This window comes from Staurois parvus, unplaced genomic scaffold (assembly GCF_062004578.1).
Source record: "Staurois parvus isolate SC_StPar_1 unplaced genomic scaffold, SC_StPar_1.0 ptg000312l, whole genome shotgun sequence".
NCBI classification, from domain to species: domain Eukaryota; kingdom Metazoa; phylum Chordata; class Amphibia; order Anura; family Ranidae; genus Staurois; species Staurois parvus.
In genome coordinates, this window is record NW_028318108.1 from 1591987 (window position 1) to 1736165 (window position 144179).

At 42.3% G+C, this 144179-nt stretch overlaps 2 protein-coding genes across 2 annotated transcripts; both read left to right on the top strand.

Annotated features, from left to right (window-relative positions):
• The first annotated feature begins 1268 nt into the window (after window positions 1-1268).
• On the top strand, window positions 1269-14289 carry RNF7 (ring finger protein 7). The gene is made up of 3 exons (XM_089683516.1): window positions 1269-1444; window positions 7088-7135; window positions 13838-14289. Exons 1-3 carry the CDS (start codon window positions 1309-1311, stop codon window positions 13954-13956), a joined length of 303 nt encoding a protein of 100 aa, XP_089539642.1. The 5' UTR covers window positions 1269-1308; the 3' UTR covers window positions 13957-14289.
• Window positions 14290-30726: 16437 nt separating this feature from the next.
• On the top strand, window positions 30727-107660 carry GRK7 (G protein-coupled receptor kinase 7). Its single transcript, XM_089683517.1, has 4 exons — window positions 30727-31641; window positions 72895-73332; window positions 88534-88805; window positions 106711-107660. Exons 1-4 carry the CDS (start codon window positions 31036-31038, stop codon window positions 107054-107056), a joined length of 1662 nt encoding a protein of 553 aa, XP_089539643.1. The 5' UTR covers window positions 30727-31035; the 3' UTR covers window positions 107057-107660.
• Window positions 107661-144179: the final 36519 nt, after the last annotated feature.

The following is a 144179-nucleotide window of genomic DNA, read 5'->3' on the forward strand; positions in this document are numbered from 1 at the left end:
CACCTCCTGTATTCCTGTCCTCTATATCCTGACCCCCCACACACAGACACCTCCTGTATTCCTGTCCTCTATATCCTGACACCCCCCCCCCCCCACACCTCCTGTATTCCTGTCCTCTATATCCTGACCCCCCCCACACACACACCTCCTGTATTCCTGTCCTCTATATCCTGACCCCCCCCCCACACACTAACACACACCTCCTGTATTCCTGTCCTCTATATCCTGACCCCCCCACACACAGACACCTCCTGTATTCCTGTCCTCTATATCCTGACCCCCCCACACACCTCCTGTATTCCTGTCCTCTATATCCTGACCCCCCACACACACACCTCCTGTATTCCTGTCCTCTATATCCTGACCCCCCACACACAGACACCTCCTGTATTCCTGTCCTCTATATCCTGACCCCCCACACACAGACACCTCCTGTATTCCTGTCCTCTATATCCTGACACCCCCCCCCCCACACCTCCTGTATTCCTGTCCTCTATATCCTGACCCCCCCCCCACACACACACCTCCTGTATTCCTGTCCTCTATATCCTGACCCCCCACACACCTCCTGTATTCCTGTCCTCTATATCCTGACCCCCCACACACAGACACCTCCTGTATTCCTGTCCTCTATATCCTGACCCCCCCACACACCTCCTGTATTCCTGTCCTCTATATCCTGACCCCCCACACACACCTCCTGTATTCCTGTCCTCTATATCCTGACCCCCCCACACACAGACACCTCCTGTATTCCTGTCCTCTACATCCTGCCCCCCCCCCCCCCCCACACACACACACACCTCCTGTATTCCTGTCCTCTATATCCTGACCCCCCCCCCCCCCCACACAGACACCTCCTGTATTCCTGTCCTCTATATCCTGACCCCCCCACACCTCCTGTATTCCTGTCCTCTATATCCTGACCCCCCCACACACAGACACCTCCTGTATTCCTGTCCTCTATATCCTGACCCCCCCACACACAGACACCTCCTGTATTCCTGTCCTCTATATCCTGGACTAGACTCTCACTCTCCTTCCTGGCCAGGCAATGCCAGGGGCTGAGTGACAGACAGGGATATACGGGAGGCGAGCTCCACCTGCTGGACGTTCGTGTGTACTGCCCTCCCGGTTGTGGAGCCTTGCTCTCGTCACCCAATGACCGGACGGCTTCCGCTGTCATCATCATGATTGGCAAATCCATCTGCCATTTGGACGGTTGTCTTTCCTTTTCCTGTCTCTGATTGGTCTTCACCTTGGAATCGCTTATCCTATTGGTGACGTCGAGCACTGCCCCCAGTCGGTATGGCCGATAAGCGGGCGGAGTTGGCCTCCAGGACGGGTGTCAGGATGTTTTCCCTAAAGAAATGGAACGCGGTGGCGATGTGGAGCTGGGATGTGGAGTGTGACACGTGCGCCATCTGCAGGGTGCAGGTCATGGGTGAGACACCGACCACCGGGGAGAGGGGGAGGGGAGAGCGGACAGCAGTCAGTACATGGGAGGAGAGTCCTCTGCTAAGGATATCCACTGATATATATGAGGTGTGCGGGGCGCCCAGGGCCTGCCTGCTGGGACATCATTACATGGGGCTCCCGATGAGCTAAGAATAGGCACTGAATAATGGACTAGCAGCAGAGACCGTGTGGGGGCGCTGTGAGCACCGGCCTTGTGTGTCGGGGCAGGAGGAGCAAACGCCTTGTCTTCATGGGTGGGAGCAGGACGGGAAGCCAGTTTAAATGGAGTGCCCCCCAAGTGGGGGGAGGACAGGAGGTGTAGGGCCCTCAATTGGGGGGAAGGCAGGTGGCACAAATTCAGTGTCTTCAAGTGGGGGGAGGGCAGGAGGGGCAGGCAGCCCAAATCCAGTGCCCGCCAGGGGGGAGGGGGGAAGGTAGCCCAAATCCAGTACCCTCCAGGGGGGAGGAGGGGCGGGCAGTCCAAATACAATGCCCTCTGGGGGGACAGGCAGCCCAAATGCAGTGTGTGTGTGGGGGAAATGTCATCAGGTGGGTGGGAGGTGGTGCCTGTGCCCAGGGCATGCTGCAGGTTAATGATAATGAACTAGAACATCCTTTCTCAACCGGGGTGCCTTGGGGTTTCTTCAGGGGTGCCTTGGCAAAATGTCTAAAAACTGCTGAAAGCGTCTGTACACGCCAGTGGGTGTAACAATCCTGCCTTTTAGTTACACAGTCACAGGTTTCCATCATGCACCATTACGACCTTCTAGCTGCCGGTGTCCTGACAACCAATGACATCAGTTGATAAGGAGGATGTCAGCTGCCTGCACAGCATCCTAGTTTGATCCTCTCCTGTCCCTCTCCATTAGTGCTGGGGTCACATTAGCTCAGTGATGGAGAAAAACTGAGGGAGAGGAGAAACATTGGAATACCAGTCAGTACCAGTGTGCAAAAGTGTATTTGATTTGGAAGCATAAATCACCTCTAGTGTTGGGTGTCCTATGTGTGTGGATGTTGCTGTTAAAATAGTTTTTTACATTTTAGAATGGGGTGCCCTTTTAAAATTATGGACCGTTTGAGTTACCCCAATTTATAATGGGGTGCCTCAAGACTGTCCTCAGTTTGAAAGGGTGACTCGGGACTGTCCATAATTTTAAAGGGTGGCTTGACTGAAAGAAGGTTGAGAAACACAGGAGTAGAAGACCGCAATCTTCCTTCTTCCGGAAGGCCTCTGCTGTCACACTCTCAACATGAAAACCTTTACATATGCCCATATGCTAATTGTGGATGCCTGGGGGGGATAGGTGTGCCAGAGCTTGCAGGGTTTTCTGGCCATCTACATCATGCGCAGCAACAGGGGAGGGGAGCATAGTCCTGCATCTTTACCCTGAGCATTGGATGACCCTGTCTCAGCACTGCCTGAACACCCCCCCAGACCACAGTGGATATGTAATTAGAGACTAAGGGTAGGTGCACACACTGTGTATGTCGGGAACGAGCGTAAAATCACATCCTTTCCAGACACGCAGAATTGAACCGCCTTGTAGCAGACGCATGGTGGTCGCACTAATTTTTAATGGCACCCCCCTGCATCTGCTAACATACGCATCAAGAAGCATGGAGCTGCAGTAGCATGTGGTTTGGTGCCGTACAATTTTACAGAAGGGTCAGGGACTTATTTTGCTCATTTCTCACACATAGGGCATCCCATTGAAATGAATGAGTTGCCCAACATGCAGGAACGGGCAGAAAATTCACGTCGTGTTAGGCTAGCCTTAAGTACATACAGGCCAAATATCAGCCAAAATTAGCCGGTACAGTAGATGCCAGCAGACCTTCTGCCTGTGTATACAAGTCCTTGTTTGACAGAAGCTGATATCACAACTGGCGTCTGCAAACGAGCACACTGGAAAACCAGCAGCCAATCAGCCAAAAGCTGAGCACTGACTGGTGTGTGTTGTCAGCCCACTGGGTTTACCGAAAAAAAAAAAAAAAACCTTCCCGTGTGCACCAGGCTTTACTGACGGTCTCCGAATAAACTCTTACTCTGTGTGGGCATGCTTCTAGCTACCTATTAGGGGCATCGGGCACAGAATTCCTCTCTAGTCCAAATTGCACTCATTTTATGATTCCAATGGGCTGCGGACTGGCTTATTCCCACCCCACAGCTAATGTAAACAAAGAGATGGGGGTGACACTACCCACAGCTTAATTAAGGAAAAAAATGAGTGTGTTTGGCTAAAGATGAGTTCAGAGGATACCTGAATCACTATGACACCGGATGTTGCATTGTGTGATGGGCAGGGGATGTGCATATTCTCCACTGTCAGGAAGGAGAGATTGAGGGGGGTTTATGTTGCACTGCATGGAGTATGTTCTTCCTGGGCTTGCATGCAGGGGCGGACTGACCATTCGAGCACTCAGGCACTGCCCGAGGGCCCGGGGTCAGTAGGGGGCCCCATGAGATGCCCCTGGTACCTTTTTTATTGGCTTTTTCATAGGCTTTTTTGGGTGTGGGCGAGGACACAGGGACCCCATAATCCCCTATTGCCCGGGGGTCCCATGGGTTGTCAGTCCACCCCTGCTTGCATGTTCATTTAATTGGCTCCTATCTAAATTGTCCTTAGTATGTTCAATTGCATCCTGCATGCTAAAGGCTCCCAAGCGTATCAGACATGGTGCCCAGAGAGCTGGCCCATAGAATCATGGTTTGGATACCAATATATGGATTTATAAATGCATATAGGGGTTTGACAAAAAAATGGAAACGCTACATGATTTGCAGATGTGAAACTGACAAAATGTTTTGTGTTGAAAGCGGAAGTGGTGTAACATTCCTCCCCTGTGTGATGAGACACCTAGCTAACCAGTGGGAAGCCTCACTTTTGTCATTCACTGCATGTCCGAGTTTACTGAGCTTCAAAGAGGGCAAATTGTTGATGCCCGCTTAGCTGGTGCCTCTGTGACTGGATTTGCCATGTCACAAGGTACGGTATCAAAGGTTATATACAGTTTCCAGGAAAACATCGTCTGATGAGAATAAGTGCAGTCGCCATGGTCAACTGACCAAAAGAGATAAAAGGACCTTGCGCATAATTGTGACCCCCTAATAAGGGAACAACTGCTGCAAAAGTGACTGCAGAGCTCGATCTCAGTCTTCCAAAGCCCGCGCCCACAAAAGTCGCGCTTCGTGCTGTTACCAACCACCGGATGTATTTATTTAAACGTGGCAAATGCTGTCCCAAGCTTATGACCAGGACTGTCTTGTGCCAATGGTAAAGCACAGTGGTGGTGCTATCAGGGTTTGGGCAGCCATATCTTGGTATTCTGCAGACTCCATCATAACTGCCAGTGACTCTGTACAGATTTTAGCCAGCTATGTGCACACCATGGTGCAGAAATTTGTTTTCCGAAGACAACCCCATTTACCAAGACGATAATGCTCAGATTCACACAGCTGGTGGTTTGATGAGCATGCAGAGGAAGTCTCACACCTTCCCTGGGTGTTGCAGACACCGGACTCCCATATCATAGAGCCACTATGGTCAATTTTGGAGAACAAGGTTCGGGCTCATTTACCGCCTCTGGCATCTCTGTGAGAACTGGAATGATGTTTGCATGAAGATTATCATATTCCATTACCCAATATCCAAGACTTATATTTGTCAATCCCTGCTTCAGTCTATCCTGAATTCTGCAGCCAGACTCATCCACCTCACCAACTGCTCTGTATCCGCCTCCCCCCTCTGCCAATCCCTCCACTGGCTTCCGATTGCCCAACGCATAAAATTCAAAATATTAACATTGATGTACAAAGCTATCCATAGCACTGCCCCAAACTATATCACCAACCGGATATCCATCTACCACCCAAAACGCACTGTCCACTCCTCACAAGACCTCCTACTCTCCAGTTCCCTGATCTCCTCCCATGCCCGTCTCCAGGACTTCTCCAGGGCCTCCCCATCCTCTGGAACTCTCTGCCCCAATCCATCAGACTGTCACCTTCCCTCCTCACCTTTAGGCGCACCCTGAAAACCCATCTCTTCAGAGAAGCCTACCCAGCTGTCACCTATTTGCTGATCTCCTCCACTCTTCCTACCACTCCGTCCCCCACAGCTATTTCCTCCTGTACCACTATCCCCTCCCTCCTAGATTGTAAGCTCCAAGGAGCAGGGCCCTCGAACCCCTCGTGTATTGCATTGTATTGTTACTGTACTGTCTCGTGTACTGTCTCCCATTATAATGTACAGGGCTGAGCAAACTTTTGGCGCTATATAAATCCTCTATAATAATAATTCCCAGGCCGTCTTGGATGCCAAAGGCAGTCCAAAACCATACTAGTTAACCATTTTGTTCTTTTACCTGGTGTTTCCATAATTTTGTACAACCCCTGTATATATGCACATAGCAGACCACATAATAAACTAAGTTGGTTAAGGACGCCTGCACCATGATTGGAAACAAAAGCAAAGACTAATATAAAGGAAAATTTTGGGGGGGGGGTTAGGAATAAAGCAGCTGCCACAATATCTCCACATAATAGGCTTGTCTTAGGTGTGTTCACCTTTCTTGAGGAACCCAAAATCTCTACACAAGTTTCCACCTTCTGAAGTCTTAGGCTGGCCATACATATGTAGATTTTCGGCCCAGAGTATTCGTAAGAGAAAAGTGGTATGAAAATTCTTTTCACATTCGACGAATGGACTAATGTCGTTCGAAAAATTCTCTTGCTTTTAACATTCGATTTTAAAATGAATGTAATTTCTGAACGATAACCACATACACTGGCCGATAATTAATTTGATCGAGAAAAGTTTTCCTTCCTGCCCCTTGGAATTTTCTAGTCACTGTTGAAAACAAACATCGAATTGACTCCAGTAACGATTAGAAAATCAAACTAATATTCTTAAAACGAAAATTCTCAAAAATCTATATGTGTATGGCCAGCTTTAATCCCACACGAGGCTCACACTTTCTCCCCCAGCAGCCCTGGGACTTGGTATTTGTGAGACCACAAGCATCAGGGTAGGGAAGATGACTGAAGGCAGCCTACGGTGTCTCCTGCAACACATACCTGTTACATTGACTAGCATTGACTGTAAAAGGACTCTTTTAGTATAAAAAAGAAATCCTGATGGACACTCACTGGAATGGAAGATGTATGCTATACTCACCACTCTTCAGTGGCCTTCTTTCTGCTGAACTCTGGCCTCCAGCACTAATCGGAGTGTCTGAGATCTCCTACTGTGGTTCCATCCCCTGACCCCTTCATCATTAAAAGACAGCAGTGACTTAAGCTGGCCATACATGGATTGAAGTTCGGCCTGTTCAGCAGGAACCATCCAAATTTCAATCCATCTATGGCCGCTCCTATTCATGAGAAGTCGGTCAATTAATCGACTTTTTAAAGTGTAAGTCCACTTTCGTGAGAAAAAAAGGCAAATAAAAAAAAAAATATATATTGCAGCATATACAATTGCAACACAAGTGGTCCTTACCACTTTTTTTTTTTTTTCTTCTTCTTGTGTGTAATATGTTGCATACAGACATAAAGTTACTGAAGTGTGTACATGACTGCCTGTTGCTGGGAGGAAATCTGAAATGTAACTTGTGTGTCTATTTCCAGATGCTTGCCTGCGCTGCCAAGCTGAGAACAAGCAGGAGGACTGTGTAGGTATGTCATTGTGTACTGGAAAAGCATAGCAGACAGTGCTATAAAAGTGACTTTTCTCTGAAACATTAACTCTTTACAGCCATTCAGAAGTAGCCCTATAAAAGTTCATAATGCCGGAAGCAGTACATGGTCTTTCTGATCATGTGATTGGCTGTCACATTAATCACATGATTGGGAACCTGCCTCACCAGCTTTCAGTCATTGTTTTAACTGCAGATGAAGTAGACAGAGTAGATCCAAAATAACCATGTTACTATGGTTTTCACCTTCTCATCTGAGCAGTGTTTATAAACACATTACAGTAAAGCATACTCCCCCTAGTAAAACACTCCCTACACGCAGTTAACCCTTTGATCGTCCCTCACATTAACCCCTTCCTGCCCAGTGTCAGTGCTGGTTTTTAGCACTGATCACTGTATTGGTGTCACTGAGGATGTTAGTGGCACCAAGTTAGGTCCCCCCCATTGTCAGAATTCCTGCTGTAGTCCTACTAAAAGTCACTGATCGCCCCCATTACTAGTAGGGGGGGGGGGGGGAAATCCCAGTATATATACCGACATTTGTAAACGCTATAATTTTCATGTAAAGCAATTAATTTACACGTATTGGGATTTTTTTTTTTTTTTTTTAGCAAAGACGTAGCAGAATACATTTTGGCCAAATTTATGAAGAAATTAGATTTTTTTTTTTTTACTTTTTTACTAAACATGTTTAATAGCAAAAACTCCAAAATATTGTTTGTTTGTTTTTTTTTTTTTTTCAAAATTGTCGGTCTTTTTTTGCTTATAGAGCAAAAACTAAAAAAAGGGGCAGGAGATCAAATATTACCGAAAGAAAGCTCAATTCGTTGGAAAAATTGACCGCACAATTGTCAGTTAAGGTAATGCAGCGTTGTATAGCAAAAAATGGCCTGGTTAGGAAGGGAGGTAAATCCTCTGGAGGGCAAGTGGTTAACAGCTACCTCTATTTACACAGCAACTCCCAACTTAAGACTGCATTCACACTTGAACAATTTGTTACTTGAAGCTCAAAGCTCCAAAAACGCTGAAACTTAAAACAATCAATTGCTGTCTATGGTGCCTATTCACCTGATCAGGTGTGAACAGGCACCATAGAGAACAATTGTTTTTGTTTTTTTAATTTTGGGTGTTTTTGGAGCTCTGAGCTCTTTAAACTACAAATTACTCAAGTGTGAATGAAGCCTAAGAGCTCATTCACACCAGATTGTGGAACAGAAAACCTGTGTTCCATGTGCATTTCTCACACCGCATTCAGAACACACTGGATGTGTAATTTGATGCAGGTGTCAAAATAATCCTAATGACACCCCAAATGCAGATGGCAAACTCCGTGCATTTGCTTGTACCCGATGGCATGGTAACATAGGATTCTGCAATCTGGTGCAGTTCGTTTTTGAAAAGTAGTACATGGGCTACTTGGTCCAATCCAGTACCCATTCAAATGAAGTCGCATAGGAATCGCACAGGAATGTGGATCGTGTTCCTGTGCTATTCAGGTGTGAACAGCCCTTAAAGTGTTACTAAACCCAGGACCCTGCATTCACTATATCTTGTCTCCCACAGAATATGGAATTGTAATTATCTTAGTAAATATAAACTGCTAAATATCTTTCTTATCAGCAGTTAGAGCAGTCTTGTGACTTCTATCACTGTCCGGCAGAGCACTGGTTAAAGCTTGTAGGAGTGAGAGTTTTTATTCTCCTCTCACTGTCCTATGAGGCTGCAGGTCCCTTGACTCTGTCTGGACAGTGCAGATTGGCCCTGTGCTGATCACTTGCACGCTCCCAAGAAAAATAGAAAACTCTAGCAATACACACTAAACTGAGCATATGCAGCTTGCTCCCAAGATTCTGTTCTATCAGGAGATGAAATGGGGACAGTGGGAGGAGGGGAGAATCAGAGAAGTCAGGATCAAACATCCTTTTTTTACACAATGCAGAGGATTAACCCATTAGTTTCCACAGTGAGTATAACAAGCATGCTTTACTGCATATACAGATTGATTTTACTATTGTGGGTTTAATAACACTTTAAAGTCACACTAAAGGTAAATTGTTTTAAATAAAATAATGAACATGTTTATTATTCACTTGCTCTGTGCAATGGTGTTGCACCTCTTATGTGGCCCCCATAGCAAGCTGCTTGCCTAGGGGGGTTCACAGTGCATGCTCTCTCCTGAGCTGTGTATGTCTATGGAGCACCATAAACACACACAAACGGGGATTAGTTCCATCCCCTGCTTCCTCTTTGCTGCATTTTATTGACAGCAGCAGGAGCCAATGACTCCTGCTTCTGTTTGAGCCCCCTCGTGTACAGCACTGGATCTCTTCTGCCTTCTCTGCCCCTTCACACAGGGAGGGAGAGACCAGAAAGCAATAAAACCTTTTTACCTTAATGCAGTGAGTGGATTAAGGTAACAAAATGTTTTGGCTTTAAACCCACTTTAAGAGCCGAGAATTCCCAGGAGGGGTGGGGGCAGTTACTGGGCAGAAGGACTGGAAGTGCTACACAAGCGCTGTGTACTTTGAGGATGCTTTTTGGGCATGTGTAGCACATCCAGTATCTTCAGATAGTTAAAGTGGACCTGTCATTAACATTACAAGCATGTATGTAGACATTTTTGGCAGGTCACACTGTACAGCAGCAGTATGGTGCTGATCTGCATGATTAGTATAAAACAACCAAGAACATACAAGCTGTAGGACACAATTATGCCACCTATGGGACAGCATATTGATATAGGAAGTAGATGTTGAACCTGTATAACGCCTAAACAAAGTTTAGAATAGCTAACTCATTTAAAAGAATTCAGGTTCAGAGGACTAGCATGAGGTCTTCCTAAAGCAATAAACGCCAGTAAGTGTTACACTTGAACATTACATAGCATGCATTCACTTTATATTAAAAATGTTTTCACTGTATGTCTGCTGTAAAATAAGCCACTTATTAAGGAAAGTACTGTGCTACCCTGCTGGTGTACCCATTACTGCCGAATAATAATACAACATAAACGTGTCTGAGATTATAACATTTTAGATTAGGAAAAATCCTTATTTCATACTAGCAGGTTATATTGCTGCAGAAGACTTGTGTTCATTTTCTATGCAATGCATCCTTTCCCTGGCAGTTGGCACACTGTTACCATGTACTGTGCATGAGATATACTACAGGAGGGGAATGGGGTCAGGGACTGCGAGGATTACTGTTTGTCTTTTCTTGTAATCTCTTTGGTCTCTTAAGAGGGAATTATCACTGGTAGGTAAGTCTCTTAAAAGAGCATGCTTTGTACATTCAAGAGCTGTGCTGCCAGAGATCTCCAAACTTGAAAAACTTTATAAACTGTTGTTTTTTTTCTTTTCATTTGGTTAGAGGAGAGTAGAGGGTTATAACCCTTTCATACTCCTATCTAAAAAAAAAAAAAATGTCTGCACTTGGTGCGGTGTTCTGGGGTCTGCTGTAGGACATTCAAAAAACAGGTCAGTAAACAAATTGGCTTGCTGTGGCCATTGTTGGGGGATCAAATTCTACCTGCTGGATTTTTTTCCTATGGAGGATTTAGCAGAAAGAATGGGAACACCGAAAACCTGGAGAGCTCAACTGGTGTACCTCAAAAGTATAAAAATCCAGTAGGCAGTTGAGCCCAGCAGATTTCACATTCAACTGACCCTTAAACCGATGAGAAAAAACTGATACAAAGAAGCTGAAGGTTCTCTTTACTGGTCTTCAAGGTAAGTTGCTTGGGATAACTGGTCCAAGGTGCCGCTTAATATTAAAGGCACTATCCAGGAAATTGTGATAGAAAGGATATTCAGAGTCAAGTGTAAGTACACTTAACTTTGGTCTGTCCATTCTCAGATATAGCTCTCCAAAACATGGGCCTGTCTTCATGGAAGTGTTTGGGCTGGAATCTACATTTACATGACTCCTTTTTTTCTTAAAATGGCATGGACAGGATGTAGAGATGCACAAAACAGAAGTATTGATCTATAGGTACCTCTGTGCTCCAACGCATAGGTAAGGGTAACTAAGGGGGAACTGAACTCCGGAAGCTGAGCTAAAAAAAAAAGGCAAGGTGGGGGGAGGAGAGGACTAGTCACCAGCATTTTTGGCCTTCTTGCGCCTGATTTTTTTTTTTTTTCCCTATTACTGACTTGCCTTGGTTTGTTCTGCCTCATGTCTGTGTGGGGGCAGCTACCTTGGTAGAGACAGGGTTTTAATTAGGCTGGCCATACATTATACAATTTCCTTGTTCAATTTCCTTTTAGGTTTACCTTCAACTCTGTAGTGCAACGGCCTGCCTGATTGCATACAAATTGAAAAGTGTTTAGGTTAAGGTTAGGCTTCATATTATTATATGGTTTTGGTACATCTAAAGGGAAATTGTAAAAGAAAATTGTATATTGTATGTCCATTGCTCATCGCAGCACCTCCAGCACGAAGAATAATGATACCACCAAATCTCATTACAAAGCTGCTAAGACTAGCAGTCATAGACAGCAGTACCTGCAGGTGCACGAGTATATAAGAAAAAAAAAAAGAAACTGGAAGCTGATTGCAAAATCTGGTGCAACTTTATAGAAACCAATCAGCTTAACACCCCGGTCACATCGTGTGCGATTTGCATGCCATGCGACTTGCAAATCGTATGCCAAGTCACACACTATTGTCTGCAATTAGAGCTGTCAAATCGGTGCGGTTCCGACTTGGTTGGAGCCACACCGATTTCTAAAGTAGTACATGTATTACTTTTGGTGTGATCTGCATAGACATCTGTGTCAGATGTCTTGCAAATTGCACCTGAAACACCTGAAATCGGCATTTCACCCGACACTGAAATCGTGCGACTTCACTGTAAGTCACACGATTTCAAAGTCGGGCTTGATGTGACCGGGGGGTTATTGCATAAGTTGAGGTTAGAAGCTGATTGGCTACCATGGATGAAGCCCCACTGCAAGGGAGAAGTTTTAAGTTTCCTGGAGTTTCGCTTTAACCACTTGCTCTCCAGATGATTTACCCCCCTTCATGACCAGTCCATTTTTTGCGATATGGTGCTGCGTTATTTAACTAATAATTGCGCGGTCATGCAATTATTTTTTTTTTGCGCTATAAAAAAAAACCAACCATTTTGAGAAAAAAACTATTTTTGATTTTTTGCTATTAAACATGTCCAATAAAAAAATGTTTAAAAAAAAAATCGAATTTTGTCATAAATTTAGGCCACAATGTATTCTGCTACATGTCCCAATACGTGTAAATTTAATTTGTTTACATGAAAGTTATAGCATTTACAAATGGCGGTATATTAATGGCAGCGATCATTGACTTGTAGTGGGACTGCAGCAGGCATTCTGACACTGGGGGGGAGCTGACGAACTGTCATTGACATCCCCAGTGACACTAATACAGTGATCAGTGCTAATAAAAAGCACTGACACTGGGCAGGAAAGGATTAACATCTGGGGCTATCAAAGGGTTAACTGTGTGCTGTGTGTGAGTTTTACTGTGTACACATGTTGCTTTGTATTGCTCTGCCATGCAGAGCAATACAACGCAGCGTGCAGAAGCTGACAGGTGAGATCTGTATTGTTTACAAACAGTCCTCACCCCCGTCAGTGATACTCTGCGATCACCGGGTGCTGGCAGGGAATCGCCGGCAGAGACTGGTGATCAACAGCTGAGGCTGCAGGTAGGGCACACGCACCCAATACTCAGGAATGCAAAGTCACTTGTGTGTGTATATATACGTGATTTTGCACAGCCCTGCCGCCCTGTAGCAGTATTTCTGCTACAGGGCAGCAGGCAAGCGGTTAAGAAACATCCTGAAAAATGTACCCTTTGGGGTAGATTTACTAAAAAAGGAGCACCCAGAATGTGGTGCTGCTGGGCATGATAGCCAAACGACTGCTAATGTCAGCTTGTTCAATTAACGCTAGCAATAAAACCTGGAAGCGGACTGGTTTCTCTGCAGAGTTGCACCAGATTTTGCACTCTTCCGTTTTAGTAAATAACCTCCATTGTGCTTAATTCCTCTTGAAAGTTTCCAGTGCACTTCCTGTTTTATATAAGTGTGCCTCTACACTCCTGAACCCGCGCTCTCATAGCTGTATATCTGCAGTATGAGATCCAAGGTACTGCTGCCTTTAACTGCTGGTCTTGGCAGCTTTCTAGTGAGATTTGGTGGTGTCATTAGCTACTTCAGCTTGCTCAATTAAGCTTTGACCAAAAAATAACCTGGAAGCCTCATCTGTATCCCAGTTGCCTTCAGATTTTCATATTCTTCTTCTTTAAATTGTTCATGTGGTAGAACTGTCTTGTGTGTTCCAGTTGCAGCATCCGGTATGTATTTTTTTGTTTTTGCATTCCCTTTTTGAAGTGTATCAGTGGAAATATGGTGACTGTGTACATGAGATTATAAAGCGTCAACTCTTCCTTTCTTAATGGGGATTAATGGTTTAATCTCAGAATCTTACTTTAAAGATCAGCTCCTGTCATTGTCCTATTAAGCACCATTTGGTTTTCATTTTAAAAGCTTTATTTTATACATACACTATATTGTGTTGTACACTTTGTGGCAGTGACTGTAAGATGAGGATGGTAAAAGCTGAATGTTTACAGGTTACTCAGTAAAATGATCATGTGTAGACTGCTGTGCTAACATAAATCTTGCTCTGGTCTCTTGCAGTGGTATGGGGAGAATGTAACCATTCGTTTCATAACTGCTGCATGTCCCTGTGGGTGAAGCAGAACAACCGATGCCCACTGTGCCAACAAGATTGGGTGGTTCAAAGAATAGGCAAATAGACCTTTCTATGTCTGAAGAAGAAGACGACAACTGTCCTGGCTCAGGAGAGCCTTTTGAATGTGGTCGGCTTGTTTGTGCTTTGAAAAGAAGACTTTTATATTCTATATAGTTTTCTGCATGTGACTGGAGGTTTTCTGTCACCAGAGGTCCATATGGGTGAATAGTTATGTGAATGGCGGGGTTACATGGCTGTTAATATGCTTTGTCTCTGTTTGCTTCTGAAAGAAGAGACCTCTGGGTAGATAAAGCATTGTCCTGATCTATGTGCATGCAGGTGTGGACTCCAATCCATTGTGTTTGGAAGCAGAATAAAGTTATTGTTTTGTATTGTTTCTGCCTTGGAATTCTGGTAGTATTCTGATTTTACATTTTCTTCCTATACAGTAGTTCTAGACAGACATAAAAATGTAAAGGCTTATTTATCACTCAGTGTCTGGCTAGGTTCTGATTGCAGATAGATAAATTCAAAAAATTTACTAGACTTCTTTAAATAGGAACCACAAAATCAGCACATCTTTATTTCTTCTATTATACCACTTGCATCTTTTTTTTTTTTTTGTGCTCACTGTATTCTTGAACACACGTATGTAGTTCACCCTTCTCATAAAAATTTTCAACAAAAGCAGCTTTAGAAATATTTAGTAATTGCAACCTAATTATTAATAGATACTGGTAGGCGGTTTATTTTTTGCATAGCTTGTTTTCGTTTTTCCATTCATTTCCCGGTGGCCATTTTCACTAAGGACAGATGAATCCATCTTCCTTCCTAGAACATTTACCAAGAACTTTTCAGGTTGCAGCTGTGAGACCAGAGTTTCATCACCAGTGCCTCAAGAAACTAGGAAGTGAAAAACCAGTAGAAGCGGCTGCTGTAGAACGCAAACATTTTGCACACATGCATGCTTGCAACTAGTTTGGAGAAGGCACTTTTCTGTACCAGCATGACTGTACTCCTGTACATACAGCCAGGTCTATAAAGGCATGTTTGATGCAGAGGAAATTAAGTGGTCTGCATAGAGCCCTGATCTCAATCTACTGAACACTTTTGGGGTGAAGTGAAATGCTGATTGTGAGCCAGGTCTTCTCATCCAACATCCATCGCTGACCTCACAAATGCTTTGTTGGCTGAATGGGCACAAATTGTTACAAAACCACTCCCAAAATCTTGTGAAAAGCCTTCCCTAGTGAGGCATAATAGCCGCAAAGGGAAGGTGGGGGAAAGTCAATATTAAAGAGATTCCTATATGGGCAGCACAGTGGCTAAATGGTTAGCACTTCTGCCTGGCAGTACTAGGGTCATTGGTTCGAATCCCCACCACTGCACCACCTGCCTGGAGTTTCCTCCCACACTCCAAAGACATGCTGGTAGATTAATTGGCTCCTGTCTAAATTGGCCCTAGAATGTGTATGTATGAATGTGAGTTAGGGACCTTAGATTGTACACCCCTTGAGGGTTAGGGACTGATGTGAATGTACAATATATGTGTAAAGCGCTGTGTAAAATTGACGGTGCTATATAAGTACCTGAAATAAATAAATACTTACCTTGCCTGTTCCCCTCCACCAATTTCTTTCATTGCAGCCACACACACTCAATTATGGGGTAGCATTTGACCTTCATTGCAACTGTGCTTGAGTTTATCAGCCAATTGCTGGCCAAAGTACTGCCACTTTGTCAAGGGAGTGATAACATTGCTCTCCCTGTTTGTCATCAAGTCTAAATTCACTAACACACTGATGTGGGTAAGGAGAAGTGAAGACATTGTCACTCTGCCCAGCATGGGTGTCAGTGTCTCTTCAATGTCCATTTTCGAATGGGATGTTCAAGAAACCTTTTATACTTGTGATAGGTATCCACAATCCTTCATACAGTGTGTGTGTGTGTGTGTGTGTATATATATGTGTGTGTGTGTATATGTATGTGTGTATATATATATATATATATATATATATATATATATATATATATATACACACATACACACACACACACACAGTTGTGTTCAAAATAATAGCAGTGTGTTGAAAAAAAGTGAATAAAGCTCTAAATCGTTCTAATAGCTTTTATTTCCATACACACAAATGCATTGGGAACCCTACACATTCTATTCCAAATCAAACCATGAAGAAAAATATATCAAATTTGTGTTTTTCCTCTAAAGAACTTGAAGAAAAGTGAATATTAGACTGTTCAAAAAATAGCAGTGTTTGTATTCTTTACAAACTCAAACATTCACTATATAAACTCAAAAATGTTTCAAGATTTTGCTTTCCTTTGAATCACTTAATATTTAGTTGTATAAGCACTGTTTCTGAGAACTGCTGTACATCTGTGTTGCATGGAGTCAACCAACTTCTGGCACCTGTGAACAGGTATTCCAGCCCAGGATGATTGGACTACATTCCACAGTTCTTCTCTATTTCTTGGTTTTGCCTCAGAAACTGCATTTTTGATGTCGCCCCACAAGTTTTCTATTGGATTAAGATCTGGGTCTGGAACCAAGATGTTGCCCGTTTACTGGTGTGTTTGGGGTTGTTGTCTTGTTGGAACACCCATTTCAAGGGCATTTCCTCTTCAGCATAAGGCCGCATGATCTCTTGAAGTATTCTGATGTATTCAAACTGATCCATGATCCCTGGTATGCGATAAATATTCCCAACACCGTAGTATGAGAAACATCCCCATATCATGATGCCTGCGCAACCATGCTTCACTGTCTTCACAGTGTACTGTGGCTTGAATTCAGTGTTTGGGGGTCGTCTGACAAACTGTCTCCGGCCACTAGACCCAAAAAGAACAATCTTACTTTCATCAGTCCACAAAATGTTGCGCCATTTCTCTTTAAGCCAGTCAGTGTGCTCTTTGGCAAATTGTAACCTCTTCAGCACATGTCTTTTTTTTCAACAGTGGGACTTTGCGGGGGCTTTTTGCAGATAGCTTGGCTTCACATAGGCGTCTTCTAATTGTAACAGTACTCACAGGTAACATTAGACCTTCTTTGATCTTCCTGGAGCTGATTGTTGGCTGAGTCCTTGCCTTTTTGGCTATTCTTCTATCCATTCGAATGGTAGTTTTTCGTTTTCTTCCATGTCTTTCAGGTTTTGGTTGTCATTTTAAAGCATTTTCAATCATTTTAGCTGAGCAGCCTATCATTTTCTGCACTTCTTTATATGTTTTCCCCTCTCTAATCAACTTTTTAATCAAGGTACGCTGTTCTTCTGAACAATGCCTGGAACGACCCATTTTCCTCAGAATTTCAGAGAGAAATGCACTGTAACCAGCATGTACAACATTTGCTGCCTTCCTTCCTTAAATAAGGGCAAGAATTGCCAGCTGTTTTTCAAAGAATGAATGACCTCACTAATAGAACTCCACACTGCTATTATTTTGAACATGCCCCTTTAAATTAGTGATTCAATTACACAGAATCAGCAGCATGCATGTCATGACTGTTGGGTCTGTTGGATTTCTATTACTCTATTACACCTGCTAGTAAATTATTTGCCACGTAGAAATATTTCTACCAAAAACAGTGATTGATCAGGTTAGTGATGTCTGACTGCTATTATTTTGAACACAACTGTGTATGTATGTGTGTGTGTGTGTGTGTGTGTGTGTGTGTGTGTGTGTGTGTGTGTGTGTGTGTGTATATATATATATATATAATGCAGTTCCCAATAAGGTCTCATGTACACTGGGCATTTAGCCCCAGTGCGTAAGACTCCAGAGTTGAGGTGTGGACCAAAGGCAGAGGAACGCCGTTCAGCCTGGAAAATGCTATGGGAGGCTTAAAGCTGCTGTGGCTGCACGAGCGTAGTATGTAATCTGGAATGAATGCTCATACTGCTTGTGCCTGTCCAGCCACAGTCGCTTTCAGTCTCTCACAGAGTTTAAAGGATAAGTTCACCTTTCAACAAAAAGTAGTAAATGCCCATTTTTTGCAGGTAAAAAAAATATTCATTTTTTTTGTTTTGGGAGCTTGTGAAGCATTGCACCAGTGATCAGCAGATCACTGATGCCATGTACAGTGTCTTGAAAAAGTATTTCATACCCCTTGAAATTTTCCACATCTTGTCATGTTACAACCAAAAACGTAAATGTATTTTATTGGGATTTTATGTGATAGACCAGGGGTCTCCAAATGTTCTAGACAAAGGGCCAGTTTCCTGTCCTTCAGACTTGGGGGGGCCGGACTGTGGCCATTGAGAGTAGAAAAGGTTCCGATGTCAGTTGGGAAAAAAAACAATGCCCCATCTTTGGTGTCAGTGGGAGGAATTGTGCCCCATTGTTGGTGTCGGTGAGAGGAATTGTGCCCCATCAATGGGGTCATTGGGCCCCATTGCTGGTGTCATTGGGAGAAATTGTGCCCCATCATTGGTGTCATTGGGAAGAATTGTACCCCATCATTGGTGTTAGTAGGGTGAACTATGCCCTGTTGTTGGTATCAGAGGATGAAATAGTGCTCCAAGGGCCAGATAAAAGCAAGCAAGGGCCACAGATTGGAGACCACTGTGATAGACCAACACAAAATGGCACATAATTGTGACGTGGAAGGAAAATGATAAATGGTTTTCAAAATTTTTTACAAAAATGTGAAAAGTGTGGTGTGCATTTGTATTCAGCCCGAGTCAATACTTTGTAGCACCACCTTTTGCTGCAATTACAGCTGCAAGTCTTTTGGGGTATGTCTCTGCCAGCTTTACACATCTAGAGAGTGAAATTTTTGCTCATTCTTCTTTGCAGAATAGCTCAAGCTCTGTCAGGTTTCACGGAGAGCGTCTGTGAACAGCAATTTTCAAGTCTTGCTGCAGATTCTCAATTGGAATTAGGTCTGGACGTTGACAGGGCCATTATAACACATGAATATGCTTTACTCTAAACCAGGGATGTCCAAATGTTCTAGACAAAGGGCCAGTTTCCTGTCCTTTAGACTTAGGGGGGGCCGGACTGTGGCCATTGAGAGTAGAAAAGGTCCCGATGTCAGTGGGGAAAAAACCAATGCCCCATCTTTGGTGTCAATGGGAGGAATTGTGCCCCATTGTTGGTGTCAGTGAGAGGAATTGTGCCCCATCAATGGGGTCATTGGGCCTCATTGTTGGTATCATTGGGAGAAATTGTGCCCCATCATTGGGAAGAATTCTGCCCCATCATTGGTGGCAGTAGAGTGAACTATGTCACATTGTTAATATCAGAGGATGAAATGGTGCCCCAAGGGCCAGATAAAAGCAAGCAAGGGCCATATTTTAGAGACCACTGATCTAAACCATTCCATTGTAGCTCTGGATGTATGTTTAGGGTTGTTGTTCTGCTGGAAGGTGAACCTCCACCACAGTCTCAAGTCTTTTGCAGACGCTAACATGTTTTCTTCTAAATATGTTGTATACAGGCGAGCACTAGTGATGATTATAAAGCAGGTAGCATGCAAGGTATAGGTAACAATCCCCACAACAATACAGGTGAAACTTGAAAAATTAGAATATCGTGCAAAAGTTCATTTATTTCAGTAATGCAACTTAAAAGGTGAAACTAATATATAGGATAGACTCATTACATGCAAAGCAAGATAGTTCAAGCTGTGATTTGTCATAATTGTGATGATTATGGCTTACAGCTCATGAAAACCCCAAATCCACAATTTCAGAAAATTAGAATATTGTGAAAAGGTGCAATATTCTTGGCTCAAAGTGTCCCACTCTAATCAGCTAATTAAGCCATAACACCTGCAAAGGGTTCCTGAGCCTTTAAATTGTCTCTCAGTCTGGTTCAGTAGGAAAGACTGCCAAATCACGGCTTGAACTATCTTGCTTTGAATGTAATGAGTCTATCTCATATATTAGTTTCACCTTTTAAGTTGCATTACTGAAATAAATGAACTTTTGCACAATATTCTAATTTTTCAAGTTTCACCTGTATGTATAAAAAAGTGCAGCAGTAAAAACACAAAATGTATCAAGTGGAACAATAAAATGCAACATATAAATATATATAGAACTTGCAAATATTTAAAAAACAGGAAATCAGCCAATGGTAGGAAAATAATGTCCGTGAGTAAATGTGATAAGTGCACTAAAGTGCAATAAAATTAATAGTATTATAAATGATATTTACGGTTGCACTTAATTGATTTGTGCAATAATATCATAGTTTCTTCAAACAACTGCGTTCAAATAATGTCCTTATATTCATAAAGTGCAGGATGTGAACGTGAGATCAATCACATATGGGAATCCACCCCCTCGGTCAGATGTACACTCACCAGAAGGTATATGATTTTTTTTTTTTTTTTTTAATTTAAATATTTATTAGTTTTTCATATTATTACAAAAAATTCCATAAGAAGAGATAACAATACATATAAATATTCCATACATTTCTACCTTACCCCTTCTAATAAATCTTTTCTTTCCCTCCCCTCCCAACCCTTTCCCACCCCCCATCCCCCTCCCTCCCCTTAGCACGTTCTATACTCTCTCGAGGCCCAATAGTTTCTTAATTTATAGTTTTCTATACTTCTCTTTCATTCCTGATTTTTCCCATCTTGTATAGTATATTCCCATCCTATCTTCCTGCATATAGTAAGATCTTTCCATTCTACTTATCTGATTTACTCTGTTGATCCAATCCTCCTCCTTCGGCACCTCTGTTTTTTGCCAGAACTTGGGTATCAACCCCTTTGCAGCGTTTAAATAGTACCATATGCCTGATTCTTTATATTTATTTACTGAGATCCCAGCATTGTGTAGAAGACACATCGTTGGGTCTAACCCTATGTCATTTCCAGTTATTATTTCTATTGAGTTAACTATTGTCTTCCAGAAAGCCTGAATTTTCGGACATTGCCACCATATGTGAAACACCGTGCCCTCCTCCCCACAACCTCTCCAACACATTTTAGAGTTCTCCCTCCTCATCTTGTGCTCAATACTCGGTGTAATATGCCATCGTGTCAAACATTTATAATTAATCTCTACGTCTCTCATACTAACATTCTCGTGTATCAATCTATATATCTTGTTCTGTTGGTCCTCATCTAACACCACCTCCATATCTCTTTCCCATTTCGTTATAAAAATTAACTTTGTGTCTGTGTCTAATTCTGTGAGTATTCTATAAACCTTGGCAATACCGTGTTTCCCATCTCTACGTGTTTCTAACAACCTTTCAAACCTATTCCAATCCTTTTTTAATCTCAGGGGTTTTGGTAGTTTTCCAATAAAACATTTTAACTGATGATATTTCCACTCGTCTATTCCAATAAAACTTTCTCCCTTCTTCTCTTTTAATTCTTTAAATGGTCTCAATTCCCCCTCATCCAGTACATCTCTCAGTTGGATATCTTCCCTTTTAAACCATCTACCTGATATCTCATCCTTTCCTGGGGGGAAATAATCAGAATTTACAAGAGGCATTAATATAGAATTGAATTCCCATTTCCTACTTTTGTGTAAATTATCCCATGCCCTTAAAACATTTAAAGTGTAAATACTTGTGCTTTCTTTAATTCTTCTAAGATGTGCTGGGACCCATATCATCTTACTCAAACTAATCCCACTCAATTCGTTTTCAATTTGTACCCAACTCTTCCCCTTGTGGTTGAATGTCCAATCATAAATTCTTGCTAAAATTACTGCTTTATAGTATCTCTTGACATCAGGTAGTCCCATTCCCCCTTTCTCTTTAGTTCTACTCAATATTTCGTATGCTATTCTTGGTTTTTTATTCCTCCAAATATATCTTAACATTTTTTTCATTATCTTAAAAAAGGCCTCTGGGAGTTTAATTGGGACCATTTGGAATCTATACAGTATTTTAGGTATGATTACCATTTTAACTAAGTTTATACGTCCTATCCATGATGGGTTTCCTCCTTCTAATATTTTTAATTCTTCCTTGGTCTCATTTATTAAAGAAATATAGTTTAATCTATACAGTTGTTTATATGAGATAGCAAGTTTTATTCCTAGGTATTTTAAATCTTTTTCTCTCCATGTAAAGGGGAACTCTTTTTGTAGCTTTTCCTTTTCACTCTTTGGTACGTTAATGTTCAAGATCTCTGTTTTTGTTGGGTTAATTTTTAAATTTGATAAATCGCCATATTCCTTCAAGATCTTCATTATATTAGGTAATGTTATTCGAGGGTTGTCTACATAAAACAATAGGTCATCCGCGAAGGCCGCAACTTTATGTTCTATATTTTCTATCTGGATTCCCTTTACCGCTCCACTATTCCTTATCGTAGACAGCAGGGGTTCCAATGACAGAACAAGCAGCAAGGGGGACAGTGGGCAGCCCTGTCTTGTTCCATTGGACATTCCAATGGATTCCGACCTCTCCCCATTTACCGTGATAATTGCGGTGGGCTCTCTATATAGTTTACCTATCCACTCACGCATTCTCTCTCCAATCCCCAACACTTCTAAGTTGTCCATCATGAAGGCCCAGTCCACTCTATCGAACGCCTTCTCGGCATCAATCGACAGTAGTACCGCCGGGGCCTTCCCTTTTCTACTTTTCTGAATGAGCATCAGAGTTCTCAACCCGTTGTCTCTACCCTCTCTCCCTGGGACAAAGCCCACCTGATCTCCGTGAATCCATTCAGGCATTAGATCTTTCAGCCTATTTGCTAGGACCTTTGCGTACAACTTAGTATCGGTATTCAATAGTGAAATTGGTCTATAACTAGAACACTGGGAAGGGTCTTTTCCCTCCTTTTGAATGAGTACAACATGGGCCTGAAGAGATTCTCTTCTACCCTCCATCCCTCCTCCCAGTTCATTCATATACTTCTTCAGCTTAGGTAACAATATTTCACTATATTTTTTATAGTACTTAACTGTATACCCATCCGGACCTGGACTTTTTCCACCCCCTGTACTTTTTAATGCTACTTTTATTTCATCCTGGGAAATTTCCGCATCCAAGGCATTCAATTGTATTTCACTTAACTTTGGTAATCCTGCATTTTTTAAATATATCATCCTTTTTTCATTAATATCCTTTACATTTTCCTTTGAAGAGCCATGTGGGTTAATATTATACAGTTTTCTATAGTATTCCGTGAATACTTTAATAATCCCTTTGGTTGAATAAACCAACTCTCCTTTAGAATTTTTTATCCTTTCTATATAATTTCTATTTTTCTTTTTATTCAGAGCTCTCATTAAATATTTTCCTGGTCTGTCGCCCCATCTATATCTTTAATTTAGTACTTTGTTATATACTCTTCTCCTCTCTTCGTCCATCAATCTCTCTAATTCATCTTTTTTATCCATTAACTTCTGTCTTATTTCTCTTGTTGTTTTCTTCTTTTGCATCTGCTGTAGATCCAGGATTTCTTTTAGGAGCCCACTAACCCTCTCTCTTCTTTCTCTTTTCTTCCTTGCTCCCATCGCAATCAGGATACCTCTTATATATGCCTTGTGACTTTCCCATACTGTGGCTGTCGATACTTCCTCTGTCTCATTCTCCTTAAAATATAGCTTGATCTCTTCCCCAATCTTCTGAGCTATGTCTTCATCCAAAAGAAGGGCCTCATTTAACCTCCATCCTAAACCTCCCGTCCACCTCTTCCCCATCCCATTTTCATTGTGACAGGGGCATGATCCGAGAATGTACTCATCTCTATTTCTATTTTAACCAATAGCTCTATGAGTTGATGATCTATCAAAATATAATCCAACCTTGAATATATCTCATGTGCCTTAGAGAAGAAGGTGTAGTCTCTGTCTCTCATATGCATTATTCTCCAAGTGTCCACCAGTTGGTACTCGTGGATCGCTTTCTTCAAAGCTCTCAGAGACCCACCCCCCTCTCTCCGCACAGGGGAGGTTGCATCCTTTTGGGGATCCATGCAGAGATTTAAGTCTCCTGCTACTACCAAACGCCCTTTTTTAAAGTCCATCAGTTTTTTCAACAGACCCTTCAAATAGATCTCCGGCTTTTTGTTGGGGCAATATATATTGGCTAATGTACACTCGATTCCCTGTAATTTACCTTTCAAAAATAGGAATCTCCCCTCCGGATCAGTTCTTCTATCCTCCAGCTCGAATCTCATGTTCTTTGCCAACCCTATTGCCACCCCTTTTGCTCTTTTAATTGGGGAGTCAGCATAATACCATGTTGGATAATATTTAGATTTTAATTTCACATTTGACTCTATCTCAAAATGTGTTTCCTGTAAAAATACCACTGACGTTGCCCTGTGGTGTAACTCTTTAAACAACTTAAATCTTTTCCCAGGACAGTTCAACCCGTTCACATTATATGTTATTTACCTGTATTTCTTCCATCCTTCTTAAATCTGTCTATCTCTCTTCTAATAAACCTTTCTATTAGGCCCTTCTATCGTGTAACATTTTAACCCCACCTCCCCTCCCCCCTCATCCTCCCCCCCAACCCCCATCTCCCACCCCCCCTCCCTCCCCCCCTCTCTTCTTTTTCCCCCACCCGTTTTTAGGCTTATAAACTGCCTGCAAATCATTTGTGGATCTATTTCCACCTTTGATTTAAAACTTAGGGCGTAAGCTCCGCCCATGGACGGCTCTCCTCTCCTCCAACCCCCCCAGATCTTTTCTCTCTAACGTCCAGGCCCAAGAAGAATCTTAACTTCCCTCCCTTCACCAGAGTGTTCTGAAGGACCTCAACATCCGGAGGGGAGAGACCAGGGGCGAGAGATGGAAGCAGGAGAGAGAAAAAAAAACAAAAAAAAAAAAAAACATAATTTCTACTTAATTCTCCCTCCCCCTCCCCCCGACCCGCTGCCAGTCCTCTTTCCTAGTAACATCTGTATCTCCTTTATCTTCTTCTTCTTCTTCCCACCCCGCCATCTCCATTCTTTGCAAATCCAGTCTCTCGCAAAAGTCCCTTAGTTCCTCCGGAAATCTCAAATAGGCTGTGACCCCGTTTTTCCAGCCAATCAGAGATGCTGAGATACCCCATCTATACTGCACATTCTGTTTCCTCATTTGCTCCAACAGGGGTCTCAGGGATCTCCTTCTCCATAGGGTCTCTGCTGTTAAGTCTGCATAAATTTGGATAGTCAAATCTCCATACTTAATTAATGATCTTCCCTTGGTCTTCTTCCAAATCTCATCTTTGACCCCAAATTTTTGGAACTGTACAATTATGTCTCTCGGTCTTTCCTTCTCAGTAGCCTGTTTGAGCTTTCCTATTCTAAACACTCCGTCTAACTTGATCCCGTCTGTTTCAGGTCTATCTCTTATGGAGTTCAAAATTTTTTTCACTAGTTCATATAGTGTTTCGCCTTTTGCAGTCTCTGGAATTCCTCGTACCCTAAGGTTACACCTTCTTTCTTTATTTTCTTGGGCTTTCATCCTATAGGTCAATTTTTTCTGAGTGTTTTCCAATTGGTTTATTTTTTTCCTTAAGTTATCAAAGTTTTGGGCCTGAATTTTAACTTTCTCCTCTGTTTCTTCTATTCTTGATAGCAGGTGCCCTAGGTCATTACGAATAGCTGTCATTTCATGTTTTATCATTTTTTCCAGGTTCTGAAACATTTCTATCATCTCCTTCTTGTTTGGTGCTTGTAGTTCCCCATCTGGTTCTCTTTTTCCCGAACCATCCTCTATTTGTTGGCTGCAGCTGCTATTCATGCCCAATGATAATCTCGGACTATTACCTGAACTAATGTCCATTTCCCCTTTTGTGCTTGTGCCCTGGACCCTTTCTGGCGTAATATTTCCATATGATGTAAATTTCTTTATTGTTCCTGTTTGAGACCCTTTGGGCCCTGCTGCCTTGGGACCCTTATTCTTCATATCCTCTGTGAAATTTCTGTTATTAAAATTTTTTTTTTTTTTCTTTCTATATCCTCAAGATGGGATTGTACCTCTCCTTTATAATTTCTGGACCAGACAAACTTGCAATTTTTTATGTTTTATTTTCCTAGGACACCTAGGACACCTGGGCCTCCTCTCTTCTTCTCTTCTAACCCCTGGAAATCCTCCCCTCCCCTTTCACCACCTGGTCTTCTATGTCACTCTGGGGTCCACAACACAGCAACACAGTAAGTCCCCAGTAGTTCTCACTCACCCTTCCCTTCTCAAGACGGTAGCTCCATGCTTGTACGGAGGGCCATCACTGCTGCTCAGTCCTGGGGGGGGGGCAATTTCTCAGGGTTTCCGATGTTGTGTTGTTTTTCTTCCCCTCTCCTTTTTCCTCTCTTCTTCTTTTCCTCCTTAGGGTTCGTCCCAAGGAGGCAGGATGGGTTTCCTGGTATTCCTGGCTCCACCAGGCCCAGGTGCGGACAGCCAGCTAGGTAGGGGGGTATAGGCAGCAGTGAGCGTCTCCCTGTCACATCGGGGAGGCAGCCGGCTTCCAATTTCACACGACTCTCCTTCCCCCTGTCCGCCTTCGGCCGGCCGGCGTCCCTGCTTCCCAGGGATGCACCGCGGCTGGTCACGTGCCCCGGCTGCGCCTCCTCGTCTCCCGGCAACCAGGCTCAGCGTCCCAGTCTATCTCCACTGCTCTCCGGCTCCAACCGCGCACCGCTGCCCATCAAAGAAAGCCCACCAGGCCGAGGTATAGCTCTGCCATCTAGGGCTCCATACCGCTGGGGGGAATTAAGACCGAAAATAGGGGGGGTTGGTCAGAGAGGGCTCGTGCGAGAGCTCCTAGCTCGAGCTCTCCGCCACCGCCATCGTCAGGCTCCGCCCCGGAACGCCCATGTGACAGTGTGTCTGACCAGAAGGTATATGATAACAGTTATATAGGTATATCACATGTGGAGGTGAAGAGGCAGCCAGGGGGTTAAACAAATTGCTCCATCAGAGGCATAGGTGGAAGAGGAACCCTTGTCCTAGGGAAGATAGCTCAACCACAAGAGCCAGAAATTCGTATATAGTGTAGTAATTTATTGAATTCATAAAGCAGAGTTAAATCATCCACGTGGAGTTATAAAGGTAAAAATGACAGGTACCAAAATGGCCACCGCTCCGTCCTTCAGCACCGGCAGCGTGACGTCAGCAGTGTGGCTCCATCCGATGTGTTTCATGCATGTGTGCACTTTGATTGAAATAACACGATTGCGCATTTTCAAATCGCAAAAAACCTAGTGTGAATGGAGCCTTATCCCAAAAGGGAAAAAACAGTTTGCTGTAACTGCTTATAAAGTGTTAGCTGGAGTTTGTTTCAGTTTGTATTTAAATCTACTAGTCCATCTAACACTCCCCTCCCACCATACTGACAACGCTGCTGTCCAAAGGTGTCCCTGTGCACCTTCATCCAGAGTTGAGGCACTCCAATACAGGAGGTGTGTCACTGGCCAGATCGCCAGGTGAAAACAGAAAAAAAGCCTAAGAGAAAACTAATGCAGCAACCACATCTAATGACTGGTAAGCTGTAACATATTACAATTTTGGTTTTATTGCTTTAAATATATTTAAAGAGTAACTTCACATTTTGAGAAAAATAACATTTTTGTTGCAAGGTATGCCAATCTTACTGCAGACTTCTGGGAAAATCAGTGAGCCAATCGCTCAAGCAGGAAATTACATTTTCTTGGGGCGTTCTGTACACAGAATGCCTCCAGGTAGCCATATTGCATTGCATTTTACAGTGCTGCAGATTGAAAATGAAAGATCATTTTTAATAACATTCAATTGCAATATGACTTGAGTCGCAATTGTATGACTGATATATATACATCTATATAGATAAAGATATATATATACAGTATATAATTATTTTTCTTTTCATTTGCAAATTTTTTTTTCTCATGAAAATGGAGTCATCCTTTAAATATCTTGAAACCTGGTGAGTGTGTGCATTATACCGCAAGTTTACAAAAGGTCAGAGAATACCTCTGTGCAGCCCTTTTTTTTCCTGCCACTTCTCAGTATTAGCTTGGTGGCTACAGGAATTCCATTCTTGCATAATTGCCAAAGGATTATGCAGTGTGGTTGAGCAAAGAGCAGTGAGGATTTATAAAGTGCATCCGATGACTGTAATCAGACCATTTCAGAAGTGATTTCTGATCCTGTGGGTTTCTGTTCTCTACACTGATCCCTGTAGAGCTTTCCTGAATAAACCTATGAGTGTCCTTGTTTGCACACTCTGCAGTCTTGCAAGAGTAAAGAGGGGGGAGTCATAGGATAAGGCACTTGTATGCTCAAGATTTGCCAGAAACTCAATTTACGCATAATTCGCCAATCTCTGCCAATTGTTATTTGCTGTGGCTATTGTTATTTTAACGATGAGAGCTAAAAATAATTTTTAAAAAATCTGGCTTTATATATTAATCTTTGTGCTGTTCAGCCTATAGTCTTCTGAGTTGCAGTCGCTGTGAATTATACAGTACGCTGTGATTTGGATGTCCTTGCTGATTGTGTTCTGCTGAACAGCTGCAAGATTCCTGCTGAACAAGCTCTGTACCAGCTGCAGAATCTTTATAATCTGGTGCAGTAACAAAGGTTTCAAGAAAAATAGCAGGGGCATGATGTCCTTATCAAACCTTCTAAGATCCACTTTAAATCTGCTGTTAAACCTCGCAGCTTTCAGAAACGGCTACACCATTAAAATACCTACCTCTTGGCTCTTGTATTCAGCCTGCTGGTAGCTGCTTCTCTGACATTTCTTTCTGCTGCATAGCTGAGCTTAGGTTCTGTGTTAAGGTACTAATTTGCTAAGCAGGCAGAGAGGCAGCAGCTGGTTGGACCCCGGGGAATAAATGGCTTCTTAAATGAATGATAAGTACTTAAAGCTGTGATATACATCTTATGGAAGTATAAGGAGAAGCATTGACTTTAAAGTAGAGTTCCATGATACCACTAAGTAATCTAAAAACTGCTCCCTCCCCCTCCTAACACCTAGCCTGACTATCCCGTAGAGCAGGGGTCTCCAAACTTTCTAAACAAAGGGCCAGTTTACTGTCATTCAGACTTTAGGGGGGCCGGACTGTGGCCATCTGGAATAGAAATTTTCCTGCCGTCAGTAGGCCTAAACAATGCATCTTTGGCATTAGGGGTAGCAATAGTGCCTCATCGTTGATGTCAGTGGGAGAAATAGTGCCCCATTGTTGGTGTAAGTAACAGTAGTTATGCCCCTTTGTTATTATCAGTGGGAAGAATAGTGTCATGCATCAGTGGGAGAAAAAGTGCCAGATAAAAGCAAGCAAAGGGCTATATCCGGCCCCTGGGCCACAGTTTGGAGACCACTGCTGTAGAGGAAAGAGGCCTATTCTCAGGCTGCACCAGTCCATTCACATGAGCTCCCATGTCAGCAAGGTCCAGCTACAGGAGAGAGGAAAGTGCTCAACAACAGCTGAAATGCCTGAGCATGGCATCACCTATAGCAGGGGTGTCAAATTGGTGGCCCTCCAGCTGTTGCAAAACTACAAGTCCCATCATGCCTCTGCCTTTGGGAGTCATACTTGTAACTGTCAATCTTGCAATGCCTCATGGGATTTGTAGTTTTGCAACAGCTGGAGAGCCACCAGTTTGACACCTGTAGGACCTATAGGCTTACTATGGGCCATCCATATCGGTGCACCCTCCTCTCCTCTGGAGCTGCTGCTAGCTGAAAGCAGTAGTTGATCATGTGACTGGACTGGCGTGCCCTGAAAATAGGTATGTATAAGCATCTTATAATAGGTACGTATATTCATCTTCCTTCTACAGCTTAGTTGGTATAGGTGGTAGAAGGGGGATGGAGCAGTTTTAGCTAGTGATATCCTTGAATGGTACTATAAGTAAACTTTTGACTCAGGGTCCGCTTCTGTGTCAAGTTTATAACTGAAACTGCTTTTAAATGAATGTGCTGTTTTATACAGAATGTCTCATCACTTCATATATTTTTATATCGTTTTCAAAAGCATTGAATAGTCTTTTCAGTTATTTGTATATGTAAATGCAAAAGAGATCAGTATTGGATAAACAATCTTGACAACGATCTCTATCAACATTCTCCGTCTTATCAGTGCTTTAAAAAAAATGTGTTTCTGATTATGGTTTGCAAATAGAGTATATTCATGGGTGCAGCCTTATTTTCTCATTACATACACATGTTCTTCCTGCTTTTGGCTGCTACACAGTGGCTGCGCTTTATCGGTCCTTCTCACAATGCAAGACTAAAGCTGACCATACATTACCTGGATCCACAGTTATCATGTCCTTGCAACAACTTAGGACATGCGGGTTGCTAACTCTGAGATTTCAGGCGAGTCTTCTGAGGACACCCAAATGGCCTACAGGTATGACAATAATATCATTGAACATTCTACAAAGCTGCACATTTTTAAAAAATATCTATTGGAGCCCATTGACTGCATAGGCTATTTTCTAAGAAAAGGTGGACTTTAGAATACTAAAATGCTGCTGCTGTTCTCTCCCAGTACAGGTATGCCAGTCCAATCAGACTAATTGACAACAGGACATTGACTGGCTTAACCATTATCTTATCCAGTATTCAGATAGGTTGTTGATTGTATGGCCTGTACACAAATGGCTATTAAAATAAGAATATGAAAAAATTATGAAGTACAGTCCAATCTGAACATTACATTTCATGCTTCCCCTACCATATCCAAAAATACAAAAAAAAATCTGCTTTGGCTAGATCTGCACCTTTGTTTTCTTCTCAGTATAACATTTTACTTGTTTTGGAAAAATATGATGTGGTGAAGTAATGGTGCTGGCAGTGCAGTTTAACCACAAGACTGTCAAAGGTAACCTATTATTTTGATTAATTTGTTTTACCATTTTATTAGTGTGCATAATTCAACATGAAGGTTCATGCCTGGTTCTTGCTGTTCTACCTTGTACATGTGTTGGACTCCCACTGACTCTTGTAACGCTCCTTGCTGTATATAATCGGCAGCTATAGATAGCAAAGGAAAAGCTCCTTACAGCAGAGAAACCTCTTACTAGTCACTTTCCACAAATGGTACAAGCAAAGGTCTTAATGAAAATCCCTTAGTGGTATTTAATGCTAACTGTTGCTGGCACCTGTGTCAGAGTGGCTGAGGAGGGAGAAGATAGTCCCAGGGAGAGAGGGTAGAAGTCCTGTGACCTCTGTCCCAGCAAGGTGTATTTCTCATATTTGCTAAGACTCAGCGGCAGCCATGTGTGATATGGGAGGACTAGATAATCTTATAGCCAACACAGCTTACTTGCAGGCCAGAAAAAGCAGTGAGGGGGATCTGAGAGAGTTGCAGAAACGACGTAAGAGTCTGTCTTTGCCTCCGCCGGATACTTGTCGCAATGAAATTAAAGACTCCATTCCTCTTGACTTCCAGAGCATCTGCGTGGATCAGCCCATTGGCCAACGACTGTTCAGAGACTTCTTGAACTCAGTACCAGAGTACATTATGATTCAGGAGTTCCTGGATGAAGTACATGACTGGGAGCTGGAGGAGGGTTCTGCTAAGGAGCAGCTACTAAAAACTTTGGTGAGCAAAAGGTTTAAACAGGATTCTCCGGATCGCCTCACTTGGCTGGGTGAAGACCTTTCAAAACGCTTCCAGAATGCCCAGGGTGCTGAGATTCCACCATTGGTTGAGCTTGCCAAGGAGGAGGCACATGTCTACCTTGCAAAAGAGCCATTTGAAGCCTATCAAAACGGCAGTTACTATGACCGATTCCTTCAGTGGAAAGCATTTGAGAGGCAGCCAATCAGCCATAAATATTTCTATGAATTTAGAGTGCTGGGGAAAGGTGGCTTTGGAGAGGTAAGAATGACTGATACTACAATTAAAATATAATGCACTTTACATCTCAGTGTTGTGTAACCTGCAGTGGCGTGTATATTATGATGCTTACTACTTTACCACTGGAAGCTAGTTTTAAGTGCTTTATTGTTCATATTTTATAGCAGAATGTTACAGGTCTAGGGACTAAATAGCTATGCTTTGGTGACATGAGAATCATGCAATGAGAAATGTGTATTTTAGTTCTTGGGCCTTTACACCTGACGTGACCACTGGGGTTCCGCTCTCTGTGTTTGATTCTTATTTCATATTATTAAAGATGTAACATGGAGTAATGGGACATGCAAAGATGGTAGGAACACCCAAAACTCCCACGTGCACAAGAGCACTGTTGCGAAACATGGCATTGGGGATCCAGGGCCAAGCAGGATCTGCCTATAACTACAGTTAAGCCTGGTACGCACTATGAGAAACTCATACAAGTGATCATCCAATTTTCCACGAGGGCATGTATCCTGACGTAACAATAGTATTAACTTGTATGAAAATTCTCGACCAAAAAAGGCAAACATAACTACATACTAGCGTAGTAGAAAATAAAGTGTTGGGTCATTCTTTGCGTCCAAGCATGCATGTTTTTTCTATTCAATTATTTCCATAGGATTACATTGAACGAAAATCGGACGTTGTGTTCACATACGATAAAATGTTTAACCTTTTGTTTTTTTTTATCTGAACAGTCGGAATCAGCTGTCAAAAGCACTATACTAACGAACAGATAATCATTCCTCCTATGGCAATTGTCGCTTGATTTTTCTTATCGTGTGTACAGGCCATTACACTTTTGAGTGAACTGACCCTTACCTGCCTACACACAGACATTATGCCTCCCAACAACTTTCTCTCAGATTTAGGTATCCCAATCTGCTTTTGGCCATCCTTAGCAACCTGAAACATTTTTGTGATAGGAAAAGTAGTCTTTTAAAGAACTAAAAATATTTCGTTATCTGCATTATGTAAAGGAGGTACTGCTGACACTTACAGCTTTGTATTTAAAAAAAAAACAAAAAAACCTCTCTAGTGAACGTCCAGCAAATCCGCTGATCTGGCGAATCCTCTTTATTTTGAATGATTAGATTCCCACTGGAAATAATAGGATTTCCCAGGTTAAAGTAGGCAAACACAAATCGCTGAAACCCGTCAAATGGGGATAGTGGGAACAGTTTATACACTAATCACTATATGTACATGTAAAATCTCAGAATACAGCATTGTGCAAAATAGTGGTCCTGTACACTGATAATCACTTGAAACGTCTACCTATATTTGATTTTTTAAAAATTGTTTTTGCATACATTACTTTATGTAAATAATATAAATTACGCACAGTGACTCTTTAATGCCTTGGTGATGTCTTATGATGCCTTATACATAGAAATACCTTTAATATTAAGCATGCACTGTCCCGATGAGCAACCATATTCTAGCTATGATGAAACACGTGTAGAGTGAGACTTTCTAAGAGAGAGAAGTTTATTTAGTTGCTCTTATTGAAGTCAATGGTCTAAAAACATTCAAATCTGCCTAAAAAGAAGCTCCTGTGATTTTTTGAGTGTTTTAAAGCTTTGAACTTAAGTTACAAAATGCTCAGGTGTGATAGAGGCCGAGACATTTTCCTTAGTAGGATTGCGGTATGCTGGTGATGCTCGGACAGCCCTGAACCTTATGATTGACAGCTCCATCCATTGAGTATTTACTACTGCACCCTCTAACCTTTTGGTCCACATACTGTTTGGAATATGCTGAAAGATAACCATTTATGTGTTATGATAAGTAACTCATGAGTTATATCTTAATGAATTAAGCCTATTGCAGTTTCCTACAGGGGATCTATTAGTATGTCTTTTATCAACAGTTTTCTACTATATCTGTAAGCATAGATTTTGTTGCAAACATTTTGGTATTTGGAGGAATGTATACAGTATGTTTTAACTATTGCAGCAGTCTATAGAAACAGATGCTTAGCTGTCTATCAAAGGGACATTAGGCCCATCTACTAAGCCACACAACATGCTATTTGACATAATAATTGTAATTTTCAGCCATATGTTTGCTGTTTTGTTAATAGCTCTCATTGCTGAAAATAGAGGTCACTGTAGCAAATAATGACTGTTATTGCTTGGTTTATCGAGCCTATTGTGAAGAGAATATGATCACTACTATACAATTTTCAGGTATGCTTTGGTGATTGTTAGCCGTGACATACAAATATGTATGAGAGAAAAACAAAATGTAATATCCCATAGTCACTAAGATTGCAGTATACTGGGTAAGCCTTAACATTTCCTCCAAACATTTAAGCTATGGAGGTAACTTATAGGATTGCATTCTGTTGTATGTATGCAAAGGCATCCCTACGGCATCAGTTAATCACATGGGAAGGTCAAGTATATGAAATTCAGGCTGTGCTTATGTATTTATCTGCCCTGGGTAGTTCAGCTATGTTGGTAAAGTCATTCAAGACATTCAGTTGTAAGCTGCCTGTAAACCTGAGAAGTAATGCACACAGTCAAGTTTCTGGTGTCACACGTATTTGGGTGATGTATCAGGTGACTTCTCCCACTGTACTTCTGTACTAAGAGAGACAGGTGTGCAAATTCACAGATTTTCAAAGAAGTATGTGTTGGCCTTCATTGCAGAGAATCCTGCTGCAGGAGAGGTTAGTATGCAAACAAGGGGTCACATTTATAAGAGGGGGATTAATGGGAGGGTTAGAATGAGGTGGCCTTAGGGCCATTTTAGCAAACTAGGCTTTGGTGGCAACTCACCAGTGACAGGAGAAGAAAGCACTTATCTGTTTTTAAACTGTTGCTCCACCTAAAGTGCTGAACCAGAAAATTGTTGCTCCATCTCTTGCTGCTGAGTGAGATTCTGCAGCATTTCAGCCAGCAACTAGTATGGCATGGCCTTCATGGCAAGCCAATAACTTCTGCACCACGAAACTATGTAAAACTGATGTAAAAACCCCCCAGCACTATAGTTTTTTTTGTCTGACATCATCTTAAACTATCAGTTATTCCTAGTTAGGATTCTAGCTCTCTGGCATGACTTCTTAATATTCAAAACCAGGATTGTATATCAAGTCATAATTATTTTCTTATGCCTACATTGGCATTGATTTTTTATTGTGCTAAACAAGAACTGAAATGTGTGTTTTGTCGTGTCCAAGATGGCGACCGGAGCGGACGTCTGTTCCTGAGCTCCGGCGCCCTGAGGTCGAATCCGCTGCCATCTGGGTGACAGCGGGCCCTGCACGGTCACCGGAGGCTCTGCGGACCCTGCCTGACATCTGAGGGGGGGTATCAGACGTTTTTGTCCCCCCTCTAGCCATTCGGAATGCTGGACGAGTTGTGGCCTACCGCGGAGCGTGAAGCCATGGTCTTTCCTACTGCCGCGGCCGGAACGCGGTCAGGACGGGACGCTGCCGCAGCCGGTTCGGGAAGCTGCCACGCTGCCACTCTACCTTCCGACCCCCTGCTATAGGGCCAGCTGCTGGGACAGCCTGTGTGGGTCCCCCTGGCTTCTGTGTTGGTCCCAGGGGTCACACTAGGCCTACCTGGATTCCGATAGGGCTCGGAGGCCCATTGAAGTGGATGAGCGGCCCTTGATAGGGGTGGAGGCTTTTCCCATCAGCCCCCCTTCCATAGAGGGTGAATCAGAGGCTTCTGTGGCCCCCCTAGGCAGGCCTTCATTGTTCTTGACCACCTGGCTTGAATGACGCAGATCCTCGCGCCCCACCGGCTGCTGAGATCTTGGGGCCTATGATCGTTCTACCTGGAATTCCATCATCACTCTATGGAGGGTACCGCTACAGCTACATCAGCAGTCTGTTTCTACTCCTCCCTCCCCAATGTAATAATCTTTTCTACAATTTATTGGCAGCGGCGGGATGCATGATGTGCTCCGTAGTAATGGATCTTATGTGAAAGTAACCCCGTCGGGGGACACGTACACGTAATCGGGGAAGATGACCAAGTGATCTCCCTGTGTCGTGCCACCGGAACATATCGCTCGGCAATTGGGCTTCTACACCCTGGCATATAATTCCAACCGGTTGAAGGTGTTTGTGAACTACCTGGACTTCTCTAACAATGCATCGTACCCCACACACCAAACCCAAACACCGGGCCCAGCAGCAATCCCCTCCGCATAGCCACACTAGCAAGCTAACACCCAGCCCCCCAGAGCCTGATGACACCACGCAGCTTACAGGGGATCCTGAGTCAGATGGCAATAGTCAGCAACAGTTCCCATCTGGCCTGACCGGCCCTCTTGAACAAAACCCTGAAGCCTTGCTACACAAATTCCGCGCCATAGAGCGCAAGGAGATTACAGTTGCCTCTCGTAAATTATCTTCTGATCTAGTAAGAGGCCTAAAAGAATTGGGCCATCGTGCCCATCAACTAGAACCATGTATGGATCTGGCGACCACGGTCTTGGAGGGCCATGAACGGGAGGTGGATGATTTGCATGCTGAGCTGGACACTTTAAAAGACAAATTGGAAGATGCTGAGAATAGAGCCCGCAGAGATAATCTCCGCATCCGCGGGATCCCTGAGGCAATCACCGATCTACAGGATACTGCTACCGCTCTATTCCAGGAACTGGCTCCTGAGATCCCCTTGGAACGACTGGAGTTTGATGGTATCCATAGAGCTTTAGCTCCTAAGCCCACGGAGGGCCCTCCCAGGGACATTATCATTAAATTCCACTTTTACCGCACTAAAGAGCGTCTATTACAGGCAGCTCGGAATCGTCCGGCTTTGGAATTCCAGGGTCACTTTGTTCAGCTGTTTGCGGATTTGTCCTCAGTCACGATTGCCAATTGCCGTACCCTGAGACCCTACCTCCAGATTTTACAATCAGCTGATATTAAGTACAGATGGGGCTTTCCTTTCAAGCTCTCTTTCTCCTTCCGAGGTTGTCAATTCCAAGCTTCTTCACCAGCGGATCTTCGCCGCCACTTTCAGGAACTGAAATTGGAATTACCACACTTCCAGAACGAGGATACTATAGTTTCTACACACCCTCCGAGTTCCCAGTCTTCACGTAAACCTTCTCCAAGTCAGAGTAGCTCTCAGGCTCTTCGATCTCTACAGGCTCAGCGTTTCCAGGAGGTTTCTTCGACTTGAAATTCTGTGCCTGGTTGGATTTTTCACATTTGTTTTTTTCTTACTCTTTGAGATGCGGGCGACGTCGCCCATATGTGTTCCTATGCAGTTATGCCTTGTAGCACTTTCTCCCACAGTGGCTAGTGCCTAAATGACCATGTTAGTTCTTTGTAGAGGCTTCTACTTATGTCATAGTTGATGGGCGAATCTGGCGGCGGATCTCAGGCCGCAGGTGTGACTCAGCTCACTAGGCGGTCCCGTGGGCGGTTTCACCCCTCCGGCTATTTTGTAGCTTCTTCATTTTTGAAGTTCGAGCCTACTGAGATTCATATTGCCTTACTAGCCATTTATAGGTTAATTGTTCCTGGGTTTATTAGCCTAAATTGTTTGTTTGGTATTTTCTTGCCTTAACTGAGTCGAGTAGTTCCGGTGGACCAAGGTGTCCCCCTTCAAGCTGGTTAGTGGACTGGATTGGTTTCCTGCCCGCTATCCAGCCTTTTTGTGGGTATTTCACCCACAGTGGATTATTAAGATGTTTGTGCTAATCTTACTGTTTCATATGAATATTGCTTGTATACCAGATGGTTTCTTGTTTTCTTCCTTTTTTCCTGTCTTTTTTTCTCTGTTTCTTGCCATGTGTGTTTTGTGTTTTTATAAAAAAAATTTCAGGGCTCTCAGGGATCGTGGCGAAGATGATCTCTTTCCCTTCCGATTGCCATGTTGCTAAACTGGTTATCCTTGAATGTTCAGGGCATGAACTCTCCACAAAAACGGGTAAAGATATTTAAGTTTCTCCGGGCTCGCCATGTCGACATTGCTTGTCTGCAGGAAACTCATTTTTCAAACACCTCTGCCCCTAAATATTTTGATGCACGCTACCCTCAGGTTTTTCAGGCTACTGGCCCTACTAAACAAAGGGGAGTCCTTGTCGCTTTTCACGGCAAAACCCCATTTGTTTGTGTGAAGCGTATTGCTGATCCAAGCAGCAGATATCTTTTATTACAGGGCACGATTCAGGGTATCGATGTTACAATACTGACCTATTATGCTCCCAATGTCAACTCTGGACCCTTTCTATCACATATCTGCTCCCTCCTGGCTGTCCATCAACGGGGTACTCTTCTGTTGGCAGGAGATTCCAATTTAGTATTAAATCCATCCCTAGATAAATACCCTGCAGAAACCTCTAATTATTCCACGTCAGCCAAATCCTTCAACCGTACGTTAAGTACCCATGACCTGGTAGATCTATGGCGTGAATTCCACCCCCGGGGAAAAGATTATACTTACTACTCTCACCCTCATCATTCTCATTTAAGAATTGGCCATGCTTTTGTGTTGCGTAAACATCTTCCCTTAGTACGCTCCGTCTCTATCCTCACGGTCCCATGGTCCGATCATGACCGCATTTTGGTGGTTTATCGATCTCTCTTCTGTAAGCCATCCTACTCCTCTTGGATTATGAATGACTCTCTACTTTCACTGAAGGAGATTCAGGCGGAACTAGTGCGTAAATCCCAAGAATATTTTCAGCTAAACTCGGGTTTTGTCTCTTCTTCGGTGACGTTGTGGGAAGCTTATTAGGCTGTTCTACGGGGTCATATTATTCAGATAGCTTTGAGGCGGAAGAGGGATAGACAACGTAAACAGAGTCAGCTGGAATCAAAGTTAGCTTCTGCGTCGGCTCACTTTTAAGCAGGTACCAACCCCATCGAACCGTACAGTTGTGACCAAAATTATTCAACCCCCACTGAAATTGAGTGTTTTGGCCAGTTTGACATTGCTTTTGATCATTCAGTCATCTTGCTTACATTTACATTAAAGAGGCACTTGTAGGTCAGACAAATATAACATAACAGTTATAATGAAATAACCACAAATGTCTTTTCTGTGCTCACAGCATTATCAGTTTTATTCAACCCCCAAGTGACATTCAATCTTAGTACTTAGTACAGCATCCTTTTACAGTTATAACAGCTTTTAAACGTGAAGCATAGCTTGACACAAGTGTCTTGCAGCGATCTACGGGTATCTTCGCCCATTCTTCATGGGCAAAGGCCTCCAGTTCAGTCACATTCTTAGGCTTGCGCACTGCAACTGCTTTCTTTAAGTCCCACCAGAGGTTCTCAATCGGATTTAAGTCTGGTGACTGCGATGGCCACTCCAAAATGTTCCAGCCTTTCCTCTGCAACCATGCTCTAGTGGACTTGGAGGTATGCTTGGGATCATTGTCCTGTTGAAAGGTCCAACGTCTCCCAAGCCTCAGGTGTGTGACGGACTGCATCACGTTTCCATCCAATATCTCCTGGTACTGAAGAGAATTCATGGTACCTTGCACACGCTGAAGCTTCCCTGTACCTGCAGAAGCAAAACAGCCCCAAAGCATGATTGACCCTCCACCATGCTTCACAGTAGGCAAGGTGTTCTTTTCATCATAGGCCTTGTTCTTCCTCCTCCAAACATAGCGTTGATCCATGGGCCCAAACAGTTCTAATTTTGTTTCATCAGTCCACAGAACACTATCCCACAACTTTTGTGGTTTGTCCACATGGCTTTTGGCATACTGCAGTCGACTCTTCTTATTCTTTGGAGACAGCAAGGGGGTACGCCTGGGAGTTCTGGCACGGAGGCCTTCATTACGCAGTGTGCGTCTTATTGTCTGGGCTGAAACTTCTGTACCCACATCTGACAAATCTTTTCTCAGTTCCTCAGCAGTCACACGGGGACTTCTCTCCACTCTACGCTTCAGGTAGCGCACAGCAGTCGAAGTCAGCATCTTCTTTCTGCCACGACCAGGTAGCGTTTCAACAGTGCCCTTTGCCTTGAATTTGCGAATGATGCTTCCTAAGGTGTCTCTTGGTATGTTTAACATCTTTGCAATCTTCTTATAGCCATTGCCCTTCCTGTGAAGAGAAATCACCTCTTCTCTTGTCTTCCTGGACCATTCTCTTGCCTTCACCATGTTTGTAACCACACCAGTAAATGTCTAGAAGGAGCTGAGTATCACAGTCATTTTAAAGCTGCCTAATTGGTGCTTATTATGCTTGATTGCTGCTCGGTGACATCCACAGGTGTTTTCAATACCTGATGGAAAGCACCTGTATGAACCTCTGTTCTTCAGAGTGGTAGTCTTTAAGGGGTTGAATAATTGTGGCAATGAAGAAACCACATAAGAACCATTTACTACTGTATTACATAAACAATTGATGTCATTTTAGTTGCATTTGGGTAGTTACAACGTCCTTGTAGGATTTGATTCTGAATACAATTCCAAATGTACACTATAGTCCCTAAACCCCTTTACAGCATTGGGGGTTGAATAATTTTGGTCACAACTGTAGGTTGTTAGAGCAGGCTCGCCTGGAACTAGATCTCTGTTTGACTGATGAGGCTGAGCATTCTTTGCGATGGACAAGCCAGAAATGGTATAGTAAAGCAAATAAACCAGATTCCATGTTAACACATAGATTGCGCTCTTTCGCGCACCATCCTAAACCGTTTTCTCTACGCACTCGTCAGAATGTTCTCACCAGTAATTCTGTAACGGTATTGGAGGAGTTCTGGCATCGACTAGCCAGACTTTATGCGGATCCCACATGGGCTGATCCCCAATCTATCTCTGACTTTCTATCTCATTTGTCCTTACCTACTCTGACCCAGGCCCATGAAGACCTGATGGACCGTGACATTCAGGTATCGGAAGTTCTGCAATGCAGTGCAGACCTGAAGACGGGCAAATGCCCAGGTCCAGATGGATACACGGCTTCATATTACAAAAAATTGGCTGATGTGCTTGCCCCTCACCTTGCTGCTATGTTCAATGCGGTGAAGAGAGGTGCACACTTTTCCCCTGACTCTTTGACTGCTAACGTGGTTATGATCCCCAAACCAGATCGGGACAATTCCTCCTGGGCAAATTACAGACCAATTTCTCTTATTAACATTGACATGAAAATTCTCACTAAGATTTTAGCCACTCGTTTGAATTCTTTCCTTTCTCGCTTGATTAAGAAGGACCAGGTGGGTTTTGTCCCCCACAGACAAGCCGGAGATGCCATCAGACGTATTATACAGTTACAACATTTGGCCCATACTCGCAAAATCGATATGATGCTCCTATCTTTAGACATCAATAAGGCCTTTTGACACTTTGTCCTGGCCTTATCTCATGTCGGTCCTCCATCATTTTAGCTTTGGTCCCTCCTTCTTGCGTTGGGTTTCCTCGCTATATACTTCCCCACAAGCAAAACTCAAATATTATGGTTTTGAGTCTCCAACGTTTTCGATTGGCAGGGGAACTAGACAAGGTTTCCCACTTTCTCCCATACTATTTATCTTGGCTTTGGAACCGTTGGTGGAAGCCATTCGTATACATCCTGATATTAAGGGAATAGACGTAGCTGGTTCCAAACACAAGTTATCTATGTTCGCAGATGATATATTGTTATCGGTTACGAACCCGGGGGTTACTTTGCCAAACTTACTGACGGTTTTGGATTCCTATGCAGTTCTCTCAGGCCTCCAGGTTAACCCTGCCAAGTCCAAAGCTATGTCGATTACCCTCTCACCATCACTTTTGGAGACTCTGAAACATTAGTTTCCTTTTCAATGGCTTTCTGCCTTGCCGTATTTGGGAATCAAGCTTACTCCGACTTACGAAGGTCTTTACCGGGCTAATTTCCCCACTGTTTTTAATGACTTGACAGAGTTGTTGTCCTCCTGGTCTCATTATCCGCTTTCGTGGTTCGGTAGAATCAATGCGGTCCGCATGACTTACCTTCTCAAATTATTGTGCGTGTTTCGAGTTTTACCAGTCTCTGTTCCTTCACATATATTGCGTATTCATCAGCGAAAACCCCTGTCTTTCACCTGGAGATCCTCCCGACCCAGAATCGGTAAACAAATCTTATATGCTCATAAGACCGAGGGTGGGTTATCTGTCCCAAACCTTCAGTCTTACTATCTGGCGGCCAATATTGCCCCCTTAGCCCACCTCCATGCATCTCACCATTTTCCCTTGTGGGCTACTGTAGACTTGATGGACTCCCACCCGATTCCGCTCTCTTCTTTACCATGGCTTCCTTCTAATCATCGACCCTCATCCCTTAGCCCGACGTTGACGCTAACGCTCCGTCTTTGGGACTCCATTAAATATTCTGCTGGCCTTATTTCTGCCCATCTACCATTACTACGGTTGCTACACAATCCATTATTTCCCCCAGGTCGTGACAATCCTGGACAGTTTGCTTGGTGGCAAGCAAATGGCTTCCATGATATTCATTCTATGCTCTCTCCCACTCGGATACTCACCTTTGAAACTCTGCTCTCTTCTTACAATATCCCATTGCGGGAACATTTTGGATACCTTCAACTCCGCCACTTTATCAGTACTTTAATACAGACACTTTCGGGACCCTGCAGGTTAACCCCCTTTGAAAGTCAATGTAGACATAGATCCATAGACCCAGTCAGAACTTGGGGGCACTCTAGATCAGCAGGATTGGTGGATCATGACCCAACAATTATCCAAATGTTCTAGGAATGTTATCATTCTAGAAAACGCCTACAAGGTTCTTTATAGATGGTATTACACGCCTGCTCGTCTGGCTCATTTTATTCCCACATATTCCCCGACTTGCTTTCAAGGTTGTCAACAGACGGGTACCATGGTCCATATTTGGTGGTCTTGCCCCAAGGTGTGCAGATTGTGGATCAGAGTTTATGCCCTTCTCTGCACTATGTTTCACTCAGACATTAAACGCAACCCGTACGAAGCGCTGTTATTTAAACCATTAGTGGGCCTACTTCATCCTGAACGGCAGTTAGCATCGCAAACTTTCCCGAGAGTCTATTATGTTATTAGTCTGTAAATGTCTATCATTTTTGCAATTTATTGCCTTTTCTTTCTGTACGGTACTTATGTACGTAGTTAATTTTTCATGTTTTCTCATTAGTACATATTCTGTATTATCCATCAAATCTTTTGCATGTTATATTTCTATTGGTCATTGCATATGTTCTTGACTGACTTTTTGCTGTTTCCTATTCTATAATAAAATTCTTTGTAAAAGAAATGTGTGTTTTTTAGGTAATACATACTGTATGTACAGTTGTGTTCAAAATAATAGCAGTCAGACATCACTAACCTGATCAATCACTGTTTTTGGTAGAAATGATATTTCTACATGGCAAATAATTTACTAGCAGGTGTAGTAGAGTAATAGAAATCCAACAGACCCAACAGTCATGAAATGCATGCTACTGATTCTGTGTAATTGAGTCATTAATTGAAAGGGGCATGTTCAAAATAATAGCAGTGTGGAGTTCTATTGGTGAGGTCATTCATTCTTTGAAAAACAGGTGGCAATTATTGCCCTTATTTAAGGAAGGAAGGCAGCAAATATTGTACATGCTGGTTACAGTGCATTGCTCTCTGAAATTCTGAGGAAAATGGGTCGTTCCAGACATTGTTCAGAAGAACAGCGTACCTTGATTAAAAAGTTGATTGGAGAGGGGAAAACATATAAAGAAGTGCAGAAAATGATAGGCTGCTCAGCTAAAATGATCGCAAATGCTTTAAAATGGCAACCAAAACCTGAAAGACGTGGAAGAAAGCGAAAAACTACCATTCGAATGGATAGAAGAATAGCCAAAATGGCAAGGACGCAGCCAGCAATCAGCTCCAGGAAGACCAAAGAAGGTGTAAAGTTACCTGTGAGTACTGTTACAATTAGAAGACGCCTATGTGAAGCCAAGCTATCTGCAAGAAGCCCCCGCAAAGTCCCACTGTTGAAAAAAACAAACAAGAGATCCCTGTACTCAATCCATACAGCTAGTGCATGCATTTATCCATCAGGTGCTAAAGGGGTGTAACCACATATTAACACTAGAAATTCTGAAGGACCCTCTGCACACTGGTATATACCCTTTCAAGCAAACTATGCAATAAATAGGGATATTTAGTTCACACATATTGCAATACATGCTTAAGCTGGAGCTATGTGTGAACTAAATATCCCTATTTATTGCATAGTTTGCTTGAAAGGGTATATACCAGTGTGCAGAGGGTCCTTCAGAATTTCTACTGTTGAAAAAAAGACGTGCTGAAGAGGTTACAATTTGCCAAAGAGCTCATTGACTGGCCTAAAGAGAAATGGCGCAACATTTTGTGGACTGATGAAAGTAAGATTGTTCTTTTTGGGTCTAGTGGCCGGAAACAGTTTGTCAGACGACCACCAAACACTGAATTCAAGCCAGAGTACACTGTGAAGACAGTGAAGCATGGTAGCGCAAGCATCATGATATGGGGATGCTTCTCATACTACTGTGTTGGGCCTATTTATCGCATACTAGGGATCATGGATCAGTTTGAATACATCAGAATACTTGAAGAGGTCATGCTGCCTTATGCTGAAGAAGAAATGCCCTTGAAATAGGTGTTCCAACAAGACAACGACCCCAAACACACCAGTAAATGTGCAACATCTTGGTTCCAGACCAACAAGATTGACGTTATGGAGTGGCCAGCCCAATCCCCGGATCTTAATCCAATAGAAAACTTGTGGGGTGACATCAAAAATGCAGTTTCTGAGGCAAAACCAAGAAATAGAGAAGAACTGTGGAATGTAGTCCAATCATCCTGGGCTGGAATACCTGTTCACAGGTGCCAGAAGTTGGTTGACGCCATGCAACACAGATGTACAGCAGTTCTCAGAAACAGTGCTTATACAACTAAATATTAATTAAGTGATTCAAAGAAAAGCAAAATCTTCAAACATTTTTTAGTTTATATAGTGAATGTTTGAGTTTGTAAAGAAGAATACAAACACTGCTATTTTTTTGAACAGTCTAATATTCACTTTTCTTCAATTTTTTTAGAGGAACAACACAAATTTGATATATTTTTCTTCATGTTTTGATTTGGAATAGAATGTGTCGTGTTCCCAATGCATTTGTGTGTATGGAAATAAAAGCTATTAGAAGGATTTTGAGCTTTATTCACTTTTTTCAACACACTGCTATTATTTTGAACACAACTGTACATGGTGCCATAATGTCTCAACTTTCCTCTTTCGTCTACATGCCTAAGTTACTGTATGTGTCAGTGACTGAAAGGAATTTGTTGTCCACAAAAACCAATATGATATCACATACAGATTTTGCAGAGCAGGTTTGTTTTCAGGCACTTTTTAAAAAGAGGCCCTGTGCTCAAGGAGCAGTAAAATAACTGCACAGTGTTGTCTGTGCTTCTACAGGTTTATCAAAGACAATATAGTGTTGTAATATACATAGGGGCCATTGTAATGGTACACCCTAGTTAATTTGTTTTTTGTGTACGCACACACTGGTTTATGTAGGGCTGAAGTGGAAGGAGGAGATCTGAAATGTGAAATTCAACTCCGAATCGACTCAGTATAAAACCACAAGGAAATATGTGCAATGGAATCAGCACACCTGAGATGATAATACTGTGAAGACAATTGAAAAATAAAAAATAAATTATAAAAAACAAGTCCAATAAGTCCAATGTATGATAAAAGGCAATAAAACAATGTAGTCCTATAGTCTGTCCACCTGGGAAAACTCCTTGGAGAAAGAACCTGACTCTAATAGTGATGGAAAGGAGAAAACGGAAAAAGTGCCTCTAAGGGTACTTTCATACTGAGGGGCTTTTGAAGCGTTTTTGCATAAAAAAGTGCCTGAAAAGCTCAAGAAAAGTTTTTCCCTGTGTATGTGAATGTATATCTATGCATGTTTTCAAGGTGTTGCGCTTGCGTTGCGGTGTAAAAACCCCTGCTTGCAGCATCTTTGGTGCATGTTTGGTGAGTTAAATAAAACGCCTCTTATTTTATTTATTTTTTATTTATTTCAGGTACTTATATAGCGCTGTTAATTTACGCAGCACTCTACATATATATTGTACATTCACATCAGTCCCTGACCCTCAAGGGGCGTACAGTCTAAGATCACTATCTTACATTCATACTTCCCATTGAAATCAATGAAAAGTGCCTGAAAAATGCCTCTGAGAAGCTTTTTTGGTGCAGTTTTTAAGTCATGTGTCCTTTAAATAAAGTTAAAGAAAGTGCGGTAAAAACGCGTATGCATTTTTGCGGCAGATCAGTGTGAAAGTAGCCTAAGTGTAAACTTAAGCAGCAATTTTATTAAAAATAAAAATTGGCTAGTCCCATTGAGGAAGGAAATCAGAAGGCTCATCATAGTGTAAACCGAGACTTGATCACTCGTCTCAAGGGAGAGAAACACCGCAGGGTATCTGTGTATCCATTTGTCAGTGGGGAGTACACGGGCCAGGAATCATCCACCATCCAGGGAGAGGACTGCAATGCACCTGGACCGCAGCACTTGCGTGAATAACTTGTTGCAGTGATGTCATCATGCCAGTGCTGGGCACTTGTTCCGGTGATGTCAGCACACCAACACTGCATTCCAGCCCTCTCCCTGGATGGTGGCTAAAATACAGTACATTCACCAGCAGTAAAATGCACCTAAATGCCTTTGCTGTTTTTCTTGTAATCCATGTGGAATGGAATTTGAAAGTTAGTTCTGGGCTCTATGGCTGGAGCCAACACAGATAGACATCTGATATAGAGATCTGTTATTCCCAAAACTTTTATTGCTAAGAACTTAGAATAAACATGTTTTAAAGAAAAAGTGGGGAAATCTGTATCTTTATGCTCTGGCTCTGTAAAGGTTTTAATAAAAAAAATGAGGTTTGGTGACAGGGCCTCTTTTATATGCATTTTCTAGCAGTGACAGTTTGGTTTTTGGTAAAGGGGTTGCAAATTTGTAAGAAGCCTTCTGTTTGAACTAGCTAATGAAACAACTGCCACGAGGAATCAGAGTTTCTTCCGAAACTAATCTATAAAGGTTGTAAAAGCTAAAGGCTTTCACTGTGTTTTTTTGCTTTTTGTTTTTTTTTAAGGCATAAGCCATCTGAGCACTGCCTATATTGTGCTTTGCTTATTAGCTGCCAAATTTAATGAACCCCATAGGTGGTAAGTCGAAGGGCCTGATGTAACAGGAGCTCAGACTCTCAAACAGCCATCTACAGTTGGCTTTGGAACTGATCATTTACCCTAAACATAGGGACCAGCCATACACTTCCACATAGCAGCACTAAGGTAGTCAGTTTGAATCCCAACCGTGATGCTACCTGCCAGGAGTTTGCATTTTATTTCTGTGCCTGCGTGGGTTTCCTCTGGGTACTCCGGTTTCCTCCCATACTCCAAAGACATGCTGGCAGGTTTATTGACTCCTGTCTAAATTGGCCCTAGTATGTGTATGTACACTGCTCAAAACAATTAAAGGAACACTTTAAAAACACATCAGATCTCAATGGGGAAAAATATGCTGGATATCTATACTGATATGGACTGGGTAATGTGTTAGGAACGTAAGGATGCCCCATCGTTTGATGGAAATAAAAATTATCAACCTGCAGAGGACTAAATTCAAAGACATCCCAAAAATCAAAGTGAAAAAATGATGCAGCAGTCTAGTCCATTTTGCTGAAATTTCATTGCAGCAACTCAAAGTGGTACTCAGTAGTTTGTATGGCCCCCATGTGCTTGTATGCATGCCTGACAATGTTGGGGTATGCTCCTAATGAGACGAAGGATGGAGTCCTGGAGTATTTCCTCCCAGATCTGGACCAGGGCATGACTGAGCTCCTGTAAAGTCTGAGGTGCAACCTGGCGTCATCGGATGGATCAAAACATGCTATCCCAGAGGTGTTATAATAGATTTAGGTCAGGCGAGTGTGGAGGTCATTCAATGGTATCAATTCCTTCATCCTCCAGGAACTGCCTGCATACTCTCGCCACATGAGGCCGGGCATTGTCATGCACCAGGAGGAACCCAGGACCCACTGCATCAGTGGAGGATCTGACAATGGATCCAATGAATTCATCCCAATACCTAATGGCAGTCAGGGTGCCATTGTCTAGCCTGTAGAGGTCTGTGCGTCCCTCCGTGGATATGCCTCCCCAGACCATCACTGACCCACCATCAAAACAATCATGCTGAACGATGTTACAGGCAGCATAACGTTCGCACAACATCTCCAGACCCTTTCATATCTGTCACAAGTGCTCAGGGTGAACCTGCTCTCATCTGTGAAAAGCACAGGGCACCAGTGGTGGACTTGCCACTTCTGATGTTCAATGGCAAATGCTAATCGAGCTCTATGGTGCTGGGTAGTGAGCACAGGGCCAACTAGAGGACGTCGGGCCCTCAGGCCACCCTCATGAAGTCTGTTTCTGATTGGTCAGAGACATTCACACCAGTGGCCTGCTGGAGGTCATTTTGTAGGGCTGTGACAGTGCTCATCCTGTTCCTCCTTGCACAAAGGAGCAGATACTGGTCCTGCTGATGGGTTGATCCTTGAGTAACTGCATGTCTCCTGGAATCTCCTCCATGCCCTTGGGACTGTGCTGGGAGAGACAGCAAACCTTCTAGCAATGGCGCTTATTGATGTGCCATCCCGGAGGTGTTGGACTGCCTGTGCAACATCTGTAGGGTCCAGGTATCGCCTCATGCTACCAGTAGTGACACTGACCCTAGCCAAATGCAAAACTAGTGAAAAACAGAAAAGATGAGTAGGGAAAAAAATCTCAGTGGCCTCCACCTACAAAAACATTCCTGTTTTGGGGGTCGTTTCAATGTTGCCCACCTAGTTCACCTGTTGTTAATTTCATTAACACCAAAGCAGCTAAAACTGATTAACAACCCCCTCTGCTACTTAACTGACCAGATCAATATCCCAGGAGTTTAATTGACTTGATGCTATACTCTGAATAAAAAGTGTTTGAGCAGTGTGTGAATGTGAGTTAGGGACCTTAGATTGTAAGTTCTTTGAGGGCAGGGACTAATGTGAATGTACAATATATATGTCTACAGCGCTGCATAAATTGATTGCGCCATACTGTATATAAGTACCTGTAATAAATAAATAAAAATTCTGTTACTCACTTTGACACATGGAGCAGGTAATGTTTTCTATATGGTGGGTCCTTGTCCTCATTTTGGTAATGCATTAGGATGAAAAGTTCTCTCTTATGTTGTTGAGAACCAAACAAATTGTAATGGCCCAAAATCACTACAAATGTCATATTCCTGGGCAAGCTTCAGCTGCGATCCTATACTTAACTTCTAAGCTCAGGTTGGAAAATAATTGCTCACAAGGGAAACATTAGTCTGTCACGGAAAAAAAGCAGTATGGCTTATGTATTTTCGTGCTGTGCCTTTCAGTTATGTGGGAAATGCCATTCAAAAAGTTCATTTATGCTTTAGTGTCTCCTATTAACCAAAGAAGTAAGGTACACAGCAAATATCTGATGTCACATGTATTTGTGTGACACCTCAGGTGGCTTTATACCATATACAAAAGAATGGAAGAATGGTAAAGACAATATTTTTTTCAGAGTAGTAAGGGTTTGTATTCCTTGCAGAAAAGCTGCTATGCCTGTAGCAACTGGATTGAATAATCCATTTATTGTGACACTATCAAGAATATTAAAATACCTGCAAGAGAAAACAGTAAATACTTACCGCTCAAGTCTTCTCCAAAAGTTGACATTTCTGGGAGTCTCCTTGTCCTTTGCAGTACTCCCTGGTCCCTCTCACCAATCTGAATGTCACCACTATACCTAAAAACCTAAACCTAAAAACTTGTTGAACAAATTGATACATGAATGGCCTATAGCAGGTATTTGCTTGGGATCTGTCTGTTGTTCCTTTGAGATATTCCTGGTGGCTGCCTGTAATTATATGGGGTTATCATTGTGTTGCAGATGTACACCGTGTGAGGCTGAAAATATGACTAGCACTGAGTTACAAGGTGAAATGCTTCTCCTTGAAATGACTGTACATCAATACAATTAAGTCGGACTGAAAAAGTTGCCGTCCCCCGCTCCCTTCTCTAATTCCCGCTAATCCTCAGCATACGGTACAGATTCCCCACTGTGAAAAGGAACATTTCTGCTGGTAATTACATGGGTTAGAAGGTGACTGCATCCACATTCAGGAACAATTATATAGACCTGTCAGGATTCAGATGAGCTGGCTGACAAGTAGCTTAATGGAGCCAGAAATCCACTAAAGGCTGTAGAGCCAATCTCAGGCTGGCTGCTGACATTCCCTGACAGTATAGCACAGGGTCGGTTCTAGACTGCCTGATCTGGGGTGCAGTAAAAAATAAAAAAGGTAAGGGGGGGGCATAGTGCAACACCTTCATTTTATCTTCTCCAGCAAGCTCTTCAGGTTTTGCTGTCTCTTCAGGTGCCCCACTGAGTCAATCACAGTCTATCACACAGTGTGACAGAGATGCAGGGAACCCGTATTCCCTGTTCACTTGGCGTGCTTTTGAATTAACACAGTCATAACTCAGAAATAACTTTGACATTGCTGCCAGGTTATGCAGAGGTGGTGTGGGAGTGAACGGTGAATGGTGGATGGCTGTGACAAAAGCACCAGCATTTCTTGGTTACGGGACCCTTTAGAAATATGCACATTTATGAGGCACCCTAGCCCCCTTCACCTAGGAGACCACTTCTTTACATTAGAGTTCCCCCTATCACACCAGAGGTGTTGGTATGGGGTATGGCAGTGATCAGGACGCTGGTATGGCATATGGGGTGATCAGAATGCTGGTATGGGGCATGGCGATGATCTGGATACTGGTATGGCGTACGGGATGATCAGAACGTTTCTGTAGGATATGGTGGTGACTAGGATGCTGGTATGGGGTATGGCAGTGATTTGGGCACTGGTATGATGTATGGCAGTGATCAGGATGCTGGTATGGCATATGGCGATGATCGGGGTGCTGGTGTGGCATATGACGGTGATCAGGGTGCTGATATGGCATATGGCGGTGATCAGGGTGTTGGTATGGCGTATGACAGTGATCAGGGTGCTGGTATGGTGTATGGCAGTGATCAGGGTGCTGGTATGGTGTATGGCAGAGATCAGGGTGCTGGTATGATGTATGGCGGTGATCAGGGTGCTGGTATGGCATATGGCGGTGATCAGGGTGTTGGTAAGGTGTATGGCAGTGATCAGGGTGCTGGTATGATGTATGGCAGTGATCAGGGTGCTGGTATGGTGTATGGCAGAGATCAGGGTGCTGGTATGGTGTATGGCAGCGATCAGGACGCTGGTATGGTGGTGATCAGTACATTGGTATGGTGTATGGTGGTGTTATTATGAGCACTGGGACAGGTGACAGCGGCTGGCTGCACACTTTATTGTTCCTATACTGGGGCAGCGATTAGGGACACTGGGCAGGCTGGCACTTCATTCTGTGAGTGTAAATTCAGCCTGACAGGCTGTTGTACACTCACAGGCTGCAGCATCGGTTATCTCTGCTCTCACCATAAGAGCAGAAAGAACCAATCTCTACTTTCACTTTCATTGTTTACTATGTGATTGCTGTGATTGGACACAGCAACCACATGGTAAAACACCACGTGATCACCCGGACACAATGGTAATGTAATCCTCCGTGTTCAGGAGACATACAGATCACCAGGCTCCCAGGTGTGCACTCTGTGAACTGCACATGAGCCAGCTGACGTACAGGTACATTAGTCCGCATTGGCTCAGCTTCCCATCTGCTGTTTATAGGATATGAGCGGAGGGGAAGCAGTTAAATGAACTGCACGTGTGCTGATCAGCACTCTTGTAGTTCATTCACACTTCCTACAGTTCTGCAATGACAGCAGTAGAGACAGGGCCGGCGCTACCGCTAGGTGAACTAGGCAGTCTTCTAGGGTGCAGCCACGGCCACGGTGGAAGGACAGAGCTCGCATAGCACATTTACACTGACATGCTCTCACCTCGCATGATACCACCACCTCCACCATAGAGGGTCATCTGACACCACTACCTCCACCATAGGGGGGGTCACACGACACCACCATCTCCACCATAGGGGGTCACCTCACACCACCACCTCCATCATAAGGGTTCATCTGACATCACCACCTCCAGCATAGGGGATCACCTGACACCACCACCTCCAGCATAGGGGGTCACCCAACACCAGCACTATGGGTGGGTCACCTGACACCACCACCTCCACCATAGGGGGTCACCTGACACCACCACCTCCATCTTAGGGGGTCACCTGACTCACACCCAAGCCCCACTCTGTGTGTCCATTGAAACAAAGAGCAGTGCTCAGCCCTGCTCCCTCCTCCCTGGCTGTGACTGACCACTGCTGTCTCTGAGCCAATGAGGAGAGAGAGAGCGCTGAGAGAGATGTTGCTTTCATGTACATCGCTAGATCGAGATTGGGCTCAGGTAAATATTAGTGGGGTCTGGGGGGATCATAGAATGCATGAAGGTAAAACACCTTCAACCTTTACAACCACTGTATGGGGGCCCCACTGCAAGGGTGGATTTTTTTTTATATTTTCCTGGAGTTGGGATTTAAACCTTTATGATGACATCAGAGAAAGCCAGAGAAGACACTTGGGTCAGGCAGGTAAATAAATGAGTGGTTTTATGTATGTGCGTGTATGTGTATATAGGTATGGAATGTCTCATAGGGGGTACTGCTGTGCAGTTGGGTGTGGTGTATACTCCCACTCTCTGCAGTCTGTAGTTTACCCACTCTTGATGCCTGTACATTGTATATTATGTACACCTTACCCATGTACATTATCTGCTCCTGACTGCTGCACTCTCTATGTTATTTTTTGCTCCTGACTCTTGCACTTTGTAATTTATCAAATCCTGACCTCTGTAGGTATATTGATCAGGTGTGGGTAAGATGACTGGTCATGCGCAACATGCGCGGGGGGGGGGGGGTGCAGTGCTTGGCATGTTTGCCCTGGGCACTGGATGACCTAGTCCTAGAACTGGGTGGCCCTGTTGGCACCACACCCAAGTCAACAGATTGCAACTGAAAAACTGAAGAAGCTATGTGAAACATTTTCAGCCGAACAGTAACGGGTCAATCACATACATCAACTGTTCGGGTATTCTGACTGTCATGGCAAGGGCAGCTGTCAGATACAAATGGGGGGAATCTATTGATGTCTTAACATGTATAGCCATTGTAAGCCCCTTTCTGTATTTCAGCAGGTAAATACTAAAATATCTCCTGCCCTCCTGAGTCTCTGGGATTTGACTGTTGGGTGGCAAGGTGGTAAATATTAGCATTAGGAGCGGGCAGGAATAAGGCCCCTTTCTTATCCCTGTGGTCATCCCTTCAGGTTGATATAGCATCTTTCATACACCAATCCAAGGCTGAGATCCTTGAACTTGAAGATAGGGTGTCTCAAGTGGAGGATAGAATGGGTGAATTGACAACCTCATGTAATACTCTGGTGGATTCTCATTCCTCAAAGATCCATTATCTCCTGTGCGCAAAGACTCAGATCAAACAGGCGTTAGTGACAAGCAGCGTGTTTTGTGTTCATCCACTGGTGATCAGAGGTTGTGCAGCTCTATCTGTAATACTGACACTCAGTGGCTGAATATCTCCTTGCCATGGGAACTCTGCCATACTGAAGTCTGTATCTGCTCAACCCAGCTCTGATGAAGAAAGGAGCACCCTTCGAAACGTGTTAGCCTTCATCCCCCCTTTTCGATTTACCTGTAACCCTGTTTGGATTATGGTTACTTATGCCTGTTATACCATCACTTTCTGAGTATATTTCCTTAATAATAAAATTAGTCACTATTTATTGAGGTAATGCGCAAGGTTTGTGCGCTCTTTCTTTCATCTTCCTCTACAGGATTCTCATTCCTCCCAGCAGGATGAGAAAACCAGGCTCAAAATCAAACAAGCGGACCTCAAGGACCATTTGTGGCGTAACAACCATAAAATGTGCAGTATACCAAAGCCTATTCAGGCTCAGCAAGTGGCTTGCTATGGTTCAGGAGGGAGAAAGGCCCTTGCTCGTTAACAGCCTCCTCCCCTCATTTCCTGGTCTGCCAGGCTGCATGCTCGGATAAGGGTCTGGTATGAATTTTGGGTAGGAGCTCACATTTTTTTTTTTTAATTTAGCGTGGGGTTCCCCTCAAAATCCATACCAGACCCGAAGCATTTCGGGAAGCATTTCTAAATGCTGGCACTTATTTTATTTACATTCTGCTGTGCTTTTTTTTTTAATTTCTTAATGCTGGCCCTTATTTTATTTACATTCTGCTGTCCGCGGGGAGTCATGGGTGTTAAGGATGCAGCGGCAGGCTGGCTGCCACCTGCTCTTTAACAACCAGCTATTCCTGCCTTGTGATTCTATCCACCTAGATGTTTTTGTGTGCCAGGCCGGATTGTAGGTAGGCGGGTGTAAATGGACACAAATCCGTTTACATCTGCTGGTCCAGAGGAATACACGGACCACCAGATCAGGTCCACCTGAAAAACTGACAGTCGCACTTGATTGGAAAGGGGTCTTATTTTCAACATGGAGCAAAGTTGAAACCCTTTGTACAACCTGGGCTTAGGATCCAAGAAGCTCCAAAAGGACACAGGGATTGATGTTAAGACTAACATAAGTAATTGTGACATCTCATCAGGTACAGGGATTGGACAAAAAATGGAAACATTACATGAATTCTAGATGTGAAAATGATGACATGTTTCATGTTGAAAGCAGAAGTGATGTAACACTCTTTTGCTTCCGCTGTGTGATGAGACACCTAGCTAACGGAAGCCTCACATTCATTGTTCACTGTGTGTGCTGCTAGTAATACGAGGTCATGTCAGAGCTTACTGAGCTTAAAGAGAGCAAATTGTTGGTGCCCCCTTAGCTAGAGCCTCTGTGACTGAAGTTGCCATTTATTTGCTGTGTCACGAGGTACAGTATCAAAGGTTATGTATATATATTCAGTTTACAGAAAAACATCGTCTGATAAGCATAAGCGTGGTTGCCATGGTCAACTGATGAAAAGAGAAAAAAGAACATTGTGCAGGATTGTGACCCAGAATGAGACTACAACTGCTGCAAAATTGACTGCAGTGCTCAATCTCAGTCTTCACATTTTAGTCTTTAACATTTGAATCTTAACAATCACTTTACTAAAACTTTATTAGTTGATGAGCCAAGTACTTTTTACCTCCCCCATACTCTGTCCATGTTGGATTGCTCTCCAGAGGTCCTTTGACAGGCAGCAAGGAGGCATTATTCTGCCGTCTCACCACCTGATTTAACCCTGTAAATGCCACACTACTTTATCACTATCACGTGTAATGCACATGGTTGTCATGCAGCCCTATAGAGTTGCATTGGTCACATTCGATGCTGGTAACACCTGCCAAATCCGACTTGCTGTTTAATTTTTGCCGTGGCCACAGCATGTGTTCAGCTTTGAGTAGCTGCATGCACAGGTTCAGGATTTACCAACCCCTCGCATGTGTGACCAAAGCCTTAGAGATTTTTGCTACTGTTAATAGTAGAGTGCTGCTGCAGGTACAGGATAGGTATGATTGCATTATAATACTTCTCCCTTCTTTGAGCTCCTTTTTTCTTGTAGAATGGGTGTCTCCAAACGTGTCCATAGAAAAGATCCCAATGACCACACAGCAGAATCTTTATTGGATATGAATGCTAAACCAGGGTTTCCCAAAGTTTGAACAGGTACTCAGTGATGGTGGGTAGACTGGATGGAGTTCATAAATGAAGCCAGTAGAAACTATTTGCTTTGCAGGTTTTTGTTATTACTGTTTAAATTGTAACTATGGGAATTACATACAGAGTGACATTGAATAGACTGGGCCTTTTTCTTTTTCTCACCCTGAGTAAAATAAAGAAACAGTAGCTTGCTTGCTGAATGAATCTTTGTGTCTGGGTATTTATTTCATCTCACTATGAGCCTGTTCACTCTTGCGTTACTCTCTGAAGACAGATCCTTGTTCAGATCGCTCTTCAGAGAGTATTTGACAGTTGGTGAGGAGACATTGTATTGCCTCCTCACTGCCTGTTTTAACCTGCTACATGCCAGACAATCATGTCGCAACCACGTGAATTGCCCGTGATTGCGGGGCAGGTGCATCATAGCTCTGTTTACTTGAATGCGACAGGAAGGAATAAATTCTGCCACAGTATGTGTACACCCCTGGCTGTTGCCTTTCCAGCTAAATGGGGAGTGGCTGAGGGGTGGTAAAAATGTGACTCAACCACGTGGTTTACAATTGCTAGTGTAAATGAGCCCTATCAGCTTGTGTTACCAGGGTTTTGTTCAATTCATGTGAATTTTGCATTTCCATACAAGACTTTGGGAATGCAAAGTCCACTTGAAGCAGGTCAGGAGGTCACCTGGAAGTGAAATGCACCGGTCAGTAAATTCCAAATGATCTCAGAAGTGCCTTAAACAGTGCTCAATGTTTCTGTCTCTATCCCTGCCCCTGCATGCACTCTTGCTGTTTGTCCAGATGACCATTGGCACAGGACTGAGAGTGAGAAGAAAATTTAACATTCTGAGTTGTCACCAGAACAGAAGTAGAAGGTAATATTTCAAGTGTGGTAACTTGTTTCAGTAACAGTTGTTTTAGAGGACATTTACCACAGTTTGGAGAGATTTACTTTAACTTTCTCTTCTTTCCTGTTGTATCTATAGGACAAGAAGTCAAGGGAAATCTATTTATTGGGACACAGATAGCAAGAAATTGACAGTTGTTTTACATATTCCCTACTCTATCAATAGTGGGTTTTACAATCAACGTGGGTTTTAAATATACAGCAAGTCCCCTGCATACGAACGAGTTCTGTTTATAGAGTGCATTCATAAGTCCAACAAAGTTAACCAAGATACCCAACTAACACAATCAGCTTTATAATACAGTGTAGTGTACTGTACTAGGTTTATAATAAGGTTGAAATATAGATACTGTACTCTATACAGTACTGTACAATAAAGTACAAAAAAACACAACCACTTGTGGAGGACGCATGCACGAGACAAAGTACTCCAGACACATGAACTATTATGTGGGTAGACTTGCAAACGCATGTTTGCATCCTTTGCAGGTTCGCAGCTTGAAGGTTCGTATGTAGGGGACTTAATGGCAGAGTGAATGCCCATTAATAGACTCCGATCAGCCATAATTTTATGGTCTCTCACCATAACTCTTCAACACATGGACTTCACTAGACATCTGAAGGTATGCTGTTGTATCTGGCACCAAGCAGTAAGTCCTGTAAGTTGTGATGTAGAACCTTCATGGATCGAACTTGTTTTTCCAGCACATCACACAGATGCTCAATTGGATTGAGATATGGAAAATTTGGAGGCCAAGTCAATACCTGGAACTCGTTGTGCTCCTCAAACCATGTTTGAATTTCTCAGACCAGGCCACCTTCTTCCATTGCTCCACGGTCCAGTTCTGATCCTCATATGCCCATTGTAGGCTTTTGGCTGTAAACACAGGTGAGCATAGACACCCTTACCAATCTGTGGCTATGCAGTCCTACAAAAAACAAACTGCGATCCACTGTGTGTTTTGGCACCTTTCTATCGGAACCAGCATTCACTTTTTTAGCAATTTTAGCTACAGAAGCTGTATGGGTATGAATCAGACTGTATGAGCCAGCCTTTGCTCCCACTTACACCAGTTGACTGGTTTTCCTTCCTTGGACAATTTTTGATAGGTGCTGACCTGAAGACTGTGGACATCACAAAAGCTGCAGTATTGGAGTTGTTCTGGTCCAGTTGTCTAGCCTTTACAATTTAGCCAATTTGTCAAATACACTCAAATCCTAACACTTACCCATTTTCTTCTGCTTTCAGTACATCAACCTTAGGGACAACATGTTCACTTGCTGCCCAATATATCCCACTGACTTTCAGATGCCATTGTAATGAGATAATGTTATTCTCTTTACCTGCCAGTGGTCACAATGGTATGGCTGATTGGTGTAGATATACTATACATATGTCAAACATGAAGCAGGCAGTAGGTGCACTCGACGGGACTTACAACAGCAGGAATCTTCTAACATGGTTCAATCCAATTCAATGTTTTCATGGGGCACAGCCCACCTTTCGCAAGAAAATTCCTCCTGTTATAAGTTCCATTGAGTGCACCTACTGCCTGCTTCATATGCTATGTACTTTTTTCATGAATTGCAGCCAGGCCAATATCCCTACAAGTGTGTGCAGTGGCCCACCTCTACACATTCACTCTCTCTCTCCCTCTCTCTCCCGCTTTTTTTCCTTTATATATATATATATATATATATATATATATATATATAGTGCTCAGCATAAATGAGTACACAGCTTTTGAATTTTAAGATTTTAATCAATATCTCAATGAACACAAGAACAATTTCCAAAATTTTGACAAAATGTATAGAACTTTTGTTTAGCTCATTACATGAAAGTAAGGTTAATAATATAACTTAGATTAAAAAATCTTCAGTTTTAATCAAATGAGTTGATGGAAAAATGAATACACCCCACAACAAAAACTACTACATCTAGTATTTTGTATGACCTCCATGATTTGTAAGCACAGTATCGAATCTTCTAGGCATGGAATGAACAAGTTGGTGACATATTGCAACATCTATCTTTTTTCATTTTTCAAGAACAACCTCTGTTAGAGTCTGAATGCTGGATGGAGAGTGATGCTCAACTTCAGAATTCCCCATAGGTGTTTGACTGGGTTCTGATCAGGAGACATACTTGGCCACTGAATCACTTTCACCCTACTCTTCTTCAGAAATGCAACAGTGGCCTTAAATGTGTGTTTTGCATCATGCTGGAAAAGTGCACGATGACCAAGGGCATGGAGTGATGGTAGCATCTTCCATTTCAATATAGAGCAGTACATTTGTGAATCCATGTTATGCAATGAAATGTAGCTCCCCAACACCAGCAGCACTCATGCAGCCCTACAGAAGGACACTGCCACCACCATGTTTCACTGAAGGCACCATGCATATTTCTTTGTATTCCTCACCTTTGCGACACCAAACAGTTTTGAAGCCATCAGTTCCAAAAACATTTATCTTGGTTTCATCACTCAAGAGTACAGAGTCCCAGTAGTCTTCTTTTTCAGCATGGGCTCTGACAAATTCTAGGTGGGCTTTTTTGTGCATGGGCTTTAGGAGAGACTTCCTTTGTAGACGACACCCATGCATGCCATTCTTCTGCAGTGTATGCCGTTCTGTGTTACGGGAAACAATCACCCCAGTCTAACTCTTTAGCCAATTGTATTGAACTTGCATGGCGATTTTCTTCGACCCTTCTCATCAGAAGATGCTCCCGTGGAGGTGTTAACTTCTGTGGATGGCCTGGACAACTATGTGAGATGGTTGCAGTTCCATCCATCTGTTAAATTTTTATATCACTTTTGCTATAATATTCTGACTGATAAGTAAAGCTTTGCTGATCTTCTAGCCTTCACCTTTCTTGTGTAAAGAAATTATTTTCTTTCTCAGGCCTTGTGACATTTCTCTTCGACGTGGTGCCATTGCTGACAGCGTGAAATGGAAGGGGTTTTCTATGTTAAGACATGCCCTTTTATAAACAACTGTTTGCTGGACACCTGTTTAATGAATAATTAGACTCACCTGTAGTTGCATTCTTGTTAATTTTGATGTCTAAAATTTATCTTTTCTCCTAAGACTTTCATTGCGGTGTACTCATTTTTGCAACATGGTCTTGAATGAATTTGTTAGGAAAAATACTTTTTTGTGTGTGCAAATTCACAAGTCTTGTTTGCAATCAATGGCCCACATTTGTGGGAGTATTTTGTAGTATAGAGTCCCATAGAAAATGTTGATTCTGAAAGTAAGGTAAAGGTTTTCTGACAAATCTGTTGGGGTGTACACATTTATGTTGAGCACTGTATATGGGCAGCACAGTTGCTAAATGGTTAGCACTTCAGCTTGACAGTACTAGGGTTGCTGGTTCGAATCCCAACCACGGTGCCACCTGCCTTGAGTATGCATGTTCTCCCCGTGTCTGCATGGGTTTCCTCCCACACTTCAAGGACATGCTGGTAGGTTAATTGGGTCCTGTCTAAACTGGCCCTAGCAAGAATGTGAGTTAGGGACCTTAGACTGTACGCTCCTTGAGGACAGGGACTGATGTGACTGTACAATATATATATGTAAAGTGCTGCATAAATTGACGGTGCTATACAAGTATGTATATATATATATATATATATATATATATATATATATATATAATTTTTATTTTATTTTTTTAATTATTTATTTATTTATTTTTTAATATTTTTTTTCTTTGTTCAGACAGACACACAGCAGGGCTTGAAAGCTGCCACAGCATTACGTGCTGTACAACAATTATGGAGTACAATAAGCAGCTAATCAGGGACTATGTGTGCCTAACCTAATGGCACACATAGTCCCTGATCAGCTGCTTACTTCACAGCTGCTGCTGCAAGGATTCTGACAGCTTTGAACCCAAAAGAACTCAGAGCTCATGTAGCCTACAGAAGATCTGCACATGGCATTCTCCATTCTGAATTCCTTTGCAGTGGTCCTGGGCCCACAGAGGAGACAGATAAATGGGAGATTACTGGTTAAGTGGATCGGGAGGGTTGAAGCAAAATGCCAAAGGCCAAGTTATGATGCTGTATGGCTCAGTATATTTCTGGTTGTAAGTCTTTCACAGTGGGGTTATCAATGTATTCAGCCTGCACAAGTAGCTGCTTTTCTGACAGGGCTTACCATGGAATATAATATTTTTCCATTTACAGATTACACATTAAAAATGTTATATTATAATCCTTTAAACATTTTTTGTTTGATTCAGCAATAAATATGATAATATCGTATAAATTGGGGCTTCATAACAACCTAAAGAGACAAGTAAATGAACATGTACCCATAGAGGGGTACTAGTAAGAATAATGCACAAAATAAGGGTTTTAACATTGTATTTTGAATGTAATGACCTTCAAGAATTTGTGTTTACACCAGCAAGTCAGATGAAAGCCACAGTCATCCCAAAGATGTGTGCTGAAGCAGCAGCAGGCTGGTCTTCGGTTTCAATATATTTTCTCATAATGAACAAAACCTGTCTCAGCAAAACAGTATTCCTAGCCATTGTCTACCAATAAGTATTTCAAGGTGCCACATTCTGTTTTTTGTGGATAAGTGTATTCATGAAATGTTTCTAAGTTGCAAGGAACGTTTTAGGGCTGTGCTTTTTATGCATCTCCAAACTATTTCATGCAAGGGTTGACTGAAATTGGGTTTTGAAGAATCATTTTCCTGGAAGCTGCAAATATTATCAGAGCCAAGTTTCTGCTGCCCTTGGTCACTTTGACCCCTTCTATTTTTGTAACACAAGAAACTGTCCATTCTGCAATTTATCTAATTAGAATTGGCAAAGTAATACAATTTGATTTTTCAATCAATTAATATATTTGAAGTTGCACGACAGATCAGCTGGTATTTATCACATATTTAGCAATTCTTGGAAAAGCAGAGAGGTGTGAGTGAAATAATTTCATAGGGACATATAGAATAGCTTTCTCAACATTTCCAACATGGAGGAACCCTTGAAATAACTTTCCAGTCTCAGGGAACCCCTGCTAAAAATGCCTATATCTACAACTTATTATACATTAGTATGATGGTCAGTGGGCAGAATGTTCCTTACATTTGTGGTCATTTGGAAGAATTACCCCCTTACAGACAGCTAAAAAGATCAATGGTGTCAGTGGGAATTTATCTGAGAGGCAGAAATTGCTCATTGCTCAAGGAACCCCTAGCAACCTCTGGAGGAACCGCAGGGTTCCACTGAGAAAGCCTGGTTAGAAACATCTAACAGTAGGTGGATGATTGGACCAAGATCGAAAAGTTACTGCAGACCTCCAAAATCTTTTCTGCAATGAGATCAGAAAAATCAAACAGTTGTTCATATAATCTATGATAGATACTGAGTAGTCCAGTGTATTTTTCAGTATGAACATATAAAGAAAAAGCTTTACTAATAAAGATTAGAGATAAAACCATGGCATCTAGAGGACTGGGTCAGCCTCTATCCAACAGCTTGTCAGTTGTCTTACAAATAGAACTGCATATATAAAAATTGTAAAATGTTAGAACCTTTGAAAAGATATTTAGCTCTGGTTTAGATGGTTTTAGCTTCTTTAGGTAGTAGCTATCTGTATACATGGAGTATATATGTAAATTTTATACTGAAATGAGAGTGTGATCTATTGGTTTGTTAGTTTTAATACTAGGCTTCTGCAGCCGTTCTTTCAGGATTCTAAATAAATATACCATACGATATTACAGATCTGTATAGTATAGAAGTTAAGTTTAAGTAATATTTATTTCCCATATAGGAAAAAACAGAGTATTTTTTTTTCATGGAAAATTGTTTCCCCGAAAAGGTTTATTCATTTATATTTCTTTAGAAGGGCTGAAGAATTTTTAAAATTGATTTTGCAGCTTGGTATCAATAGTAAAATAAGTAATAGGACATATTTTGATTTTATAATATGAAGGAGTAGATTGTTAGCACCAGTTGTGATCCTAAAGTTCAAGTTAACTTTACAGTGTTACCAAACCAGCAGCAGTAAAATCAGCCTGTATATGCAGTAAGGCATGCTTGTTCTACTCACTGTGGAACCTGAGGGGTTAATCCTCTGCATTGTGTAAAAAGGCTGTTTGATCCTTTCTTCTCTGCCCCTCCTCTTATTGAAATGACCACCTGATACAGACTGAATCCGTAGTCACATGCACATGTTCAGTTTGGTGTGTATTGCTAGAGAGGTTTTTTTTTATCTTGGGAGAGTGCATGTGATCAGCACTGTCCAGACAGAGGGTTAGAGGTTTCACATCCTTCTAGAGCAGAAATAAAACTCCTCCTACAAGCTTTAACCAGTGCTCAGCTGAAGTCACAAGACTGCTCTAACTGCTGATAAGAAAAGGTATTTAGCAGTTTACATTTACTAAAATAGTTACATTTCCATGTTCTGTGTACTGTGGGAGACCAGATATAGTGAAGGCAGGGTCCTGGGTTTAGTATCACTTCAAGTTTAAATCAACTAACCACATCCAATGTGCATAAGAAAAAAGAGGTTCAAAGTGTTACAGTTTGTGATCCTTAGAAAGCAGACACAGTTTAAGTAGAAAAGCCTGTCCACTGCCAGCATGCTGTAGAGAAGGACCCTTTTCCTTTTTGTGAAAGTGGTGGCCTTCTTGCAGACATTTTACACACCCTGGCTCATTTAGTGCTAGAGCTCTTCAATTATCAGGGCGTATGAGAGTTGCTGATTACAGTTTGACCTCTACTAGCTCCATACAGAGAGCAAGGGGCCTTCTTTACAGCAGGCTGACAGACTTTGCTATTCAGGCTGTGTGCTGAAAGGTCACTTCTGCTTTGATTGTTTTTTTCCAATTGCATCCAGTGATATGTTAAAGTAACCCCACATTTTGGGTTGTCCTCAGAAAAGTAATAGAGGGGACATTTCCCAATGGGGACACTGGTTCTGGTAAGAAATTCCCTTAATTTGCAAGGAGTTTCTCTCACTTCCTGTTTTGGCTATGGGACAGGAAGTGAAGGTTGTGCTTCCCAATGGGACACAGATGGCAAAAACAAACTGACAGGGGTTATAATTCTCCCTTACTCTATCCAAAATGAGAAAAAAAAGTTTTTTCTATAGTTCTACTTTAATTTGAAAGAAAACCTGTACTGACAGAAAAATGAAGGCTACCATTGCTGACCTTCTGGAAATACAAGTCTCCTGGCTTTCTCTGCAGCCAGTTAATTTCTTAAGACTTTGTTAAGTAAAACATAGTTTGAGAAAGGTTCATGTATATGTGAACCCTCACCTTGTAAAACTACTTATTCAGTTTAAAATGGAAATGAAAGGCAAAACATTTATGTATGTATAAAAAACTTATAAATACCCTTTTTCTCCTTTTTTTTAGAAGTGATCACATACCAGTGGTGTATCGTCAGGGGTCGCAGAGATCGCAATTGCGACCTGGCCCCTGCTCCAGGGGTAGGGGGGGGCTGTGCAGCCTCCCTGTCACATTACATTTGTGGCAGGGGACAAGTAGCGGAAATGATCCCCCGTATGCAGCGAGCATAAACCAGTATCTCCCCCTCTTCCTCCCACTGCCTTTAGCTGCAGAATACAAGGGATCAGTTCCTCTACTTGCACCCCAACTGCCCCTTCCCCGCCACCCTGATCACCTTCTCTGTGCCTCCTGTAAATTTGCATGTCTGTGCCTATGCACAGGTGCCTTGCAGGACAGGGCTGCTGAATGGAGGAAGCGGGTCAGGTGCTGAGGGGAAGGATGAGTAAAAGAACGGTGACAAGGGAACTTTCCTCCTTCCTCATACATGGACTGTCTAATCCTTGACTTCTCCCCCACTGGCTGCAAGCTCTGTGTCCTCCCTGTCCTTGCTGCTCTGTGAACTGGTCCCGCCACCTCCTCTCTTGTCTCCTCAGCTCTGCCTCTCAGTCTCTGCTGGTGACTCACTTCCCTCTTCTCTTATTGCCCCCCTGACCTGTTATCAGTCATGGTGGGGCTCGGATAGGCATACATGGTTTCTACCTGGTTCCGGTTCGTTGTCTCCTCACCTTTGCCTCTCAGTCTCTGCTGGTGACTCACTTCCCTCTTCTCTTGTTGCCCCCCTGACCTGTTATCAGTCATGGTGGGGCTCGGCTAGGCGTACATGGTTTCTACCTGGGGCCGGTTTGTTGTATCTTCACCTTTGCCTCTCAGTCTCTGCTGGTGACTCACTTCCCTCTTCTCTTGTTGCCCCCCTGACCTGTTATCAATCATGGTGGGGCTCGGATAGGCGTACATGGTTTCTACCTGGGGCCGGTTCGTTGTCTCCTCACCTTTGCCTCTCAGTCTCTGCTGGTGACTCACTTCCCTCTTCCCTTATTGCCCCCCTGACCTGTTATCAGTCATGGTGGGGCTCGGCTAGGTGTACATGGTTTCTACCTGGGGCCAGTTCGTTGTCTCTTCACCTTTGCCTCTCAGTCTCTGCTGGTGACTCACTTCCCTCTTCCCTTATTGCCCCCCTGACCTGTTATCAATCATGGTGGGGCTCGGCTAGGTGTACATGGTTTCTACCTGGGGCCGGTTCGTTGTCTCCTCACCTTTGCCTCTCAGTCTCTGCTGGTGACTCACTTCCCTCTTCCCTTATTGCCCCCCTGACCTGTTATCAGTCATGGTGGGGCTCGGCTAGGCGTACATGGTTTCTACCTGGGGCCGGTTCATTGTCTCCTCACCTTTGCCTCTCAGTCTCTGCTGGTGACTCACTTCCCTCTTCCCTTATTGCCCCCCTGACCTGTTATCAGTCATGGTGGGGCTCGGCTAGGCGTACATGGTTTCTACCTGGGGCCGGTTCGTTGTCTCCTCACCTTTGCCTCTCAGTCTCTGCTGGTGACTCACTTCCCTCTTCTCTTATTGCCCCCCAGACCTGTTATCAGTCATGGTGGGGCTCGGCTAGGTGTACATGGTTTCTACCTGGGGCTGGTTCGGGTGCCAGAGATCCTGCATGCAAGTTCATCAAGTTCAAGTGGTGAGAGAGGAGCTTGGGGGAGGAGGGGAATGTGGAAGGACTTGAAAACATTATACAGTCCAAGACACTGAAAGGGCTAGGGAACTTCTACACATTGGGTGGGACTGAGACTTCCCTGGACTCCTTCTGTACTGGGAACATCCCATGTATAGGGGAGTGAAAGGAGCCAGCATGGGGGAGGGTTGAGTCTTGGACATGCTGGGGCTTGTAGTGTGCAGGCAGCAGAGGGATCCCTGTGTGATATGAAGGGACCCCAACACTGCCGTAAGCATCAGAGATCCCAACGGCGACCCCACCAATGCGGCCTCGCTGTCATACAGTAACCGATCAGCTGTATTTTCCTCCTGCAGCTGCTGAAATCCTGCTTTTTCTCTTCTCCTTCCCACTGGCATTCAGTGGCTGCAGGAGGAAAATACAGCCGATCAGTTCCTGTATATGCCACCGCGCTGCCCCTCCTGCTCCCCTGTCCCCCACCCCTACCCTCTCGCCAGCTGCTGTGGGGGATGCTGTCAGGCCCTTCCTTTTCTGAATGGAAAGAGTCAGTGATTGGTACCAATCACTGACTCTGTTAATTCATAACTGTAAGCATAGTAAATTGTATGCTTCAGTTTGTGAATGAGCGGGAAGCTCTCTACAGAGCTATTCCTGTCCATTCATTCTGTGCTGCTGAGGCTTCAGATATGGAGATTGAGGGCTGTATCCTCAATCTCGTTTCTCTGTCTCAATGGTGAGATGTCAGGGGTCAGTTTCGACCCCTCATATTTCAACAAAACCCCCCAACAGGGCTGATAAAAAAAAAATATATAAAATAAAACTGTAAAAAAATAAATAAAATTGTAAAAATAATTAAAATATAAAATAACAAAAATAGAAAACTACTGACACCATCCAATGCTCTACTGACACCATCTACTACTGCCCTACTGAGACCATCACTGCTCTACTGACACTGTCCTCTGCCCTACTGACACCAAACTCTGCTTTACTGACACTGTCCACTGCCCTACTGATGACAACCACTGCCCTACTGACACATCCACTGCTTTTCTGACACTGTCCACTGCTCTACTGACTGACACTGTCCATTTTTAAGGTATGCAAAGTTTATATTTTTTGCTGTGACATTTGTTTCATTATGTTTTACTAAGTTTTCCTTACTATTTAGATAGGCCTTGCTAATTATTTCTTTTAAAAACAAAAAGCACCAAAAGCCCAGTGATCTTTGGTCTCTTTCATGTTGTTCAGGTAGATCTCCACCTCTCAAAGATCGCCCATCCCTGATCCAGGGTATTAAAAAGAATTGGAAAAATATGTCAAAATGTGGACAGTTTCTCCAACATCTTTTGAATTATCCTCTCATTATTTAGATAAAGATCTGAAATAACTTTTTAGCCACTTGAAGAATCTTGGGGCATGGTGGAAGTGGCAGGTGGTAGTGGGGGGACCCAAGGTCAACTTTTTCATTAGAACCCACAAACGTCAAATTACACTGTCACATACCCTCTGTTCTCAGCTGCATAATGAGCTAGGGGAGGGGAAACAGCAGCACACTGAGGTTCCCAATGAATGGCTGTGCAGGGAGGGGGGGTGTCAACAGAAGTCTGTTCCTTGGAGGAGAGCAGGCTAAAAAAAACTGACCACACTGTGCTCAACTGCCTGTTCTGGTCATTTTTATTAGGAAAGCAGAGGGACTAGAAGGAGCACCAGGGATATCACACAATGAAAGCATTACAAAGAGAAGAGAATACATTTTAATACAAGTATATGTAGGGCAGGTGGGTGATACACCCTCCATGTTCCACTCCTCATTGGGCAACAAGTGTGGGTCACATGGAAGGCCTATGCTGGGGTGGGTTCTTCTGGGCTACACTAGACACCTTGAACAGGGTCACTAGCCTCACACATGGGGTACCTTTACTTAATCAGATGATTGAACTCTAGTAGACTCTCTTGATGTTAATATACACCATTACTTCACTTGTTACATTTAGGAGGGATACACAGAGACGATGCCCTCTCCACCTGTCCAGCGTATCTCTGCTATCTCACTGCCAGTAATGGAATGAAGCCCCGTAATGCACCTAGCACAGACTCCATGCATGCAGTGGCTTAACTCTTGACATTCAGTACCTCTACCTGGGATGGGAACCTCAGCGGTGCTGGTCTTTTCCTGTTGTTATGGGAGAAGGACCGCTCACGGAGAGAGTGGCGACAACATCTCCCTTGCTGCAAGAGGCTGTCCTGTTCAACATAGGCACACGCTTAACAACAGGCTGCTTGACTGTCTGTTGGCTTCCGTTACCCCTGGTAATAGATTGCTGTCTTCGTACTCCAATGTGCTGTTGACCCAGAGCTGGAGACTAGGTATGGTGTCAGTTACTTGCATTACACTCCTTTAATAACTTCAGACAAGAAGGCAGAAGGCAAACCTTGAAAGCTTTACTGGAAACATTCTCAATATTATAGAGAACAGAGAAACACTTCCTTCCCTATGTCCCTAAACTCTATCTCAGGCTTGTGTGCTGCCCCAGCACTATTGAGGCATAATAGGTTTGACATGCATCCCTCTATATATATCCACACCTTTCAGAGTATATTATTATTATTTTATAGGATTTATATAGCTCTAACAGTTTGCTCAGTGCTTTACAATATAAAGGGAGACAATACAACAACAATACAGTTCAATACAAGAGGGTTAGGAGAGCCCTGCTCCTTGGAGCATACAATTTAAGAGGGAAGGGCTGGTGGTACAAAAGGTAATAACTGTGGGGAATGAACTGATAGGAGGAATAGAAGATTCTGTTATTAGCTGAAGGTGGGATAGACTTCCCTGAAGAGATAGGATTTCAAAGATTGTCTAAAAGTGGGCAGAGTAGGCAATAGTCAGATAGATTGTGGTAGACAGTTCCAGAGGATGGGCGAGGCTCTGGAGAAGTCCTGGAGATAAGCATGGGAGGAGGAGACAAGGGAGCTACAGAGTAGGAGGTCGTTGGAGGACCGGAGAGGACAGTTTGGGTGATATTTGGAGACAAGATTGGTGATGTAATTTGGGGCAGAGTTATAAATGGCTTTATATGTTATTGTTAATGTTTTGAATTTTATTCGTTGGGCAGTGGGAAGCCAGTGGAGGGATTGGCAGAGAGGGATGGCAGATATGGAATGGTTAGTAAGGTGCATGAGTCTGGCAGGAGCATTCATGATAGACAGAAGAGGGTTTAGCCTGCGATGAGGTAGGCCAATTAGGAGGGAGTTACAATAGTCAAGGCGAGAGATAACAAGGGAGTGAATAAGTTGCTCGGTGGTTTCCGAGGTTAGGAATGGGTGTATCTTGGAGATGTTGCGGAGGTGAAGTCTACAAGATTTGGACAGTGATTGAATTTGGGGCTGAAAGGACAGATGGGAGTCTAGGATTACACCTAGTACCCTGGCATGAGGGAAGGAACTGATGGTTGTGTTATTGATCTTGATGGAGAAGTTAGGGGAGGGGGCACGGGCTGGAGGGAATAGTATGAGCTCTGTTTTGAAAAGATTTAGTTTGAGGAAGTGGAGTGACATCCATGCCGATATGTCACTTAGTAGTTTAGTAATGCGAGAGGAGACTGAAGGGATGAGGTGAGGAGCAGAAAGATAGATTTGTTTGTCATCAGCATAGAGGTGGTACTTAAAGCCATGGGAGTTGATTAAGTGACCAAGGGAGGAGGTGTAGATGAAAAAGGAAAAGGGGTACAAAGAGAGAACCTTGAGGGACCCCTACAGAAAGAGGAAGTGGAGAGGAGGAGACAGAGTTATAGGTAAAGCTGAAGGAGTGCTGCAATAGGTAGGAGGAGAACCAGGAGAGAGCAGAGTTTTGGAGGCCAAGAGAGTAAATGAACCATTCACTTTATTTTAGAGAGTAGAGGTACAGTTGTGACCAAAATTATTCAACCCCCAATGCTGTAAAGGGGTTTAGGGACTATAGTGTACATTTGGAATTGTATTCAGAATCAAATCCTACAAGGACGTTGTAACTACCCAAATGCAACTAAAATGACATCAATTGTTTATGTAATACAGTAGTAAATGGTTCTTATGTGGTTTCTTCATTGCCACAATTATTCAACCCCTTAAAGACTACCACTCTGAAGAACAGAGGTTCATACAGGTGCTTTCCATCAGGTATTGAAAACACCTGTGGATGTCACCGAGCAGCAATCAAGCATAATAAGCACCAATTAGGCAGCTTTAAAATGACTGTGATACTCAGCTCCTTCTAGACATTTACTGGTGTGGTTACAAACATGGTGAAGGCAAGAGAATGGTCCAGGAAGACAAGAGAAGAGGTGATTTCTCTTCACAGGAAGGGCAATGGCTATAAGAAGATTGCAAAGATGTTAAACATACCAAGAGACACCTTAGGAAGCATCATTCGCAAATTCAAGGCAAAGGGCACTGTTGAAACGCTACCTGGTCGTGGCAGAAAGAAGATGCTGACTTCGACTGCTGTGCGCTACCTGAAGCGTAGAGTGGAGAGAAGTCCCCGTGTGACTGCTGAGGAACTGAGAAAAGATTTGTCAGATGTGGGTACAGAAGTTTCAGCCCAGACAATAAGACGCACACTGCGTAATGAAGGCCTCCGTGCCAGAACTCCCAGGCGTACCCCCTTGCTGTCTCCAAAGAATAAGAAGAGTCGACTGCAGTATGCCAAAAGCCATGTGGACAAACCACAAAAGTTGTGGGATAGTGTTCTGTGGACTGATGAAACAAAATTAGAACTGTTTGGGCCCATGGATCAACGCTATGTTTGGAGGAGGAAGAACAAGGCCTATGATGAAAAGAACACCTTGCCTACTGTGAAGCATGGTGGAGGGTCAATCATGCTTTGGGGCTGTTTTGCTTCTGCAGGTACAGGGAAGCTTCAGCGTGTGCAAGGTACCATGAATTCTCTTCAGTACCAGGAGATATTGGATGGAAACGTGATGCAGTCCGTCACACACCTGAGGCTTGGGAGACGTTGGACCTTTCAACAGGACAATGATCCCAAGCATACCTCCAAGTCCACTAGAGCATGGTTGCAGAGGAAAGGCTGGAACATTTTGGAGTGGCCATCGCAGTCACCAGACTTAAATCCGATTGAGAACCTCTGGTGGGACTTAAAGAAAGCAGTTGCAGTGCGCAAGCCTAAGAATGTGACTGAACTGGAGGCCTTTGCCCATGAAGAATGGGCGAAGATACCCGTAGATCGCTGCAAGACACTTGTGTCAAGCTATGCTTCACGTTTAAAAGCTGTTATAACTGTAAAAGGATGCTGTACTAAGTACTAAGATTGAATGTCACTTGGGGGTTGAATAAAACTGATAATGCTGTGAGCACAGAAAAGACATTTGTGGTTATTTCATTATAACTGTTATGTTATATTTGTCTGACCTACAAGTGCCTCTTTAATGTAAATGTAAGCAAGATGACTGAATGATCAAAAGCAATGTCAAACTGGCCAAAACACTCAATTTCAGTGGGGGTTGAATAATTTTGGTCACAACTGTATATGTGCATGTGCTTTGTACTCCTAGAGATGCACCTTGACCTCCAAAAATACATAATATGCTGGGCACAGATGTCACTCCTGTCCATAAAGTGCTTATATACACTATTTTGCCAAAAGTATTGGGATGCCTGCCTTTACACGCACATGAACATTAATAGCATCCCAGTCTTAGTTCATAGGGTTCAAAATTGAATTGGCCCACGCTATAACAGCTTTAACTCTTCTGTAAAAGCTGTCCACAAGGTTTAGGAGTGTGTCTATGGGAATGTTTGACCATTCTCCAAGAAGCCAAGTTGTGATATCAGGCACTGATAGCGGACAAGAAGTCCTGGCTTTCAGTCTCTGCTCTTATTCATTCCAAAGGTGTTCTTTCGGGTTGAGGTCAGGACACTGTGCAGGCCAATCAAGCTCCTCCACCCCAAACTTGCTCATCTTTGTGTCCTGGTGCACAGTCATGTTGGAACAGAAAGAGGCCATCCCCAAACAGTTTCACCAAAGTTGGGAGCGTGGAATTGTCCAAAATGACTTGATATGCTGACGCCTTAAGAGTTCCCTTCACTGGAACTAAGGGGCCAAGCCCAACCCCTGAAAAACAACCCGACACCATAATCCCCTCTCCACCAAACTTACACTTGGCACAGTGCAGTCAGGCAAGTACTGTTCTCCTGGCAACTGCCAAACCCAGACACGTCCATTAGATTGCTAGACAGAGAAGTGTGATTCGTCACTCGGTGGCCTCCCAGATTCTTCTGAGCTGTAAGGGCTAGGTGGATGGATACGGATATCCCCCTCGTCCTAGGGGGGTCAATCTCCTATCTCTTCTTCTCCCCTTTTGCTCCTCCAGTTTAGACCATGTAAAAGAAGAATTCCCACATAGTGCTTTATCTTCTTTTATCTTCCTTGTCTCTGTTTAGTACAATATAAAAAAAATTATATGATTGCCTACATAACAATACTGGCTTCAAAACGTATGTATATAAATGCAAAAGTTCACATTTAGAGCACAAAACACTTTTGCTGTGAAATCTGGCCATTGCAGTATCTCCATATGGTATGAAAACATATCATTCTGTGTGGTGAACACCCTGTAGGTACCAATGTAGGTATGACTGTGAATCCTTTGATGTGGCAAGTGGACCCAACGGATAAGAGGGTCAGATTAGACTTTTCATAATAGAAAGAAAAATTAAGAAAGGGCTCTCACTACCAGAGTGTGCATGCGAGACAGTGCTGGCAAATTAGGAACTTAGTAGGTGCTGGATGTGGGTGGATTAGTTTTGTTGGCAAGGCAGATGACTGATGCATGTGGGACAGACAGAGGAAAAATATGGCAAGGATCAAAACTTAACAATGCTGTAAAAGGTGGTGTCCTAATGGGTTTCCAGTCCAAACTCTTTTTATCCAAAGGAACTCCAAAGAATCTGTTTCAATTCCTATCACGGTTTGTATTATTGATAGCCTGTGCATGCCATTCCTGAGCATAAGTAGCCTTCTGTTGGCCTCACACTTAATAATGATTACCAAAATGTAGGTCATGTTCAGTTTGGTGAAACTTAGTGCTCAGTGGTAGTTTTGCCACTTATTATAAACACCCCTATTGGTGTTGGGCCTCATATGTTGCCAGGTAAGTACCATAGAAGTCACACTGGATGAGAGTCAAATTTACAACTGCATATAACATAGAAACAGGTAGGTGGCCACTAACACTGCAAATATTATTTATGTGTTCTGGGTTGTGAGTTATGCTTTGGCAATACTGGAGATCTGATTGCAAGTAGCCTGGCTAAGAACAAGAGCTGTACCTAGTATTTATCCTAAAATTATGTAGGTGATATGGAAAATGACTGTGATGGTCATAGATGGTTGATGGAGAAATCCCCTTTTTCATTTATGGTTACTGGAAAATCACCCCTTTACATTGGTGGTAAGTTAGAAGTATCCTAACCCTGCTGGAGGAAGGCTGGTATGATAGATAGATAGATAGATAGATAGATAGATAGATAGATAGATAGATATGGCAGAATTCTGTATATTTGAAGTCCTTCAAACATTGTTCTTGTGTGTTTGCAGGTGTGTGCTATACAAGTGAAGAACACAGGTCAGATGTATGCTTGTAAAAAACTGGACAAGAAACGTCTCAAGAAGAAAAATGGGGAGAAAATGGCCTTGCTGGAGAAGGAGATCCTTGAGAAGGTTCACAGCCCCTTCATTGTCTCTTTGGCCTATGCATATGAGTCTAAAACTCACTTGTGCCTAGTGATGACCATTATGAATGGTGGAGACCTCAAATTTCATATCTACAATGTAGGAGAAAAAGGACTAGAGACTAAGAGGGTGATGTTTTATTCAGCACAGATTTGCTGTGGCATCCTGCATCTTCACTCTCTTAAAATCCTTTACCGGGATATGAAGCCAGAAAATGTTCTTCTAGATGACAATGGCAACTGCCGTCTTTCTGACTTGGGACTTGCTGTTAAGGTGAAGGAAGGACAAGCCATCACCACCAGGGTAGGTAACAATCTTCTCTGGCTACTGACATGCCTTTCCTGAAGAAGTGATCTATTTTCCTTCGTATTATAAGAGCAAGTCTTAATTCCTTTGGATTTGGCCTTCGCTAAAGACCTTATGTGGCTATTTAATTTTAAGGGCAGATGGTAAGAAGATTTTGCCAATTAACCATTTGAGAACTACTCAGCTGCCAGTTTACATAATATATGAGACATTTATGCTAGAACACCTCTGTTGGTACTGGCTTGTAACTGTTAATTTTCTGTTACATAATACTGATATATGCAAGGGAGTACCTTTAGAGTGGCAGGCCTAAAAGGGAGTTGACTACATTAGGTGAATAGCATGATAATACAATAATGCTGCACCTGTAATGCTGTCTTTTTTGTGAGCACAGAAACTCTCACACTTTTTCTATGTGTTAGGAGGCTGCTGATGCCAATCCTCAGAGTGTGGGTCATCAGAAGCATAATCAAGTACAGTTATAAACTCTTGTAAGATAGCAGAGGAGGAAACAGAGCTCTCCAATGAAGAGACTTAGCTCACTTGTCTGAAGATATGAGTTTTAAGAGGTTTAAAGGATCACAGAGTGCTGAGTGACATGTGGAAGGGAGTTCAAGGGAAGTAGAAAGGCTTCCGAGAAGACTTGGAGGCAAGACTGTAATGAAATTATGAAAATAGAGAGTGGAGATTATTCTTGGTATAGTATCTGAAAATTGGCAAAAGAGTATGGAAGAGCTAGACTGGAGAAAGCCTTGCAGAGCCAGAAGTTTGAACTGAATTCTGTGTGTCAATGGCAGCCAGTGGAGGGACTGACAGAGAAGAGAAGCATTAGAGAAGCTAGAACAGAAGTTGGTGGGTCAGGCATCAGGATTCAGCAAAATTAGGTGTGGTGCCAGGCCAGCCAGTTCATTGGTAGACTTCTAAAGTTTAAACCATGAAAGAATGAATGAAGACATGTTCTAGCATATTAGTAGTATAATACAGTTGATAAAAATGGATGCACAAAATGTTATGATGTTGGAGATGACAGAAGATAGTACTGCCTGAAAGTGAGATTTTAATGAGAGTATAATCAATTCCAATGAACTCAAAGAAATGGATATAGTATGGTCATATAAAAAGAAATTATTTCTAACAGGGAAGTTGATTGAGGTAGTGAAAAACACTCTGCGTTTTTTATATCAAGTTTAGGAAAGCATGTGGAAAAAAGAGATAGTACATAAAGGAACAAGAATCTGTAGGGAAGTTAGCTTTAGAATCACCTAATAATGGTCAGTAGGGGTCACAGCTCTCCAGGTAGATTCCCACACTGGGGAATCTACCTGGAGAGCTGATAGCAAGGGATAGACTCCACCAGAAGAGGACCCATGGTTTCAGGAAAGAAATTTGCTGCACATATGAGCTGCTTTAGGCTAACCTCACTGTGTGATGATAGTTTTTATTCCTGTTATGAGCATTTTTCTATCAGTGCCACTACTTGTGATATTAAAGTATAACTAAAGGTATTTTTTCTAGTATTGCATAGAATGGAGAGGGATTAGAACATCTGTCTATTTTTTTTTGTTGTCTCTGTTCCTGTCAGGGAGATTCACCCTTTATCCAATATGAAAAAAATGTTTTGTCTTTGGTTTTACTTTAAATAGACATTATTAGACACTATTACCATGTGGGATATGCAGTCTTAGGTTCTATTCAGCAGTTTTAGATGTATGAGCAATATTGGCTCAAACAAGGTTCATCCTCATTTAAACTCTGTAGTTTTCAGAGTATTGATCCCCGGTGTTCTCTTTCAGTAATAGCTTCTCTCTAAAATGTTTACTAATTGCTCCAACATTACTGTACTTGGCAACAGAGCGTTGTAAAGTCTTTTTTTGTGAAAAGTTCCAGCCAAGAAACACTGTGCCAGATATCAATAAGATCATAATTATATGCATATTAGACTTAAATGTTGCCCTAGTCCTGAGGGACATTGTGTTCAATAGTGAATTCCTTGGTAAATTGCCATATTAAAAGTGCCTCTATTGGCAAAAGCTAAGGTTATAACAAGCATAGTCTTGGTTTTCATTAAAAACTGTGCACTAACTGACATTCTGCTGATATTTTAAACATGGAAAGTATATTGGACAATATGCAGTAACCTTTAACAGCCAATCAGATTACATCTTTCATTTATCCAACCTCAGTAAATTGAATACTGGTTGGTTACACAATGGAGCTTGCAGTACTTTAGTAATGCTTCAGCAATCATAAATGAGTTTCATAAACTGGTTTATTTTAAAATAAAATTGAAGCCATAAACAAAATACCATGCAAGCCAGAAGAACTAGCATTTATTCTGAAAATGTAGTCCTTATACTCATTCTCTACCTTTTACTGATGTAGCCAATCTGTCGTATGCAAGAATGACTCTTCAAATTTAGTTCTACAAAGAGGGTGATTGTTGCCATAAATGGTAGAAGTTTGTGTAGGAGTGTTTTTGCATGCAAATATAAGTTTGAATGAACATAGCAAATTAACTTCTCTAATGAGAAGGGCAGATACATTCCAGTTACTTGTTATATGAGATTTAGCTGTGAGTAAAAAATGTAAAATGATTGTTCTAGAAGGTGTAAAAAATGCAGTTATATTGAGATGGAGCATATCTAATTCTAGGGTTTGAAGGGTTTGTTTATGACATCAGAGAGCAGCCTAAATAATTGCTTCCAAAATGTTTGTAGATACTTGCAATACCCACAAATTTGGCACAGAAAGTCAACAGAGTCAATGGAGCCACATGATCTCCATCAATAAGGAGTAGCTAGAGGATTAATTAGAGAGTTTGGTGTCAGGTACCACCTATGCAGAAGTTTTTGCAGGAGCTCCCAGTGATTGGTGAATTGGGCTGTCTTATATATAGATCTGATAGCTAACATCCGTGTCTGATTTGAAAACTCTTTACCAAGTTCTTTTTACCTTTTATTGCCAAGTTTATTGTAATAGAGGGATATTCCTTTAACATGAGATACAAAGGAGTCATAGAAATTAAGAGCATCAACAACTCTCAGGTAGGAGGAATTACAGTCTTGGATTTAATAAACAATAAATACATTTTAGAACATACTGGACATCAGAAATAAGAATACAGCTTTTTTTGGATGGCTACTCTTTCAACATTCATAATAGATAAATATGTAAATGTTTCAGAAAATGATCAAAAAGTACATCTGTGTGAAACAAATATTGTTTTTAAATCATATGTAGCAAACATACATTACTGTGCAAAAAAATGCTCTAACTCTAGCACGTTCTAATTCTGCAAAACGCTAAAAGCCGGGGCTATCTGGCGTTTATGTTTTTTGAGCCTCAAGCTTTTGTGGGAATATAGTTTTGCTAAAAAATGCTAACAACGCAAACACTGAAAAACGCTAAAAAACACTGAAAAACGCTAAAGCAAAAACACTAAAAAAGTGACAAAAATGGTGTTTTTTAACATGGCATTCTACAATTAACGTTCCTGGCATTTCTAAAATGTCCAGTGTGCATGAGGCCTTAGGCAGTTGTGAATAAATGCTGTAAATTGAGAATGCTTTCAAAAATAGAAGTGTTAATATTTATTTTTATCAATTAACAAATCGAGTAAAGAAAAAAAAGGAAATGAACAGAGAAATCAAAATCAAATCAATATTTGGCGTGACCACCCTTTGCTTTCAAAACATCATCAATTCTTCTAGGTACACTTGTAGACAATTTTTGAAGGAACTCGGCAGGTAGGTTATTCCAAACATCTTGGAGAACTAACCACAGATCTTCTGTGGATGTAGGATGCCTCAGATCCTTCTGTCTCTTCATGTATTTCCAGACAGGCTCGTTAATGCTGAGATCAGGATTTTGTAGTAGCCAAACCATCATTTCCAGGACTCTTTGTTCTTCTTTACACTGAAGATATTTCTTAATGGCATTGGCTGTTTGTTTGGGGTTATTGGCCTGCTGTAGAATTAATTTGGGGTCAATCACATGCCTCCTTAATGGTATGACATGATGGATAGGTATCTGCCTGTATTTTCTCAGCACTGGGGACACCATTGACCGGGCAACATTGAGGGCTGTACATGCAGTGGTGTGGGAAGTTAACCTTTGATTGCCATTTTAAGAAGTGTGTGTCTGTACCAAGGCCAAACATTCCAGGGTATGTAAACTTTTGATCAGAGCATTTTGGGTGATTTTTGTTATCGTTATGATTTAAAAAGGAACAACTATGTGATAATAAATGGCTTTATATGATCACTATCCTTAAATAAAAGACAATGTTTTGTCATGATCCGTCATATTTTCAATAATAATGCCAACATTTCACTGTTTCTGCCAGGGTATGCAAATTTGAATGAAATACTGCTGCAGGGCGGTAAGGGTGCGCAAAATCACGTTTATATACGTGATTTTACATTTCTGGGTAGGGGGCATGCGCCCTACCCGCACCGCCATTCACGGCTGCGGCTCATGTTAACACCTTCCTGCCCAGTGCCATTAGTACAGTGTCCTTGCTTTTTATGAGTACTGACCACTGTATTGGTTTCACTGGGGATGTCAGTAACACCAAGTCAGTTCCTCCCAGTGTCAGAATGCTCGCCGCAGTCCCGCTATAAGTCGCTGATCGTGGCCATTACTAGTAAAAATAAAAAATAAAATAAATCCCAATATATATACTATCATTTGTAAACACTAAAACTTTCACATAAACCAATTAATTTACATGTATTGGGATTTTTTTTAGCACAGACAAGTAACAGAATACATTTTGGCCTCAATTGACGAAATTGGATTTTTAAATTTTTTTTTAATGGACATGTTTAATAGCAAAAAGTCCAAAATTTAGTTTTTTTCTCAAAATGTTCACTTTTTTTCTTTATAGGGCACAAAATAAAAAATGCGCAGGTGATCAAATACCATCAAAAGAAAGCTCAATCTGTGGGAAAAAGGACATAAATTTCATTTGGGTGCAGCTTGGACATGACTGCGCAATTGTCAGTTAAAGTAACGCAGCACAGTAATGCAAAAAATGGCCTGGTCAGGAAGGGGGGTAAATCCTCAGGAGGCAAGTGGTCAAGGAGTGATTAACCCTGTGACTGTATAGTGAATGTCACATTCACTTCTTTATCAATAAGTGTGTTATTTAACCTTATCTCAAGGAAACAACAGAGATTTGCCATGATCATCCAGCAATTTTTTGCAATCCCAATGGCTATACCTTTCGTTCGCTTTATTGGTGAATCAGCGTAATACCAAACCACATAGTTTCTTGATTGTAACCTAATTCTACATCAATTGAATTTTGGTCAATTTCCCTTAAGATCTTATGTCTTTTTATCAGGGTATTCAAACCTTTTACATTATAGGTCATAAAGTTAGCTATGTTCTTATCCACCATCCTTTATATTAAAGCCTCTTTTCTTCAAGTCCATATTGGGGTAGGTCTCGGTATAATAAATCTGATACTTTGGGGAACTACTAGATAGATCTTTCTTCTCTTCCCTGCCACCTGTTCCTTCCCCACCCTCTTCCCCCCTCCATCTCACCCCCCCCACCTCCTCCCCTTAAAAACTAATAGCTCATTCCTAGCCCTTGGATCTGTTGTGGGAATAGTCCCACTGTCGATCCCTCTAATTGGGGTAAGGCTCTGTCTATGTACACCTCCCACCACCCCATCCCAGTCCTTATGGAAACGGTTGGAAAAGATACAAATGCTAACAAAGGATTTATATGAATTATAACAATTACACAAAAAAATAATAGAATCTGAAGTACAACAAAAGATAATACTAAAGCGAGAAGAATTAAGTAATCTAGTGGAACAGAAGACAAACAGGGCTTTCAATATGGTGTCAAGAGAAAGATATCATTGGGGGAATAGACTGGGAAAATACTTGACAAAGATGGTAAGAAAAAAGAAATCAATAAATTTTATAGAGAAAATTAGAAATAAAACAGGAGAAATAGTTTATTCAACTAAAAAATCCTAGTGTATTCGAAAAATATTATAGTTCCATATATGTGGTTACTTCTAAAGAATCCAAAAGAGATAGAGGGAGATAGGAGTAAAAAAATTCAGTTATACTTAGAAACAGCAGCACTACCCAGATTAGAAGAAGAAGAAAGATTGGCAATGTCATTGGCAATGTTAGAAAGACCAATTACACAAGAAGTACAAGTAGCACTAAGAAGTACAGTAGCAGGGAAGAGCTCAGGGACAGAAGGATACACGGTGAGATACTATAGGAAATTCAAAGAACAACTAGTGCCGAAAATGTGTGTGTGTGTGTGTGTATATATATATATGCATTAGGAGAAGGAATGCAAATAAGGAAAGAGTCGTCGTTGGAATATATAACAATTATACCTAAAGAAGACAAAGATGAGATCTGTCCCAATGTGCCAGCTATAGACCAATATCATTATTAAATATAGATACGAAATTATAGGCAAAAGTTATTGCTAGTAGGATGAAAGACCTAATGCCAGAATGGATACATTTAGATCAAGTGGGGTTTATAGCAGGAAGAGAAAGTAGAGATAATGGCCTGAGATCATTGCTCCTCCTACAAAAAAGCAAGAAGGGAAATCCCCAGTTATAGTTCTGTCAATAGATGCTGAAAAAAGCGTTTGACAGGGTAGATTGGGGATTTATGATTAGTACTTTAGAGGCGATAGGACTAGGACTTAAGATGATTCAGTGGATCAAATCTTTATATAGCCATCCTTCGACAGCAGTGAAGATCAATGACTCATTATCGCAACCTTTTGAAATGTATAATGGAACAAGGCAGGGATGTCCACTCTCACCCCTTTTGTTCATCCTATCCTTGCAGCCCTTGTTGGCAACTATACAAAAGAGTGCAGATATTTCTTTGTTTTCTGGAAAATTGTAATAATGATTGATAATTATATAACAATGTTATGTTGGTTTTGTAAGATGTACTTAATAAAAATAATAAAAATAAATAAATTCCAGTGCCTTTGGCAGAAAAAAAACACGCTTATATCGAGCATTTTTTGTACTAGCATTTAGGCACGTTTAGTGTTTTTTTCTGCCAGAAAACAGTTATCAAAAAAGCAAAACCAAAGGTTTTTTTTCTGCCTCTAAATGCTGAACTTAAAATATGCCTTTAAACAATCTAATGTGCATGGACATAGAGGATAACATTAGTTGCTTCTACAGGCAAAAAGCTAAACTCCTCTAGGAGCAGCATTTTTTAAGCTATTGTGGATGGAGCCCAAAGCAGCTCCAAAAGCTGATCTCATTAAATATAGTTCCTCTCTCTAGGCTGCCAAACACCTAGTATAGGATTCTTAATAATACCCTCACACCTGGGCCTTATCAACTCTTTTGTACCTTTAACTCTCATTGCCTACACCCACTAACTCATTCACAGCCCAGGGCATTGCCAGTCATTCCAAAAATAATAGAGATTCAATAAGTAATGAAATTGCCACTGTCCAGTTATCTTCCCCAATTAACATGCCATCTGTCCCACCACATTCAACACTATTCTCTTTTGACACTGTCGCTGCAGTTTTCTCTGATGTCCTAAACTTTTATGACACCAACCTCCTGCCCCTTGGATCCCATTCCCTCAAAACTACTTCACTCACCTTCTTGCTCTATTCTAAATTCTTATACTCCCATCTTTAATCCCTCCCTCTCTACTGGCATTTCCTCTTCCCTTCTAAAACATAATCTGATCACCCCAATACATAAAAAGCCCTGTTGGCACATCCAATCACTGTTCAAATCTTGCTGCTTTCACCTCCATAACATTTCCAAAACATGCTCCTTCTTAACTAACTACGTGACCAAGCTACTAATTCCCTCTCTTGTTATCTCTTTTCTTGACTACTGTAGCTCCCTACTCAGTGGCCTACCTCTACACAGTATATCACCTTTTTGGGTGTACTATAAATATTGCTGCCAGCCTCATCCAACTTACCAACTGCTCAAAGCACATTGCATTTTTCTTCCAAACCCTTCAGTGGCTTCTGACCGCCCAACAAATAAAATATTAACAACTTACAAAGCCATCCATAACTCTGCCCCCGTCTACATCACCAGCCTCATCTCAAAATATCAAACTGTCCACTTCACTCCTCTCAAGACCTACTGCCCCCCAACCTGTATGATTGTCTCCTACTTTGTTTATCTTTAGGTGTTCCCTAGAAACTCATCTGTTCAGGCACGCCTATTCTGCCTATAGCTAGAACTGGATCTTACTTTCTTAAACAACTCACCCCTACAACGACTACCTTTTGTACAATTTCCCTTTATATTGTAAGCTCTTATGAGCATGGTCCCCCTAGCTTCTTGTCTTAAATTGTACTGCAACTGTACTGCTTTGCTTTGTTTTACAAAGAGCTGAACAAACTGTGGGCATTATATAAATCCTGCATAAATAATAATAATAAATTATAAATCCATTGCTAAACTGCATCTTGCAAAATTGATTGCCTCAGGCTATCCTAGATACTCAATATCACACAGGGAGATTTTCCAGCTTGTTGGCTTTAACCAGGTTTAATGACCATTTCTTATGAACTATGTAAAAAAAAACAGATTATCTTTTACAACCTGTTGTCAGCTGGGGGAATGATGTGACTTGTTGTGTGCAATGGCATGATCAAGAATCACACCTGAAAACCATTCACTTTCTGTACCATTAAGAAAATAATATGTGAAACAAAAAAAAGGTCTATTAATTATAACTGTTTCCTAAAGTTAATAAAAATGTATTGAAACATACTCAGCCTAGCTATATTATCTCATATAAAGGTCATATCTGTACCACTGACTTTAAGCTTCCACTAGTGCGATTTGTCATGCACCTGCCATCTTTCTGCAATGCACAACAATGGAAATCAGATTATTCTCTATGGTGCCTGTTCATATCAATGCAACATGGTGCAGTGCAAATTTTGAAATGGTGCATGTGCTTCATTTGGTACTATACAGCGCTTTTTCCCATAGCATATATACATTGTTGGTGTAGTTTTGTGCTTGAACCCCATCTCTTCCTCCTAGAATCAAAACTATCACAACAGATATTGGTAGTCACTTGCGAAAACAAAAATGCATGAAGCATGAAAATGCAGAAAAAATGTGTAGAAATATGCTACAAAACACACCGAAAGATGCATAATTATGCAGCAGCTCTAGTGTGAACCTAGTCTTCTGAATTCACATTAGTCCATGTGCATGGTAAAACACACACACATACAAGCCAAACTGAGTGAAAACTCAGAGGTGGCAGCTCTGGATGTTATTGCTATTCCTAACAGCCAGGGTGAGCAGCCCATGTAGTAGGGGTGGTGAGGGTAGTGCAGGAAGGCCTAGACAGTTGGTGGTAATAGGGGATTCTATAATCAGAAGGACTGATAAAATAATTTGTTGCCAAGATAGCCCCAACTGAATGGTTTGCTGTCTACCTAGTGCCAGGGTTCGGCATGTAGTGGACCAAGTTGATAAAGTACTGGGAAGGGCTGGGCATGACCCAGCTGTTTTGGTCCATGTTAGAACCAACAACAGAACAAATTGAAGGTGAAGGCTCCTTAACCACTTCCAGATCGGACACTTTTACCCCCTTCCTGACCAGGGCAATTTTCAGCTTTTAGCGCTATCACACTTTGAATGACAATTGCGTGGTCATGTAACACTGTACCCAAATGAATTTTTTACCATTTATTTGAGACAGATAAAGCTTTATTTTGGTGGTATTTATTCACCACTGGGATTTGTATTTTTTTTGCTATGTAAATCAAATGTCCAAAAATTTTGAAAAAAAGTGTTTTTTTTATAAAATTTTGCAAATAAATAATATTTCATCATAAATCTTAGCCAAAATTTATTCCGTTATCTTTTTAGTAAGAAAAAAAAAATCCAATTTAGTTTATAAGCAAAAATTATAATTTTTAAACATTTTTTTTACATTTTTATTCTATTTTTTTATATTATTATTTTATTTTATTTTTTTTACATACTGTCACCCTAGCAGTACAGTGTCACCATGGTGACACTGTACTACTTGTGGGGGGTGATGAAGATTTTTTTTTTTTTTTTTACACTGATTGCTTTTACACCCATATAGGATGTAAAAGCAATCATTTCTCTTTCTCTCTGTGTGCATTCTTGCACTCATTGAGAAGTACTGAGTGAGCTGTGATTGGTCACAGCTTGTCACATGGTACAAGGCTTTTGTGAATAGCCTTGTACCATGTGACCTCTGTGATCATTCACAGATTTCACACGTAGTAAGCAATGATGTCAGAAGTGACATCTTGCTTACTACTTTGCATGTGATCACTGATTGGCCAATCAGTGATCACATGATCGGGACCTTGTACAGAGGTCCCGTCCGACGATCGGTGTTTCACTGTGTCCAGAGGACACAGCGGGCACTGGATCGCGATGCTGCGCGCTCCCAGGGAGCGCGCACAAGCAGGGTGCGGGGAGGCCGTTTATAGACGGCCACCCGACCCTGCAGTGCCACCGTCCGGCCGTTTATATAAAACGGCCAGACGGGAGGTGGTTAAGAATCAATTCAAAGAACTAGCCTGCAAGCTGAAGGAAAGGACCTCCAAAAATATGAAATATTGCCTGTGCCATGCTCAACACAGCAAAGACAGGGGGAGATTAGAGAACTGAATGCATGGCTAAAGACCTGGTGTTAGAGGGATGGTATTGGGTTTCTAGAGCACTGGGTTGACTTTTCATTAGGGTACAACCTATATACTAAAGATGGTTTGCACCTAAATTGAAGTAAGTCTGCTGTGCTGGGGGAGAGATTTATGGGACGGCTGGAGGGGTATTTAAACTAGGATTGAGGGGGGAGGGTGAATTAGATTATAATGGGTCAGACAGGGGTCAATCTTTAATGGTGGGTGGAATGGGGAAAGATGGGGTGAGGGCTATGGCAGATGATAAAAAGGTTGCCATGTTACAAACAACCATTGGAAATGGTACTATTTCTACTAAAATAAAAAATATGCAAAATACGTGTGTGTAAAATGTGACAATGAATTAAAGTGTTTGTTTACCAATGCCAGAAGTCTGGCAAGCAAAATAGCTTTAGTCTTCACTTGACGTGAATATTAATATTCTTGGCTATGCTCTCTTTTGGAGAGACAGAGTAAAGCGGAAAGGTGGTGGTGTCTGTCTCTATGTGAGAAGTGATCTCAAAATGAGTGTGAAAGAGGATCTAGTTGATGGAGAGGAGGCTGAAGCATTATGGGTGGAATTGCATATGGGTGTGTGTACTACACTGGAGTTTGTTATAGGCTACCAAGTGTTAATGAGGAAGTGGAGACTCAGCTACTTGAAAAGATAGAAAGGACTGAAAGGACTGGGATAGTGATAATAGGGGATTTTAACTACCCAAAATTGACTGGAGTAATGGCACTGCAGGAATAGCTAAAAGGCAAAATTTTATAAACCTATTACAAGACAATTTTATGGTACAGTTCATAGAGGCCTAGGAATGATGTTCTGCTGGTCTTGGTAATCTCAAACCATGCAGAGCGTATTACTAATGTCCATATAAAAGAGCATCTGGGTAGCAGTGACCATAACACAGTTTAATTTAATGTTAGCTGTGAACAACAAGCACATACTAGACAGATAAAATCACTCAACTTTAAGAGAGCAAATTTTCCAAGGCTGAGGGCTTGGAGGGAATATTGGCACTGAGTAATACAGAACAAAGATGGAAATTCCTCAAAACGACTCTCTGCAAACACACTGCAAAATATATTTATATGGGTAACAAGTTGAAAAGGCTAAAATAAAACCTATATGGCTCACGGCCAAAGTTAAAAAACTATAAATGATATGAAAAGGACTTTTAAAATATATGAAAATGTAAGCACACTATTATCATTTAATTGTTACAAGGAATATAACAGAATATGTAAAAAAGAAATCAAGACTGCAAAAATTCAAAACGAATGACAGATTGCAAAAGAGAGTAAGACACACGCAAAGAAATTCTTCAAATATATTAATAGTTAAAAGGTCAGGTCTGAGTATGTAGGCCCTATATAAAATATTCTGGAGTGGGTGACTGGGGACAAGGGGAAGGCAAATTTATTTAAATACCTTCGTCGGCTCTGTGTATACAAAGGAGCATGGGGGAGCTCATGTCCATAATGGGGGTGATCCACAATGGATCAAAATTGATATGGTCCAGAACTATTTAGATAGAATAAAGGTGAATAAGGTACCTGGACCAGATTGCTTACACCCACGAGTTCTAAAAGAATTGAGCTCTGCTGTTTCAAAGCCACTGTTTCTAATTTTTAGGGACTCTATAATGACTGGCATAGTACCACTGGATTGATGTAAGGCCAATGTGGTGTCTATATTTAAAAAAGGGTCATAATCTTTGCCAAGTAATTATAGACCTGTTAGTTTAACTTCAAAAGTTGGGAAGATACTCAAGAGTTTTTTTAAATGACCACATAGATGAGTTCTTGCTAGAAAAAAAACTTACAAGCTGACCTCAATGCACTGCTGAATTGGGCAACTGTGTGGCAAATGAGATTTAATGTTGATAAATGTAAAGTTATGCATTTGGGGGCTAAGAATATGCATGCATCATACATACTAGGGGGGGGGGGTACAACTGGGGGAATCAATGGTGGAGAAGGATCTGGGAGTTCTGGTAGATCATAAGCTTAATAATGGCATGCAATGCCAAGCTGCGGTTTCCAGTGAAAGCAAAATCCTCTCTTGTATTAAGAGAAGTATGGACTGCAAAGAGAGAGAGATATCATATTACCCCTGTACAAATCATTAGTAACACCTCATCTGGAATATGCAGTTCAGTTTTGGGCACCAATTCACAAAAAGAACATTGAGGAACTGGAGAAAGTACAGAGAAGGGCAACTAAACTGATAAGAGGCATGGAGGAGCTCAGCTATGAGGAATGATTAGCTGACCTGAATTTATTTTCATTTGAGAAGAGGAATTAAGTGGGGATATGATCAACATGTATAAATACATCAGTGGTTCATATAGTGAACTTGGTGTAGAGTTAAGGTCATCCCAGAGGACAAGGGGGCACTCTTTACATCTGGAGAAAAAGAGATTTTATTTCCAAATTTACTCATGGTGTCTTCAAAGACCCACAACCTTTATCCTGTGTCTGTTTTAAAGTAATGTTTTGGAATTTTGGTTATATTTTAACCACTTCCCACCGTGCATATGCATACATGCAGCCTCATAGAAGTGGGTCTTTATCTGTTGGACCACATAATATATATATATATGCATTAGGACTTGTTTTACCCTTTGTCATAAAGGGGTTAATAAATGGCTGCTATGGCCATTTGATTTAACTTTGGTCTGATTTAACTGGGGTATGTTATGAGAGTTGGTTTGGGATGGCCTAGCAGGTAATGGGGCAATGGCTGGGGACATCTGTTCTACCTTAGTCTCCTTTCACACAGGGTGGACTTCGCTTTGCTCAGTGGGGGATGTGTACGTGGAGCCCCTGCTGAGCAAAACAGAGGAATGACAGGTCCGTTTATGCAGATCTGACATGGACACAGCCTACTCTGCTCCATGGGTGGCTGGGTGTGCACAGACTGTCTGTTTACACCCAACTGCCCTCTGATCTGATCTGCCCAGACAGAGGGGAATGGATTCCCTTCCGCAGATTAGATTGGAGGTAGGCAGGAGTAAATTGACACATGTCCATTTATATCTGCAGCTTCATAGAGGAGAATGGAGAGTCTGATTGGATCCACCTGAAAAATGGACAGGCAGACCAGATCGGACCAATTGTGTGAAAGGGGCCTTAGTCAAGTTTAAATGTTTGTAAAAATGTAAAATAGACCAAGCACTCTTATACAGTAATTTTTTTTTAAGACCACCATACTGTTTTGAGAAGGGTCCACATATCAATATATACTCCGCTTCCATCTCGCCATCTATAGGAAGATTACAGTACAGATCATGTACACTTTTGGTTTACTAGTGAATTTGTCTATGTGCAATTGGTCTTCAATAACAAAAACCATGAAATAAAATGGTAGACTGGTAGGCCCAAACCTAACTCAGAATAAGAACTTACATTTTCTAGATCCAGCCTTTTTAACCACTTGCCCTCCAGAGGTTCCCCCCCCCCCCCCTTCCTGAACAGGCCATTTTTTGCAATACGGTGCTACGTTACTTTAACTGATAATTGTGCGGTTATCCAATGCTGTACAGAAATTAAATTTATATCTTTTTTCCCCACAAATAGAGCTTTCTTTCGGTGGTATTTGATCACCTCTGCATTTTTAATTTTTTGCGCTATAAACAAAAAAAAGAATATTTTTGACTTTTTGTTATAAAACATATCCAATAAAAAAATGTTAAAAATTAAATGTTGTCATAAATTTAGGCCAAAATGTATTCTGCTACATATCTTTGCTAAAATCCCAATACGTGTGAATTAATTGGTTTACGTGACAGTTATAGCATCTAGAAATGGTATATATACTAGAATTTTTTTTTTTTTTTTTTATACTAGTAATGGCGGTGATCAGCAACTTATATCGGGACTGCAGGACTGTGGCGGGCATTCTGACACTGGGTGGGTACTAACTAACTGCCACTGACATCCCCAGTGACACTAATACAGTGATCAGTGCTAAAATAAACCCTGACACTGTACTAATGGCACTGGGCAGGGAGGGGTTAACATCTGGGGCGATCATAGGGTTAACTTTGTGCTGTGTTTTACTAGGGAAACATGCTGTTTTGTATCTCTCTGCTGTGCTGTTTACACACAGGTCTCTCCCCTGTCAGCTTTTCCCGACAATCGCCGAGTTCTGGTCCAGGAATCGCCGGCCAGGACCTGGTGATTGACATCTCTAGCCGCCAATAGCTGCGTGGGTAGGCCAGTGCGCGCACGTGCCCCCTGTCTGGAGAAATATACATGTGATTTTGTGCAGCCCTGCCGCCCTGTAGCAGTACTTCTGCTATAGGGTGGAGGGCAAGTGGTTGAGAGGAGCTATTAACATGTTATGGAGAAAAACACTGAAAAGTGTTCATCAGGCCTCCTTCCAGGATCTCACAATTGATCTGATATTTACTTTTTCTTTTCTTTGCTTTCTTTAATAGATACATTTTACATACTTTCTGGTAGTACAATTTTTTCAGCAAAACACTGCTGTCTCTTTCTGTATCCTAGGCTGGGACTAACGGTTACATGGCACCTGAAATTCTGAAAGACGAGAACTACTCTTATCCTGTGGATTGGTTCGCAATGGGCTGCAGTGTGTATGAGATGGTTGCAGCCCAAACACCTTTCAGAGATCCAAAGGAGAAGGCAAACAAGGACGAGGTGAAACGGAAGACACTGGAGGATGCGGTTACATTTAACCATCCAAACTTCACTGCAGAGGTTAAAGATATATGTAAACTCTTTTTAGCAAAGAAACCAGAGGAGCGATTGGGAAGCAGGTGAGGAAAGCCTGTTTTGCTTTGCGTGTACAAAAAAAAAATCACATAACATTTCTTCTTTTGCAAATTATTTATGTCCAGTAACTGTGCTTATACTCAAATACACAAATACAGTACATATATATATATATCAACAGTACAACAAAGTAACAAAAAGTGCTCTCAACCAGGAGAGAAGCATCTGCTCCATGTGCCTTACTGCCCTCCCCACAAAACCTCCAAAATACTATGTTTCAGCAAAGCCCAAGTGCGGCAAACTTAAAAACGATCTCTTGCAGCGACTCTGTGTCTGCACTGCAAAGGTTGTTTAATCCATAGGAGAGTTTTTGCACTTTATCTTACTTGATCCTCTGCTTCCCCCAGTAGATGGCGCTCCCTCATGCTCCAGCTGTGGACTATCTGCCATCACATCCAATGCAGGGGTATGGACCCCACATTGGTCTTGGTGATGTCAAGACCTTAGAATACTGGAGCATGGGATGAAGACACTGCAGGAATTGGTCTAGTAGTGCAGAGGAGTGGGTAAGTGGATCCTGTTTTTAATGTCCCCTAGACCTAAATGAGCAATTAACTTTTGCAGTGCAGGTGCAGCCCCACTGCAAGGGATAATTTTTAAGTTTCCCAGAAATGGGCTTTAAATCTCATCCAGTCCTTGATAGTACTTCCCAACATCTCTAGGATGAAAGAGATGGGGTTCCAGTCAGTGTACCAAGACCCAAAAACTAGTAGTTTGGTTCTAGATGTATTAACCCATTGTGGGTGAACTAAAACTTAAATACTGTTCCAACGACATTATGTGTTTATATAGGTGGCTGAGTGACACCCTTGAAAGCCCTGCTATGTTAGGATACAACCTATGTCAGCTATGCAAAATCCCAAATCTTTCTAACATTTGGTCTCTTTTCTTTTCTGAAAGCATTTCTAAAGGTTCAGATTAAAAAAAAACATTTCATACTTACCTGCTGTGTTTTACCTGGTCTGTGGCATAGAGCAGCCCCAATCCTCCTCTTTTCAGATCCCCGCCAGCACTCCTCGCCCCTGCAGAGGAGAAAGCTTCTTGCCCTGGGTGCACCCGTGCGCGCTCACTCCCAAGCCGCCTCTGTGTGTCTATTTATAAGTATACTGAATGTTGTCATACTACAAAGCATACCTAATCGGAGATGTAGTACCTGACCTGGACTGACATTTCACCTCAGGGGCAGATCACTTAGGCATAGTAGGACATGTAAACAGTCACTTTTAGGTGAAAACACAAAAAAAATGTTATCACACAGTCCATGGGAGAGCAAATGGTTACGGTTGCAGATGCTCAGGTTAAAGCAGATCTCAGTCACTTCAAAGGAAAAGAGCCTTTAAGTCGAGACCTGCACTCCTATGTTGGAATTCTCTAGCAATCATCACCAGAAGCAACAGCATCCTTTTTTCTCCAGGAGAGGTACCCAACTCCCACATATGAGTTTCCAACATACAGTGAGGAACAGATGTATTTGAACACCCTGCGATTTTGCAAGTTCTCCCACTTAGAAATCATGGAGGGGTCTGAAATTCACATTGTAGGTGCATTCCCACTCTGAGAGACAGAATTAAAAAAAAAAATTCAGGAAATCACATTGTATGATTTTTAAAGAATTTATTTGTCTTGCACTGCTGAACATAAAGTATTTCAACACCTAAGAAACAGCAAGAATTCTGGCTCTCAAAGACCTGTTACTGTGCCTTTAAAAAGTCCACCTCTACTCCACTTATTTTATAATTATTAATTATTTTATAATTATTAATCTAACTTAGTAGCACCTGTCTGAGATCTTTAAAGACACCTGTCCACCCCACAGTCAGTCAGTCGCCAACTACTACCATGGGCAAGACCAAAGAGCTGTCAAAAGACACCAGAGACAAAATTGTGGACCTCCACAAGGCTGGAAAGGGCTATGGGGCAATTGCCAAGCAGCTTGGTGAAAATAGATCAACTGTTGGAGCAATTGTTAGAAAATGGAAGAGGCTAAACACGACTGTCAGTCTCCCTCGGACTGGGGCTCCATGCAAGATCTCACCTTGTGGGGTATCCCTGATGATAAGAAAGGTGAGGAATCAGCCCAGAACTACAAGGGAGGAGCTGGTCAATGACATGAAGAGAGCTGGGACCACAGTTTCAAAGGTCACTGTCGGTAGAACACTACGCCGTCATGGTTTCAAATCATGCATTGCACAGAAGGTTCCCCTGCTCAAGTCATCACATGTCCAGGCCCGTCTGAAGTTTGCCAATGACCATCTGGATGACCCAGAGGAGGCATGGGAGAAAGTCATGTTGTCAGATGAGACCAAAGTAGAACTTTTTGGTCTAAACTTCACTCATCATGTTTGGAGGAAAAAGAAGGATGAGTTGCATCCCAAGAACACCATCCCTACTGTCAAGCATGGGGGTGGTAACATCATGTTTTGGGGGTGCTTTTCTGTGAAGGGGACAGGACGATTGCACTGTATTAAGGAGAGGATGAATGGGGCCATTTATTGTGAGATTTTGAGCAACAACCTCCTTCCCTCAGTCAGAGCATTGAAGATGGGTCGTGGCTGGGTCTTCCAACATGATAACGACCCGAAGCACACAGCCAGGATAACCAAGGAGTGGCTCCGTAAGAAGCATATAAAGGTTCTGGAGTGGCCTAGGCAGTCTACAGACCTAAATCCAATAGAACATCTTTGGAGGGAGCTGAAACTCCGTGTTGCTCAACGACACCCCTGAAACCTAACAGATCTAGAGGAGATCTGCATGGAGGAGTGGGGCAAAATCCCTGTTGCAGTGTGTGCAAACCTGGTCAAGAACTACAGGAAACGTTTGACCTCTGTAATTGCAAACAAAGGCTTCTGTACCAAATATTAACACTGATTTTCTCAGGTGTTCAAATACTTATGTTCAGCAGTGCAAGACAAATAAATTCTTTAAAAATCATACAATGTGAATTCCTGAATTTTTTTTAAATTCTGTCTCTCAGAGTGGGAATGCACCTACAATGTGAATTTCAGACCCCTCCATGATTTCTAAGTGGGAGAACTTGCAAAATCGCAGGGTGTTCAAATACTTCTGTTCCTCACTGTAAAAGCCCTGCAGACACCTCCAGCAGGATCCTCCTCTGGCTCTACATCCTGTTCTAATCTTCTGCAGGAGAGTTGGCCAAACTCCATGGGACTCCATCCTACCTCCAGTGAAGATCAGCAGCACCAGGCCTCAACTCCAGGCCTACTCACATCTGGACCCCTTCAGGCATGACAGGTCTAAAGAAGTAGTTCCATCACCTGCACCCTTCCCAGGCCAGAGCCTGGGGAAAATAGAGCATGTATCAGTCGGCCTTGAATATTTATACCATTTCCCATAATGCATCACTGGTTTAGGAAACTACTAGTGGTTTACTGGGAAAAGATATGCATTCTCATAATCCATACCTACTGTGTCACTAATACCAGAGATGGTAGCACCATCTACTGACAGAAACTAAAGCTGACAGCCAGGCTGAACTTAGGGGTGGCTGAACAAACCAAAGAAAACAAATTAGCATTGCTGACTGCAGCCATGCAGAACTAAATCCGGATACTGTTGCTTAAGGAAGGGCGGATACAGAGACATCCAGCTAAACAGAAGCTGATATAAGGTTTCAGGTGATTGGTGAAGAAAGTAGCATCTGTGCACCCCTTAGAGCCATTGGCTGCTTTAACCATTTTCATTAAAGTGGTTGTAAACCTATAACATGAAAAATGAACAAAGCATGTCGCTTTATAGTGTGTATTTGCCTCAATCCAAAGTAACAAGTGTAATTTCTCTCTGCTCTGTCATCCCTCAGTTATCTGCATGATTCACTCCTAATAGGTTAGGCTGACACAACAGAATGAGAACTCCATCCCCCTCCAGCTCACAGTGGATGACTGACAGCCTCAGCTATGTATGTTTCTCTATGAGCGTGTGTGTGTGTGTCCTCTCCATCCACTCTGCTCTCAGATTACACAGAGCTCTGTGCTCTGGCCATGCAGCATGTTTGACATCAGATCCCTAGCCGTTGCTGCTGAGAAATAGCCTGTGATCCGTGTACTTTGGAGAAGAGAGGGCTGCAGATAAACAGGTACAACTTATGTAGGAGGCTTTCTTTCATCTCTGTGTATAACCTGAGGCTAGTCACTTCCCAAGGTATATCAACCACTTTAGCTGTCAGTGATTATTCAACGTTTTGTACACATATTTAGTAAGATTAGTGAAAATGTAATATATTTAAAAGGATTATGGAATGTGTCATCTGGTGTATACTGAGAAAATCAAAAAATGAGAACAAACACAGATGTTTACATGTACACCAGAAACAGATTGTCTTCTGAACATTTGACCTCTCACCAGATTATGAGTTTCAAATCTAACTTTTTATTCATGCTGTCTTTTCTGGTTTGCTTAATAATATTGTATATTTTTATAGGTTTAATAATTAGAATTCTTAGCCAAATGTAAATTAAAATCATTACTAAGTCATTATTTCCATCTGCACATGTTGAATTTATTAGCACATATTCATAATTAGGGAATGGCTATGTACAAGTAGAGACTGCTGCTCTGACTTAATGTAAAAGAGAAGAAAAGCTTGTTTTGTCATACTTCTCATGTGGGTTGCAGGAGTACACTCTTGCACCCCTATGACCCAGAATCAGCCGACAGGGGGCTAAAGTCAGCTGTGGGCTGATGTCACAGACCTGCTCAGGTCTGTGAAAAGATCCAGACAATAATGTCAGGATCCACCCAGATTCTTGACCAGCAGCTGGCTCAGCCTCTCAGTGCTATGCCGAGAACCTGAGCCAGTTGCTTCCACTCCCTCTCCTGCCTGGTGCTCCACTGAGTGCTGAAGGGGCAGAGCAGAGAGCGGTGATTGACAGTCACCACTCTCTGCTCACAGCAAACCTGAGAACTAAGTAATCAGTTGTCTCGTGATTGCTCACGTCTCAGGCTTAGAGGTGGTGAGGGACAGCTGCACCATAGGGGTGATTCTCTATCAGGTAAGGTAGTGTGTATATATTAGAATCCAAAAGACCAGCGCTGAGGAGACTTAGGCTTGTGGTAAATATTAACCCCAAAAAAGTACTTCAAAAGGGGTATAAATTTATTCCATAAAAAGAATCATTAAAAGAAGCATATAATCCTCCAATGACAGCGGTGAACCCAATGTGTGGCTGTGATGGAATATCTGCTCACCTGAGCCCCTGCACCGGGATGGATGGTAATGCAAGGTGATCACAAGAGTCAAGCTGACCGGACTAGGGACTGTGGCGCATTGGAACTGACGTCACAGGTCCTGGGAGGAAGCGGAAGTAGGACACTGTATCAGGCTGAACTGCAAGCTGAGCTGGTTGCCACAACGCGTTTTGCAAGCATGCGCTTTATCAAGTCGACTGGGTTCACCGCTGTCATTAGGGGATTATATGCTTCTTTTAATGATTCTTTTTTTATGGAATAAATTTATACCCCTTTCGAAGTACTTTGTGGGGTTATTATTTACCACAAGCCTAAGTCTCCTGGTCTTTTGGATTTTATTTATCACTTCTTTCAGTGTGGCATTAGCAGCTGAGAATCAACTGGCTTCCTACAATCTGGGGTTTCGGCACTTGGACTTTTTTGTTTTTACAGTATGTATATATTAGTGACTTGACCAATATCAAAACATACATAAAATGGGACTACCACCATGGTTTGTAATTGGTCTATTAAAACTAGGAGAAAGTTCTAGAAAATGTGATTGACCCAGGAATGGCCTATAGACACAAAACAGGCACCCATCAGTGTGCAATAGGGAAGAGATATCTTAGGTCCAAGAGCAATCTGATTAAATTTAAACCTATAGAACACTAAGCCAGGAGATGTAGCGTACATTTTACTTTTCAGAGTGCACCATTATGCTCCTGGAACCCCTAACAAGCTGGGTGATAAGTCATTATGGCATAGAGCACTACTTTGATGATTGGGGAGGGAGGATGTTTGCCTCCTATGCAGTAGTGAAAGGCTTCCTACCTTCATCTTGTCTTTTTCACCTGCATAAGATGTGCATTGATCCTGTAGTTTCATGGTGTCATTTGTTGCCCTGTATACACTGCCTATAATAAATGAGTACATCTTAACAGTCTGGTGCAGTTTGTGTTCAAACATGAGGCATTCAGCATGGCACTGCGCAGGTTAAGGCATGAGCTCTGTTTGTAGTCTGATGCCTAGTACACACGATGAGAAAATCAGACAAAAATAACTACTTTCACAGCAATCGTTTGTTAAACTAATCATCAGTACACAGCTTCTGACATCCAATCACGACTGTTCAGACAATAGCTTATGAAGAAACATGAGTGAAATGTGTATTGTTTGTTAACAGAACTAACAGTTTTCATATGATTAGTATAGTTTTTGTATGAAAATAGTCAATGTACCAAGACTATGCATGATCGGAAACAAAACAATAAACCCAAAGAAGAAAGGGGCAATGAAAACAAATATTGTATTACAGAACATTTTTTTGTATTACGTAATAAGTCACAATTTGCCTTTCTATTAAATATTGAAACCCCTTTGTTACCATGTTGACAGCCTTGTGGATCATGGCTAGCTCTAAGCATGGCTAGAAGAGGGGTCACACGTACATTACATCACTTCTGATTACATGCTAGAACGTAGTTATGTACATGGGAAGTTGTATTCTGTTGTACCAGAATTTTTGCATTGTCCCATTTTCTCATCATGTGTACTGGTCTTAAAGTGTTACTAAACCCACGACAGTAAAACCAGTCTGTATATACAGTAAAGCATGCTTGTTATACTCACTGTGGAACCTAAGGAGTTCATCCTCTGCATTGTGTAAAAAGGCTGTTTGATCCTAATTTCTCTGCTCCTCCCTTTTTTCCAGTGTCCCCCTCTTATCTCCTGATAAGACATATTGTGTAGAGACACTCTGCACATGCTCAATTTTGTGTGTATTGCTAGAGGGTTTTTTTTTTCTTGGGAGAGTGCATGTGATCAGCACGGAGCCAATCAGCAGTGTCCATACAGAGGTCAGGGGTTCTGCATCCTCCTAGAGAAAACTCCTCCTACAAGCTTTAACCAGTGCTGATACTGATAGCAGTCACAAGACTGTTCTAACTGCTGATGAAAAAAGGTATTTAGCAGTTTATATTTACTAAATAATTGCATTTCCATGTTCTGTGTACTGTGGGAGACCAGATATCATGAATGCAGGGTCCTGGGTTTAGTAACACTTTAGGATCTGACATTTTCTGTGAAGAAACTGCATACCATAATACCTGGGTCTTGCAGTCTAGTGTCCTGCAGGTGAGAGCTGAATAGTAATTAGATCTCACATAGACGCAACAGGCAGATCAATTGACAGAGAGATCACCATGCTGGAAAAGATGTGTAATCACATTAGCACTCCCACATTTGTGATGCAACATAGAAGAAATTGCAAGTCATGAATTAGACGCTGTGGGTGAGAATTACTAAAACTTGAGCACTCAGAATCTGGTGCGGCTGTGCATGGTAGCTTCTAACGTCAGCTTGTTCAAGTAAGCTTTGGCAATAAAACCTGGAAGCTGATTGGTTTCTATGCAGAGTTGCACCAGATTTTGCACTCTCCAGCTTAAGTACACAAGTCCCAGTGTGACCCAGAACAAAAGTTGCCTTTGCCTTTAGTGACTAGGGACAAGCTAAGTGAATGAATACAGGGACACAGGGGAATTGATCAGCTATAACACTACAAACTGCAGCCACAATATGTGAGCCCATCATTACAAGGTAAAACAAACAAATGATACAAAAAAATATAAGTACACTAATAGCATAAAAGTTTACAATGCATTTAACATCTTCAAGGTGGTCTAGCATAGAAAAACATTTGAGGCCATGCATTTAATTTAAAGATAAGGCACATAACGGTGCCTTCTCTACAAAATGTGAGCTTCATTTGCAGCATAAACGAGCTTACATATTAACTTTAAATGGCTCTTTATTGTAGGACGCATGTTTACATGTCACATAGTTATTAACCACTTGCCCTCCAGAGGATTTACCCCCTCTTCCTGACCAGGAAATTTTTTGCGTTACGACACTGCGTTACTTTAACTGACAATTGTGCGGTCATGCAACGCTGCACCCAAATGAAATTTATGTCCTTTTTTCCCACGACTAGAGCTTTCTTTTGGTGGTATTTGATCACCTGTGCACTTTTTATATTTTTTACTTTTTGCTATTAAACATGTCTAGTAAAAAAAATAAAAAAATCTAATTTCTTCATAAATTTAGGCCAAAATGCACCCGTACCACCCTGTAGCAGTACTTCTGCTATAGGGCAGACAGGAATTGGTTAAAAATGATATGGTTGTAGCAGTGATGGTTCAGCAGCATCAGCTTAACTGTAAGGGAAACGCAAACAGGCACACACGTATTCCAATTAGCATGCACACTTGGTGCCCAATTAAACTGGTCTGTCATTATGAGCAGTTGCTGAATGGTCTTCAGCTTGTTCCTGTTTCCTGATCCGCTGTACCTGCTTACCTGTGTATGACAGAGTAGACACCAACAACCAGCTACTCCGGAACTCATGCCACTCTTTGCCCTCACACTCTCTGTCTTTACCTTCAGGAGTGTTGGGCAGGAGGTGCAAGAGAGGCCTCCATAAAATTCTAGCCTTCACCAGGTACATGATAGTACCATTTAGCCATGACTGAGACTGGAGGAGGTACCTCTCTGCTTGAGGCTCTATGCCAACAAATCTCAACCCTAATTCAATTGGTGACGGGACTCCAGGAGGGTTATTTTCAGCTTGAAGGTCGTATGCGCTCTCTGCCCACTACATCTCCAGCTTCAGCTCTTGCACCTAGAGTAGTGATTCCTTCCCCAGAGCCTCGAGTGCCTACCCTGGAACGCTTCTCCGGAAATTGCCACAAATTTCAGGCCTTCCACAATGCTTGCCAGCTGTATTTTGAGTTACAACCACAAAATGTTTCTCATTCAATAAGGTTGTCATTTCTCTATTGCATAAGGAACCACAGTCATGGGCCCATCATCTTCTGGAACAGACCAGCATGGTTCTTATGTCAGTCTTTTCCTTCTTTGAGGCCACGGCTCAAATTTATGACGACTCCCAACGAACCTCTACAGCAGAGGCTAACTTGCATACGCTCCGGCAAGGACCTCACCCCGTGGAGGACTATGTGATTAAGTTCCACAAATGGAGTTCAGTCTTAGATGATGCAGCCTGGCGGTACCAGTTCTGTTTGGGACTTTCAGAGGCTCTCAAATATGAACTTGGTAGACCGGATCCACCAGCAACACTCCCAGACCAGATCCAGCTTGCTATTCAGTTTGATCGCAGAATCTGAGAGAGGAGGGCAGAGAGGTCTGGCAATACTCAACCTACCTGGACATCAGCAGCTCCTGCGCACCCGGCAGCTCCAGCTCCAGCTCCAGCAACATCCTCTTCTATGGTGGAATCTATTCAAGTGGGACTTACCCATTCACCTCTGTCCTCCAAGGAAAGACTCCAACATCAGCAGAAAAACTTATGGCTCTACTGTGGTGGTGTTGGTCACTATCTGTGTGACTGTCCAGTAAGGCCGCGGAAGTCTGCCCCTGCATCTGATGCTTCCAGTTATCCTGTAAAAAGGGCATGCAGCTGTTTTATGGACTATACCTTTGCTAACCAACACCAAATTCCGCTGCTAAAACGCAGCATCTGAAGATTCATCTGGTGGATGGCTAAAACCAAAAGTCAGGTCCGGTCACATAAGAAACTTTCGCTACTGGCAGTGACCCCCTTGGGTCATTCGGAATACCGAAACCTGGACATTATTCCATCACCTTTGTTTCCCATCAATCATCCTGGCTATTCCATGGCTGCAGGTACACAATCCTAAAATAAACTGGGAATCTTGAACTGTGTCATTTCCTACCACCTTCTGCAACACTGTTTTCCCCAACCATCACCACTTCGGCCCCCCTAGTGAAACTGCAGCCAGAGACCTCAGTTTCACAATATGTTCCTTCCACTTATCATAACTTTTTATATATCTTTCATAAGAAGAAGGCAGAGACCTTACCACCCCATCGACAATACGGTCGCCCGAGTGAACTGTTACCCGGGGTTGAGATTCCGTTTAGATGAATTTTCCCCTTATCAGAACTAGAGCTTGAGGCATTGCGCCTGTACATCAATGAAAACCTGGAAAGGGGGTTCATCCATTCATCCACATCCCCCATTGGGGCTGGCATATTTTTTGTTGAAAAGAAAGATCACACTCTAAGACCTTGTGTGGACTATAGAGAACTAAATAAAATAACAGTCAATAACTGATACCCACTTTCACTTGTTCCAGAAATTTTCCAGAGGTTCAGAGCAGCAAATGTATTCACAAAACTTGATTTACGGAGTGCATATAACTTGGTAAGAATCCGGGAAGGGGATGAATGGAAAACAGCTCTCCGTACTCAATTTGGGCACTTTGAGTATTTAGTCATGCCTTTTGGACTATGCAATGCCCTAGCTACTTTCCAGCACTTCGTCAATGAGACTTTCTCGACCTCTTCATGATCATGTATCTTGATGACATACTCATATTCTCGCTTTCCACGGAAGAACACTGTGTGCAAGTTAAAAAAGTACTCTCTGGGACCACCAGTTATATGCAAAGACTGAGAAATGTGAGTTTGAGAAAGAAACTATAGTGTTTGGGACTAATTATCTCACACAATGGACCCGCAAAAAGTTAGTGCAATTCTCGAGTGACCATTACCAAGAAATTGAAAAGGAATCCAGAGGTTTGTTGGATTTGCCAATTTTTATTGTAAATTCATTAAGAACTTCTCAGGCAGCATCAACCCCATTACTCAGCTTACAAAACAAAACACCCAATTTCAGTGGAATCCGGCAGCACAACTCGCTTTCGATAAATTAAAAGCTCTCTTTATGTCAGCACCAATTATGCAACATCCTGATCCTGCATTACCTTATGTCCTTGACATAGATGCTTCAGAAAACGCAGTTGGTGCCATTCTATCTCAACGCCAAGCCGCTAAGTCACTTCTACACCCTTTTGGCCTTCTTCTCAAGGAAACTCAGTTCTTCAGAGAAAAAGTATGATGTGGGAGACCGTGAGCTACTTGCTATCAAGTCCACTCTGGAGGAATGGCGTTATCTGCTTGAGGGGGCAAGTCACCCAATCCTGATTTTCACGGACCACAAAAACTTAGAGTATCTCCGTACAGCTAAGCATTTGAAACCCCGTAAGGCCAAGTGGACCTTGTTCTTTTTGAGATTCGCGTTTCATATAATCTACAGATCAGGTTATAAGAATGAGAAACCCGATGCTCTGTAATGCATGTTTCTGGAAGAAAAGGAAGCTACTCAGCCCAATACCATCCCACCAAAGTTTTCTGTTGCTGCAAGGAGATTTGATGTCACAGTTCAAACAAGCATCAAGGGCAGAAGGTCCACCAAGTGACTCGCAATTGCAAGAATGGGGTGAATTGTTCTTCCATTGTTCCTTAAAGCTTACGCCAGTCAGTCTTAAACCTGTGCCATAACCACCTCCTGGCAGGACATTTTGGGATTCACAAGACTTTGGAGCTTTTACAACAGTCCTTTTGGTGGTCCAGCATGAGGTCTGATTGTCCGGGTTATGTAAGGGCTTGTGCGGTCTGCATCCGAGCAAAGGAGACAAGACTAAAGCTTGGGGCCTGTTAAGGCCTTTGCCCATTTCTGGTAAGCCCTGGGAGATTATTAACATGGACTTTATCATAGAGCTACCACCATCTGAAAACGTTACCACTTTTTTTGGTATAGTCAATAGGCTTTCCAAGATGGCGCATTTCGTACCAATGATTGGGACACCATTTGCTTTAGAGACTGCACAAGCATTTGTTAAAGAAATAGTAAGGTTGTACGGGGTTCCTCTGATTGAGGGGTTCAGTTTACATCCAAATTCTGGAAAGAACTCTGTAAAGCACTTAAAATTGAGACATGGTTAAATTCAGCATATCACCCCCAAATGAATGGTCAGACAGAACGAACAAACCAGAAAGAAAAATATCTTCAGTGTTTTTCTTCTCTGCAGGATGACAGGGCTTCACTCCTTCCTCTAGCAGAATTTGCCTAAAACGACTCTGTCCATTCGACTACAGGTCAAACTCCATTTTTTGTGAACTTTGGATTTAACCCTTCCTTGTTACCTGATACAGTCTTTGATTCACCTATTCCAGATGTCCAGGAAAGACTGTAATTTCTGCAAACCAACAATAATGTTTTGCCAAGGCCCAACAGGACAATAAATAATTCAATGATAAAAAGAGAAGGGGTGATGTGGACCTCAAACCAGGGGACAGGATTCGGCTATCAACCACTAACTTGAAATTGGCCTGCCCTTCTAAGAAATTGGGCCCCGAGTACACCTGTCCATTTGCTGTAAAAATAGTAATAAATCCAACAGTTTATGAACTTTTGCTACCAGAGAAGTATAGGATTCATCCTGTTTTCATGTATCTCTGCTAAAGTCCGCTGTACTAGATCCCTTTCCTGGCCGTAATCCAGATCCTCCACCACCGGTCATGACTGACAATGAAAAGGAGTATGAAATTGAGGCCCTTGTGGATTGTAGGAAGAGGAGAGGCCTCATTAACTATTTAATCAAGTGGGAAGGTTATAGTCCTGAGGAGAACTCATGGGAGCCAGAAGGCAATGTTCATGCCCCAAGACTGGTGAGAAAGTTTTTCCAAGCCCACCCTGAAAAGATGTCTCAGATGGGTATCAGGAAACTGCCCGTTAGAGGGGGCAATGTAAGGGAAACCGAATTCCTAGCACCAGATAACCAGTAAAGGCTTATGCTCATATTGGTATGCATTGCTCATGTGCTCATACTTCTGAGCAATGAGGCAAAAGATGTGCTGTTCCAGTTCATTGTGCACACATTTGTGCATGTATGCGCACATGCAAGTGGGCATGCGCGCATTCCAATTAGTGTGCACATTTGGTGCCCAATGGCCTATTTAACCTGGTTTGTCATTATGAGCAGTTGCTGAATGGTCTTCAGCTTGTTCTTGTGTTCCTGTGACGTGATCTGCTGTAACTGCTTACCTGTGTATGACCGGGCTTGCCCTTGGACTTCACTTCTGTTCCTGTATAAACTCTGTTCACCTGATTACTCTGACCTTGGCCTGTTTACTGGACTTGCCTTTGCCTGCTGTTTCTGTACCGCTTTGGTTTTAGGTGATATTGGTTACCTGTTGTGTGCATACCAGCTTTTATATATTTAATTTAACTTTTTTAGGTGCTCGCATTCTTTGTTTATATGCTCCTGAGTCCCATTCTGAGGTCTGCGACTACCAGCTCTACCCACCTATAGAGTGGACACCAACAGCCAGCTACTCTGGCACTTGTGCCATTCTTTGTCCTCACACTCTCTGTCTCCACCTTCAGCAGTGTTGGGCAGGAGGTGCAAGAGAGGCCTCCATTACATTCCAGTCTTCACCAGGTACTAAGGTTGACACCTCATCCCTTTAAAACCAAACGCATATTAATGACAAAGGTTCTGAAGCTAATTTATTGCAGATAAATCACAAAGTGAGTTTAATTACCACCTTAATCAGCCACAGAACTTTGGAATTATTATGTGTTCGGTTTTAAAGGGATGAGGTGGCAACCCAACCAGGTACGTGATATTACTCCTCCTGCAGGATATGCATGGATGGGACTATTTACTAATGTAAAAAACTGTAAACTGAAATACATGGAAGGATTGCTTATGTAGCAAAAGCATTAAACACCTATGTGTAGTAGACCCTCTGTAAGCAAAAACACCTACGTATAGTGTACTGTATATACCATTGCATTGTATGAGCGTGTTCAATTTCAACACCTAATGGAAGCTCCTATGCTCTCTGTGCTGGTCTTCATTTTTCAAAATAAGAGTGACCCAGTGGGCTTTTTCCTTCTTTCTCTAATTGTTGGTTCTTCCCTGTTATGAATCGCAGTGGATAACCTGTGCTTGTGCATATGTATAGTCTATGAATGCATAATACATTTATAATGCAACTTAAAAAAATATTTTTTCTTTCCAGTAGAGGGTGCTGAAGTTATTAATCTAACTGCAAACGGGTTTCTACATTTTGAAGGTGGCCTGAAATGGCTCAGTGGCTGTACATTTTGTACTCAAAGCAAGTCCATTGATGTACCCATAGATAATAATTTTTCTCTGCTTTTGTTTACTCAGTGGCCACACATGCATACCTCCCAACTTTATGAAATGATAAAGAGGGATACCTTTTAGCACACAGTATGTAGGCAAAGGACACGAACCACAAAGATCTGATGTGCAGAAAATGATAGGCTAAACCACAGATGTCCTTTTTTGACCTTTTCCCTTTATATTGGCATTACAAAATAACAAATGCAACAATATAGAAACTAGATAAAAAGTTTACTTCAGCATAACACTTTTGGTAGTAAAATAGACATTTTGTGAGATGTACTGTACATATCAGAGCAAAAAGAGGGACAAGTGAGGCTGCACAGGGGACAGAGGGATTTGCTCCCAAAAAAGGGACAATCCCTCCAAATAAGGGACATTTGGAAGCTATATGTCGCGTAGGCTCATTTGAACCTTCATATTTTCAAAGTGTTCTACTGCATGAAAAATCATATTTAAAGGAGGAGCTCAAGTCGTTTCTGTGTCTATTAAAAGTCAGCAGCTACAAAAACTGTAGCTGCTGACTTTTAATATACACACACTTACCTGTCCCAGGATCCAGCGATGTGCTCACATGAGCTGTCCCTTCTCTCCCTCTTCTTTCCCTGGTGCCAGCATCTCAGTTGTGGGCACCCAGCTGTGACAGCTTGTGGCTTCACAGCAAGGTGCCCACTGTACATGTGCAATTTTGCACTGCTCCTCCTGAATGGTCCGGCAATCTTCTGGGACCTGTGAACTGTTCCAGAAGACTGTGGGGGGAAGTAGTGGCCCGAACTGTCATAACTAGATACCTGCTCCCCCCCAAAAAATTGCATCCCAAATGAAGCAGGGGAGGAGTACTTAAAGCATAACTTCCCCTTTTGGGTGTAACCCCGCTTTAATTTAACGCCATTGTTCAATAATTGTACAGGCTGCACTTCATCATTTGTGCTAAAAAGTGCAGTGGAGTTCTTCTAAATTTGCTGCCAGCAGCAGGTTGGGTTTGTTGTACAATAGACAACTGTAATTTGAAAACAGCTAGTCTTTGGTGCTTCTGTAAAGATCGGAATAAAGGATACCATACATATGAGTTGATTCTATAGTTATGCTGTTGATATAACAATATTCGACTTATTGAATAAGCAAGTGGCAAAGTGCTATGACATATTGCTGCTTTCCATAGCCATCAATAGGAATTTATTTTGTACAAATTTGGTAATGTAGAAAATAAATACCATTTAAATATTACTAGTTGTATGAAGCTGTGCAAAAAGGTTGCAGAATAAACAGCAGAATTATACCAATATCTATCAGTATGTGTTTGAGTGGGGCCAACTCGCCCTACATATAGGGGGAGACTCTTTCGTGAATATGCCCATTGATGCCCAGGACCTGGTAGGTCTTTCCCTCCAGTCCCACGTGGGTGCTTCTGACATTGGCCCGCTTACTGACCCCTCTATTTATTGGTCCACAACAGAGGGCAGGATCCACAAATACCCAGGAAAGGTCTAAGACACCGTTAACTCCTTCCCATCCTGAGCGAACTGAACTTTCTGCATAACTACACAATGCAATTAATATACCACATTAACACATTCCAGGGTATCCCATAAGTACCTGCACTACAAAGGTGAAGAAAAGATGTACTATGATGGCTCAGGTTTATGGGAAGGAGTCCTAAATGGTTCTTTGCTGGAAATGAACATCCACTCAGCAGTCCTTGCTGGGTGAAGTTTTCTTAGCACACAACACATGGTCTGCCAAAAAACAGCAAATTAAAAAAAAATGTGACATTTCGCAAATTGTCTAACGGTTATCAACAATGTCATGTGTTTTTACCCAATACTCTGAAAACTTGCAATGTGTTTATTTCATATATGGATACCTTTCATATATTCCAGCAGAAAATACCATCCATATCGTGAAACCTTTGCAAAATCCCCATAGTCATTAATTTGTTGGGTAACTGGTGGTTATTGCTGAGAACATTTAAAATGTTATTTCTGCTTAAACAATACCCTGAAAATGTACCCTCTGTCTTGAATTCCTCCTGAAAGATAGCAGTGCATTTTCAGGCACTTCTGTATCTACAGCCTCAGATGAATATCTGCAGTGTGAGATCTAAGGCACTGCCACCTCTGACTGCTAGTCTCAGGAGACTTGAAGTGAGATTTGGTGATGTTCCCTGCAGGTTTGGCATTTCTGTGCTTTCTGTTGCATTCACTACTGTGCTTCAATAAAAGTGAACATGCATCAATATAAAGTCTCTCAAAATTAATTTCTTCAACTTGAATAAGTGATTTTTCCAACTTGAATAAAAAGAAAACTTCTGTCTTCATACAAAATAAATCCTCCACCAAACAACCACCAGATGTGCCCTCACCTGGAGCATTTGACATTACATCATGTCAGGTCAAAAAACGCATGTGTCCCAAGAAGTGGACATGTATTGGTATATGTATCCAGAGTGCAGGTTCTTCCTCCAGAGATCACCACTCTCTAAATTTCTCCTCCTCCACTCCACATATATGATAAGAAAGATAGAGAACACAATAGTGCTTTATCCTTAAAAATATTATATTTTGTTAAAACTTAAACAGTGGCCACTCACATTCTTTAGGGTCTTAATCAGATATAATGCGCATATAAAAACAACATTGTAAAATCATATCCCCCAGAGGGGGCTACGTGGCCCTGTGGTGTAACGCGTAGGGGAGGGGCTAGATGACATCATGACGCTTGCAATCCACACAGATTCATTATCACAGCAGATGAGTGGAAGAATTTTTGTTTATGACTGTGGCTACAGCGTTGTTTTTATATGGGCATTATATCTGGTGTGATTACTTTTATACTATGCACAGAACTTGGCACTGAGAGTACATTTGTTTGTGAGTGTCCAATTTTAGATTTTATTAAATTGGTATTAAAATGTATGGAGAGCACTATTGGTTTTACTCCTTTTGCATGAGTACATGTCACACAGAGAGGAGGAGATCGAACAGCAGCTCCAGTCGATGTGTCGATGTCTGTGATTGTTACTGGGAGCCAGTTGGAGTATAGCTCTCCAGGGGCAAAAGTGCGTCTGACCTTGATTATTGGTTAAGGTCTAATCCAGGAGGTGAGCGCATATGGTTCACAGGGTGTAATTTATGTGACACGTGGGTGAATCGTTGAAGTGAAGACTGTGATATCTGTAATTCACTGGTGGTTGGTCACATATACCGTACCTATTTTCTGACTTTTTTTTGTTTTGTCATTTGGGACTCATTTATTTAAGAGACACTGTTTTAGTTGCACTGCATCATTATTTGTATCATATTTTGAAGGGGTGGAGTGAAAACGCCTAACGGTGCTGAGCAGCAATTAAGAATTCACACATCGATTTGTTTGTGATTTATGTACATTAGGTTTATATGTCACAGACAGTTTATGGTATTTTGCATTAATATTGAATGCACGGATTGTTTTACATGTTTCAAATAGGTATCTACCTAAAATGTGTAAGGCCATAAGGCCATGTGATGCATTATCCTTTCATTTTAAATTGCATAGCTGAATTTTCTTTTTAAAGACCAGGCCACATGGCCTGGGAATGTGTTGGGGGAATCAGGGGTCTTTTTATAACATGTAGCTGAACATGATGCATCTCTCTTAACCAGCTCTGTAACATCCTCTCTCATAGATCCAATGATGATGACCCACGGAAACATTCATTCTTTAGTTCAATAAACTTCAACAGACTGGAAGCTGGGATGGTGGACCCTCCGTTTGTCCCAGACCCATCTGTGGTCTATGCTAAGGACATTGCAGACATAGCTGATTTCTCGGAGGTCAAAGGGATTGATTTTGATGACAAAGATGCCAAATTTTTCAAGAGGTTTTCAACTGGTGCAGTGCCAATCAGCTGGCAACAAGAAATCATTGATACTGGACTCTTTGATGAGCTCAGTGACCCAAACAGGCAAAGCTCTGGAAAATACTCGTATAGTGATGGTGAGAAAAAATCAGGAGTATGTTCCATAATATAGTAAGTGTTCTTTGTAAATTAGTGGCAGAATGGGATGTATTTTATAAGCAGTTTTATTCATATACTGTAGCTGAAGATTTTTTTACTTCTAGTTAAATTCTCTCAATGCAAGTCATTTGTTCGCTAGACCCCTCTGGAAAATAAGTAAACAAAGTACTATCTGAAACTATATCAAAACCCATCTTAAAGGATTGGGGGGTCATATCAAGTCTATCAGTTGCTGCCCTTCAACTGCCTCTGTTATTTGATGGTGTTATGCACACTTGGAAGCTAAGAATCACTGTAAGGGCTGGCATTTGAGAGGGCAGCAACTGTCAGACATCAGACAAACTCTCGCTTCCGAACGTAAGCTTAAGAGTCAGACAAAGCTAATAAAGTTAAATATTAAAATATACTCGGATCACAGGTAATTGTACACAGTTATATGTCCAGTATCTTACACGTTTTGACAGTTTTCACTGTATGATTGATCCTAAGCTTAGTTTTGCCTGAAGTTGCACTAAACATACTGCCTTCCTGACTTCAGCAATGACTGCTGTCCTTGCCAGTGCATGTGACCCAGTAAGTATAGACAATAAATACATAAGAGTTCAGCACTTAAAAAAGTGACAAATAATCATAAGAAAACGGTGAAAAGTGTGTCAAAAAATAGTCCGTCCAAAAATGAAAGAAAGTCCCAGAGGCTGTGATGAAACAAAAGAAATCCAAGGACAGTTGTTGTGTCACCAACCACTACTACAGAAGGCTTACCAGAAAGGCATGACCCCATGTTAAGAGTGATCAATCGCGCTTTGTTAAACAATTCAGAAAACTGGACACTCGAATCCTCCTCCAGATCACCAAAACAGCAGATAAGGATCTTTCAAACAATGGACCTTAATTAGGGAAGCTAAACCACTCAGGATAATGCTTGGACTCATAGTGGAAAACATGCGAAGAAAGAGCGCTCCACATAGTGTAAAACCATAATCACAACATTTATCTAAAGTATGGTTGCACTCACATGTAAGCAAACATCATTAGGCATTGATTGGCAAAAATAATCCAAATTTTCCAGTTTCCAAAATGGCCACTGGCCGTGCACACATATGCAGTAGCGTGTGTGCGTGGCTCCGCACTACACGTTTCGTCACAGGTAACGTTATCTGCTCTTTTGGAGATCTGGAGGAGGATTCGAGTTTCCAGCTTTCTGGATTGTTTAACAAAGCGCGACTGACCTCTTTTAAGGGGGTCATGCCTTTTTGGTAAGCCTTCTGTAGCAGTGGTTGATGACACAACAACCGTCATTGGATTTCTTTTGTTTCATCACAACCTCTGGGACTTTTCTTTCATTTTTGGATGGACTATTTTTTTACACAATTTTCACTGTTTTCTTATGATTATTTGTCACTTTTTTAGGCGCTGCACTCTTATGTATTTATTGCTGATTGCCCAGTATCAGGGTTTTTGTGTTCAGCTGCTATATGTTTCACAATTCATTTTTGATTATTGATTATCTTTTGTGGTTCTTATTAGCGCAGGTTTATATATATATATATATATATATATATATATATATATATATATAAGTATAGACAATAGGGACACACTACAAGGATGCATCCTGTGCTGCTTCCAGGCTGCCCATATAGTCAGAATGTACGTGAGAGGCCATAAGGTTAGGTGAGAACATAGTTGACAAGGAAGCTCATAGGTGGGTAGTGTGTCACATCAGAATGTTAGAGATACAAACTTTACAAGTAATAAAATGAGTAGACACTTCATAACGAGGAAAGGCCATCAGATGGGCATGGAATAAATACTAGCAGTCCTGCCCGCCAAAGGGTAGTACACATTTCAGGGAACAAGGGGAAATCAGATAAGAAAAGAATGGAGAGGGATGGGGAGGAGAGAAGAGGTAAGGGGTAAGGCCAGAACCTAGTATATTTCTTATAACGTATACCAAATAGTCACTTTTCTGGTTTAAGTGTCTGATAAACAGTTTTGCAATTCCATAGCCATCTTCAGGATTAATGTACTGGTACTAAGCTGAATTGCTGTGCTGGAAATTTTTAGATGATTCTGCTTTGTTGTCTAGTGTCAATGATGTGTGGTTTCAGGGAAGGGGGTCCTTCATGTGTAAAGGGCTGAAAACACAAATCTGGAATAACCCTGCCTATTGTCCAGTACCTTAGGGTATGGGTAACTGGGTGGTGAAACCATACAAAATCTGGTCAATACTGGAAGAAAATCACTAAAACTGCTTACAAAATATGGTGTCTTGTGCTGTAAGTAGCTCATTACCAAAATTACCCAAAACAACAGACGTATTGAACATGTATTTTTGGCAAAGTTTTACAAAGCCTTTTTGTGTTTCAGTGTCTTGCGTCATTATGGCTTGTTACACCTCAATGCCTGGACTTACTTATCCTTATGTCAAAAGTGTTTGTTTTTTTATTAAAATGAAAGAATAACAACAAGGGCTTGTTATGGTGTCTTGGTTTGAATTTATTGTTCAAGAGAATATGAACCTAAGTAATGAATTGACGTAGGTGTCTTGGCCAAGGCAGTACGAATTACTCCATTTTACAGAAGTTGGGATGTTGTCAAAGATAATACCTGGAAAACGAACACCTTAGATTGAGATATTTACTCTCTACACTATGCCACTATGAAACTGTCTTTGGCCAATGGCAAGACATGTAGTGCTGGTTTTACGTATCTTCATCAGCCTTTCGCAATCTTTTTGCCATAGAGAAATTCCTAAAATAGCGATTAGTTTTTTGGTTTCAGGCAACCCTTGATAAAATGATTTTATCTGCGGCTCACAGTACATGGTCAAGTAGGCTGTAGCAAGTTTTAAATGCAATAATAAAGAAAATGGGTGTATATAACTCCCCCCCTTCATTCTCTAATTAATGTCAGTAATAATCATGAAATGAAATAATAATAATGGCCATAATGGTAGTCAGTTTAAAAGTGACCCCTTAAATTGGTGGCATTAGTATACTTCAATTTCAACAGGAGACCAGCTTTCCACTGCTCTCTCTTCAAAGAAACCCTGGCATCCTCTAAAGCAGGGATCTCCAAACTTTCTAAACACAGGGCCAGTTAGCTGCCCTTTAGTATTTAGGGGGAGTGGGAGTAAAAAATGTCCCATCACTGGTTTTAGTGGGAGGAATAGTGCCCCATCATTGGTGCCAGTGGGAGGAATAGTGCCCCGCTGATGGTGTCAGTGGGAGGAATGGTGCTCAATAATTGGTGTCAGTTGGAGGAATAGTGCCCCAAGGGCCAGAAAAGGCAATCAAAGGGCAGAATTTGGCCCAAGGGCCACAGTTTGAAGACCACTGCTTTACAGGAACCCCAGCGTTCCACTGAACCCTGTTTGAGAAAGGCTGCTGTAGGTGATACACAGAGATTCCAGAATTCATATGCAGCATCAGACACCTTGGCATCATCATGTATACAGAAAGACAAAAAGGAGCAAAACCGCAGTATCAAGATCCACAACAATCCCATTACCATTATTGCAATACACATCAAACAAATATGACCACAGAAGACATTTTTAATAAAATATTAATATATATTTTTAATATATATTTTTTATACTTAAAACATGAATGAATTGCTATGGCAAATAGGAAACCCAGGCCTGTGCACACATTTCTCTTACATAATTTTGAAAGTAGAAAGTGACAAAGATTTAAGCACCTTTTAGATCAATGCATTATGGTAATTTATGTTCTATTATGCGGAACTGCAATATGCATTAATACATGGTAGATGTGTTGATGTATTGCTGTGCCATTCATTTAGTTATTACACTTGCAAGAAATGCATCCATGCTGCAATGCTCCACAATGCACATGCAATGTATTAAAAAAATGTCAACGTTAAAAAAATGTCTGCATTAAAAAAATTTAACGTTTTTGAACATTTAAAATTCGTATGTTACCTTAATGCCATAGCACTGTAACAGGTCTGAAGAGGCTGCTAAAGATTTTACAGATTATTAACTGCAAGAAAAAAAAATGTTGTATATATGAATGAGTATCCCTTACCTAGTATCTAGATATAAAATGAAGAACAAGAAGATTAAAAGACTGTATAAAAATGCATATTTTAATATCATAAAAGTAAAAAAACGTATAAGCTTATCAACACTTTTCTTCTATAAGCATAACGCAAACCTTAGGAGGTCAGGATTGTGGGGTTCAGAAAAGATAGAGGGGGTATAAAAGGGGTAAAATAGGAAAAGAAGTGTTTAAAAAGTGCTTTTGGATTTTCAAAATGAAGACCATAAAACCAACGGGATAAAAGTGACACTAAACAATATCCCTATTCTCCAAATTCCATATACATTCAATATTTAATAGCCTTGTAATCTATTTTTCATGAAGTCGTTTCTTACTGTGTTTTTCTGTCTCCCTGTAATGTCCCCCAAGAGTTCATGAACCTATCCTTTTCCCCCTCACTTCTATTCATTTGGGTCGAGCAATGCACGTTATTTCCGGTCTTATGCACTGCCATATGCACCCTACACATTCCATCAGGGGCGTATCATCCACGTGTGTTGTGCACACAGGCCCTAGGGGATATGGGGCCCATTGTGCCCTCACACATTGCAGACCAAATGTGGGGAACAAACATCTCCACTGGTTCTGCACTTGTCCTAGGCAGCTGTAGGAGAAAGACTGTTTATGTGAGTGTAGCTCTACCCCCTGTAGGAGGAGCAGCTAGAAAGATGCCTAGGGTACCTTTCCCAGTAGTTGCCCTACAGGCAGACACACGGTCACAGTCACTATTTGGCTCAGTGAACAGTCCAGGGGTATTCTTTTTGGTGTTTTTATTTTGGGTCACTTGGATGGGGATAGGGAATTGAGTGGGATGCTCCAAAACTATGTACAAATAGCAGGACACTTTATCTTCTGTAGAACTAGGATCCAAGTCCTTGCACAAGTAAAGAAATGGACTAAATGTTGTAGAAGCCACTTGAGGAGATTCATCTTCCTCTCTGGACAGTTCAAGCAAAGTCCTTTCCCTAAGATTTCAATAGACCAAGCTCTTCAGGACAATGCACACTTTGTTCCCTTTAAACAAACAGTTGATTCTCTGATTCCAGGGGGTGGCAACAACACACAGTCTCTCACAACTGTCTGTACTCACAAATGTCTTCAGATGATTGGCTGCTTCCTTCCAATGACTTCCAGACACTTTCTCCCTGTGATACCAGACTAGATCCACAAACGACAGGCCCCCTCAGTCAGCTCCAGCTCGCCCAGCAGGGACTGCGATGATCAGCAAACATGTGGCAGGTGGCCTTGGGGGCAGTCAGCCCCCCCCCCAGGCTGTGATCTCCTCAGGGACAAGACAAAACTGGTCAAGTAGGCAGGGCCATGATTAGCTGTAATTCAGCCCCGCCTACTGGGCCAGGAAGGGGGAGAAGAGTCAGAGCTGCAGTATCCTGAGTCCAGGGAGAAGACAAACACAGGTAAGCAGTGCAGAGGAGGGCTGTTTATACTCAGAGACAAAGGGTCACCTGCTACTGCTCTCTGTAATCAGTGTCACTGCTGACCCCTGAACTCTGTAGTAAGTGACTTAGGGGTCAATTCGCTAAAGTTTACCGCATGCAATAACACGGCCATGTGACTAACTTGCATAAATTATCGCACGTGGTAACAAAATGTCAGGATTTGGTGACGCAGAGTTCTGGGATCAAGAGTATGTGACATAGAGTACAGGGGTCAGGAATTAGTGACGCATAATTCAGGGATCAGGAGTATGTGACAGAGTACAGGGGTCAGGAATTAGTGACGCAGAGTTCAGGGATCAAGAGTAAGTGACATAGAGTACAGGGGTCAGGAATTAGTGATGCAGAATTCAGGGATCAGGAGTATGTGACATAGAGTACCGGGGTCAGGAATTAGTGACGCAGAGTTCAGGGATCAAGAGTATGTGACATAGAGTACAGGGGTCAGGAATTAGTGACGCAGAATTCAGGGATCAGGAGTATGTGACATAAAGTACAGGGGTCAGGAATTAGTGACGCAGAGTTCAGGGATCAAGAGTATGTGACATAGAGTACAGGGGTCAGGAAATAGTGATGCAGAATTCAGGGATCAGGAGTATGTGAAATAGAGTACATTGGTAAGGAATTAGTGACGCAGAGTTCAGGGATAAAGAGTATGTGACATAGAGTACAGGGGTCAGGAATTAGTGACGCAGAATTCAGGGATCAGGAGTATGTGACATAGAGTACATTGGTTAGGAATTAGTGACACACAGTTCAGGGACCAGCGTTAAGTGACACAGAGATCAATAGTAAGGTGCTCATCAGTAAATGACACAGAGGTCAGTAGTAATAGGGTCATCAGTAAGTGACACAGAGATCAGTAGTAAGTGATGCAGAGTTCAGGGATCAGGAGTAAGTGACAAATAGTTCAGGGGTCAGGAGTATGTGACATAGAGTACAGGGGTCAGTAGTAAGTGATGCAGAGTTCAGGGATCAGCAGTAAATGACTCAGAGTTCAGGGGACAGTAGTGTGTGACTCAGACTTCAGGGTACAATAGTAAATGACTCAGAATTCAGGGGACAGTAGAGAATGACTCAGAGTTCAGAGGTCATTAATGAGTAGGGGTTAATAGTGAGTGATGAAGAGTTCAGGGGTCAGTAGTAAGTAAGTCACCTAATACAAACCCCTGAACAAGTGGACCAGAGTCTATTGTTGGGCCCTGGCCCCTCCAATGTACCTTCACAGATGATGTGCTGTACATTCCCTTTCAACACTGTCTCATTCTATACTATATAGGTCCTCTCCAACTTTGTTAAACTACATCATTTTAACCCATACCCAGTATTCAGTGCATTTAGAAACACGACTATATCCACCTCACCGCATTTCATCATTCACTGCCCAGGGGGCCCAATTTATAGTCTTGCACACAGGCCCACTGTTTTCATAAAATGCCCCTGCATCCCATAGTCAATAGTCCATCTCAGGAGTGAACAAGAATGAGTTGCTACATTCCTACATACAGTGGGACCATGGAGAATGAATGTTATCACCCTTTTTTCTGCAGAGTAAGCGGGCACAGCAGTCCATTCAAATGAATGGGCTGCTGTGTCCGAGCAAATGTGGACCGCATGGCCTGCAGTAGTGTGAATCTAGGGTAACAGGATGTTAGATCACAGTACCAAAATATAGTTTGGAAATTTAGAGGAGGCTGAGAGCAATTGAAGTTTTTTGAGTTAAGAGTACATACTTGAATAAAATTTGTCTTTTTAAACCAGAGTTTATTGTCACTTTAAATATTAATTTGAACTTTTTTAATGGTAAATTATTAATTCCTTTTTAAGGAATCGATTTATGCAATTTTATCATATGTGTAAAGAATCTATACATATGTGTAAATAAGTACAATATAGAGTGATTATTTTAGGTCTAGTTATCATGTACCCTTCATTGAATTTGTAAAAGTAAAAATGTATATAAATGCATAAAAGAACATTTTTGAAATGTTTATCTAATGTGGTTCCTATACATGGGGTGGCTTCTGAGTAATTGACTATGTGTGAATCTATTTAATTTTGTCTGCTTCTGGACGCTAAGTTGGAGCTGGTGGGTATGGAACCCAGCCTGGGAATACCAGGTGCTGTATGTTTTTTCTACTGCCATAGAGAGAAGTGATATTGAAAAATAATCTTGGACTTTGGGGCTGAAAGAGTACATGAAAGTTTTGCATAAACCAGTATAAAGTTGTTAAACACTGAAGAAAAAGGATATAAAAAGTTTTTAGATGAAGTTAATTTTTAGTTTTAAATAAATGCTTTTAAACTATTCAATTTGTTTGTGAGCTGCTTAACCTACGCTGTTTCGGAACTGAATGGAAGAGGACTCTAAGATGAAACCATCAGCAGACAAAAGAGAGGCTGACATCTCCACTTAGTAGAATGGAAGAATTGGAGACCAAGAAACAGCTTAAAGAGTCTTACATGAGCACTGTATAACCAACCTGTGTATGGTAATAAGGAGTTGGTAAGTACCCCTGTTTGGGGGTGTTTGCTGGCAGTCATTGGACATGGAGCACAGCTTTTCTGCAATTTGATAGCAGTTGGCAGTTGTTAATAGAGCTGTAGCAATAGATCAAAATGCCCTTTTCAATTTTTGAAAAGTTTTTTTGTTCTTAAAATAAATACCTGGTGATACTGCCAGTCAATAGGCCTTTCTTTCACAGGGGTTCACTGCAGCCTGATTGCATCTATATGCGTGCTTAATGTCAATCAGTATAGGACACAAAGACCAACATGGAGCCCTGGTCCTGGAATAAGTGTCAGATGGTACCTTCTTAGATCCCACCTCCAGAGGAGTGATGACCTCTGCAGTTGCTGTTAAAAAAGTCATAAGTATTTGCTTTTAAAGGGGTGGGGCTTGGAAATACCAAGTTTTATTTGACCAGAGACTGACTGTAACATATTTTGTGACTCCAAAAAGGAAGATCCTTGTTGTTGCCCAAAGCAATAGTGGATAAGCTTTACTAGGCAACTAATTTTTCTCTTTTCCTTAATTTTCTTGGCAGAGGTGGTGTGACAGATCTCCCATGATTGAGCCCTGTGGTATCTACTCAACTGGGAAAAGTCAGCCATAAATGGATCATCTGCCACTTAAGCCTTTATTTAATAATAAGCGGTAGTAAACCACAAGAAAGAAAAAGAAAAGTCCCCTGCAAGGTAATGTCATAATATGCTAGTATGCATTGCATGTAAAACTTGCTGCAGAGGTTTCCATCTTCACCGGCTCCTTCTTCCGGGTTCATGATCTCCAGCCATCTGACTGTCCGAGCCTCGATGACGTCACATGTGCAGAAGTCCCGGGCCACGTTACACAGCTCTGAAGGAACGGCACAGGTATGCTGTTTCTTCAGAGTGCATGTGCCGACTTTAGGAAAGAGAGAATATCTCCTAAACAGTGCACGTTTAGGAGATATTCATTTTACCTACAGGCAAGCTTTATTATAAGCTTACCTGTAGGTAAAATGAAAAAAAAACGACTTTACTACCACTTTAAGTGGCAGATGAAACTGACACGATAACACCTTACCCACTCTTCATTGTTTTCATATTTGGTAGTTTGATAGTGGACATTTATTTATTTATTTATTTATCGAGTTTATATAGCGCCAAAGGGTTTGCTCAGCGCTGTACAATAGAGGGGGGACAATACATGAAACAGTACAGTAACATCAAACAGCACACAAGGGGTAAGAGGGCCCTACTCTTTCGAGCTTACAATCTAGGAGGGAGGGGGTAGAGGTACAGGAGGAAATGGCTGTGGGGGATGGAGTGGAAGGAGGAGGGAAGGGCAGCGGCTGTTAGGTGAGGGTGGGGTAGGCTTCCCTGAAGAGGTGGGTTTTCAGGGAGCGCCTGAAGGTGAGGAGGGAAGGTGACAGTCTGATGGGTTGGGGTAGTGAGTTCCAGAGGATGGGGGAGGACCTGGAGAAGTCTTGCAGTCGTGCGTGGGAGGAGGAGACCAGGGAGCAAGATAGAAGGAGGTCCTGTGAAGAGCGAAGGGTACGGGTAGGGTGGTATCTGGGAATCAGGTCGGTGAGGTAGTTAGGGGCAGTGTTGTGAATGGCTTTATAGGTCAGAGTGAGCAGTTTGAATTTAATGCGTTGGGCAATGGGGAGCCAGTGGAGGGAGAGGCAGAGGGGGGTGGCAGAGGTGGAGCGGCTGGTGAGGTGGATGAGTCTGGCAGCTGAGTTCAGGATGGTCTGAAGCGGGGTGAGTTTGCACTGGGGTAGGCCGGTGAGGAGGGAGTTGCAGTAGTCAAGGCGTGAGATAATCAGGGAGTGAACGAGTAGTTTAGTGGTGTCTGGGGTAAGGAAGGAGCGTATCTTGGAGATGTTCCGGAGGTGGAGCCTGCATGAGTTTGTGAGAGATTTGATATGAGGTTGAAAGGAAAGGTTTGAGTCCAGAATGACGCCAAGGACCTTGGCTTGCGGGGCGGGATTGATGGTGGTGTTGTTGGTAGTGATGGAAAGGATGGGGGGGGGGCACGGGAAGGGGGAAAGACGAGAAGCTCGGTTTTGGAGAGGTTGAGTTTGAGGAAATGGAGCGACATCCAGTCAGAGATGTCGTTTAGGAGGTGAGTGATGCGGGCGGAGAATGTGGGGGTGAGGTGAGGGGTGGATAGGTAGATTTGAGTATCATCAGCATAGAGGTGGTAGTTGAAGCCGTGGGAGTGTATGAGTTTGCCAAGGGAGGAGGTGTAGATGGAGAAGAGAAGGGGTCCAAGGACAGAGCCCTGGGGGACCCCAACAGAGAGGGGGAGGGAAGAGGAGGACATTTACACAAGTGTCAGAAAACAATAATTTTAACTCAACATTCTCATTCTATTCTATGAATATGCCTAAAAAAACTGGGCCATTGACATTGGACATTATTATGGTTACCCTATTACCTCTGTGGTGTTGACTTATGGATTATTTGATTTTTACCAGGCACACAAACTACTGAAGATCAAATTCATAGCTGTCTAGATGAAACCTCATCAGAATTTTCTGTGCAATAACAAGGCTTATCAAACACTTGCTAAATGTACACCCACAATACCATATTTCATCTCATTCTGTAAAAAGTCATCATCACAGATAGTTCTTCCTGGTGGAACTACGTGGTTATGATGTCATTTCCTGTCTTTGTGTTCCCATTGTTATCAATAAAAATAAGAAGACCTCAGCCATGTGTCCAACAGCATCTTGACTGGTAAGAATCATATCTGCAACATTTGATATTGATATTAGCCATATGGTCACATTGAAAAGTGTGTTCAACCAAAGTTTTTTTTTTTATTTTGAAAAAAAAAGTGCGGAAGGATTACAAGCTCTGTTGGGTGGTTTATCTTCATTTACTATCGCAGTGATAATGTTTTCACCTAGCAGGAAATACAAGAAAATGAGCAATACAAGGAGATATATATAAGAAATATATATATATATATATATATATATATATACTTTTTTTATATAGTAGAGAAAGGCTAGAACTTCTGTCAGTTTTTTTGCTGTCATCCATTTCCAGATTTCCCCTAACTTCCTGACTAATGAAACCATTGACACTGGGACAAAAGGTGAGAGAAAATACCTCTAAGTCTAGGTTCACACCTATGCATTTTCCTCTGCCTTTTGCATTAACGCACAGCAGTCCGTTTAACATGATTTTCTATGGGACAGATTCACATCTCTACGGTTTCACCCGGTGCATTTTTTGGAAAGGGTCAGGGGCTTTTTTTAAACGCAAAACGTTGCATTTGTGGTTCTATAGACGTCAATGGACACGGTGCAGAAAAGCATGTAATGCGTTTTTGAGGCGTTTTGCATTTTATTCTGCCCAGCAACAAGTTGAAAAGCACTGCTTAAATGGATCAAATGCAAACTGTATAGGTGTGACCCTAGCCTTACAGAACCTTTTTATGTCAGTAAAAACCCAAGAGGGGTTCTAATCCTTTCCCTCTCTATCCAAGATTGGCAAAAATGTTTTAGCACGATATACTCTTAATGCAACATTTTGTGACCTTAACAACCTAATTGTACATCCCTCAGTTATGGAATAGCCACAGATTCATGGACAATGAAGTTGGTATTGCACATCACAAATATAATAGAATAGAAAATAATATAATATATATAATAAAATATCTAGTGTGTGGTGCCAGTCAGCTCCATTCAAACTCTTACAACAAGTCACTGTCTTCAGTTCCTTGTCGCTGTCTTCAGGTTTGTCTCTGGAACAGGATCTGGCCAGTACCCAAACCAACAGTGAACCTTTTCATTAGGTGCCTGGGTCTTCTTACTATTCCTCACCAGTCCCTGCACAAGCCCAGGAAACGTCTTTGTGCTTGATGATTAGCCGGCTTCTGCTGTGTACCCGCTATAAGAGCCCTGTGATGTCCCATCCGTCACATAGTGTTCTTCACTTGTGCTGCTATGATTCATCTGTCAGTGTGAGCACCTGACCTGGTCCCAGGAACACTGCGCTTATTGTAAGGGCCTTCCTAACACTACTGCTATTGTAATGTGGAGACTTCAGTGAGACTTCCACTGTTTGCTCTACAATTCTGAAGGACTACAGAGTACACACCATCACACCTATCAGTGTAATACAGCAAATCTGGTTCACTTCTGTGATTTCTAGTGCTGCTGGATATAAAATAATAGTTTATTTCCTATGACTATAAAATATGGTCAAAGTGGCCATAGACACAGAATGGTCGTAATTTTGACAGACGTCATATTTATGGGCACAAGCAAAGCACACTAGACACATGTGTCTAATTGTGTTCAGGCATATAGTATTCAGCCTTGCTGGATATTTTTGGGCTGCTTTGTTGCTTCCCCTATAACGGCACTCTTTATGTGCTCACCCACAGTGCTTCGTAGTCACAAACATGCACACTTCCTATGCTTATGCATCAATGTGTAAAATATAAATAATTCTGACCACCCTTTAATGTCTGTGGCCACCTCTACTGCTGACTTTTAAAAAACAGCCACTCACCTGTCCCACGATCCCACGGTGTCCTCCCTGCAGCTCATTTCACCAGCCATCTGGTGCTCCAGGCTCCGGCACCTTTGGTGTGGGCAACCGGCTGTGGCAGCTTGCAGCTTCACAGCTGGGTGTCCACTGCGCATGCGTGAGTAGCACTGCACTTCCTGAATGGCCCCGTAGTCTTCTGGGACCTGTTACATGTCCCACAAGACTTCGGGGAGGGAGGGTAGGAGGACAACTTCCAGTTCTGATCGGCTAGGCAATCGCAGCGGAAGAGGGAGTGGATACCTGTCAATTACAGGTACCCACTCACCCCTCCCCCCCCCCGCTCCCCAAAGGTGCCAATCCTTAATAGGGAGTGGGGGACCAGTCTTTAAAGCAGAACATACACTTTAAGTAACACTTACAGATCTTGTCCCTCCCACATCCTGTGATTGGATGGTAATAGGAGAAGCGGCACACTCTCTGCCACTCTGCTCTCTTCTACTATCAGCATGTTCCTTGCACTGCTGCACAACTAACTGGCTTTTTATACTAAAGCTTGTATATAGATGGTTATTTCTTTTTCAGCCAGCAGGTTGAACAAATAAAAGATAACATTTTCCAGTCCACACAAATGAACTGGATGAAGGAATTCCCTTCCTCAGGACACTGAATTCTAACAGCGCGACTCACCACTGTCAGAAAGCACTTACCAGTGGCTGTAGCTGCTGATTGATGAAAGGTTTCCAAATTGTCCATTTGACAGAAGTCGATCAAACAAGCGAACAAGGAGGTTGCGCAAAGATGGGTCCACTCACTGATCAAAAGTTGGTTGGCGCCTGCTGAACTGGCTTAATTTCAGTCTGTCTGCGGCCAGCATGCTAAGCCTCTTTACCCAGCTCTGTGCTCTGCTGTACAGGGACTACAAAAGATTGATATCAAGTCAAATTCAGGTAACTACACTGCATGCATTTAATGGTGTATTATTGATTACAGAGCTGCATTCATTTATGTCTTATACATTTTCCTGGACTTCAGATTTAAGCTGGGCTTCAGACATATGCATTATGGTAACATGCAGTAGAAATCCATTTTACCCCATGTTCCCGCAATACATGATAAAGCACAACAGTCTGTTCTGTGCATTGTTGTGCCATTCATTTAGAATACCATTCAAACATGCTCCATTAAAAAGTGCTCTTAGCTCAGACTATTATACCCTAGTTGTGTTTTGTCAGTCTAATCTGGGCTGCCTTAATGTTTTGTACGGTAAAGTAGACGTTTACCTTAATATTAATCTATGAACATTAAACAAATAGTACATGATAAATACGCAGCACCATGGTTGATTTTTGTCCACACTGTGGTTGCCCAGCAATTAGAATTAGACACTGCTAGCCATTTACCAGTGACACCACACAACTCATGGTGTCACTCGGCCCCACTTGTGATATCCGTGTTTTTTGACAGCATCAAGGCACAGAGGAAACATTTCCAGTCAGGCTTTTCAATCACAGGATGTAGATAGCCTAATGAACCCCAACACCCAATTATATCTAATTAAACTTGTATTTTTTGACAAACTGATTAACTGGGTGAGTGTTAATCCCTTCCAATAAAAGTGTTCTTTTTTCATTACCAATCCTTAGTATACATAGTAACAAGAATGCTAGAATTTGAATTTGCCTTGTGCTAGAAGATGAACCATATTTTTCAAGAATGACTTCAGCATCTTGAGAATATATATATATATATATATATATATATATATATATATATATCCCTGTGACTTAACAGTGAAAAGCCAAAAGCAAACTGGCAGCACTTATTGGATCCACCCGTCGTATCATTGTCTTCACAGGAAAACCAAACCCTACATCTCAATAGCTTGTTGTCTGCGCTACGGCAGAGAAATGCCTGACAGTAGAATCCTGGGAGTTAAAGAGAAGAGTTCCGGCCGTTGAGTGGATAATGCTGTCCCTGGACGTTGTCCCTGGGTACAAGCCCAAAGCTTTCTATTTGTTTTGCAGGGAGCTTAGATTCATGTAGGAACAATAGAGAGGGATCAGCCAACCACCATTGTAAAGAGCAGATCAGAACAAATTATAAGACGCACACAGCTTTCAACTCCTAGCAATGGCATACAGCAAATCTAAACTCACATCTAAACTTTAAAACCCAAAACAATGTTAATAGATTGCAGCTTGCCAGTTCTTAGATGTTGTGGCTGCATTTGTTTTCTTCTGTTTGTATGCCTTTTTTTCCCCCAATGTTTCAGCTGATAATCCTTGTGAATAACACACTTCCTATCCTTGGGTGGCTACACTCACTCCTACACTTTATCTATGGAGGAACACATGGGGGTCGATTTACTAAAACTGAACAGTGCAAAATTTGGTGCAGCTATGCATGGTAGCCAATCAGCTTCTAACTTCAGCTTGTTCAATGAAGCTTTGACAAAAAAACCTGGAAGCTGATTGGTTTCTCTGCAGAGCTGCACCAGATTTTGCACTCTCCAGTTTTAGTAAATGAACCCCATGGCTGCTACCCAGGCTGAACTTGAAAGGCATCTGCCTTTGTTCCTCTCCATTACATTATGGCTGATTGGATTAGTAGTGTAGCACCCTCTTAGGTAGGTGCTAGAATTTGTATAGTTAGGTTAAGCATAGCTGTGTTTCTCTGCTTACCAGAGAGACTGTCAGGTAAATTCAGTGTGGTATTCTGCTTAACAGAGTGCTGTGATTGATTAGTTATGGCGCTGTGGATGCTCTGGTGCCAGGGGCGGACTGACCATTTGGAAACTCGGGCACTGCCCAAGGGCCCAGGGTCAGTAGGGGGCCCCATGAGATGCCCCTGGTACCTTTTTCATAGGCTTTTTTGAGTTTGGGCAAGGACACAGGGGGCCCATGATACCCTATTGCCCGGGGGCCCCATGAGTTGTCAGTCCGTCCCTGTCTGGTGCTGTTGGAGTTTGTCTGAGTTCTGCCCACCTTCAGGAAGCTATGAGAGCCTTCCAGAACATGGGTAGGGGCTAGGCAAAAGAACAGCATGAATATGGATACAGCCCTGGCCAATTGCAGGGGAAAGCAGTTCCATTGCATGCTGGAAGTGGTATTTATATTCTGAGAGCACATGGGTTCAGCGTCTTTTCCCGGGAGAGGATTGCACCAAGCCAGGCAGGAGGCAGGCTGCCTCAGCTGGCACTTGTTACCATGTGGTCTCAGGTGGGTTGACCTGAGGGCCTGAAGTTAGAGAGAGTGACCCTGGTTTTGCAGGAAGCTGACTGAGGGGGGCTGTCTGTCAAAGATCTGTCTGGTATCACTGGAGGGTTTTGCTGGGAAGATTGGAAGGAGGCAACCAGTCTATCCTTGGGCCTTGTGAGTACTGACATTAATGAATTTAGGGAGGTGGGTCTGGAAAGAGGGAACACTGGCTAGTGTTCTGAAGAGATTGTCCAAGTGTTGATACTGCAAAGGACTGCAAAGGACTAGCTACGTTACCTTTGGGCTGTCACAGTCTGTCATATACTGTCATACTGGCTTATACCAGAGGAATTCAGCCCTGTAACTACTACTACTGCTAAAGGGACCATGCTCACTCCTAAACTACTTGCTGCTATATGTGACAAAGGGAGGTCTGCTATCTGCTGACAGGCAAGAATTCATAAGTGTTTAACGAAGAGATGAGACAGATGTCCTCAGTGTCAATAGTTCTGATTTGGGGTATCCTACTACAATTCCCCATCCCTATACCCAGTTCTACAATAAACTCTAAAAACAAACATCCACTAGACTGGCCATTGAAGACAAGGATCCGACGTGTGTGTGTTTATTTGGCTGAAGAAATACACTGTGCCTGGCTGCAGGGCAAAGTAAGGGTAAAAAGGGACAACAAACAAGCGGCTTCTGCCGCCGAGGATCTCTGACGGAGGAGAGACCTGTATGTAAACAATACAGATCTCTCCCCTGTCAGTTCCTGCACACTGCTTTAGCAGAGCCATACAAAGCAGTGTGCTTACAGTGAAGGACACACACAGCCCTCATTGTGAAACAGCACACAGCACACATTTAACCCTTTGATCGCCCCAGATGTTAAGCCCTTCTGCCCAGTGCCATTAGTAAGGTGTCAATGCTTTTTATTAGCACTGATCACTGTATTGGTGTCACTGGGGATGTCAGTGACACCAAGCCAGTTCCCCCCAGGCTCAGAATGCCCGCCGCGGTCCCGCTATAAGTCGCTGATTGCTGCCATTATTAGTAAAAAAAACCAAAACATCCCAGTGTATATACCGCCATTTGTAAATGTTATAACTTTCACGTGAACCAATTAATTTACACGTACTGGGAATTTTGTTTTAGCAAAGATGTGTAGCAGAATACATTTTGGCCTAAATTTGACAAAATTAGATTTTTAATATTTTTCTACTGGACATGTTTAATAACAAAAAGTCAAAAATATTGTTTTATTCTCAAAATTGTTGGTGTTTTTTTATTTATAGCGCAAAAAAGACCACAGAAAGAAACCTCTATTTGTGGGGAAAAAGGGCGTAAATTTAATTTGGGTGCAGCGTTGCATGACCGCCAATTGTCAGTTACAGTAACGCAGCGCTGTATCGCAAAAACAGCCTGGTCAAGAAAGGGGGGTCGGGGGTAAATCCATTGGAGCGCAAGTGGTTAATTAGCTAAGCAGTTTTTTTTTATAAAAGAGCACTTGAAAATACCAGGTTCATTGCTTGAAGAATTTGTTGCAGTATGCAGTTTCTCAACCTTGACTGTACTTTGCACTGAGCTGCAGAGAGTCTAGTGACTGGTCTCTGTACCTGCTTCAGTTTTGCTGCCATATTCAAAGAATAGTATCCAGCTAGAAAGGAACAAATTAAACACAAACTGCCAAATACTGCCCAGCAGTATATATTCATGTGACATGTACAAATATTAAGTGCAAATGAAACACTTAGGCCCCTTTCACATGAAGGGTCCACTCGGTTTTTCAGGCAGACCTGATCAGATGGTCCATTCACCATTAGGCCTGGTTCATATCTATGCAAGTTTGCGGTGCGGTTTGTGCAGGCACAGCAGCCCATTAATTTGAATGGGCTGCTGTGCCTGCATTTCCTGCAGAAAAAAGGTTCCTGCACCATTCTGAGAATGCAGCAGCCAGGAAATCGTATGGTGCCTTTGCACCATGCGATTTCAGTGAGGTTCTTGCACCCAAAACCACCTGCAGGCTAAACTGCGGGTGATTTTGGGTGCGGGTGTCGCTTTGATTCCCACACCCGCAACCACCCGCATAGATGTGAACCAGGCCCTAATGAAGAAAAACTAACTTTGTATGGCCAGTTTTACAATAGTCAGCTAGTATTTATTTAAGTAAACACCATTACCTCAAAATAAAAAAAAAACTGTTGCTGTAAATCATTAAAACATTTTAGATGAACTTCAGCTTTCATTTGTTAGTCAAGTCCTTCTAAATCTGCTAGTCTAACACTACCCTCCCCCTGACTGATAATGCTGCTGTCCAAGAGTGTCTTCATTGCTCCTTCCTCCAGAGTAGAGACACTTTAAGACAGGAAGTGTGTTGCTGGCCAGGTCACCAGGTGTAAATAAAGGGAAAAAGGAAAGTAAAGAGGAAAAATGATGAAGCCACCACATTTAAAGTGGTTGTAAGCCTTAGATGACATATAAACAAAGCATATCCCTCTATAGCATGTACTTATCTCTATCCAGAGCACTAAGTGTCATTTCTGTCTTCTGCCTCATTCCTCTATCAGCATGAATCACTTCTGACAAGTTTTCCTGACACCAAGAGAAAAATGGTAAGAGGGGAGAGACCTCCAGCAGATTGACATCCTCAGCTCTGTTCCTGTGAGCTGTGTGGAAAGGGGTGTGTCTCTTCCCTCCAATCAGCTCTCAAAGATCACCTCACTGAGCTCTGCAGTGTGTTATTTAAGCTTTCCACCCCCTTTTTTCTGAACTGTCAGACAAGCTTTATAAATCCTGGACGGATGTAGTTTCTGGGCTTAATAGCACTTTATATTGTATCCTAGTACTTCATTTTTTTACCCAAAGCAAAATAAATAACTTTGAGGGGGGGGGGGTGACCCGATGTTAGCGTGGAAAGGGTATCTAGTGGACCAATCAGCTTTTTTACAAATATGTAGTATTCCTAAAAAAGGCTGATTCATTAAAATGGAAGGTAAGAGTGAGAGTGCAGGACTCTGGGGGGCAAATAATTTTTATTTTTATTTATTTCAGGTACTTATACAGCGCTGTCAATTTACGCAGCGTTTTACATATATATTATACATTCACATCAGTCCCTAACCCTCAAGAAGCTTACAAACCAAGGTCCCTAACTCACATTCATACATACACATAATAAGGCCAATATAGACAGGAGCCAATTAACCTACCAGCATGTCTTCGGAGTGTGAGAGGAAACTGAAGAACCCAGAGGAAACCCACGCAGGCACAGGGAGAACATGCAAACTCCAGGCAAGTAGTGCCATAGTTAGGATTCGACCCAACAAACCTAGTCCTGCTAGGTGGAAGTGCTAATTTACTTAAACAACATGAAGCAGGGCTGATATAAATTTAAATCTATTGAGCTTTAATAATGTATACAAGTAATAACATATATAAGTTTGGTAACTTATATACAAGTTGGGTCACTTATCTCATTAAGCCCCAACACCCCACTTTCTGATGTGCTAGTCTGCTGTGAAGAGCCTATCCTATTGACTAGATATTTTGTTGACTACCTGAAAGTCTCCAAATTACTGTCCAGTGTTCTGGGTCTGACAAGTCATGGCTAATAAGGTGCAACTTCAGCAACTCCATCTTCCATCAGCATGCTGCAAAGGTCAGTTGGGATGATCACAAGTGCTCCTTTTAAGGGATAGGCCTAGATCAGGGGTGTCCAAACTTTTTTCAAAGAGGGCCAGATTGGATGAAGTGAACATGGTGGAGGGCCGAACATTTTTCCAAACATTCTTTGAACCATTACAATTAAATGCAAATAAATTATTTTATGCCAAGTTAATTGCAAACGACATACTTTTCATTTCATAACATTAAGATCAACTGACAGCTGAGTTTTCACAATGTATTGAAAATAAATTTTAAAAAAACTTACCTGCACTGATGTGAAGGATGAAAAAGGTAGCTGGAGCTGAAGTCTCTGCTCGGCAGCCGGGAGGGGAAGAGAAACACACTTCACGCTGGAAGCCCGGCCCTGACGTCACCGCCCTCTGTCGCTCCCAGCGCGGCGCAGTCACGCATGCGCACTGCTCTCAAGCAGAAGACTGTCTGCCACAGAAGGGAGGGCCGTGCGACAGCCGCATTTACACAGACCAGGGAGAACGCGCCGCAGTCAGGCATGCGCACTGCCCTCTGCTCTCAAGCAGAAGACTGTCTGCCATAGAAGGGAGGGCCGTGGGAGGGCCACATGACACAGAGCAGGGAGGTCTGTTGGAGGGCCGTATTAAACCGACCCCCGGGCCGTAAATGGCCCGCGGGTCGGACTTTGGACATGCCTGGCCTAGATGGTCTTTGCAGCATCATTGTGCTGTCGCCAGTCTATTGTCTAGGTACTGAAGACACTGCTGCCTGCCTTCGAAAAGAAGATAATCCAGAAATTATTGCTGGTAATTAGCAGGTTGCCTTGGACACTTCTTTAGGTACGTAGCCAGTACACCTCCATGCATAAGTATTAAAACTATGATACAGCCTACAGTGAACCCACAAAATAGAAGTTGTTCAGATATAGGGTGAAACAGGGTGAGATGGGCTGCTAAAATGGAACTGAAAGTACTTTCTACTGTAAACTTTAGGAATGAATTGCTCCACAGTGTCTACAACTGCAGGGGTAAGTGAATGTTTGCTTTAAAGCTTATATGCTGGTTTTAAGAATATATCAAATATCTAAATGCCCATAGACTGTACACAGTTCAACTTTAAGTATAATTTCTTCTCTAGCATATTATAGTTTTAAATTAAGCAGTAGAATCAACCAAGATAAGCAGAAATATGATCTTTGGATCTTATGTAACCTGCATATGTAAGATTCTGTATTAAAATGCAGTAAATAAAGGATCAAAGTAAAGCACTAAACCATACCGAAAATAAGCCAGATTTATTATTATGCTGTGATTTAAAGGGGAAGTGCCTTCTATTTTAATTTTTAAAAAAATGCAGGTAAATTCCATAAATGTATTGTATCTACTTACATTTTTGTCTGGTTACTGTAACTGGTACTAGAATACTTAAGCCTCATACACATGAGCATAATGGACAAAAAATACCGCTTTCAGAGTGATCGTCTGATAATCTGATTATTAGTACACAGCTTTTGAGAGCTGATCATGACAGTTCATTTGCAAATATCTGAAGGGACAAGCGCAAAAATCTTTTTCATATGATAACAGAACAAACAATTTTCATTTATTCAGTACAGTATTCATCCGTAAAAAATCAAGTGACCAAGACCGTGCATGCTCAGAAAGGAAAGAATACTTTACAATACAATACAATACATCACCTCTGAAGTTGTGTTCTGTCTTACAAGAATTTTCATACCTTCAGTAACCTGTTCATTTTCAATATGAGACTAGCATGCAGAAAAAAAAAAAGGACGACCAGTCATCAGATATTCTCATCTTTTGTACTATGCTTAACCCTTCAAGCATATCACTCATTCCCCCCCCCCCCCCCCCTCTATAAATTGGTGGTGCATCAGGCTTCCAATCTCAAAGGAAATGTTGCAGCTGAAGGGGGGATTTGTGAATTGACTGCAAAAGAATCTGATAATGGCTTAACCAATACTCAAGGGATCAGAAGAGATTCAATCATGTGTGATGTAATTGGCATAGCAGCTGTAAAAAGGATTCTGCATGGTATGGCTTTGCTGAAGGCATTGAAAATATGTTTGGTTAGGCAGTTATAATGTCTCTTACTGACCTTGTGGCAGCTTCCCTTACCTCTAGCTCACACCAATGCATTTTTTAGTCCTTTTTGCAGAAATGCGCTACAGTCCATTTAACAGTGTTTCCTGTGGGACATGTTCACATCTATGCTTTTTTGAGCTGCTGCATTTTTGGAAAGAGTCAGGGACTTTTTTAAATGCAAAAAGCAGTGCTTTTGCTACAATTAAGTTCAATGGAGAAGCTGCTGAAACACATGCAGTGCATTTTTGCCATGTTTTTGCTATGTTTTCTATTTTGCTTTTTTGTTCTGTCCAGCAACAAAAAAAAAGCTGAAAAACTAAAAACTTGGTAAAAATGCGGCAAAATTGTGTGTGTAAGAATGCAAAGCACAATGCAAAAAACATTAAAAAATGGATCAAAAGCAAAGCGCATAGGTGTGAACCAAGCCTCAGTGATAACGTATTGGTCAGTGATCTGGCAAGGCCACATAATGGGCCAGAGTGGGTTTCTGCATAGGAATATAAAGAGAAATTTGAATTGCCGTGCCTAGTTTCACTCCAAACCATCTTATCTTTACAGGAAAGTCACATCTGAATGTGTGTATGTCCTCTAAATCGCTGAAAAGGACAAAATGTTCTCTGTAGGTAGCCCTGCTGGCCTGGCTTTAATAGACTTTTGTTGAAGAAGCCTGCTGGAAAACTTTCAAACAATCCAATAAGATACAGCCACTGTTTGGGTATTTTGACAGCTAGCCTTGCCAGCTGTCAGAATACAATAGCCCAGCAAAGGGATTCATTCATCCGTGCTGTTTAGTAAGGATGGAGGAATTTGTTTTGTTTCTTTTGTTCAGTCCATATGCTGAATGAAAAAAAAATCTAACTTTGTATGGGCATCTTAATAGACAGATTAATTAGGCTTCAAAGGATCCTAGAATTGCTGCTTCAAAGTTGAAAGCTGGGTCTAGGTTCTGGACAAGCCACTATTTAACAACAACTAGCATGGCTGCTCAATGACTGGCACAAAAAGAGTGTCAGAATCTACATTGCAAATTCAAGGTATAATTAAACCTGTGAATATAGAAATATGGGAATTGTTTCTGTTCTTTAGGGTGAAGTTGGAACACCCATCCTGCACGCTGGCTTCGGGTCAATAACTTACTAGGTAGTAAAGCCAGGATCAAGGTGACAGCCCTGGAATCTGTATCCTTAGGCCCCATGTACACGAGACACTTCTGAATGATGGAAACTAACTGCTGGAAAACATAGGTTAAAAAACATCTGTTTAGCCACGTTTGCATAACGCGTTTATGCACGTTTATGTGTTTGCGTTTAGAAGCATTTTTTAAAGATAAGCACAGGAGAACCTCCCAAATGCCCAGTATGAACTGAAAAGTGGTAAATTATTAACTATTTCAGACTGTTTCAGAGAAATACAGAGAGTAGAAGCAGACACAGAAGTATGTGTTGACATTAGCTAGATGTGAGTTGGTCATTAACATTTCTTTTGTTTCCAAGGATGGGAAAGGTGTCTGGTGGAGTCAGTCATTAAGGTCACCTGGCAGGGGGTCTTCATGAGAAAGTTGAGGTGTGAATAGGCATTAACATATCTTTTGTTTCCAAGAGTGGGAGAGGTCTGAGGTGTGAATTGGTCATTACAATGTGTGATAAGCTTGGTAGGACCATCCTGTGTTCAGTGTTTTGTCCATCTGAGCAACTTGAAAATGCTTTGCATGCATTGTTCATGATGAAAAAAGACTCTGGACAGCATCGGGAACCGGAAGAGTTAAAAAAAAATTCAAAAGCAAACGCTTATAAACGCGATTTGACATTTACAAGCGTTTACAAGCATTTTGCATTTGAAACGCTGATAAAATCGACTGCTGAACGCAAGTTTGGTGCGTTAAAAAAAACGACTGTAAACTCAAATGCCTGTAAATGACTGTAAATGAAGATGTGTACATGGACACATAGGAAAACATTAGGGAGGGTTCAGGGGCTGCTGAAAAAAACGCTGAACAGCTCCTAAACATGAGTTTATCAGCTGCAGTGTACATGAGCCCTAAAATACAAGTATGCAATTTATATTTACTGATTTAAGAGACCCCTCATTTAATAACAAAACCTTGCTTTTCTATGAGGTTTCTTTAAAATGCTCACTGACAATGATAGGTACAAAAAAGGTAGATAAGCCACATACATACATATCAGATATGAGTATCCTAAGTATTACATGTAAGGATACAATAGAAAAAGAACTCTGTGGCCTGTGTTTAATAAACTAAACCCATGCTGGTTGGTTATTTATTTTACATTTTTCCCGCAGATTCTCTGTGTAATACTGGTTACTGCCACTTGGCGTCCCTGTGAGCTGTTGATTGTATATTATATATCTTCTAGAGACTTGTATGGATGGGGAAAATATCTAGTATAGTGGAGATTATCACCTTATAGTAAAAAATTGTAAAGGCAAATGATGGCAATCTTAAAAAAGAACACTTGTTTCTTAAGGCTGAAACAACATTTACTCTTTGGTATGGTAACTAAACATGTGCAAGCCGGAAAGTTTTGTTTAATTTCTGATGCATTTGTTCACTGAAAAATTGTGTTTCATTATATTCGTTATGTTGACTTGATTCATTGTAGAATTAATTTTGTATCTTTGGTATTTGTTTTGTATATTCATTGGTCCGGGTGGATTCAAAAAATTTTACAGTTTTTCCAGAAGATTGCTATATATTGGATATATTATCAAATCGATATTTTCAGACGCTGGTCCGACCCACCAAGAGAAATGGCATGAGCTGATGGGAGCATATCGACTGGCGTCATGTGCATCTGAATTAACAAATGGAGGGAAATTCCATTCATGTTCCAAATCCGAATTATCAAACAAATTTTAAAATTTTATTAATTTCCCTATGGGCTTGAACTACTATCGCATCATATGATGTCATCCAAATGAACTGAATGAAACAAATGCATTCGCTGAGTTCATTATAACTTTTTTACGGATTTGTTGCCATTCATTTCTGTTTCCATTCAGAGATTTGGACGCATCTGAGTATCCAAAATGAAATTTTCACCCGAAAAACTAATCAAAGCTAAACGAATCACACGTGTCTAATGGTAACATGTGCATTCATTTTGAATGGCACCTCAGTACACTAAGCAACCCAGCTCTGACACACATGTTGCAGTGCACCACATTGCACTACTGTGTGTTGGGGCATGCCAAGTCAACTGTACATACTGTAGGTAGCCTTTTTTAGTCATTACCTATACATTTTAGGGAGATTTAAAGTGTATGTAAAGCCAAAACTTTTTGATAGCGTAGGAAGAGTTAAATCTGTTAAAATGTGGGCAGTGCCCAATGGCCCCCCCCCCCCACCCCCACCACCACCACCCACACACACACAAGCGCAAAGACTACAAGGGTTAATTTCTAATTTCTTTGAAAGGCAAAAGAAAAAGTAGCAATACTTTCCTTATTCTTTGCTCCCACTAGCTTCAACCCCAATATATGGGTGGTTACACAAAACTGCTGGTATTTATGACAGAAGATACTCTTTTGCCAAAAACCTCTTTCTCCATCTGCTATAATTTTATTTTATTATTTATTATAATATAATAAATAAGTGCAGCACCTCATTAAACTAGTACATATAAAAATAAATACATCATGTTAAATAAGTAGCAAAAAAGAAAAAAGACTTCAAAGGCCTCTTGCACATTACAGCTTGGAAAAGCTCAGTACAGCATTTTTTTTTAAAGAGGTAAAAATTATTGACAATGTGCCTTTGCACACAAGCGTGTAAAGAAGTGCTGTGTATTCTTCAGTAAGGCTCCATTTACACTAAGTTTTTTCAAATTATGAACAGAATCACTGCCATTCTGCCAGCGAAAACACGCTGTAAAAGTTTGAAAACACGCGATCGTGTTTTCACAGGGTGTGTGTGCTGCGATTGCGGCGCATTTTCCACACAGAAAAATGCGCTGTGATCGCGGCACAAACAAAATCTCAGTATGCGTGACACCCAAAAAAGCTTCCGGAACCTTGAAATGTATGGCACCTGAAAATGCGATTACACGTTTTCTCACTTTTACAGCGTGTTTTCAAATCACGGGCAGAATAGGAAAAAAAAGAGGAAAATCTGTATGTTTGGTCAGTAATTTACACCGCTCCCATGAATTTGCGCATGAATGCACACAAATATGTGCATATGAGCATAAATATTAATTAATTTTCCCTAAGAATATATTGTGTTTGCAAATACACGCATAAATGCGCATGAAATGCTTGAAATTACGCCCAAAAATGAAGATGCTCAAAAATCAGTACATGTGCAAAAGGCCAAATAGTGACAATGTGCAAACTTCACATCACCCAGGAAAGTTCACAGGTGAACAGAGCAAATATAGCGTGTGCAGCATAAACTTCAAGTATAACAACTCCTTCAGTGGTAAGTAGATCTATCTATAATAGCACCATGTGTTCTACACCAGAAATAACTCTGAGGCGTACCAGAATTCATGTGACTTTCAAGAGAAAGTAAAAAAAGTGCTTGTTATATTGGATCTTCACCCATCTCAGCAGCTCACAAAAATGGTCTCTTCCCTCAGAACGGTCTCAGAGCGGTCTCCCACCACAGCACAATCATGTAACAAATCCAAAGTAACACTTCCCATAGTGTAAATCAGACAGGTAGGTTTATTAAAATCGGTTAAAAACACTTCCAAAAATGTGGAGCATGAAATCAGCATTAAAATCTACACAACCCAGAATCCTCGGGGATGCTTGTTCATATGTGGTGATGTCATGGCTTTGGGCTCCGCCCAGCATGTTTTGTCAGAGATGACATACATATGTACACGCACCGCCAAGGATTCTCGGGTCGTGTAGCCTTTAATACTGATTTCATGCTTCACGTTTTCATGTTTTTAACCAATATTAATAAACCTACTTGCCGGATTTACACTATGGGAAGTGTTACTTTGGATTTTTTACGTGATTGATGCTGGGATTGACTCCTGTATCCTGGGTGTGCTATGGTGAAAGATCGCTCTGAGGGGAGAGACCATTTTTGTGAGCTGCTGAGCTGGGTGAAGATCCAATATAACAAGCACTGTTTTGACTTCTCTCATGAAAGTCACATGAATTCTGGTAAGCCTCAGAGTGATTTCTGGTGTAGAACACATGGTGCCATTACATAGTGACATAGTTAGTCTGGCTCAAAAAAGACAAAAGTCCATCCAGTTCCACCCTAGAAAAAAAAAAAAAAAGTTTGTTATAGTATACCCACAATTGATCCAGAGGGAGGCAAAAAATCCCAGCAAAGCATGATCCAATTTGCTCATGCTGGGAAAAAAATTCCTTCCTGATCCCCCGAGAGGCAATCGGATATTCCCTGGATCAACATTACCTATAAATGTTAGTATCCAGTTATATTCTGTGTATCTAAGAAACAATCCAGGACTTTTTTGAAGCAATCCAATGAGCTGGCCAGAACCAACTCTTCAGGGAGTCTATTCCACATTTTCACAGCTCTCACTGTGAAGAAACCTTTCTGTGTTTGGACATTAAATTTCTTTTCCTCCAGACGTAAAGAGTGCCCCCTTGTCCTCTGTGATGACCTCAAGGTGAATAACTAGTACACCGAGTTCACTATATGAACCACTGATGTATTTATACATGTTGATCATATCCCCCCTTAATCTCCTCTTCTCAAGAGAGAATAAATTCAGTTCCTCTAATCTTTCCTCATAGCTGATCTCCTCCATGCCTCGTATCCATTTAGTTGCCCTTCTCTATACTTTCTCAAGTTCTCCAATGTTCATTTTGTGAATTGGTGCCCAAAAATGAACTGCATATTCCAGGTGAAGTCTTACTAATGATTTGTACAGGGGTAATATGATATCTCTGTCTCTGGAGTCTATACCTCTTTTTAATACAAGAGAGGATTTTGTTTGCTTGGCATTGCATGCCATTATTAAGCTTGTGATCTACCAGAACCCCCAGATCCTTCTCCACCATTGATTCCCCTAATTGTACCCCCCTAGTATGTATGATGCATGCATATTCTTAACCCCCAAGTGCATAACATTACATTTATCAACATTATAGCTCATTTGCCACATAGTTGCCCAATTAAACAGTGCATTCAGGTCGGCTTGTAAGTTGAAGACATCCTGTAAGGACGTTATTCCACTGCACAGCTACATCTACTTACCACTGAAGGAGTTGTTATACTTGAAGTTTATGCTGCACATGCTATATTTGCTCTGTTTGCCTGTGGACTTCCTTGGGTGATGTTACGTTTGCACATATCACTATTTAAAGTCTTGGATTGTTTGCTACTTATTTAATGTGATTTATTTATTTTTATATACACTAGTATAATTAGTTAAGCACTGCACTTTAACTTATTTACTACAGTCTCAGTGCATGGTGTATACTATACTGTGTGCTGGCTGCTAAATTGAGTTTTAACACACTTTTTCCTTCTAACACAACGATTTGATTTTGTTTCTCAGTATATTTTTTTCTAATTGTTCACTGACTGCTGCATATAGATGTGTAGAGTTTTGACACCCAGGGCTCGCCAATTGAGAAGACAGAATACTTCAGATTTGAAAAAAGGGTACAAGAAGATGGCAGCAATAGTCATAGAGGGACACAGGAGAGTGCAGTCCTCACATTACTGGAGGAGGGCTCACTGAAAGGTAAGTCTATCATAATGTACAAATATATTGAGCTTGGGGGACCACAGTGGAATTCTGCTTGAATTCAAGACTACTAGTCTACTTGAAAACCAAGTAATCTCTCAGCAAGGGTGATGACTGTACCTGTCTGGCATACAGATTCTCACAATAGAGAAATTCTACCAATCGTTGAGCTTGTGAACACAAGCACAATTTAAATGTGGTCATATCTGCACTAGATCATGGTGCCAGAAGCTGTCAAAAACACCCAGCATAAAAAAAGGCATGTAATGGCAAGTAAACTACTTGCTGTTATGTGTTTAGATGTTTGTACATCCATGCAGCATTTAGAAGTGTATACTTCTTCATCCACTCCTCCATTTATGTGCATATGCATGTTCAGCATCTGTATGTGTTTACAAGCATATAGACATAAATTACATCCAAATACTTATCTCTAATGCAGGATTTAGTCTTTTGTTTTCATTGCTGAATGCTGCTCTAGATTATGGAGCTAAAAGCTGCTATGCATATGGACATAGTGGCTATAATAAAGCTTCTTTCAGATCAGAAAAAAACACTGCTTGGATCTGAAAATTTTGAGCCTTTTGTATTACATACCTTCATAGAATATAGAACAATAAGTAAACACCTGAATGTTATATCTAAAACTACATTGATGTAAACTTTAATAATTCACAAAGTGTACTCATTACAAAAAATATGCTCTGGTTTTCATTAATAGCTCATTTAATTGTCCATCTTCAGAAGTCAGTGCAGTGCAGTGACTGGATGTTGAGGACTGCAGCACCTTGTTCATTGGCCTTTGCCTTAAAAGGCTCCAGCATTCCATTAGCTGTATATGAAGACGTAAGTGTAAACTGGAGAAATTGATTTACATATAACGTTGGCAGTTATCATGAAAACACAAGATTACAGTAATCCAAATAAGATAACATAACATGTTGGAATTAGCAATGATTGGAAAGGTAAACAAGGATTATGTATCAGTGTCATGGTAAGGTCACTGTTTTAGATGGGCTAAAGTTGGGTCTGTGCTTTCCTGACGATAACTATGATGCTAAAGAGCTCTAGAACAGTGGTTCTCAACCACTGGGCCATGGCCTACAGCCAGGTTACGGCCTCCCCTCTCCCAATGCTCCAGTCACATGTAGATCCCTTAATTGCCCACAGCACGTCCCAGCTCACATAGTGCCCCCAACTTCCCATAGTGACCAACAGTGCCCTCAGGCTCCCTGGGAGAACTCAGCCTCCACAGTGCCCCCTACATCAAACAGTGCCAACCAGCCTCCCATAGTGCCCCTGAGCCTGCCGCAGAGCCTCCAGTCCTCCATGGTGCCCCCAACCTTCAACAGTGTCCCACAGTGCTCCCCCAACCTCCTACAGTGCCCCTCCAGAAATCTCACACTTATATGGCCACCTAGTCTGCTGCAGAGTCCCTTAACCCACTTCACAAACCCCAGAAGTGATACCAGCCCCATCCATAGCAGACAGAGAGAGGGGAAACTCCTTCCACCAGGTGGTAAAGTAAATAATTCCTTCAGTGTCTCGCACCTGGTGACCCAGGACCCAGAAAAATAAATGTAGACTTCTCCTCTGGGGTCTAGTGTGGGAACTGGCTGAACAACCTGTTGATAGGGGGCACCACACACTTGTTCTATATATGTCGTCTACATACCATTGTTTCCTAACAATGGCTGACCATGCTTTCTCTTATGTGCAAGATTTATGGTACCTCTTCTTGTGGTCTCCACTGGGGGTGCATGTGACAGGGTGACAACTCAAGAGCACAGTTGGGAGACAGCTGTTACCTCATAACAGGAAGTGTCTGAACAAGGACCTCCGTGGCAGGGTCACCAGATATTATTTTATTAAAAGCTGTAGATTTAAGAAGATTGAAAACTAATTTTGAAACTATGTTAAAGTGCATGTAAAGCTGAAACTTAGTTTTGGATGGTGTGGGGCATGAGTAGCACTAAGTAGTAAGGCTTTTTTTGCTCTCCGTGTCCATGATGGGTTGGTTCCTGCTCACTTTTTGTTAGAGAAAATACAAAAAGGAATAGGAATCTACATTTTTTTGAGTTGTCATAGGAACAAAAGGTTAGGTAAAATCTTCCACTGGGTAAACTTGTTTTAGTGACAACTGTCTAAAGCTGGCCATACACCTATAGTTTTCTTTCATTCAGTCTGCATGCTGAACCAAAAAAGTTAACAGCTACAGTATTTAGCATGGATGGACATATCTCCCACTGTGGTTTTTGTATTTTGACATCTGGCATGGCCAGCTGATGGAATACCCGAACAGCAATGCCAGTGATTGGATGTGGGTGCTGTTCAGCCAGCTATTTTTCACCTAGCTTCTTTGATTTTTTTAACTGAAGGATGTTGGGCAAAGTGATGCTGATAGGGCCAACTGCTGATTGAATTTCATGTGTTTCATTAGGAACAGACTAAAATTTGCTCAGTGTATTTAAGGTTGTTTATTCAGGTAAGGTATACCTATGGAGGTAAACCTTAGATTACCTATCAGACAATGATCTTGTATCTATGGAGCCTTTGAACAATTAGTTGGGTAAAAAATCTGCCCCATTCACCTCCTTTTTCCATAATAACAGAAATAACACTTGGCCAAGCAGTCATTTTGTGAACTGGTTGACTGAGAGCAAAGACTGAGCATGGTCATGCATTCTAGCCATGGATGTCTAGGGGTACCCTTTATCTTTGCCTGGTTTTCCAGCCAAGATGATGGCTGAATACCGCACTATACTTAGCAGTCAGCTGTGGATACAGGAGAAGCATTGACTGCCTACTTCCTATCACCCACTCCATTTTGTTGCTTGTGGCGACCAGTTCACCTTAATGATTGTTTTAATGAACAGATAACTTGACTGTGCAGCATTTGGGAGATTTTCTACCTTGAGGGCAGTCAGATCTAGCCTTCATATCTGAATGCCTTCTAATTTCTATGGGCAGCCTAAGTCTGGTTTCTACCGAGCAGCGGATTGAGGTACAGTAAATAATTATACAATCAGTATTTTAAAATACAGTTAAAGTGAAGCTGTCCTTTTTCTATAGTAGGCAAAGCAACAAGTTCGTTATTATAGCATACAGAGTATGCATCTTTTTTTTGTTGCCTGTTCTCCCCTACTGCCTAAAACTGCTTCAGAACCCCCAGAAACTCCAGTGTACTGTAAGTTTATCTCTTTTGAGAACTTTCACCAAACTGTGGACAAAAAGTACTACGTTGCAGCTCCCCTCTCCTTAGATACAGTATGCTGGTTGCAATCGTTTTCTTTTTTCCAGGACTTTTTTTCCCATGGTGAACTAAAATCTTTTTTAAATAAATCAAGAGCTTTATTGGACAAGAAACTCAGTAGGCTTTTATGGCAGAGGAGACATACAGTTGCAAGAAAAAGTATGTGAACCCCTTGGGATTACGTGGAGTTTTGCATGAATTGGGCATAAAATGTGCTCTGAACGTCATCTAAGTCACAACAATAGAAGAACACAGTCTGCTGAACATAATACTACACAAACATTAGATGTTGCCATGGTTTAATTGCACATAACATGTAAACATTCACAGTGCAGGGAGGAAAAAGTATGTGAGGCCCTAGCTTAATGACTTCTCCCAGAGCTAATTGGAGCCAGGAGTGAGCCAACCTTGACTCCAATCAGTGTGATGATATTGGATGTGTTGCTGACAGCTGTCCTGCCTTTAAAAAACACACACCTGTTTTGGCTTTACTGGTTTCAAGAAGCACTGTCTGATGTGAACCATGCCTCACAGAAAAGAGCTCTCAGAAGACCTACGATCAAGAATTGTTGACTTGCATGAAGCTGGAAAGGGTTACAAAAGTATCTCCAAAAGCCTTGATGTTCATGTTTCCACGCTAAGACAGATTGTCTACAAATGGAGAGAGTTTAGCACTGTTGCTACTCTCCCTAGGCGTGGTCGTCCTGTAAAAATGACTGCAAGAGCACAGCTCAGAATGCTGCATGAGGTAAAGAAGAATCCCAGAGTGTCAGCTAAAGACCTACAGAAATCTCTGGCACATGCTAACATTTTTGTTGACACATCTACAATAAGGAAAACATTAAACAAGAATGGAGTACATGGGAGGACACCACGGAGGAAGCCATTGCTGTCCAAAAAGAATATTGCAGCACGTTTGAAGTTTGCAAAAGAGCGCCTGGATGTTCCACAGCACTACTGGCAAAATATACTGTGGACAGATGAAACCAAGATTGAGTTGTTTGGGAAGAACACACAACACTATGTGTGGAGAAAAAAAGGCACAGCACACCAACATCAAAACCTCATCCCCACTGTAAAACATGGCGGAGGGAGCATCATGGTTTGGGGCTGCTTTGCTGCCTCAGGGCCTGGACGGATTGTTGTCATTGATGGGAAAATGAATTCCAGAGTTTATCAAGACTTTTGCAGGAAAACGTACGACCATCTGTCCGCCAACTGAAGCTCCGCAGAGGATGGGTGATGCAACAGGACAATGACCCAAAGCATACAAGTAATTCAACAAAACAATGGCTGCAACGGCACAGAATATGCCTTCTGGAGTGGCCCAGTCAGAGTGTAAGGGACCGCCCGGCGGTACCACTAGCACTCCACTGGTCGGATGTTCCCAGCGCACGGAGTCTAAGCCCCAGGGTACTTGTTCACCAGGGCCCCTGATGGTGGGGATGGACTTGGAGTACCCCAGGACCAGGTCGTGACTACTGAGGACACCCGTCAGTGGTAGGGGTATTCGCCAGGGGCTCCCACGGGAGAGAGCCAGGTATGAGGAGGTCTGGAGACCCCGTAGAGAGGGACGGATGGATGGATGGATGGCTGAGCAGGAGCAGGGTCATACAAGCCGGGTCGGTAACTATGGGGACGGTGCGGTACAGAGCAGCGGGCAGAGAATAGTCGGGTCACACGCCAGGTCAGCAACAGCAGGTCAGATCCAATAGGGGGCATACAGGAGAGAGGTCAGGCAAGCAAGGGTCAAAACAGGAGAAAACAGCAAGGTCAGGGCACAATCCGGGTCAGCAACTTACTTCAGACAGGTTCACAGGTTCACAGGATACAAAAGACCAAAAGGCACTGAATGACAGCTCAGGGCCGTTTAAATATCCCGCCCTGCGCTGTCATTGGTGCCAGGCGCGCGCCCGCGGTCACTACTGCGCATGCGCGAACCTGATTGCCGCGGTCGGCCAAGTCCCGGCGCTCGCGTACAGGGAGGTGTACTGCGCCTGCGCCGGGACCAGCGGCGCGACGATCCCCGACATTGCCCCCCCCCTACGGGCAACCTCCGGATGCCCACCCGATCTCTCCACCACGGGTGATCACGAAGAAACTCCCGGACTAGTCTAGGTGCGTGGACATTATGAGCCGGTTCCCAGGAATTGTCCTCAGGACCATAGCCCTTCCACTTAATTAGGAATTGGGTCTGGCCCCCCCTTCTTCGGCACTTAAGGATCGTTTCCACCTCAAATTCCTCTTGTCCTTCGACCGTTATGGCCTCAGGGGGTCTGGATTCTCGTTCTGGGAAGGCATCTGGGATCACTGGCTTCAGCAGAGATACATGGAAAACTGGATGAATTCTGAACGTGGCCGGAAGGATCAGCTCATATGCCACTTCGTTGACCATCCGCTTTACCTGAAATGGCCCCACAAATTTAGGTCCCAATTTTTTCGAGGGACAAAGCATCTTTAAGTTGGTTGTGGCCAACCACACCTTCTGCCCAGGCCGCAACGCCAAATCCCCTCTTCGTTTCTTGTTAAACTCCTTCTTATTGTCCTCTTGGGCCCAAGCGATGGCTTCCTGGAGTAATTTGTTATTGACGGAGAAGAAGGTCAACGCATCCTGCGTGGCTGGAACTGGGCATTCAGAGACCAAGTCAGGGAGAAAGACAGGGTGAAACCCATAATTCGAAAAGAATGGGGACTGCCCCGTTGCCGAATGGCTTGCGTTGTTATAAGCGAACTCCGCCAGGGGTAAAAGAGATAGCCAATCATCCTGCAGGAAAGACGTGTAGCAACGCAAGTATTGCTCCAGGGTCTGGTTCGTCCTCTCGGTCTGACCGTTGGTCTGAGGGTGGAACGCGGAGGAGAGGGACAACTTGATGTCCAGGGCCTTGCACAGAGCCCTCCAAAACTTAGATGTAAACTGGACCCCTCGATCAGAGACGATGTCCTCGGGTACTCCATGAAGTCTAACGATCTCCCGGATAAATATTCGCGCCGTCTCGGTTGCTGACGGAGTCTTCCTTAGTGGCACGAAGTGAGCCATCTTGGATAGGCGATCAATAACCACCAGAATTGCTGTGTGGTCTTGTGACGGTGGGAGCTCGACTATGAAGTCCATCGCGATCTTCTGCCAAGGCCGTTCGGGAATCGGCAAAGGTCGCAACAGCCCCCAGGCTTTGCTCCTTGACGGTTTGCTCTTCTGGCAGATGGTACAGGATCTCACGTAGCGCTTGCAATCCTTAGCCATGTTTGGCCACCAAAACGAGCGCCGGAGAAGCTCCAGAGTCTTGACTGGGCCAAAGTGACCCGCCAGCGGGTGATCGTGGCAATGCCCCAAAACCAGGGTCCGGACTTCCTCAGGTACCATGATAGAATCCTCCTTCCACAGGAGTCCCCCTTTGTTCTGAAGGTATACCCCAACTGGGGTTGGTGTGGCCGTAGATGCTTCTATTAACTTGGAGCGAAGGTCCGACTGGAGCGCCAAGAAGTTCCCTGAGGACAAGATAGTGTCGGGTACCAGTTCTTCTTCGGAGTCCTCAAACATACGAGATAGCGCGTCAGGCTTCGTATTTTTAGATCCGGGCCTGTAAGTAATATGAAAATTGAATCTGGAAAAGAACAGGGCCCATCTTGCCTGCCGTGGGCGTAGACGCTTGGCAGTCCTCAGATATTCCAGATTCTTGTGGTCTGTGAAAATCAATATAGGGTGTGAGGCACCTTCCAGCAGGTATCTCCATTCTTCTAGCGCTGCTTTGATAGCCAGCAGCTCTCGATCCCCGATATCGTAATTCTTCTCTGCTGGGGTGAGTTTCCTCGAGAAGAATGCTACGGGATGGAGTAACTCTTTGGTGCCTTTCCGCTGAGACAGGATGGATCCTACCGCATTCTCCGATGCATCTACCTCCAAGATGTAGGGCAGGGCCGCGTCCGGGTGGCCCAGGATGGGTGCCGAGGTAAACAGCTTTTTCAGAGCTTCGAAAGCTTTTTGAGCCTCTGGTGTCCATTTGAACCGGGTTCCAAGTTTGGTTAGTTGGGTAATGGGGGAGACCAGACCCGAGAAGTTTTTGATGAACTTCCGATAAAAGTTCGCGAACCCTATAAACCGTTGGACACCTTTTTTGTCCGTGGGTTCAGGCCAATCTAAAATTGCAGAGACCTTCTGGGGGTCCATCGCGACCCCCGCAGTGGAGATAATCAGGCCTAGAAACGTGATGCTAGATTGCTCAAAGCAACATTTCTCCGCCTTAGCATATAACCCATGCTGCCGCAATCGCCCCAAAACTTTCGCCACATGTATCCTATGATCCTCTAGAGAGGGTGAAAAAATTAGTATGTCGTCCAAGTAGACGATAACGAAGACATCCAAAAAATCCCTGAAGATGTCGTTCACAAAGTGTTGGAAGGTGGCTGGTGCATTGCACAGCCCAAATGGCATGACCAAGTATTCAAAGTGGCCAAACCGGGTACGGAAAGCAGTTTTCCACTCGTCCCCCTCTCTTATGCGTACCAGGTTATAGGCCCCCCTTAAATCAAGCTTTGTGAAAATAGCCGCAGCCTTTAGGCTCTGAAACAGTTCTGGTACCAATGGCAATGGGTAACGATTTTTTATCGTGACCCTGTTCAGCTCCCGGTAGTCAATACAAGGTCTCAGGGTTTTGTCTTTTTTCTCCACGAAGAAGATTCCCGCTCCTGCTGGAGAAGTGGAGGGGCGGATGAATCCCTTCTGGAGGCTGTCCTCGATATATTCCTTCAGGGCCCCCAATTCAAGCTCAGATAGGGGGAAAATACGCCCAAAAGGGATTTCAGAGCCTGGTAACAGGTCGATTGGACAGTCATACGGGCGGTGGGGGGGCAGAGTGTCGGCTCCCCGCTTACTGAACACATCCAGGAACCCATGATAGGCTGCGGGAATAACCTGTTTCAAGTCGGAGTCTCCTTCGGAGCAAAGGAGAACTCGGGGCCCCGCGGGGCCCGAAGTGCGACAATGTTTCCGACAGTATGGGGAAGGGAACGAGATTGACCCGGTCTCCCAGTCAATCTGGGGGTTATGGGCCCGTAACCATGGGAGCCCCAGAATGACTGGGAAAAGAGGTGATGCAATAGCGTCCAGGCGGAGGAACTCCTGGTGCTGGTTGGCAATGATAGTGGCAATGGGGGGAGTTTCCTGATTAACTACCCCCGATTTTATCTGGGAACCATCAGCCAAAAAGATGTTGAAGCCCTTCTGTCTGTGTTGGAGAGGGATACCCTGTTGGTGAGCAAACTCTAGATCCAGGAAACAGCTGCATGCCCCCGAATCAACTATGGCTGTCACCTCCACGATCTTTCCTGGAAGCTGAAAGGAGAGGGGCACTACTAAGTATTGCGAAGGACAGGTATTGCTAATAGACAAGGAAGAAAAACGGGTGCACTTACTCATTTTTTGAGGGCAGGATCGCACCATATGACCAGCTTCACCGCAGTAAAGGCAGAGGTTCTGGGCTCGTCTGCGCTGGCGTTCCTCCGGTGATAATTTAGGCCGTGCCAGACCTAGCTGCATAGGTTCCGGAACATCTCCTGGTGGTGGGTTCTGGATGCTTTGTCGGGTTGGTGGGCTGGGGCCTAGGAATGGACCCCAGGTATTTCCGCGACCCTGGCCGGACCTCTCAAGCCTGCGTTCCCGCAGTCTTCGGTCAATCTTAATTGTCAGGGCAATAAGGTCTTCTAGAGACTCGGGAACCTCCA

Excerpts from the sequence above, each read along its gene's own strand:
- GRK7 (XM_089683517.1), top strand. The coding sequence starts at position 31,036 with ATGTGTGATATGGGAGGACTAGATAATCTTATAGCCAACACAGCTTAC. Across the intron at positions 73,333-88,533 it reads GACAAGCCATCACCACCAGG|GCTGGGACTAACGGTTACAT; the intron begins GTAGGTAACAAT and ends TCTGTATCCTAG. Across the intron at positions 88,806-106,710 it reads GAGGAGCGATTGGGAAGCAG|ATCCAATGATGATGACCCAC; the intron begins GTGAGGAAAGCC and ends CCTCTCTCATAG.
- RNF7 (XM_089683516.1), top strand. The coding sequence starts at position 1,309 with ATGGCCGATAAGCGGGCGGAGTTGGCCTCCAGGACGGGTGTCAGGATG. Across the intron at positions 1,445-7,087 it reads CTGCAGGGTGCAGGTCATGG|ATGCTTGCCTGCGCTGCCAA; the intron begins GTGAGACACCGA and ends GTCTATTTCCAG. Across the intron at positions 7,136-13,837 it reads CAAGCAGGAGGACTGTGTAG|TGGTATGGGGAGAATGTAAC; the intron begins GTATGTCATTGT and ends GGTCTCTTGCAG.